The sequence below is a fragment of the Ornithorhynchus anatinus genome, chromosome 5 (genome assembly GCF_004115215.2).
Source record: "Ornithorhynchus anatinus isolate Pmale09 chromosome 5, mOrnAna1.pri.v4, whole genome shotgun sequence".
Lineage (NCBI taxonomy): Eukaryota > Metazoa > Chordata > Mammalia > Monotremata > Ornithorhynchidae > Ornithorhynchus > Ornithorhynchus anatinus.
The window spans coordinates 102,304,788-102,415,518 of record NC_041732.1 but is presented as its reverse complement, the minus strand read 5'-3'; the positions used below and the strand labels follow the sequence as shown (position 1 = coordinate 102,415,518).

General features: G+C 48.6%; 2 protein-coding genes across 2 annotated transcripts; both read right to left on the bottom strand.

Moving 5' to 3' along the window:
• Nucleotides 1-8,140: 8,140 nt before the first annotated feature.
• DUSP11 (dual specificity phosphatase 11) lies at nucleotides 8,141-28,434 on the bottom strand. The gene is made up of 9 exons (XM_029065990.1): nucleotides 28,244-28,434; nucleotides 18,435-18,510; nucleotides 17,616-17,747; nucleotides 15,556-15,679; nucleotides 13,182-13,242; nucleotides 12,748-12,794; nucleotides 11,513-11,588; nucleotides 10,736-10,975; nucleotides 8,141-8,471 (listed from the first exon to the last, which is right to left on the bottom strand). Exons 1-9 carry the CDS (start codon nucleotides 28,432-28,434, stop codon nucleotides 8,159-8,161), a joined length of 1,260 nt encoding a protein of 419 aa, XP_028921823.1. The 3' UTR covers nucleotides 8,141-8,158.
• A 4,352-nt stretch (nucleotides 28,435-32,786) lies between these two features.
• C5H18orf63 (chromosome 5 C18orf63 homolog) lies at nucleotides 32,787-73,909 on the bottom strand. Its single transcript, XM_029066180.2, has 13 exons — nucleotides 73,732-73,909; nucleotides 70,696-70,774; nucleotides 66,494-66,550; nucleotides 59,729-59,840; nucleotides 58,103-58,144; nucleotides 52,053-52,129; nucleotides 49,601-49,710; nucleotides 47,934-48,030; nucleotides 47,731-47,816; nucleotides 42,847-43,030; nucleotides 37,806-38,717; nucleotides 36,047-36,124; nucleotides 32,787-33,605 (listed from the first exon to the last, which is right to left on the bottom strand). Exons 1-12 carry the CDS (start codon nucleotides 73,863-73,865, stop codon nucleotides 36,083-36,085), a joined length of 1,932 nt encoding a protein of 643 aa, XP_028922013.1. The 5' UTR covers nucleotides 73,866-73,909; the 3' UTR covers nucleotides 32,787-33,605; nucleotides 36,047-36,082.
• Between the last annotated feature and the right edge of the window lie 36,822 nt (nucleotides 73,910-110,731).

Here is a 110,731-nt window from a genome sequence, read left to right as displayed (position 1 = left end):
CGAGTCGGGATTAGAATAATAATAATGTTGGTATTTGTTAAGCGCTTACTATGTGCTCAAGCACTGTTCTAAGCACTGGGGGAGATACATGTTAATCAGGTTGTCCCATGTGGGGCTCCCAGTCTTCATCCCCATTTGACAGATGAGGGAACTGAGGCACGGAGAAGTGAAGTGACTTGTCCAAAGTCACACAGCTGACAGGTGGCGGAGCCGGGATTAGAACCCAGGGCCTCTGACTCCCAGGCCCATGCTCCTTCCACTAAACCACACGCTTCTTACCCTTTCAATGTAATGAAGCTTTGGACATCACCGGGATTCTGCAGGAAGCTCGGATCAAACTATCCCAAGGCAATGAAGCTCACTTCTTCTAGACTGTGAACCTATTGTGGGCAGAGATTATTATTATTATGGTATTTAATAATAATATTCATTCATTCATTCATTCAATAGCATTTATTGAACGCTTACTATGTGCAGAGCACTGTACTGAGCGCTTGGAATGAACAAGTCGGCAACAGATACAGTCCCTGCCCTTTGACGGGCTTACGGTCTAATTGGGGGAGACGGACAATAACAATAATGGTATTTGTTAAAAGCTATGTGCCAAGCACTGTTCTAATCCCGGCTCCGCCGCTCGTCCGCCGTGTGACCTTGGGCCAGTCACTTCACTGGGCCTTAGTTCCCTCATTCATTCAATCATATGTATTGAGCGTATTGGGAGGGTAGACCAAGGTAATAAGGTTGTGGGCCAAAGTCTTCATCCCCATTTTACAGACAAGGTAAATGAGGCCCTGGAAAGTTAAGTGGCTTGCCCAAGGTCACACAGCAGACAAGTGGCGGAGCCGGGATTAGAACCCAGTTCCTCTGACTCCCAAGCCCATGCTCTTTCCACTTGGCTATGCGGATTGTCACTCTTTACTGCTGTCTTGTACTTTCCCATTTCTTAAGTGCTTACTATGGGCCCAGGCACTGTACCAAGCACAGGGGTGGATACAAGCAAATCGGGTTGGACACAGTCCCTGCCCAACGTGGGGTTCACAGTTTCCAACCCTATTTTACAGGGTGAGGCAACTGAGACGCAGAGAGGTAAAGTGACTGGCCCGAGGTCACACAGCAGACAGGTGGCGGATCCGGGATTAGAACCCAGGTCCTCTGACTCCAAAACCTGGGCTCTTCCCATTAGGCCACGTGGACTGTCAATCTTTATTGCCATATTGCAGTTTCCCAAGCTTCAGTATAGTGCTCTGCACACAGTAAGCGCTTAATAAATATAGTTGAATTCCTCTCGACCCCTCAATTCCCACAGCGAGCGGACACATCCTCTCCTCCCCTTTCCCTACCCGCTGGGCTCTCAGTACAGGTGTGGGGGCCCGGTGACCCGGATTCTAGTCCCACCTCTGCCACTGAATATCTGTGTGAATTAGGGCAAATCCTCTTTTTGCTACTGCTCTCTCAGTGACCTTGGCCAAGTCACTTCACTTCTCTGTGCCTCAGGTCCCTCATCTGTAAAAGGGGGATTGAAACTGTGAACCCCATGTGGGACAGGGACTGTGTCCAACCCGATTTGCTCGTATCCACCCCAGCAGTTAGTACAGCGCCTGGCACATAGTAGGCGCTTAAGAAATGGGAAAGTACAAAACAGTAATAAAGAGTGACAATCTGCATAGCCTAGTGGAAAGAGCACAAATACCATAATGATTATTATCGATCAATCAATGGTATTTATTGAGTGTTTACTCCTTGATGAACGTTGTACTTCAAGTGCTTGGGAGAGAAAATACATCACAGTTGGATAACACAATCCCTGCCCAGAGGGAGCCGACAGTCCAGAATGGCTGGCGTTAAAATAAATCAGAAGATACGGGAAGCAACAGGGTGTAAAGATAAGTGAAGATATTAGAGAAGCAGCGTGGCCCAGTGGAAAGAGCCCGGGCTTGGGAGTCAGAGGTCTTGGGTTCTAATCCCGGCTCTGCCACTCGTCAGCTGTGTGATGTTGGGCAGGTCATTTCAGTTCTCTGTGCCTCAGTTACCTCATCTGTAAAAAGGGAATTAAGATGGTGAGCCCCACCTGGGACAATCTGATTGTCTTGTACCTCCCCCAGAGCTTAAAACAGTGCTTGGCACATAATAAATGCTTAACAAACACCATCATTATTATAATTACTATAAGTGCTGTGGGATTGGGGGTGGGATGAATATCCAACACCTTAGGGATGTAGACCTAAACGCATAGGAGACCGGGATGGATGATGAATGTGGTGAGAAAATGAGGGCTTACTTGGGGGAGGCCTCTTGGATGAGCTTTGATTTTTAATAATGACGTTTTGAAGATGGGGATCTGTAGGATATGAAGGGGGAGGGAGTTCCCGGCCAGAGGGAGGCCGTGGGCTACTGTTGGGGGAAGAGAAAGATGTGATCAAGGTACGGGGAGTGGGTTGGAGGTAGAAGGGTCAGTTGGAGTTTGAAGCAACGTGACCTAGCGGGAAGAGCCATGGCCAAGAGGACCCGAGTTCAACCCTGCCACATATCTGCTATGTGACTTCGGGCACGTCACTTCACTGGGCCTCAGTTTCCTCAGCTGTAAAATGGAGGTTTAGACAGTGAGCCCCACGTGGGACACGGACTGCTTCCAATCTGATTAGCTTGTACCCCAGCTGACCCGGCGCTTAGTACAATGTCTGGCACACAATAACGAGTACCATTAAACCAAAAAAAAGGAGCAAAGCGTGCGGGCTGAGTTGAAATAGAAAGTCAGAGAGGTAAATTAGGAGGGGCCGAGCCCATCAGTACATTAAAGCCGAAGGGGAGGAGTTTCTGTTTGACGTGGAGTCGGATGGGCGAGCACCGGAGGGTTTTGAGGAATGGGGAGACGTGGCCTGAACAGTGTTTTAGAAAAATGATCCAGGCAACGGAGTGAAGTGTGGATTGGAGAGGTGTGATACCGATGAGGAATAATCCCTCTTTCACAGGGATATTGCTAAATAGCCTTAAGTAACATGAGAGTGCATAGGAAATATCAAGTGTCCAATCCACATTCAAGGCATTATCTATATAATAATAATAATGGCATTTCTTAAGCGCTTACTATATGCAAAGCACTGTTCTAAGCACTCTTCTCTATTAGTTTTCCCCAGCTTGTTAAGGAGCTAATTTTGGGGGGGATTTTTTTCAAGGGCACCAATAGGTAGAGGAGGACTCTACTTAGATGCTTGGATACATACAGTAAGAGAAAGCATAATCTAGGCCCTCAAGGAGTTTACAATCTAATGATTTCCATAGTGAATCCATTGGATTGGATGTATTGCATATGCCCTCCACTCGGGTGGAATCCGTACAAACGTTTCCCGGCTACGTCTAGATCGTGCCACGGAAGCCACATTTTGGAGAAATGGTTTATTTCATCCATCGGTCCTATTTATTGAGCACTTACTGTGTGCAGAGCACTGTCCGAAGCTCTTGGGAGAGGACGTCAGAGAATTGGTCGATACGTTCTCTGCCCTCAATGACTTCGTCGATGTTTATCATGTACTTTGAGGGAGTTACCTGCTTCTCCAACCAATTCTTACTCCTACGTGGTCCAATAAAACTACTAGAGGTCTTAGAAACAGCAATCATCGTCAAGGGTATTCATTGAGTGCTTACTGTGTGCAAAGCACTGTACTCGATAAGCTCTTGGGAGAGTCTTACATAAACAGCCGCATCAAATGAAAACTCCTCACCCGTGGCTTTAAAGCCCTCAATCCCCTTGCCCGCTCCTACCTCACTTGGCTAGTCTCCTCCTCCAGCCCATCACATTTCAGTCCTCTCATTCATTCAATTGTATTTATTGAGCGCTTACTGTGTGCGGAACACTGTACTAAGCCCTTGGAAAGTACAATTCGGCCACAGATTCGACCCCTACCCAACAACGGGCTCATAGTCTAGCAGGGGGGAGACAATGAAACAAAACAAGTAGACAGGCATCAATGCCATCCAAATAGATAAATAGAATTATAGATATATACACATCATTAATAAAATAGAATATGTACAAATATACACGTGTTGTGGGCAGGGGAAGGGGGAAGAGCAGAGGGAGGGAGTCGGGGCGATGGGGAGGGAAGGAGGAGCAGAGGGAAAGGGAGGGCTCAGTCTGGGAAGGCCTCCGGGAGGAGGTGAGCCCTCGGGAGGGCTTTGAAGAGGGGAAGAGAGCTAGTTTGGCGGATGTGAGGAGGGAGGGCATTCCGGGCCAGAGGCAGGAAGTGGGCCGGGGGTTGACGGCTGGACAGGCGAGAAGGAGGCCCAGGGAGAAGGTTAAAGGCAGCAGAGGAGCCGAGTGCGTGGGCTGGGCTGGAGAAGGAGAGAAGGGAAGTGGGGTGGGAGAGGGCGAGGGAATGGAAGCCAAGAGTGAGGAGTTTTTGCTTGATGCACAGATTAGTCCAACCTTCTCCATATAGTTCACTTACCTCATCTGTAAAGTGAGGATTAAATCCTCCTCCCAATGTTGACTGTGAGCCCCATGTGGACAGGGCCTCTGTTCAAGTCGATAAACTTGTCTCCACCTCTGCGCTCAGAACCATGTTTGACACAGTGTAAGCGCCCTAAAGACAATGAAAAAAAGCCCTTACCGGTCCCCATTGCCATCTGATTTATTGGAGCCCACACTCTGACGTTGTCTTGGGTTGCTGCGTCCCTCCTGAGTAGCTTATGCACCCAAGAACGTCCAGAGGTTGTCCATCCACCTCCAGTTCAAACAGAAACTCCTCACTATCGGCTTTAAAGCAGTCCCTCCCCTCGCCCCCTCCTACCTCACCTCGCCGCTCTCCTACTCTAACCCGGCCTGCAACTTTGCCCCTCTAATGCCAACCTATTCACTCAACCTCCAGCTCGTCCATCTCGACCGCCGGCCTCTTGCCCACATCCTGCCTCTGGCCTGGAATGTCCTCCCTCTTCGCAGCTATGACTCTCCCCACCTTCCAGACTCTATCGAAGGCCCATCTCCTCCAAGAAGCCTTCCCTAAGCCCTCATTTCCTTTTCTCCCACTTCCTTCTGCACTGCTCTGAATTGCCTTCTTTATTCACCACGCTCCACCAGCCCACAGCGCTTACGTCCACATCAGTCATTTATGTTTCCCCTTCTAGAATGTAAGCTCGTGGTGGGCAGGAAATGTGTCTATCAACTCTGTAACAATATACTCTCCCAACAGTTTAGTACAGTGCTCTGCACACGAGAAGGACGTTGTGGGCAGGGAATGTGTTGTTATATGGTGGGCAGGGAATGTGCCTGTTTATTGTTGTATTGTACTCTCCCAAGTGCTCAGGGCCGTGCTCCACACACAGTAAACACTCAATAAAAACAGCTGAATGAAACAGTAAACACTCGGTAAATACGATTGATCTTGGCCTTTTAAGCACTTGATATTCATCCTACAGTACTTATGAACATACCCGTAATTTATTTCTTCAATCAATGCTTGTTTCCCTCTCTAGACTGTCAGCTCCTTTTGGGCAGAGACCACACCTATCAGCAGCAAGGGCTAATGCCAACACAGGTCTGCAAGTCAGAGGACTTGAGTTCTAATCCCACCTCCACTTCTCTGCTGAGACCTCGGGCAAGTCACTTCACTTCCTCTGCCCCTAAGTTTCCTCATCTGCAAAATGGGGGATTCAATACCTGCTCTCCCTCCTACTTAAACTGAGCCCCGGGTGGGACTTCCACTGTATCTCAGCAGTGAGCACAGTAGTGCTATCTTAAGAAATACCACAATTAATCATCTGGACCAAGCCTGGTATTTAATAATACAGTCCTCTAGACTGGAAGCTTGTTGTGGGCAGGGAATGTCTTATTGTTGCACTTTACCAAGAGCTTAATACAGTGCTCTGCACTGTGAGCACTCGATAAATATGACTGAATAATATCGTGGTATTCCCTCCCCTTCCTCTGAAAGCTTTTGAAATCTCCTTATTGGCCTCCGAGTCGCCACACTGAGGTGTTCAGAAGGACAAGCGCGGGGCACACGCCTCCTCCAGGAGGGCTTTTGGCAGACGGGCGCGGGGACCCCGTTTCTGGCGGTTTGAAGGGAAGCAGGAACGATCCCGCCGGGGACGTTTCGAGGAAAGTCGGAGCGGGAGGTCGTGGTGTGGAGCAGAAGGCGGAGCTGGGCAGGAGTGGGAATGTGAGGCAGGAGGCGGTGTGAGAGAAGGAAAGCAGTGTGGGGCAGGAGGTGGTGTGAGGCGAGAGGTAATAATGATTGTGGTATCTATTAAGCGCTTAATATGTGCCCGGCCCTATTCTGAGCACTGGGGTAGAGATGAGATAATAGGGTTCGCCACAGTCTTCGTCCCACGTGGGGCTCACAGTCTCACTCCCCATTTTTCAGATGAGGGAACTGAAGCCCAGAGAAGTGAAATGACTACCCCTACGTCACCCAGAAGGCAAGCGGCGGAGCCGGGATTAGAAGCCATGAGCTTCGGATTCCCAGGCCCGGGGGCCATCCATTAGGCCACAGTGCATTCCAGGTGAAGCGAAAGCAGGAGAAGCCGTGAGACGGGAGGCAGTGCGGGGCAGAAAGGGGTCAATCCCGACCTCGGTTCCCTGAGACGAACAGCAGAGTGAGCCCGCCTTTCCCATCCCTGAGGACTCCCCCCGACACCCCGGGCCGCTCCCGGAGACCACCGGGGCCCACTGAGGTCCCCGTGCTCGGGGAGGCCCAAGAGTGGAAAGGACAGGGCGAGAAGCCGGTCTGGGTCTCTCCCTGCCCATCGGAGCTGCGGTTCGCAGTCCAAGCAGGCCACGGGGCGGGTATCGAATCCCCGTTCGGCAAATGAGGGAACCGAAGCCCAGAGAAGTGACTTGACCAACGTGGAACAGGGACTGTGTCCGACCTGATGATCTTGGACCTACCCCGGTGCTTAAAGTGCTGACACACGGTGACCCCTTAACTAATATCATAATAATCATTATTCAGCCAGACTGTGAATATACCCCAGTTCTCAGTACCTAGTAAGTGCTTAAAAAAACGCCATTTACGTAAAAAATCCCGGCCGGTGGGGGGGCGGTGAATCTCTTGGGAGCTCCCTGGTCACACTCCAGGGTGTTTCATTTTATTTACTTTATGGTATTTGTTAAGCACTTACCACTTCCCAGGCACTGTACTAAGCATTGGGGTAGATATAAGCTAATCGGGTTGGGCGCACTTAGAGCTCACCGTCTTCGCCCCCATTTTACAGATGAGGTCGCCTGAGGCCAAGAGAAGTGAACGGGGCTCTGTGGGAAGCGGGGAGGGCTGCCGCTCCCCCTCTCCGTAAAGGTGTGAGCGTTCCTCCATCCCAGTGTCTGTCTCTCCTGCCCATCCCCATTCCTCCCTCCCTCCGTCACCCAGTAGCAGCAGACTGCTCAGCTGGTCCGCAGACCCTGAGATGTGTGGACTAATCAAAATCACAATAACTACGGTACTGTTAAGCGCTTACTACGTGCCAAGTTAGCCAGGTTGGACACAGGCGCTGTTCCACGTGGGGCTCACACTCTCACCCCCATTTTAAGGGAGAGGGAACAGAGGCCCAGAGAGGATAAGTGACTTGCAAAAGGTCACAGAGCAGACACGGGGTGGAGCCGGGATCGGAACCCAGGTCCTTCCGACTGCCAGGCCCGTACTCTATCCACCGAGCCACCCTGTCTCTCTGTAAGTGGGCACAGCCCTGGCTTGGGAATCGGGGGACCTGCGTTCTAATCCCGCCTCCGCCACGTGCCTGCTGTGTTCTCTTGGGCGAGTCACTCGGCTGCCCTGTGCCTCAGTTCCCTCGCCCGCCCAATGGAGACTCAACCCCTGTTCTCCTTCTTCCTTAGACTGCGAGCCCCGGGCGGGACCTGACGTATCTTCCCTAGCGCTCAGTACAGTGCTTGGCAGAGAGCGAGCCGAACAAGTACCACAGTGATTACGATTAGACTGTCGGACGCTGGCCCTTTGGCGTGAGCGGAGCAGGTTCCCCCGGGGGGTGGTGGGGGGCAGGTAGGCCCTAGGAGGCGGCGGCATCGGGTGAGGAGAGCCCGGCCCCCCGACGGATTTCCGCAAGAGCGAGGTAGACTCCCCCAGGGAACCGGGCCGCCCCGAGCCGGGTGGCCGAGGCGATCCAGACAAACGGCTGCCTTTCGTCGCCCCACTTGAATTAAAAGCGAGATTTAATCGGTCGTTCCGGCACCGCGCCGTCCGGCGGCGGAGGTCCTCGTGGGCTCGGCCGGGCCAGCCCCCGCAGACCCCCGGCCCGGCTGGCCCCCGCTACGTGTCCCACTGGCCGTGGTCCCCCGCCGGCCTCTTACGGGGTCTCTGGCCGTCGAGCGGCCCGTCTGCCTCCCGGGGGTCCGAGCGGCCCGGCCTTCGAGTCCAAATGTATCCGGCCTGGCCACGGTTGTCCCCGGGCGGGCCCGGGGGAGGGGACGGATGGTGGCTCCCCGTGGTGTCGGCCCCAAGGACTTCAGGTGTCGCTGGCCGGTCCTAGAACGAGAGGAGAGACAAAGATGGAAGCATTCATTCAATCAACCGGATTTACTGAGCGCTCCCTGTGTGCAGAGCACTGGACTAAGTGCTTGGAATGTACGATTCGGCAATGAAGAGAGACACTCCCTGCCCACACCGGGTTTACAGTCTAGAGAGGGGGAGACAGACATCAAAACAAGTAAACAGGCACCAATATGAATAAATGGGATTATAGATCTATACACGTCCAGATAAAGAGGGATCAAAATAAATAAATCGAATTATAGATATATACACATATACATAAGTACTGTGGGACGGATCGGGGGGAAGGGTTGAGCGAGTCGAGGTGACGCGGAAGGGAGGGGGATCTGAGGAAAAGGGGGCTTAGTCTGGGAAGGCCTCTTGGAGGAGGTAAGCCTTCAGTAGCTGGTGATTGGCGCAGGGAGCCAGAAACTCATTACTCATTCAATAGTATTTAATAATAATAGTATTTAATAAGAATTCTGGTATTTATTAAGCACTTACTATGTGCCTGCCACTGTAATAAGCATTTGGGTGGGTACAAGGAAGTCAGGTTGGACAGAGTCCCTGTCCCGCATAGGGCTCACAAACCCCCATTTTACAGGCGAGGTAACTGAGGCACAGAAGTGAAGTGACTGGCCCAAGGCCACACGGCAGATAAGGGGCCGGGCCGGGATTAGAACCAGGTCCTTCTGGCTCCCTAGGCTCACGGTGTATCCACTACACCGCGTGCAAAGCGCTCGGGAGAGTACAACATAACAGACACATTCCCTGCCCACAACGATCTCACAGTCATCACCGACTAAGAGGAGTTCACGCTTTTAGGGAAGAAGGCATTTTTTCCCACAAGGCCGAAAACTTTCTTTCCTCAATGGTACTTGTTAATCGATCATTCAGTGGTATTTATTGAACGCTTACTATGAGGCCAGAAACTCATTACCAACTAAGAGGAGCGTGCGCTTATAGGGAAGGCATTTTTTCCCCACAAGCCTGTCAACTCTCACCTTATCAAAACTCTGGCCCCTCCCATCTTCCCTCCTTAACAACCATCTTGGACTGTTCGCTCTCCATTGCCTTCGTCCCCACTGGTTTCAATTCATGCCCACGTCTCCCCGATCCTAAAAGATATCCTTCCTTTGATCCCACGGTCCCCTCCGGTTATCGTCCAGCTCTCTCTCCTACCGTTCCCCTCCAAACCCCTTGAGCGAGTCGTCTACACCCGCCGTCTCAAGTTCCTCTCCTTCCATTCTTCCCTTGTGCCGCTCCAGTCTGGTTCCCGTCCCCTTCGCTCCCCAGAAGCCTTCCTCTCGGGTCCCCGATGACCTCTTTCTCGCCGAATCCGGCGGCTTCTACTCCATCCTAATCCTCCTCCACCTCTCAGCTGCCTCTGACGCTGCGGACCACCCCCTTCTTCCGGAAACGTCATCCAACCACAGCTTGGCTGACAACGTCCTCTCCTGGTTCATCTTCTTATCTCTCTGGCCGTTCATTCCCCGTCTCTTTCTCTTCCTCCCACCCAACTGTGGGGGTCCCTCAAGGTTCAGTTCCGGATGCCCTTCTCTTCTCCATCTCCACCCACTCCCTCGGAGAACTCATTCGCTCCCGGGGCTTCAACTCCCACCTCTGTGGAATGATTCCCAAATCTCCAACTCCAGCTCTGATCTCCCTCCGCAGACTCGCGTTTCCTCCTGCCTTCAAGACATCTCCCTCATTGGATGTCCCGCCTTCACCTCTAACTTGACATATCCAAAACAGAGAGCTCCTCATCTTTCCACTCAATCGCTACCTTCCTCTTGACTTTCCTTCACTGTAGGCAGCACCACCAACCTCCCTGACTCACAAGCCTGGAACCATGACACTGTTCTACACTCACCTCTCTCATTCAATCCACACATTCAGTCACCCCCATCTGTCTATCGAGATAGATCGTCATCTATCTTGCCCCCGACCCCTCACCTTTGTCCTCCCTCTGGCCTGGAACTCCTTCCCCCTTCATATTTTCTGCGCCTCAGTTACCTCATCTGTAAAATGGGGCTCAAGACTGTGAGCCCTATGTGGGACAGGCACTGTACCCAACATAATTATGACGTATCTACCCCAGTACTTAGAATACTGCTGGGCGGATAGTAAGCGCTTAACAAATATCATGATTACTAAGAAACAGAACTGACCGATCGCTTAGGCAGCAGAGAATAAACCAATCGGAGCACGTCGGTTCTATTTTTTGTCCAATTCTGAGGGCGTGAAAAACGATCTACCTGGTTGTTGGGTGAAAACCCGGAGGCTGACAGTTCAAATTCCACGGGCGCGAGTACAGGTCCCACGACTGGTGATACAAGTCCCGGGGCGGGGCGGGAAAATCTCGCGGTTCGGCCGGGAAGCCCCTCGGCCCCGGTGAATTATGGTGAGGTCCTTGGTGGTTAGAGTTCCAGACCGGTCTGTTCGGCCACTGGGACTGTCCGAAGTGACCCGGCCTGGAGTCCTCTGGGCCGTCATTGCTGAAAGATAGATTTGACACTGAGTTAGCGGCTTCTGCGCTGACGGGAGAAGTCGCCGCTCGGATGTTTTCAGGGTGCCGGATGCCGTTTCTCTGTGTGGTGGCCAGCTCCCGGGCTGTGGGTTTTAACAGAAAAAGGCCTCACTACTTCCCCGGAAACCAGAAAGGAGAGCCTCTGAGGTCTTTTGTCTGTGGAAACAGAGCCGGCCCCTTTCCCGGGCTAAGGCAGTGGCGGGCCCGTCTTCTAGACTGTCAGCCCGCTGTGGGCAGCGACTGTCTCTGTTTGTAGCTGAATTGTACTTCCCAAGTGCTTAGGACAGTGCTCTGCGCACAGTAAGCACTCAATAAATACAACTGAATGAATGAATGTTGGGCAAAAGAAAAAGAACTAACCTGGGGCGGGGGGGGGGGGCTTATTCCACTAGCCGAGGGCCCCCCTGCACCTCCCCTTAAGTCTAACACTAGGTTGCGGGGGGGAGGTCGGTGTCCCAGTTACAAGGAGAACCCCACCCGGTGCCATACGAACCCCAGGACTTACTTCCGGATGGGTCCGTCCTGGAGGTCTCTGATGTAGTTTTTCCTTTCTATGGAATGTCCTCGGCAGCTGTTGAACACTGCAGGGGTGGGGAGAGGAGATGGAAAGGGAGGGGAGGGGATGAGAGGAGAGGGGAGGAGAGGGAACGGGATGGGAGAGGACGGGAAGAGAAGGGTGGGGATGGGAGGAGAGGGAGGGGGACAGGAGTGTAGGAGAGGGGATGGGGTCAGGAATTAGACACTGAGCTGAAACCCATCGACTGGGCTGGAATTTAGACCACTCTTACGATCCATCGGTCGTATTTATGGAGTGCTGAATGTGGGCAGGACACTCTGTTTGGGTGCTTCTTCTAGAATGTGAGCCCGTTGTTGGGGAGGGATCGTCTCTGGTGCTAAATTGTACTTTCCAGGTACTCAGTACAGTACTCTGCACGCAGTAAGTGCTCAATAAATGCGACTGAATGAATGCTTGAGAGAGTAAAATATAACAACATGACCGACACATCCCCTGCCCACCGTGAGCCGACAGTCTAGAAGGGCAGACGGACATTAATATATATAAATGACATGGACCTGAGTGCAGTGGGGCTTGGGGAGGGGGTGAATAAAGGGAGCAAATCAGGGCGACGCGGAAGGAAGTGGGAGAAGACCTCAGTTCGTCCCCCTCTTATAGTCATCCCTATTATCTCTGACACTTCCCTTCTCCTGAAGAAGAGGAATCTTTTCTGAACACATCAAAACAGAAATCCATCTCCAATACATCGGGCGGCGATACATGCAGCAGCGTGGCCTACTGGAAAGATCACAGGCCTGGGAGTCGCAGGCCCCCGGTTCTAATCTCGGCTCTGTCGCTTGCCTGCTGTGTGACCTTGGGCAAATCTCTTAACTTCTCTGTGCCTCGGTTTCCTCACCTGCAACATGGGGATTCAATGCCTGTCCTCCCTTCTCCTTAAATTGTGAGCCCCTCTAGACTGCAGATTCGCCGTGGGCAGGGAAGGTGTCTGTTTATTGTTATATTCTACTCCCCCAAGCGCTTAGTACAGTGCTCTGCACACAGTAAGTGCTCAATAAATGCGAATGAATGAATAAATGAGTGGGACCTGTTTATCATGTGTCTACCCTAGCGCTTACTATAGTGTTTGCAAGGTAATAAGCGCTTAACAAGTACTAGAAATAGTATTATCATCATCATCATCAGGTGGGAGAGGCCAGGGAAGGTGGTTTAACCTTTAAACCTACGTTCTATTGCAGCGTTTGGTTCCATGCCTTCAACATCAATGAGGTACCTGGAACAGAACGACAAAATTCAAGTTAGAAATGCAAAGAAAAAAACCAAAAAAAGTTGGACTTCGGATGCTTTACGCTGTTTTGAGGAAAAAATTCAGCTACGACGGGCCTCTAGACTGTGAGTTTATTGTCTGCAGGAACGTATCTACCAACTCTGTCGTACTGTACTTTCCCAAACGCTGCGTGCAACGCTCGGCGCAGAGTACGCCCTTAATATGCATCTGCTCACTTTTGGACTGTACTCTCCCCTGCGCTTAATACAGTGCCCTGCACACAGTAAGCGCTCAATAAGCACAACTGATTGATTAAATAAATACCACTGATGGAGTAATAAAATACACACCACAACCGGTCTCTCTCCAGGGTAATTTTTAAAAGTAGCTCACCTGCAAACAAGATACCCGGTTCTGTTTAGACCATGTGTACAGTGGACGCCAATAAGTTTGTCTACAAAACAAATGAGATTTACAATTCAGCGAAGAAAACTTCGGCGGTGAATCTGTACGCTTCCGAAAAGTAACGTTCACTATTTAATGTCACCACCAACAAGTTCATACTGGGGGTGGGAGGGTGGTCAGAGCTGAAGAGAAATATAAAAAGAGAGAGAACTTTATTTATAGAAGCAAACCGAGTGAAAGCGTGAAGACGGGTTTAAAACTTGTGGGTGGTGAGCAAGCACCCAGAATTTGGAATCTGCTTGCAAACCTCTTTCCACGCCTGGAAGGAAAGCAATTCTGGTGACTAATTGCCCAGAAGGTCAAGGAAAAAAAAACCCACTCAGTCCTGGGGAAGTCGATGGCTTGCGGTCCCGGCCTGGGCTGTGAGAAAGGGAACATAGCTTGTTAAGGGCAAGGGAATGTGCCTGCTAATCCTGTTGGATCGTACTCTCGCAAACGCTCAGCACAGTACTCTGTGCACAGTAAACCCTCAATAGATACCACAGATTGATCGCTAACCCTCACGCGGGGAATGACCTGCAGCTCCGGCCCCTGAGAAACGCACGGCAATCGCTGGCAGGCTCCTCCTCCTCTGCCTCTCCACCCGCTAACTGTGGGGGTCCCTCAAGGCTCAGTTCTGGGTCCCCTCCTCTTCTCCATCTGCACCCACTCTCTTGGAGAACTCCTTCGCTTCCATGGCTTCAAATGCCACCTCTATGCGGATGATTCCCAAATCTCCATCTCCGGCCCCGATCTCTCCCCCTCTCTGCAGTCTCGTATTTCTTCCTGCCAAGACACCTCTCCTCCGATACCCTCCTGTCACCTCCAACTTGAACAGAGCCCCTCATCTTCCCACCCAAACCCTGTCCTCCCTCTGATTTTCCCGTCACCGTAGACGGCATCGCCCTCCTTTCCGTCTCTCAAGCCCGTAACCTTGGCGTTATCCTCGACTCACCTCTCTCATTCGACCCGTACATTCGATCCGTCACTAAATCCTGCCGGTTCCCCCTTCGCAGCTTTACCTAAATCCGCCCTTTCCTCTCTACCCAAACTGCTTCCACGTTAATCCAAGCATTTAGCCAGTCCCACCTTGATGATCGCACAGCCTCCTCGCTGACCTCCCAGCCTCCTGCCTCTTCCGACTCCAGTCCATATTTCACTCCGCTGCCCGGGTCGTTTTTCTACCGAAACGTTCAGGCCACGTCTCCTCGCTCCTCAAGAAGCTTCAGGGGTTGCCCGGCCACCTCCGCATCCAACAGAAACTCCTCCTCGTTGGTTTTAAAGCCCTCCATCCCCTCGCTCCCTCCTACCTCACCTCGCTACTCTCCTACTCCAACCCAGCCCGCACACTCCGCTCCCCTAATGTAATTATCCAACGGCACTTCCCGCCGGCACAGTGACCTGCGGGGAGGGGAGATCCGCCTCAGGGACTGTGCAGTTTATTACTCTGTCGTCCTCTCCCAAGTGCTTGGTACAGTGCTCTGCACACAGTAAGCGCTCAATCGATACGAATAACTGCCTGCCTCAGTCTGCCGTGTACTTGGTGACTGTCATCTCGTCGTGGCCACGGAATCGTCCTCTCCCGATTGTTTCATACAGTGCTCTGTGCATCTCCTCCAAGAGGCCTTCCCCGACCAATCCCCCTTTCCTCTTCTCCCACTCCCTTCTGCATCTTCCTGACTCGCTCCTTTCATTCATCTCCCCTCCCAGCCCCACACCACTTACGCACGCAGCTGTAATTTTTATTAATTTATGCTAATGCCTGCCTCCCCTTCTAGACTTTAAGCTCCTCGTGGGCAGGGGATGTGTCTATTATGGTGTTTTAAGCGCTTAGTACAGAGCTCCGCAGCAAGGCCTAGTGGATAGAGCATGGGTCTGGGAGTCAGAGGGACCTGGGTTTTAATCCCAGTCCCTCCGCTCGTCTGCTGTGTGACCTTGGGCAAGTCATTTCATTTCCCTGGGCCTCAGTTCCCTCATCTGCAAAATGGGGATTAAGACTGTGAGCGCCACGTGGGACAGGGACTTAAAGACTGTGAACCCCAGGAGGGGCAGGGACCGTGTCCAACCCGATTTGCTTGTATCCACCCCAGTACTTAGCACAGTGCCTGGCTCATAGTAAGCGCTTAAACACCATAATCATCACCGCATAGTAAGCGCTTAATACCACGGTTATTATTATTATTACAGTACGCGTTCAATAAACACGATTGATTGTCGGACTGTACTCTCCCAAGCGCTTCGCCCAGTGCCCTGCACATAGTAGGCATCCCATAAATAACACGGACTGATTCCTCGGGCGGCGCCAGCTGGGCCCCAAACCCACCATTGTCCTTGTTTTCTTCCAGGAATTGGTTCACCGCACATTTGAATTTAAATATGGTGTTGTTGTCGGGCACGTGATGTCCAACCGTAAAAATCTTCATGTAAAGAAGGGTGTCCGGTAGGTCCTTCCAAGAACAGACAAGAAAAAATGCATACTGGTTAGCGGTGAGCGCTCTCCAAATCTGGCAGTGCCGGGCCACAGCCCCTGAAGTCGTTACGCAGAGTTCACCCGAGCGGGTTGGAAAAATAGCATTTCAACCGCAGTCCTCTAACCAAAAGTCCCAGATACCGAAAGCGGGAATAGGCGAGAAGCGGTGTGGCTTAGTGGACAGAGCCCAGGCCTGGGAGTCAGGATGACCTGGGTTCTAATCCCCACTCTGCCTGTCTGCTGTGGGACCTCGGCTAAGTCACTTCACTTCTCTGGGCATCAGTTCCCTCCTCTGTGAAATGGGGATTAAGACTGTGGGCCTCACGTGGGACGGGGTCAGTGTCCAACCTTATTCGATTGCATCTACCCCGGGGTTTAGAACAGTGCTCAGCACATAGTAAGCGCTTAACAAGTGCCCTGATTGTTATTATTACTTCAAGCTCCAATGCCTGGGATCAAAACCACATAGGAGGACATCATTTCCCGGGAGAAGCAGCGTGGCCTAACAGGAGGAGCTCGGACCTGGGAGACAGAAAGGCCTGCCTTCTGATCCCGGCTCTGCCGCTTGTCCGCCGGGTGGCCTTTTCATTCAATCTATCGCGCTTATTGAGCGCTTACTGTGTGCAGACCCTATACTAAGCGCTTGGGACAGACCGCAGAGCCCTGCTGGCGGAAATCTAGCTATCAGGCCGACTTTGTCCGCTTCGAGTATGAGAAGCAGCGTGGCCTAGTGGAAAGAGCCCGGGCTTGGGAGTCGGGTCGTGGGTTCGAATCCCGGCTCCGCCACTTGTAAGTTGCATGACTCTGGGCAAGTCACTTCACTTCTCGGTGCCTCGGTTCCCTCACCTGGAAAATGGGGATGAAGACTGTGAGCCCCATGTGGGACAACCTAATCACCTTGTAACTACCCCAGTGCTTAAAACAGAGCTTGGCACATAGTAAGCGCTTAACAAACACCACCATCATCTTTGCTATTATCCTCCACCTGCTTTAACTCTGACTGGCAAAATTATTTCTCCATCCTTACTGACTCCCACGCCCATCGCCCACGCCAGCTGTTCTAGACATTTAACTCCTTCCTCAACCCCCCTGGCCTCCTGCCTCCCCCATCCCTGGTCCCTAATAACCTGGACACCTACTTTCACACTATCAGTCAGGTTGTGAGTTCCCTAAAATCTCCCCTGCCCCTTCTTCGACTCTCCCATCTGTCCTAGCAGATCTCTAGAAGAGATCTCCTGCCTTCTCTCAAAATCCACCCCCCTCCGCCTGCGCATCCCACCCCATTCCTTCACATCTTATCAAAAACCCCCTTCCCCTCCGCACTGTGCCCATTGCTATATATTATTACCCTATTTATTTTGTTAATGAGATGTTCATTCATTCAATAGTATTTATTGAGCGCTTACTATGTGCAGAGCACTGTACTAAGCGCTTGGGTATATCTCCTTGATTCTATTTATCTTGATGATGTGGTCTTGTTTTGTTTTGCTCTGCTGTCTCCCCCGTTTAGACCGTGAGCCCGTCGTTGGGCAGGGATGGTCTCTTATCTGCTGCCCGGTTGTCCTTCAGGCGCTTAGTACAGCGCTCTGCACAGTTAGCGCTCAATAAATACTACTGAATGAAAAACACTTGCCCCCTCCCTTCTTCCCTCCCTAACTGCCATCTCCAACTGTTTAAACGGTGTGAAGACCGTGAGCCCCATGAGGGACAAGGGACTGCGTCCAACCCGATCACCCTGCATCTGCCCCAGCGCTTAGAACAGCACTTCACAAATACCGCAGTGATTTACCATTATTATAGTACCATCATCATCATCATCATCCTAGTTTTGCCACCTTGTAGGTGGGACCGTAACGGCGGTAGCTCTGCCAAGACCCGAGCGAGAGAAGCCGGGCGCCCCGTTTTTGGCTCACCTTGGGTTTATAGTAGCGCTGGGTGTACGTTAAATCGATGATCAGCCCCAGCTCTTCCTTCTGGGCCCTGATTTGGCTGACGAGATCCGACAGAGAAAAACGTTCCGCCGGGGCGAGCTTCTTATCAAAATTCTTTCAGAGAGAAATGAGAAAAGGAAGGGGGAATGATCGCCATACCTTTGGAGTACAGGACTGCCGCCTGCTAAATCGACCGGTGGTATTTACTGAGTGTTTACCGTGCGTAGAGCGCATGGGAGAGCACGACCCAACAGAATGAGCTGACGTCATCCCTGCCTATAATAAGTTTTCGGTCTAGAGGGGAAGACAGACCTTCGTACGAATAAGTGCTTCAGGGCTGTCGGTGAGCAGTCACTCAGTCGGTCAATCGCATTTATTGAGCGCTTACTGGGTGCAGAGCACTGTACGAAGCGGTTGGGAGGGTGCAGTGCTCCGCACCCAGTAAGCGCTCAATAAATACGATTGGTCGATTAATACCGGTCTCCCCCGCTAGACCGCAAGCTGGGTGAGGGCAGGGAACGTCTCCACCAACTCTGTCCTCTCCCAAGAGTGTAGAACAGTGCCCTGCACACGGCAAGCATGCAATAAATGCGACACACCCACTGAAATTTAGCCCGCGAGTTCCTGAAGGATTGCGCGGCACCCTGGAATCCATTTAGTCTTGGAAGACTTGGCCCATGTACAACAAAAACACCATTTTCCAGTGCCGGACCCATCCGGTCCTGCCACTGGGGCTCCGCCGACCAGACGGCCCTTTCCCCTCCGACCCCGTGTTTCCGGGTAGCTTTCGCTTCCACCTGCCTTTTCCAGGGGGACTTTGAAGGCGATGAATCGCGTCCCGGGCATCCGGCGGCCGAGAGGGAGGTAGTCTTTCCACCTGCAGTAACAATAATTGTGGTACTTGTTAGGTGCTTATTGCGTACCAGGCTCTGTACTAAGCGCTGGGGAGGATATAAGGAAACCGGGTTGGACACAGTCCCTGACCCGCATGGGACTCCTGATCTTAATCCCCAGTTTCCAGAGCCCAGAGAAGTGAAGTGACTTGCCCCAGGCCACACAGCGGACAGGTGGCAGAGCCGGGATTAGAAGCCATGACCTTCTGACTCCCAGGCCCGGGCTCTAATAATAATAATGTTGGTATTTGTTAAGCGCTTACTATGTGCCGAGCACCGTTCTAAGCGCTGGGATAGATACAGGGTAATCAGGTTGTCCCACGTGAGGCTCACAGTTAACCCCCATTTTACAGATGAGGGAACTGAGGCACAGAGAAGTGATTTGCCCACAGTCACACAGCTGACAAGTGGCAGATCCGGGATTCGAACTCATGTCCTCTGACTCCCAAGTCCATGCTCTTTCCACTGACCCACACTGCTTCTCTAGCCACTAGGCCATCCTGCTTCCCCAGACCCCCCAACAGTGACTCTCCGGGCCATCGGGGGGTCGGGTTCGCCGAGCGTGCGGAGCACAGCGCTTATATCCACAGCTGTCATTTCTTTCTATTAATGTCGGCCTCCCCACCGGACCGTAAGCTCATTGTGGGCAGGGATTGTGTCCGTTTATTGTTCTCAAGCGCTCAGTAGAGTGCTCTGCGCACAGTAAGCCCTCAATAAATACGACTGAAAGGGTAATACAGCAGAACTGTGGATGTGTTCCTTGCCGACGAGGAGTTTACGGTCTAGAGGGAGGGAGGCTGGCACGAAAATCAGTTACGGATGTGGGCAGAAGGTCCGTGGAGCTGATGGTAAGGATTTTCCCGCCAATCCTTTCCCCATCCTTTCACTTTTGCACAACCGCCCTAATTCCATTAGTCTTCCCTAATTCATGTTGCTGCTCTGGTTCCATCAGACTTACCTAATCCAACCGCAGAAGCAGCGTGGTCTAGTGGCCAGAGCCCGGGCCTGGGAGTCAGAAGGACCTGGGTTCCAATCCCGGCTTCTTCACCTGTCTGCTGGGTGACCTTGGGCAAGCCACTTCACTGGGCCTCAGTTCCCTCATCCGGAAAGTGGGGATTAAAGCTGTGGGACTGGGACTCTGCCCAACCTGATTAGCTTTGGATCTACTCCAGCGCTTAGAAGAGTGCTTCACACAGGGTAAGCGCTTAACGAGTACCACCACCATCATCGTGCTTATTATTGGCTCTAGTTCGATTAGTCTTCCCTAATTCAACCAGTGCATGTTGCTCTTACGCGGTAGTGCGGCCTGGTGGCAAGAGCCCGGGCTTGGGAGTCAGAGGCCGTGGGTTCTAATCCTGACTCCGCCACTTATCAGCTGTGGGACTTCGGGCAAATCACGTCACTCCTCCGTGCCTCAGTTACCTCGCCCGTAAAATGGGGATTAAGACTGTGAGCCTCATGTGGGACAAGCTGATTACCTTGTATTTACCCCAGCGCTTAGAACAGTGGCTGGCACATATTAAGCGCTTAACAAATACCATCATCATCATCATCATCATTATTCACTGATGGGGTAATAAAACGCTACTTTTTTTAAAAGTGGAATTTGTTAAGTGCTTACTGTGTCTCAGACACTGTACTAAGCGCTGTGGTAGAAACACGCCAATCAGTCCTGTTCCACATGGGGCTCCCAGTGTTAACCCCCATTTTACAGATGAGGTTAACTGAAACTCAGAGAAGTGAACTGACTTGCCCAAGGTCACCCAGCAGAGAAAGAGTGGAGGTGGGAATAGATCCCAGGTCCTGTGAGTCCCAGGCCCGGGCTCTTCCCACTGGGCTCCGGATATTCCTCTTGGCGAGGCTGAGAGAAGTGGACAGGACTGACCACCCGACTCAAACTCGCCAACAGAATAATAATAATAATGTTGGTATTTGTTATGCACTTACTACAGGCCGAACACTGTTCTAAGCGCTGGGGTAGATACCAGGTCATCAGGTTGTCCACGTGGGGCTCACAGTCTTAACCCGCATTTTACAGATGAGGTAACTGAGGCACAAAGAAGTGACGTGATTTGCCCCAAAGTCACACAGCTGACAAGTGATGGAGCGGGGATTAGAACCCACGACCTCTGACTCCCAAGCCCGGGCTCTTTCCGCCGAGCCAGGCTACTTCCCATAATTAACCTAAAAATAAAAGTTCCATTTCCTGCTTGCCCAGTCATCCCCGGAAGCTGTGAAGAGTGACGGGTTCTCTTGCACGTTGGGCAGTGCCTTCAGATCTGGATGTTCACACTCCCCCAAACGCTTAGTACGGAGCTCTGCTCACAATAAGTGCTCAGTAAATACCACTGGTTGAATAATGGAAGCCCAGGGCCACTGCAGGCTCCTCAGATTCGATCGGTCCATCAATGACTGATATTTACTGAGTGCTTACTGTGTGTGCTGGGAGCCCGGGAGCGTGGCCCAATGCAAGGAGCCCAGCCCCGGGAGTCGGAGACCCTGGATTCTAATCCCGCCTCCGCCACGCTCCCGCTGTACGTCCTTGGGCAAGTCACTTCACGTCTCCGTACCTCAGTACCCTCATCTGCAGAATGGGGATTCAATCCCTGTTCTCCCTCCTGCTCAGATCGTTAGCCCCACGGGGGGCAGGGCCTGTGTCCGACCCGATCAACCTGTATAACTTGAATTTCCCCCAGTGCTTTGAACAGGGTCTCGATATAGAGTAAAACCTTAACAGGTACCACAAGTATCATTATTATTGGTATCGTTACGGACTTTATGGTCTCGAAGGGACGAGGGACATGAAGTTAGACTGTGAGCCCATCACTGGACAGGGATTGACCATCCGTTGCCGAATCGTACATTCCAAGCGTTTAGTACAGTGCTCTGCACATAGTAAGCGCTCAGTAAATACTACCGAATGAATGAATAAGTTCCGGGAAGTCCCGTGCTTTCACTAGGCCACGACCGCTCCTCCTGAAACGGTTCCTGAGCACCCCCTTTCTGGAAGCTGGAAGCGCCCCCTCTGGTCATTCACTCAGTCGTATTAATCGAGCACCGTGCGCTGAACACTGTACTAAGCGCTTGGGAGAATACCATATAACAGTAAACAGACACATTCCCTCGGACGTCCCGCTTTGTTCCTCAACCACCAGCCTACGTACTGCGCCTCCATCTTGTCTCTTCTGAGAGGCAGTGTGGCCTGATGGATAGACCCCGGCCCTGCTGGGTGACCTCGGGCAGGTCACTTGGCTGCTCTGGGCCTCATTTCCCTCCTGTAAAATGGGGAGTAAGACTGGGGACAGGGACTGTGCATCCGACCTGATTACCTTGTACCTACCCCAGTGCTTAGAACAGTGCCTGACACGTAGTAAGCGCTTAACGAGTATACCATTATAATGACAGCCTACGCTGCCAGCTCGCTGTGGGCAGAAAATGTGTCTGTTTTATGGCTATAGTGTACTCTCCCACTGCTTAATACAGTAGGGCTCTGCACACAATAAGTGCTGAAGCAGCGTGGCTCAGTGGAAAGAGCACGGGCTTTGGAGCCAGGGCTCATGAGTTCGAATCCCAGCTCTGCCACTTGTCGGCTGTGTGACCGTGGGCAAGTCACTTCACTTCTCTGGGCCTCAGTTCCCTCATCTGTAAAATGGGGATTAAGACTGTGAGCCCCACGTGGGACAACCTGACTCCCCTGTGTCCACCCCAGCGCTTAGAACAGCGCTCTGCACATAGTGAGCGCTTAACAAATACAAATACCAACATTATTATTATGATTGAATTATTATTTTTACCTCTTGCTCACCGCCCTTCTGCCAGGAATGTCCACCCCCATCACATTCAACTGACCGTCACGCTCCCCATCTTCAAAGCCCTACTACAATCACATCTCCTCCGGGAAGCCTTCCCCGACTGACCTCTTATTCCCACACCCAATTCTTCCTTCTGCTTCACCTAGGAGTCATCTCATCTCCCCTCCCTGCTCCATTCTCTCTCTCTTCCTGCTCGGTCGCCTGAGCACCGACCTTCCCGTCCCCCGAGCACCACGATACTCTTCCCATCCCCACCCCGATAACATGTACGTACACGTATCCTTATACGCCACTGCTTCCCTTACAAGGTTGTACACTCCCTAAGGGCAGGGATGATTCTACCTACTATAGCGTATTACAACACTATTACAAACAACCGTGGTATTTCTTAGCTGCTTACCATGCCAAAAGCACTGTGCTGAGCGCTGGGGAAGACTCACTATCATCTGATCCCGCACGGGACTCACGGTCTTAAGTAGGAGGGAGAACAAGACATTGAAGCCTCATTTTGCGGATGAGGGGACCGGTGCACAGGGAAGTGACTCGCCCAAGGTCACACCTTAGGTACCCGGGGGAGCCGGGAATAGACTCAGGTCCGGGCTCTTTCCAATAGGCCACTGGCCCAGGTTTTGGGGTGAGGATCGTGCCTATTATTATTAAGTGCGGTCGAGTCGTTTCCGATTCCTAGCGACTCTATGGATAGACTTTCTCCAGAACGTCCTGTCCTCTGCCATCATCCAGCATGGCTCGGTGGAACGAGCACGGGCTTGGGAGTCAGAGGTCACGGGTTCGAATCCCCGCTCTGCCACTTGTCAGCTGGGTGACTGTGGGCAAGTCACAACTTCTCTGGGCCTCAGTTCCCTCATCTGTAAAATGGGGATTAAGACTGGGAGCCTCACGTGGGACAACCTGAATACCCTGTAGCTACCCCGGCGCTTAGAACAGTGCTCTGCACACAGTAAGCACTTAACAAATACCAACATTATTATTTTTAATAGTTCTCCCGGAATCCTTGTTCTGGTCTCTCTCCGTCTAGCTGCCGGTCTGCCTCTTCCATCTTTTCCCTGGACTTTTCCTAGCATCAGCGTCTTCTCCAGAGAATCCGTCCTCCTGATGACGTGTCCAAAACACGTTAAACTAAGTCCAGTCATTTGGCCTTCCAAAGACCACTTTGGTTTCATTTGCTCTAAAATCCATTTGTCTGTCTTTCGGACAGTCCGCGATGGTTACAAAAGTCTTCTCCAACAACGCATTTCAAAAGAATCGATGTTCTTTCTATCCTATTTTTTTCACCGTCCAGCTTTTGGATCCATACATTATCGCTGGAAACACCATAGAGTTGAGAATTTGTGTTTTGTGGCAATAGTTACATCAGCACTTTTCATGACTTTTTCCAGGCTCTTCATAGCAAGTCTTCCTAACATTCATCTTCGATGTATTTCTTGGCTACTATTTCCTTTATTATCGATTATCGATCCCAGGAGAGAAAAATCGTCAACTATTTCCATCTGCTCTCCGTCCACTACAGATGTGTTAAAACTTCCCGTTGTCACGGTCTTCGTTTCCTCAACATTCAAATATAGGCCCATATTTTTGCTTTGTTCCTTAACTTTTAATAACTCCTGCAAATCTTCTTCACTTTCTGCTAGTAGGGTTGTATCAGCATAACGAAGGTTGTTTATATTCCGTCCTCCAATCTTTACTCCCCGTTTGTCTTCATCCAATCCGGCTTCTCTCTCTAGGCATTCGGTGAAAAGGATGAACAGATAAGGCCGTAAGGTACATCCTTGTCTTACCCCCTTACTGATGGGAAACCAATCTGTTTCTCCATATTCTGTTCTTTTTGCAGCCTCCTGTCACACAGGTTCCGTAATAATGGAATGAAATGGTCCGGCAGGCCCATTTTCCTTAATGTGCTCCAGAGTTTCTCATGATCCACGCACAGGCCTTACTGTAATCAATAAAGCACATGCTGACTTCCTTTTGATATTCTCTTGGCCTTTCAATTATCCAACCGACATCGGCAATAATATCTCCCGTCCCTCGTCCTTTCCGGAATCCTGCTTGAACGTCAGGCGACGGGCGTTCCATGTAAATCTCCATTTGACACTGTACAACCTTTAGCGGGGCCTTGCCGGCGTGCGAGATCTAGGAAACTGTACGATAATTGTCGCATTTAGTTGTATCTCCTTTCAATATTGGAACATTGAATCAGATGGCCACTGAATGGTTAGCCAGACCTGCTGGCAAATTTGTTAAGGACTTTAACCGATTCCTCTCCAGCTGTCTGAAACAAATGTGTTCCCCAATCAGCTCCAGGCCGCGTTTTCGCTGCCAAAACAGAAAGTCTCCATCTCTTTTTGCAAATAATTTAGTCTATCTGTTGTCTGTTCGGTCCATCTGGTGAAGTCCGTGCGTACAGTCGTCGATTAGGTTGGATAAAGAAGGTGTTGGCAATAAAAAAGTCGGTCCCCGCCTTGATTCCGACTTCCAAGAACATATTTTCCGACAATCTTCATTTCCATCCCATTACCGACTTTTGTATTCCGATCCCCAGTGACGATCAACACATCTTGCTTGCGGCTTCTACCGATGTCTCTCTGCACTTCATCGTAAAACCTATTTCTTCTTGCTCTGCATCTGTCGTTGGGGCATACACCTGAAGTACTGTCATACTGAATGGCTTTCCTCTGAATCTAACAGATATCAATCAGCCATTGACAGCATTTTATCCGAGAACCGTCTTAACATTCCACGTTGCAATACTAAGGGTACCTTCACAGCTTCGGATACTCATTTCTCGTACGGCGACGTCAGCGACCGGAGGTCCCGAAGGCTTTATTCCGGCCGCGTCCATACCCTGAGACGTCGTCCGCTCTTCCGTAGTAGCTGGTTGATTTCAGCTCTGAGGGGCTCGTCTTCCAACACTAGATCTGCAGTCGTTCGGGTCTGCGTCTCCACAGAGTTTTCTTGGGAAAAATACGGAAGAGCGGTTTTCCGTCGCCTCCTTCCACATAGTGAAAACCTGAGCCTCTGCTGTTGGCTTTGATCGACATTTTGATCACTTGATCGCCCGCCCTTGACTCCCATGTCGGGGAATCGCCTTTGATACTTCCGCTTAGACCTTTCCAATCTGGGTAACCCTAGCGAGAGGATCTCTCTATGGCATGAAGCTCTAAGCTTCATTGGGGTACCCAAAATCTCCAGCTGCGGTAAGGCGTTGATTCATAGGAGAGGGGATGGTGTCTACCAGCTCTCTTAAATTGTCCTCTCCCAAGTACTTATTCCAGTGCTCTGCAAACAGTAAGTGCTCAAAACGTGCCACTGATATTGACCGACAGCACTGGGAATCAGGAGATTTTGGCCCGAATCCCAGCCTCGCCTCTCGCCTGTTGTGACTGAGTCACTTAACGTCTCTGTGCCTCGGTTTCCTCGGCTGTAAAACGGGGATTTGGTATCTGTTCTCCCTCTCCTTTAATCTGCGGGTCCCATGTGTGTGGGGGGGACTTGTCAGGGGTGAGTGTGGTGGTGGTGGGGGTAACAGATATCACATTCACCCCCTCTAGACTGTAAACTCACTGTGGGCAGGGAAAGCGTCTGCCAACTCTGTTGCACCGTACTCTCCCAAGCGCTCAGTACACTGCTTGGCACATAGTTAGCGATCAATAAACCATCACTGATGACGAAACTAGAAGTTTGTGGGTAGGGAAGGTACCTACCAACTCTGTTGTACTCGAAACACAACTCCTTAATCTCCCAGCCGAACCCTGTCCTCGCCCCGATTTTCCCATCACTGGAGTCGGCACCACCCTTCTTCCTGTCTCACAAGCCCGGAATCCTGGCATCATCCTCGACTCCTCTCTTTCATTCAACCCGCATATTCATTCTACCACTAAATCCTGTCTGATCAACCTCCATAACTGCTAACATCCGCCCTTTCCTCTCCATCCAAACTACCGCCATGTTAATCCAAGCACTTAGCCTATTCCGCCTTGATTACTCTATCAGCCTCCTTGCCTCCTATTCGTTCATTCAGTTGTATTTATTGAGCACTTACTGTTTGCAGAGCACCGTACTAAACGTTTGGGAGAGTACCACATAACAATAAGCATATTCCCTGCCCACAACGAATTTCTTGTCTAGAGGCAGTCTACAGTCTCTCGCTTCCCACTCCAGTCCATACTAGACTTTGCTGCCGGATCATTTTTCTACAAAAACGTTCAGGTCATGTTTCCCCGCTCCTCAAAAACCTCCAGTGGTTGCCCTTCAACCTTCCCATGAAACACAAACTCCTCACTCTAGGCTTCAAAGCTGTCCATCTCCTTGCCCCCTCCTACCTCGCCTCCCTTTCCTCCATCGCAGCTCACACGCACCGCTCCTCTGCCGCTCACCTCCTCACGGTCCCTCGTTCCCGCCTGTCCCGCCGTCAACCCCTGGCCCACGTCCTACCGCCGTCCTGGAATGCCCGCCCTCCCTCCTCAGATTCATTCAATAGTATTTATTGAGCGCTTACTATGTGCAGACCACTGGACCAGGTGTTTGGAATGGACAATTCGGCAACAGATAGACCATCCCTGCCCGATGACGGGCTCACAGATGGTGACCCTCCACCACTTCAAAGCCTTATTGAAGGCTCATCTCATGCAAGAGCTCTTAAGCCCTCATTTTCTCTTCTCCCACTCCCTTCTGTTCTCTTTATTCACCCCCACCCTCTGCTCCAAAGCATTTATCCGTAATTTATTGATTTCTATTGACATCTATTTACCCCTCTAGACTAAAAGCTCGCTGTGGGCAGGGAAAGTGCCCAGCACCTGCTGTACCGTTCTTTCCCAAGCACTCAGAACAGTTCTCTCCACACAGTAAGCGCTCGGTAAATACCGCCGCCGCCGCCGCCGCTGACCATCACCGACCGGCAAACGCAGCCAGGCCGAGCCCACGGTCGGCGGGGGGAGGCGGTGGAGAGCTGCTGCTCTTGCTGCTTGGTCTACTGGAAACGGCCCAGGCCCGGGAGTCGAGAGGACCCGAGTTCTAACCCCGCCTCTGCCACCTGTCTGCTGTTTGACCTTGGGCAAGTCACTTCACTTCTCTGGACCTCACTTCATCTGTCAAATGGGGATGAAAACTGTGCGCCCCACGGGGGACAACCTCGTTACTTCGTATCCCCCCAGTGCTCAGAACGGTTCTTGGACATAGTAAGTCCTTAACAAGTACCATCATCATTAGTATTAATCCCCGCTCCGCCGCTTGTCAGCTGGGTGACTTTGGGCAGGTCACTTCTCGGGGCCTCAGTGACCTCATCTGGAAGATGGGGATGAAGTCTGGGAGCCCCACGGGGGACCACCTCGTTACTCTGTATCCCCACCCCAGAGCTTGGAAGAGTGCTTGGCACCTAGTAAGCCCTTGAGAGATGCCATCATTATCATTATTATTATTAGATGGCAGGCAGGCCGTTCTGGCTCCCGCCCGGAGGCTTCTGGGAGAGGCAGGGCGGCCCAGCCTCGGGGGCCAGAGGTCAGGGGTCAGGGGTGGGCCTCCTCTCCAGGCGCACGCCATTATACATTCATTCATTCCGTCCTATTTCCTGCGCGCTTACTACGTGCGGAGCACTGGACTAAGCGCTTGGAAAGTCCAGTTCGGCAACCGACCCGGCCCCACCACGTGCTCACCGCCCCGCTCTTCATCTGCAAAATGGGGATGAAGACTGGGAGCCCCACGTGGGACCACCTGATGACCCCTTCTCCCCCCCCCCCCCCAGCGCTTAGAACAGCGCTCTGCACCGAGTAAGCGCTTAACAGATACCAACATTATTACTAGAAGCGGTGGGGGGGGGGGGGAACAAAAGAAGCAGGCAGGCCCTCCGGGCCGGCGCTGGGCGGAGCGCTTGGCACAGCGTGTTTGGGCTGACCTGTCGGGAAGGCTGTTGCCGCCCTTGCGGCGCCTTCTTCTCCCGCCGGGTCTCGCCCTGCCGTCTCCCTCCTCCTCCTCCTGTTGCTCCGGGGGCGGCGGCGGGTTGGTGCAGACGCTCATGAGGTCGGTGGGTCTGGTCCCGGCCGCTGCCCGCGGCCCGCGCAGCCCCGCCAGCAGCCCCCGCATCATTGCGCGCACGCGCGCGCACGCACCCCCCACGTCATCACGTCACCCCGCGCCCCGGCCCACCCACAGCGGCAGCGCCCTCAGCGGGCGGCCTCCGGCATTACAAGACGAAGCCCACAGCGCCCTCCGCGGGCGGCCTCCGGCATTACAAGACGAAGCCCACAGCGCCCTCCGCGGGCGGCCTCCGGCATCACAGGACGAAGGCCCCCCCCCCCCCGCCCCCCCCCGGCGCTCTCAGCGGGCGTCTTTCGGCATCCCATGATGAAGGCCAACAGCGCCCTCAGGTGGCAGTATCAGGTATTACAGGACGAAGCCCACAGCGCCCTCAGCGGGCGGTCTCCGGCATCGCAGGACGAAGGCCCCCGGCGCCTCAGCGGGCGGCTTTCGGCATCACATGATGGAAGGCCAACAGCGCCCTCAGGTGGCGTCATCGGGTATTACAAGGTGAAAGCAAGAGCGCCCTCAGCGGGCCGCTTCCGGCATTAATAATAATAATATTAATAATAATAATAGTCTTTCTTAAGCGCTTACTATGAGTAGGCACATAGTACTAAGTACTAAGCGCTGGGGTTGGATACAGGCAAATCGGGATGGACACAGTCCCAGTCCCACAGTCAATAGTATATATTGAGCCCTTACTATGTGCAGAGCACTGGACTAAGCGCTTGGAATGGACAATTCGGCCACAGATCGAGACCGTCCCTGCCCAATGACGGGCTCACAGTCTAAATGGGGGAGACAGCAAAGCAAAACAGAGCCAAACAAAAACAAGACAGCCTCGAAGCCTAGAGTGAGAAGTTTTTGTTTCGTGCGGAGGTCGATAGGCAACCAATGGAAGGTTTTAAGAAGGGGATTGACCTGCCCAGAGCGTTTCTGCAGGAAGATTCTATTTATTGCTATTGTTCTTGTCTGTCCGTCTCCCCCGATTAGACCGTGAGCCCGTCAAAGGGCAGGGACTGTCTCTATCTGTTACCGATCTGTACATTCCAAGCGCTTAATACAGTGCTCTGCACATAGTAAACGCTCAATAAATACTATTGAATGAATGAATGAAGATGAGCCGGGCAGCTGATTGAAGAATAGATTGGAGCGGGGAGAGACAGGAGGAGGGGAGATCAGAGAGCGGGCTGACACAATAATCCAGCCGGGATATTATGAGAGCCCGTACCAGTAAGATAGCCGTTTGGGTGGAGAGGAAAGGGTGGATCTTGGCGACACTGTAAAGGTGAGACCGGCAGGCCTCGGTGACGGATCGGATGTGTGGGGTGAAGGAGAGAGCCGAGTCAAGGATGGACACCCAGGTTGCGGGCTTGTGAGATGGGAAGGACGGTCGTACCGTCCACGGTGATAGGGAAGTCAGGGAGAGGACCGGGCTTGGGAGGGAAGATGAGGAGCTTGGTTTTAGACATGTTGAGTTTTAGGTGGAGGGCAGACATCCAGGTAGAGACGTCTTGGAGTCAGAAGGAGATGCGAGCCTGAAGGGAGTGGGAGAGGACAGGGGCGGAGATGTAGATCTGCGTGTCCTCTGCGTAGAGATGGTAGTCGAAGCCGTGAGAGCGGATGAGTACACCGAGGGAGTGAGTGTAGATGGAGAACAGAAGAGGGCCGAGAACCGACCCTTGAGGAACCCCAACGGTTAGAGGATGGGAGGGGGAGGAGGAGCCCGCGAAGGAGACCGAGAATGAACGGCCAGAGGGATAAGAGGAGAACCGGGGGAGGACGGAGTCCCTGAAGCCAAGGTGAGATAAATGTGGAGGAGAAGGGGATGGTTGACAGTGTCAAAGGCAGCTGAGAGGTGGAGGAGGATTAGGATAGAGTAGGAGCCATTGGGTTTGGCAAGAAGGAGGTCACGGGTGACCTTAGAGAGGGCAGTTTCAGTGGAGTGGAGGGGACAGAAGCCAGATTGGAGGGAGCCCGGGAGAGAATTGGAGTGGAGGAATTCTAGGCGGCGAGTGTAGACGACTCGTTCTAGGAGTTTGGAAAGGAAGGGTAGTAGGGAGATAGGACGAAAACTGGAAGGGGAAGAGGGGTCGAGAGAGGGTTTTATTAGGATGTGGGAGACGTGGGCGTGTTTGAAGGCAGAGGGGAAGAAGTCATTGGAGAGTGAGTGGTTAAAGATGGGAGTTAAGGAGGGGAGGAGGGCAGGGGCGACGGTTTTTATAAGTGAGTGGGAATGGGATCCGAGGCACAGGTGGGGGGGGTGGCATTTGCGAGGAGGGAGGAGATCTCCTCTGAGGATACTGCAGGGAAGGATGGGAAAGTAGGGGAGAGGGTTGGGAGCCGGGGGGATGGAGAAGGGGGAGGGTTGACCTTGGGGAGCTCAGACCTGATTGTGTTAATCATAGAATCATAGAATGGGTCTGGGCCTAGTGGAAAGAGCACGGGCCTGGGCGTCAGAGGACCTGGGTTCTCAGCCCGGCTCTGCCGATTTGTTTTCTGTGTGACCTTGAGCAAGTCACTTCACATCTCTGTGCCTCAGTTCTCCTGTGCTCCCTTCTACTTAGACCGTGAGCCCCATGCAGGACAGGGGCTGTGTCCTCCAGGGGCTTCTTCCCTACTGCCTTCAAACATGCCCACGTCTCCCCCATCCTAAAAAAACCCTCCCTTGACGCCACAGCCCCCTCCAGTAATTGCCCCATCTCCCTCCCACCCTTCCTCTCCAAACTCCTGGAGCGAGTCGTCTACACTTGCTGCCTCGAATTCCTCTCCTCCAACTCTCTCCTGGACCCCCTGAAATCTGGCTTCTGCCCCCACCAATCCACTGAAACCGCCCCCTCAAAGGTCACAGATGACCTCCTTCTTGCCAAATCCAAAGGCTCTTACTTCATCCTGATCCTCCTTGACCACTCAGCTGCCTTGACACTGTGGACCGTCCCCTTCTCCTCGGTATGTTATCCCACCTTGGCTTCACTGACTCCGTCCTCTCCCGGTCCTCTTCCTCATCTCTCTGGCCGTTCGTTCTCGATCTCCTTTGCGGGCTCCTCCTCCCCCTCCCATCCCCTGACTGTGGGGGTCCCTCAGGGTCAATTCTTGGTCCCCTTCTGTTCTCCATCTACACTCACTCCCTCGGAGAACTCATTCGCTCCCAAGATGAAGCCTTGAAGTTGCAGTTGAAGCAGATGACACCCAAATCTCTACCTCCTCCCCTGTTCTCTCCCCCTCCCTCCAGGCTCGCATCTCCTCCTGCCTTCGGGACGTCTCCACCTGGAGGTCCGCCCGCCACTTAAAACTCAACCTGTCCAAGACTGAGCTGCTTATCTTCCCTCCCAAACCCTGTCCTCTCCCTGACTTTCCCATCACTGTGATTGGCACGACCATCTTGCCCATCTCACAGGCCTTGAAGTAAGTGGGGAAGAAGCCCCTGCAACTCAGCTGTTTCATTCACCCCACACGTCCAATCCGTCACCAAAATCTGCCGGTCTCACCTTCACATCATCAAGATCCGCCCTTTCCTTTCCATCCAAACGGCTATCACATTAGTAAAATCACTCACAGTATCCTCACTGGATCACTGCATCAGCCTCTTCTCTGATCTCCCTTCCTCCCGTCTCTCCCCGCTCCAGTCCATTCTTCATTCCGCTGCCTGGATCATCTTCCTACAGAAACGCCGTGGGCCTGTCACTCCCCTCTTCAAAAACCTCCAGTGGTTGCCCGTCCACCTCCGCATGAAACAAAAACTCCTCACTCTTGGCTTCAAAGCCGTCCATCCCCTGGTCCCCTCCTACCTCACCTCCCTTCTCTCCTCCTCCATCCCAGCCCGCACACTCCGCTCCTCTGCCGCTGCTCACCTCCTCAAGGTCCCCCGTTCTGGCCTGTCCCACCACTGACCCTCGGCCCAAGTCCTGTCTCTGTCCCGGAATGCCCTCCCTCCTCACATCTGCTTCACATCTCACATCCCCCCTTCAAAGCGCTACTGAAGGCTCACCTCCTTCAAGAGGCCTTCCCAGATTAGGCCCCCCTTTTCCTCAGCTCCCCCTCCTTTCCATGTCACCTCAACTCCCTCCCTCTGCTCTTCTCCGCGTTCTCCCGGCCCCACAGTACTTAGGTATATATGTATATATCTGTAATTCTATTTATATTGATGCCTGTCTACTTGTTTTGATGTCTGTCTCTCCCCTTCTAGACATACGCCTGGTGTGGGCAGAGATTGTCTCTCTTTATTGCTGAATTGTACTTCCCAAGCGCTTAGTACAGTGCTCTGCACACTGTAAGCACTCAATAAATACGATTGAATGAATGAATGAATGAGTGAATGGGCTCTTTCTGCTAGGCCACGTGGCCTTTCTACAGGCACATGATATTGAAGAGATTTTTTCCAGACATACTTACATACACTAATAATAAAGCCAGACAGCTGTGCTTTAAACCCCTTTATTGTGCAGTAATTCAAACCAGGTAGGGAGAAGTACAGCTCGTACGAGATGCCTTTATTTTCAATTTAACATTTGAATTAACTCACGCTAAGAAGACTTGGATGATCATCTAACTCTATATTAAACTGGCAATCACGTTCGGACAACAGAATCTGAGGCAAGTCTGGCCAGGTGAACGATAAGTAATATGGTATTAAGAAAACAAGTTTAATTCTGATTTATTGTCTCTAACAGATATCACCGATGTATAAATACTTAATATAAACTACTAAAGAACAGCCAGCAATGGACACACTGGCCCTTCCAGCACCTATGGATCAAAGTTCACCCTTCAGGGTTATCTTTTAACATTAAGGACAAATATAACAATCAATGGCATTTATTGAGCACTTACTGTGTGCCTCAGAACACTGTACTAAGTGCTTGGGAGAGTACAATGCCTGGCACATAGTAAGCGCTTAAGAAATACCCTTATTATTATTAGACATGTTCTCTGCTCAGGATGAGCTTACAGTCTAGAGGAGCTTATATCTGCAGCTGAACTCTTCATTCCTTTGATCGTATTCGGAGTTGACTTAGTAGAGTTGCCATGAGTTTAAAAAGCAATGGTGGTAATACTTTTGAAGCACTTCTCCGCACACCGGGACAATGAAAACAATTTGCACCTGACTATATTTTCAGGTTGTCGCTGCCAGTTTTCAGAAATAAACAAGACAACTTAGAGTTCCTGGAAAAGACTGTAGGTTACATAGAAACACATGCACAGAATACCGCCTTCGTTATATACTGCATGCAGACCGCCTGGAAAGCAGGAGAAGAAAGGGATTTGTAATTATTCTTTGCTTTAAAGATCACTGTCACAAAATCTCATTGCATTTTCTCCCTCTAGAAATTTCTTAATGTAACAGTGTAATAAATCAGAATTATGTAGGTTATTCCACTGATGCTTTTTCTGTTTTAATTTCCCTACAGATGGCACACACACTCACCCTCTGTTCTCTCATGACGCAGTGGTTATAATCTTGACAAATCTCAAGTTTTGGAAGACATGTATTCTAGTACTCTTGTGTTCTTGTATTCTAGTCTGGACACAAGTGCACATGTGTGCAACTGTTTCTTTAATTAGGCTACTTGTTAAGCGCTTACTATGTGCCAAGTACTGGCCTAGAAACAAGTTAATCAGGTTGGACACAATCCCTGTCCCACACGGGGCTCACACTCTTAATCCCCAGTTTACAGAGGAGGGAACTGAGGCCTAGAGAAATGAAGTGGCTTGCCCAATGATCCAGCAGACAAGTGGCATATCCGGGATTAGAACCCAGGTCCTTCTGACTCCCAGGCCTGGGCTCTATCTACTAGCAGCCTGGGAGTCAGAAAGGACCTGGGTTCTAATCCTGGTTCCACCACATGGCTGCTGTGTGACCTTGGGCAAGTTACTTCGCTTCTCTGGGCCTCAATTCCCTCACCTGCAATGGGGGTTCAATCCTCCTCCTTCCTCCTCCTTAGAGTGTGAATAATAATAATAGTAAGTATGGTATTTCCTAAGTGCTTCCTATGTGCCAGACACTGTACTGAGCACTGGGGTGGATACTCGCAAATCGAGTCGGAAGTCCCCATCCCACATGGGGCTCACGGTCTTAATCCCCATTTTACAGATGAGGGAACTGAAGCCCAGAGAAGTGACTTGCCCAAGGTCACACAGCGGACAAGTGGTGGAGCCGGGATTAGACCCCATGACCTTCTGACTCCCAGGCCCGGGATCTCTCCACTACACCCTGCTGCTTCTCACGGGAGACTTGATGACCTCGTATCTCCCCCAGCACTCAGTACAGTGCCCGGCACATAGTGAGCGCTTAAACACCGCACTTATTATCGTTTCCAGTGGGAACACGCGAGAAGAGAGCGAGAGTGAGGCACGCCAACCCGCGGGGACCGATGTCTGGTCCTCCTACCAAGGACCAGCCGGGGAAGCGGCCCCTCGGCTCAGGGAGCGGGGCCGGGTCACAGGAGACTGGCCCCGGGGGATCGTGGAAATGGACACACGGATTCAAAGTCCGGGGAACGTGGGTGCCGTGGGGTGGACCCGTGCTGAGCCCGCACACCCCACCCAACGTCCTGCCTTTGGCCTCCTCATTTAATCATTCAATTATATTTATTGAGCACTTACTGTCTATACAGCACTGTACTAAGCACTTGGAATGTACAGTTCACTATTTCTGACAGACCATTACTCTCCCTCCTCATATCTAAAAAACAATGACTCTCCCCTGCCTCTTCAAAGCCTTACTGAAGGCCCATCTCCTCCCAGAGGCCTTCCCTGACTAAGCCCTCCTTTCCTCTTCTCCCGCTCCCTTCTGCGTTTCCTTATTCATCCCCCTTCCCTGCCCCACACCACTTATTCGTTCATTCAATCGCATTTATTGAGCGCTTACTGGGTGCAAAGCACTGTACTAAGCGCTTGGGAGGGTACGGTAGAACAACAAGCAGACACGTTCCTGCTCACAATGAGCTCGCAGTCTAGAGGGGGAGACAGAGGTGAATATAAATACATAAATAGATGAATGAATAGATAAATAATTACAGATATACACATAAGTGCTGTGGGGCTGGGAGGGAGAATGAATGAAGGAGCAAGTAAGAGCGGCACTGAAGGGAGTGGGAGAAGAGGAGAGGAGGGCTTGGTCGGGCCTTATGTCCATATCTGTAATTTATTCATTTTTATTAATGTCTGCCTCCTCCTCTAGACTGTGGGCAGGAAATGTGTCTGTTATACTGTTGTGTTGTTCTCTCCCAAGCGCTTAGTACAGTGTTCTGTACGCAGTAAACGCTCAGTAAATTGGACTGCCTGACACAGTTGGAGTGGGAATGAAGGCACCTGCTCAGGAGTGAGCTTTTCTCTGGGAGTTAACAATAATAATAATAATAATTATTATTATTATGGTATTTGTTAAGCACTTACTATGTGCCAAGCACTGTTCTAAGCACTGGGGTAGATACAAGGTAATCAGGTTGCCCCATGTAGGGCTCACCCATTTTAAAGATGAGGTAACTGAAGGCACAGAGAAGCCAAGTGACCTGCCAGGGTTACATAGCACAAGTGGCGGAACCGAGATTAGAACCCATGTCTTCCGACTCCCAAGCCCGGGATCTTTCCACTAAGCCACGCTGGAGTTGGAGCAGTCACCTTGCTTCTTCCGACCTGGAAAATGTAAAGATTATGATATGGAATTTTCACAAGTTACCTGATTTTTCTTTCCGTGTTGGTCTGAATACCCATCCTAGATGAAAATGGTTCTGGATTTCAAATCCACTACTCCTTCCTGTAAAGGAGAATCAGTCAATCAATCAATCAATCGTATTTATAATAATAATAATAATGGCATATGTTAAGTGCTTACTATGTGGCAAGCACTATTCTAAGCAATGGGGTAGATACAAGGCAATGAAGTTGTCCCACGTGGGGCTCACAGTCTTCATCCCCATTTTACAGATGAGGGAACTGAGGCACAGAGAAGGTAAGTGACTTGCCCAAGGTCACACAGCAGACAAGTGGAGGAGGCAGGATTAGAACCCACGCCCTCTGACTCCCAAACCCGTGCTCTTTCCATTAAGCCACACTGCTTCTCACGGAGTGCCTAGTTTGTGCACAGCACTGGATTAAGCGCTTGGGAGAGTACAATACACCAGAATTAGCAGACATGGTCATTCATTCATTCATTCATTCGGTCAGTCAGTCAGCTGTATTTATTGAGTGCTGACTGTGTGCAGAGCACTGTACTAAGCGCTTGGGAAAGTACAATATAGCAATAAAAAGAGACTAATCCCTGCCCGCCATGCGCTCACAGTCGAGAGGGACACGTTTCCTGCCCATTACCAAGCTTATAGTTTAGAGGGGGAGAAGAATCCTGGCTCCGCCGCTTTTCTGCGGTGTGACCTCGGGCGAGTGAGCCCGTTGTTGGGCAGGGATTGTCTCTCTTACCCAAATTGTCCATTCCAAGCGCTTAGTCCAGTGCTCTGCACACAGTAAGCGCTCAATAAATACGACTGAATGAATGAGTGAAAGTCACTTAACTTCTCTGGGCCTCAGCTCCCTCATCTGCAAAACGGGGATTAGACCAGGAGCCCCAAGCGGGGCAGGGACCGTGTCCTACCTGACTACCTTGTATCTATCCCAGTGCTTAGTACGGTGTCTGGCACATTGTAAGCGCTTAACGAATACCATAAAAAAACCCCCTGTATCTTTGTTACCCACAGAAGCAGCACAGAATCAAATTGAGGAAATGAAGAGCTCCTCCAGACTGGAAGAGCACCGTGGGCAGGGAACGTGTCTACCAACTCCGTTGTGCTGTACTCTCCCAAGAACCGAGTCTGGGGCTCTGCACAGAGTTGAGCACTCAATAATCAATCAATTAATCATATTTGCTTGGTATTTGAATGAATACCACTGACTGACTGACTAAGCTTACTGTGGGCAAGGAACATGTCCTCTCCCAAGCGCTTAGTACAGTGCTCTGCACAGTAAGCACTCAATAATAATGATAATGTTGGTATTTGTGAAGCGCTTACTATGTGCAGAGCGCTGTTCTAAGCGCTGGGGGAGATACAGGGTCATTGGGTTGTCCCACGTGAGGCTCACAGTTAATCCCCATTTTACAGATGAGGTAACTGAGGCACAGTGAAGTGAAGTGACTTGCCCACAGTCACACAGCTGACAATAAATACCACGGACTGATCAGGCTCATGGTGGGCAGAGAATGCATCTCCCAAATCTGTTATACTGTCCTCTCCCAAGTGCTTAGTACAGTGCTCTGCACACAGGAAGCGATCAATAAATACCATTGCCCGATTGATCTACGTGGTCTTCAGCACACAGTAAATGCTTTACAAATGCCATTCTTATTGTCTAATATGAATTCCACTGACTACTCTCCCAAGCGCTTACCACAGGGCTCTGCATATAGTAGGTGCTCAATAAATACCATCGATTGATGGATCGCTTACCTGATGAGCTGAAGAACTAGCCAACTTATGATGACTCTGCTTGTGAGAGGAATTCTCGGAGCGTTCATCTGTAGACTTTCTTTTAGACTTGTTTGCCCGACGGCTTTGACAGGGAGCAGCACTGGCTGCTTCCTTTTGGTTCTCCGCTGGTGGCTGTGATGGCTGCGAAGGCCCTGGAGATTCCGCGTCCGACTCGAAGACGTTACATTGTACCTTTCTCTTTTTGGACTTCTGGTTTTTCTCTAAAGCCTGCGGAGGGAGTCTGCTTAATACATTCTCTTTCCTTTTCGACTGGACCTCTTTGGCAACGCTTCGGCCCAAACCCGGCCTGCTCGGTGCGCGAACGACAGAGTTGTCGGAGGGTTGGGAGCGGCTTTTACTTGCATCCGTTTGGGATGAGAGACGGCTAGACTTTGTTTTCGTCTTCCACAGATCCGCGAGCCCTTTCGGATTGGTATTTCCAGAAGGCACCTGAAGGAGACTGCCGCTATCGCCTCTTCCGACCGGCGGGCCAAAATCGGGTTTAAGAGCTTGAGCTGCGATTGACTTGGATTCTCGGGTCGGATGCTGATTCTTCTTTAAGTTGACCTTTTTGGGGCTCTTTGCGTTCGTCAGCAGCAGTTTTTTAAAAATCGGTACGATCCTGGGGGCGTCTTTCTTTTGGGAAGCCCCTAAATCCTGATGATTTTGTCCTGATGTTTCTCTGGGCGGGGCATTTCTCTCCCTCAAGTTGGCAAGTTGTGGCTGTAAGGTCAGGCTGGAGAAGATGTTGGATTTGTTCACGCAAAGCTCCCTCTTGGGGTCCTGGACTACGGGTCCTTTGGTGGAAGCAGATTTCATCGCTGGGGTTTGAGTCAGAGGAGCCCCGAATATTTTTTTAGCAGTCAAGTTAGGAGTCTCGGCTTTCTTTTCCTACAAATCGATTAGAAAAAAATAATTCACAGCTGTTTTCTTCATCATCATCATCATCATCATCATCAGTGGTATTTATGGAGTGCTGACTTTGTGCAGGGCACTCTGCTAAGCGCTTGGGAGAGGACAATACAGCGGAGTCGGCCGAAACGTTCCCCACCCATAATGAACTTACAGTTTAGAGGAGGAGGCTATGAATAATTTAGAGTACATAATTTATACATCTGTACCTAAGTACCACAGGGTTGAGAGTGGGGTGGAATATCAAATGCCCAAAGGACACAGGTTCATTCATTCATTCAGACGGTCGTATTTATTGAGCGCTTACTGTGTGCACAGCACTGTCCTAAGCGCTTGGAAAGTTCAATTCGGCAAGAGATAGAGACAATCCGATGACACAGAAGGGAGAGGGAGCCAGGGGAAAGAGGGCTTGGTCGGGGAAGGCCTCCTGGAGGAGGTGTGAGGCTTTGAAGGTGGGGAGAGTGGGGGTTTGGCATACGTGGAGGGGGAGGGCGTTCCAGGCTAGGGAGAGGATGTAGGAAAGGGGTCAGCGGGGAGATTGATGAGATCGGGGCACAGGGAGTAGGCTGGCGCTAGAGGAGCGGAGTGTGCGGGCTGGACTCGAGCAGGAGATTTAGTGAGGTGAGATAGGAGGGGATAAGGGAATTGACTGCTTTAAAGCCAAAGATGAGGAGTTTCTGTTTGATGCGGAGGTAAGAATAATGACAATAATAAGAATTATGTCATTTATTAAGCGCTTACTCTGTTCCAAGCACCGTTCTAAGTGCTGGGGGTAGATACAAGGTCAGCAGGTTGTCCCACATGGGGCTCCCAGTCTTAATCCCCCTTTTACAGATGAGATAACTGAGGCCCAGAGAAGCTAAGTGACTTGCCCCAAATCACCCAGCTGACAAGTGGTGGAGCCGGGATTAGAACCCACGACCTCTGACTTCCAAGCCAGGGCTCCTTCCACTGAGCCACGCTGGAAGTGGATGGGCAACCCCTGGAGGTTCTGGAGGAGTGGGGAGACGTAGACCGAACATTTTTTTAGAAAAATGATCTGGGCAGCAGAGTGAAGTACGGACTGGAGTGGGGAAAGGCAGGAGGCTGGGAGGTCAGCGAGGAGTCGAGGCAGGATAAGCGCCCCGTTAAACATGGTAGCTGTTTGGATGGAGAGGAAAGGGTGGATTTTAGTGATGTTGTGAAGGTAGAACTGACAGGTTTTGGTGACAGATCGAATATGTGGGTCGAATGGGAGAGACGAGTCGAGGACGATGCCAAGGTTACGTGTGTCGGTATTGTCTACAGTGATGGGAAAGTCAGAGGGAGGCCAGGATTTGGGCGGGAAGATAAGGAGTTCTGTTTTGGACATGTTAAGATTGAGGTGTCGGAGGGCTACTCAGGTAGAGATGTCCTGACGGCAGGAGGAAATGCGATACCGCAGAAGTTGAAGCCATAATAATAATGTTGGTATTTGTTAAGCTCTTACTATGTGCAGAACACTGTTCTAAGCGCTGGGGGAGATACAGGGTCATCAGGTTGTCCCACGTGAGGCTCACGGTCTTCATCCCCATTTTACAGATGAGGTCACTGAGGCACAGAGAAGTTGAGTGACTTGCCCACAGTCACACAGCTGACAAGTGGCAGAGCCAGGATTCGACCCCCTTGACCTCTAACTCCCAAGCCCGGGCTCTTTCCACTAAGCCACGCTGCTTCCCATGGGAGCGGATGAGTTCTCCAAGGGAGTGGGGGTGGATGGAGAAGAGAAGGGGATTTGGAACTGAGCCCTGAGAGACCCCAACAGTCAGGGGGTGGGAGGCAGAGGAGGCGCCCTCAGAAAAGACTGAGAATGAGCGGCCAGAGACAGAGGAGGAGAACCGGGAGACGACCGAGTCAGTGAAGTCCCCCGATTAGACCGGAAGCCCGTCAAAGGGCAGGGACTGTCTCTATCTGTTACCGATTTGTACATCCCAAGCGCTTAGTACAGTGCTCTGCACATAGTAAGCGCTCAATAAATACTGTTGAATGAATGAATGAAGTCAGGGGTAGATAAAGTTTCCAGGAGAAGGGGGTGGTCTGCAGTGTCAAAGGATGTTGAGAGGTCGAGGAGGATTAGGATGGGGTAGCGGCCGACAGATGTGGTGAGAAGAAGGTCAACCGTTGTCTTAGAGAGGATTGTTTCCGTTAAGGAGTCAAGGGTGTAGAAACCAGATCGGAGGGGATCAAGGAGAAAATTGAAGAAGTGGACACAGCGGGTGTAAACAACTCTCTCAAGAAGTTCGGAAAGGAATGGTACGTTGGTCCCATCTGCTGGAAAGAGCCCGGGCCTGGGAGTCCGAAGGAACTGGGTTAACTAATTATTTAATTAATGATGATATTTATTAAGCGTTTACTATATGCTAAGCACTGTTGTAAGCGCTGGGGAGGATACAAGGTGATCAGCTTGTCCCACATGGGGCTCACAGTCTTAATCCCCATTTTACAGATGAGGCAATGGAGGCACAGAGAAGTGAAGTGACTTGCCCAAAGTCACCCAGCTGACAAGTGGCAGAGCCGGGATTTGAACCCAAGACCTCTGACTCCCCAGACCGGGCTCTCTCCACTGAGCCACGCTGGGTTCTAATAATAATCGTGATGGTACTTGATAAGCGTTTGCTATGTTTCAAGCACTGGGGTAGAGGCAAGGTAATCAGGTTGTCTCACGTGGGGCTCACGGTCTTAATCCCCATTTCACAGATGAGGTAACTGAGGCACAGAGAAGTGAAGTGACTTGTCCAAGGTGACACAGCCGACACGTGGCGGAGCCGGGATGAGAACCCACGTCCTCTGACTCCCAAGCCCGGGCTCTTACCCCTGGGCCATGCTGCTTCTAATCCCGGCTCCGCCACTTGTCTGTGTGACCTTGGGCGAGTCGCTTCACTTCTCTGTGCCTCAGAAACCTCATCTGTAAAACGGGGATTAAAGACTGTGAGCCCCACGTGGGACAGGGACTATATCCAACCTGATGATCTTGTATCTATCCCAGTGCTAAGTGCAGTGCCTGGCATTAAAACTTCCAGTTAAAAAACATTTGGACACTTATCGTGAGCATGGCAGTTACAAAGTGCCGGAGATAAAATAATAGGACGTTCCCTCAGGTACTGCCCTAAAGTGCTGCGGAAAAAAAATTCCCCAGAGTTAGGAAAATAAACTAGTTCTCGACACTGTAAACTCCTCGTGGGCAGGGAATGTGTCTATCGACTGAGAGGCAGTGTGGCCTAGTGGGCAGAACCCGGGCCTGGGAGTCAGAAGGACTTGGGTTCTAATCCCGGCTCCACCCCGTGTCGTCTGGGTGACCTCGGGCAAGCCGCTTCACTTCTCTGGGCCTCAGTTACCTCATCTGTAGAAACGGGATTAAGACTGAGAGCCCCACATGGGACAACCTGCTTACCTTGTTCATTCATTCATTAGTATTTATTGAGCGCTTACTATAATAATGTTGGTATTTGTTAAGCGCTTACTATGTGCCGAGCACCGTTCTAAGCGCTGGGGTAGATACAGGGTCATCAGGTCGTCCCACGTGAGGCTCACAGTTAATCCCCATTTTCCAGATGAGGTCACTGAGGCACAGAGAAGTGAAGTGCCTTGCCCACAGTCCCACAGCTGACAAGTGGCAGAGCCGGGAGTCGAACCCATGACCTCTGACTCCGAAGCCCAGGCTCTTTCCACTGAGTCACGCAGCTTACTATGTGCAGAGCACTGTACTAAGCGCTTGGAATGTACGATTCGGCAACAGAAAGAGAGAATCCCTGCCCATTGACGGGTTTACAGTCTAATCCGGGGAGACGGACAGACAAAAACAATAGCCATAAATAGAATCAAGGGGACGTACATCTCATTAACAAAATAAATACGGTAATAAAAATATATACAAATGAGCACAGTGCTGAGGGGAGGGGAAGGGAGAGGGGGAGGAGCAGAGGGAAACGGGGGGAAAGGGGGCTTAGTTGAGGGGAGGTGAAGGGGGCTTAGCTGAATACCTTGTATTAACCCCAGCCCTTAGTACAGTGCCTGGCACATGGTAAGCGCTTAACAAATACTATTATTATTAGGATTAATTATTAGTAAAAAGAGAAATTTATCCTGTTACCTGCAGGGACGGTCTGATGAGGTCTTGAGTGTGGAAACACGGTTCGCTTGTCATCTTGATTGGAAAGCCACACAGGCGAGGAAGACTGGACTTTAGATCACAAAGAAAAGACTTTGATACGTTTTCCAGATCCACTCTTGGATAGAACTGTACTGGTTGGCTTCTGATGCAACTGAGGGGATACTTGAACAGCATTAAAGAAAATCACCATTTTATACTCTGTTCCTATCACTATATAGAGAGGCAGCATGGCATAGTCGATAGGGCCGAGGCCTGGGAGTCAGGTCGTGGATTCTTATCCCGCCTTCGCTGCCGTGCGACCTTGGGCACGTCACTTTACTTCTCTGGGCCTCAGTTACTTCATCTGTAAAATGGGGACCGAGAGTGCGAGCCTCCGGTGGGACAGGGACTGTGTCCAACCTGATTAGCTTGTATCTATCCCAGCGCTTAAGACAGTGCTTGACACACAGTAAGCGCTGAACAAATACCACTATTATTATTATTATTATTTTGATGGTATTTGTTACGTGCTTATTACGCGCCAGGGCCTGGGCTGAGCACTGGGGTGGATTCAAACTCATCAGGTTGGACGCACATGAGATTCACAGTATTAATCCCCATTTTACAGATGAGGACACTGAGGCACAGAGAGGCTAAGTGACTCGCCCAAGGTCACGCAGCGGGCAAACGGCAGAGGCGGGATTGGGTGTACAACTCTAGACCGTAAGCTCACTGTGGGCAGGAAACGTGTCTACCGACTCCTTTGTACCGTAGTACGGTGCTCTGCACCGAGAAAATGCTCAATAAATATGATTCATTCATTAATTTATTCAATCATATTTATTAAATGCTTATTGGGTATGGAGCACTGTACTGAGCACTTGGGACAGAACAAAACAACAAGAAACAGTGACAATCCCAATCCACGTAGAGCTCCCAGTCTTGGGGGTGGAGGTGATGATAGTACCTCCTGACCCTTTTCCCTCTAATCAATCAATAAATCATATTTATTAAGCTCCTACTATGTTCATTCATTCATTCATCCATTAAATCGTATTCATTCATTCAATCGTATTTATTGAGCGCTTACTGTGTGCGGAGCACTGTACTAAGCGCTTGGAAAGTACAACCTGGCAACAGATAGAGATAATCCCTGCCCAATAACGGGCTCACAGTCTAGAAGGGGGAGAGAGACGACGAAACAAAACAAGTAGACGGGCAGCAATAGCTTCAAAATAGATAAATAGAATTATAGATCCATACACAGCATTAATAAAATAAATAGAATAATATGTACAAATATGCACCAGTGGTGTGGGGCAGGGAAGGGGGTAGAGCAGAGGCAGGGAGTCGGGGCGATGGGGAGGGGAGGAGGAGCAGAGGGAAAGGGGGGCTCAGTGTGGGAAGGCCTCCTGGAGGAGGTGAGCTCTCAGTAGGGCTTTGAAGGGGGGAAGAGAGTGAAAGGCACTGTACTAAGCGCTTGGGGGAGTACGATATAAGAGAAGCTGGTGGACGGGTTCCCTGCCCACAGCTTTAAGGGCTGACTCCAGTCCTCTCTAGACCGTCGGCTTGCCGTGGGCAGGGAACGTGTCCTCCGGCTCCGTTGTGCTGAACTCTCCCAACTGCTTCGTCCGCTGCCCCGCTCCCGGGAAGCGCTCCATCAATACCGGTGACCAGTCAACTGATCGATGAGGACCGTCACTCTGGAGTCGGAGCTAGTTTTGCCCCTCCGGGAGGATCCTGGGTGGGCAGCGACAGAGAGCCGACTCGTCGGAGGAGGAACGGGGATGTCGACCTGACTCCCCGCTCCCTCCCAGCAGGCCTCAGAAGGGCCTGCCGGGCCTCCTTTCAGTCAGTCGATCCTATTTCTTGAGCGCTTACTATGTGCGGAGCACTGGATTAAGCTCTTAGAAAGTACAATACAGCAATAAAGAGAGACAATTCCCACCCTTGGCAGGCTCGCGAGTACTTAGAACAGTGCTTGGCACATAGTAAGAACTTAACAGGTAGCATAATTACTATTGTCATTATTACCCACTCCCCCTCCCATCCCCACAGCCCTTATGGAGAAGCAGCGTGGCTCAGTGGAAAGAGCCCGGGCTTGGGAGTCAGAGGTCAGGGGTTCGAATCCAGGGTCTGCCACTTGTCAGCTGTGTGACTGTGGGCAAGTCACTTCACTTCTCTGTGCCTCAGGTACCTCATCTGTTAAATGGGGATTAACTGTGAGCCTCACGTGGGACAACCTTTCATTCAATAGTATTTATTGAGCGCTTACTATGTGCAGAGCACTGTACTAAGCGCTTGGAATGAACAAGTCGGCAACAGATAGAGACAGTGTATCTACCCCAGCGCTTAGACCAGTGCTCTGCACATAGTCAGCGCTTAACAAATACCAACATTATTATAGCTTAATTTTATTTCTTCATATTGGTGTCTGTCTCCCACTCTAGACTGCCAGCTCACTGTGGGCAGGGAATGTGTCTGTTAAAGCAGCGTGGTTCAGTGGAAAGAGCACGGGCCTTGGAGTCAGGGGTCATGAGTTTGAATCCCAGCTCTGCCACTTGTCAGCTGTGTGACTGTGGACAAGTCACTTAACTTCTCTGTGCCTCAGTGACCTCATCTGTAAAATGGGGATTAAAGACTGTGAGCCCCACGTGGGACGACCTGATTCCCCTGTGTCTACCCCAGCGCTTAGAACGGTGCTCTGCACATAGTAAGCGCTTAACAAATACCAACATTATTATTATTATTATATTGTTCAGTCATTCATTCAATAGTATTTATTGAGCGCTTACTATGTGCAGAGCACTTGGAATGTACAATTCGGCAACAGATAGAGACCATCCCTGCCCAACGACGGGGTCACAGTCTAATCGGGGGAGACAGACGGCAGAGCCAAACGGAACGAAACAAAACCAAGACAACATTATCACGATAAATAGAATCAAGGGGATTGTTCTATTGGACTCTCCCAAGCGCTTAGTATAGTGCTCTGCACAAAGTGAGCACTTAATAAATACCACTGATAGGGAGTCAGAGAGCCTGGATTCTAATCCTGGTTCTGCCATGTGACCGCTGTGGGACCTTGGGATGAGTCACGTCACTTCTCTGGGCCACAGTTTCCTCAACTGTAAAATGGGGATTCAAAATCTGTTCTCCCTCCTACTTAGACTGTGAGCCCCAAGTGGGAAAATAATAATAATAATAATGTTGGTATTTGTTAAGTGCTTACTATGCGTGCTGGGGTAGGTACAGGGTAATCAGGTTGTCCCACGTGAGGCTCCCAGTTAATCCCCATTTTACAGATGAGGTACCTGAGGCGCAGAGAAATGAAGTGACTTGCCCACAGTCACACAGCTGACAGGTGGCAGAGCCGGGATTCGAACCCATGACCTCTGACTCCCAAGCCCGGGCTTCTCTATAGGATAGAGACTGTGTCCGACCCGATTAACTTAGATCTACCCCAGCGCTTAGTACACTGCTTGACACACAGTAAGTGCTTAACCAGTACCGTAGCTATTATCAGCAGTGTGATCGTTTACTATGAATGGCAGTCACAAATAGGATTATAGTGTCCTAGAAAGGATAGAGAGTCTCTCTAGTGGGGAACTCGCTAAATAAATTTACTAGAACTCCTCTGGTTGGCAAAAAGAGGAAAGAGAGAAACAGCAAATATAGGAGAAAAATATAAAAATGAATCAAAACTACTAATGTACCAATAACTCCTTTGTATTTCTTACAAACAAAATCGTAACTAGGGGTGAGTCGGGGCAGGAAGACGGTACGGAAGACATCGAAAAGGTTTTATCCTTACTAGAAATTTGGTTTGAATGATCTAGATATTTCTCATAGGTGGACTATGTGGCCTGAAATGTGTGAAATACGTGGCCCTTCACCTCCCCTCAGCTAAGCCCCCATTCCCTCTGCTCCTCCCCCTCCCCCTTCCCCTCAGCACTGTGCTCATTTGTGTATATTTTTTATTACCCTATTTATTTTGTTAAGGAGGACTACAACCCCTTGATTCTATTTATCGTGATGATGTTGTCTCGTTTTTGTCCGTCTGTCTCCCCCGATTAGACTGTGAGCCCGTCATCGGGCAGGGATGGTCTCTCTCTGTTGCCGAATTGTATATTCCAAGCGCTTAGTACGGCGCAGTGCATATAGTAAGCACTCAATAAATACTCCTGAATGAATGGATGAATGAAATATAACAGAAACTCTTTACCATCAGCTTTAAAACCCTCCATCCCCCCTCTCACGTCGCTCCTCTCTACTCCACCCCAGCCCGCACGCTCCCTCCTCTAATGCCAACCTTCTCACTGCACCTCCATCTCGTCTATCGCGCTGCCGACCTCTCACCCATGTCCCGCCTCTGACCCGGAATGCCCTCTTTCTTCATATCTGACAGACGATGAGTCTCCCCACTTCGAAGCCCTATCGAAGGCCCGTCTCCTCCAAGAGGCCTTCCCAGACTAAGTCCTCACTTCCCCTTCTCCCGCTCCCTTCTGCATCACCCCGATTTGCTCCCTTTACTCACCCCCCCTCGGAGCCCCACAGAACTTATGTACGTAGCTGTAATTTTATTTATTTATATTAACGTCTGTCGTCCCCCTCTGGCTGTAAACTTGTCGTGGGCAGGGAATGAGTCTGTTAGACTGTTCTATTTTACTCTCCCCAGCGCTCCGGACGGTGTTCTGCGTACAGTAAGCGCTCAGTAAATACGATCAACTGAAGAACCGACTCGACGATTCAGCTCTCATTTCTAGACGTAATTCGTGTGAAATGACTAAAAATTAGACGACGCAGAAATATCGACGAGGGGAGCGGGAAAGGAGGAGGATCTATTCTTGCATTTTAAGTGGCTTTTTTCTTTAAAAAGGATATGTAAAAAGTCTTTCTCCAATTAATTTGAAGTAGATGCTGCAATATACTTTAGTGGCTCCACCATCCTCTGGAAGCTTATAGCCATACTAAAAATGAAGCACAATGTTTCACCGTCAAGTTTGTCGGATGATAACACAGATGCACAGCAACGTGAGTTTAAGACCAAATAAGTAACTCAAATGAAGGAAGCATTCACGTCTTACCAGATTATCCCAGTGCGCCTGAAGGTCCCCGTATGATTTGAAAGGACAATCAGTAGGAATGGTGTGAAGAATATTTATGATTTGTCCCATCTTCATGCTATTCAAAAATAAGAGTTGCTACAATAGAGTATTTCCATAACTGCCTACCCGTGTACATGTTGGTATCTAAGGTCACCATCTCTGAATTCATTTGATCATATATATCGAGTGCTTACTGTGTGCAAAGCACTGTACTAAGCGCTCGGAAGAATGCAGTAGAACAATAAACAGACACATTCCCTGCCCACAACGAGCGGACAGTCTATGCTCTGACTGGGAATTCTCCTTGTGGGCAGGAAATGTGTCTACCAACTCTGCTTTATTGGACTCTCCCAAGCGCTTAGTACATTCATTCAATCCTATTTATTGAGCGCTTATTGTGTTTGTGCAGTACAGTGCTCTGCACACAGTAAGCGTTCAATAAATACCACTGATTGATTGATTGACTGATTGACTGGAGCCAAGTAGCGATTAGTTAGGGAGGGTGTGGTCCTGAGGGTTTACACAGAGAGAGGCAGAGGGAGAGAGAAGCAGAGGATAGCCTGGGAGTCAGAAGGACCTGGGTTCTAATCCCGGCTCTGCCACTTGTCTGCTGTGAGACCTTGGGCAAATAATAATAATGCTGGTATTTGTTAAGCGCTTACTACCTGCAAAGGACTGTTCTAAGCGCTGGGGGGATACAAGGTGATCACGTTGTCCCTCATGGGGCTCACAGTCGTCATCCCCATTTCCCAGATGAGGTAACTGAGGCCCAGAGAAGTGAAGTGACTTGCCCAAAGACACACAGCTGACAAGTTGCGGAGCCGGGATTAGAACCCATGACCTCTGACGCCCAAGCCCGGGCTCTTTCCACTGAGCCACGCTGCTTCTAAATCACGTCACCTCTCTGGGCCTCAGTTACCTCATCTGGAAAATGGCGATCAAGACTGGGAATTCCATGTGGGACCGGGACTCTGTCCAAGCTGATTAGCTTGTATCTACCCCAGCATTGGGTACAGTGCCCGGCTCATAGTAAGCGCTTATCAAATGCCATCGAAAAGAAAAAAAGAAGAAGGAGATGGGGGAAATAGGGAAAAGAGAGAGGGAAGAAAGAAGGTGGGGCTCACAAGAGAGTTCTATGCATCACCACAGAAACATTTTGTCTTAACCAGATACTTTTTTCATTGAAACCTCATTATATACGTTTAGCTTCAAAGAGTCAGTCAGTCAATCATATTTCCTGAGTGCTCACTGTGTGCCGAGCACTGTAATAAGCGCTTGGGAGAGTATAATAGAACACTATAACGGACACATTCGCTGCTCCCAGTAAGCTTACAGTCTAGAAGCGGAGCCAGATATTAACGTAAATAAATAAATGACAGATAGGTACATGAGTGCTGTGGGGTTGGGAGGGAGGATGAATGAAGGGAACAAGGCGGGGCGACGCGGAAGGGAGTGGGAGAAGAGGAAAGGAGGGCGCGGTCAGGGAAGGCCTCTGGGAGGAGATGGGCCTTCGATAGGGCTCTGGAGCGGGGGAGGGTCGTCGTCTGTCCTTCCGATAGCACTTCCGTCCACCTGATCTTAGATCCCCAGCAGGTTTAATGAAGGTAAACCAAGGCAAGCTGACTCTTGCACCCAAATGATCTCACCTTGGTAAGATATAACACCAGTTATTTAAAATGGAACGCTGCTGAATGACTGCCTCCTCGTGAGCCTCAAAACCCTTTAAGATGTTTTCGGATATTTCAAAGTCTTCCAGCTGTGAACAGAAACGAAGATTTAAATTTAGTCTCGCGGGCAACAGGGTTTCTCAACAGAAATTCCCCTCAGCTTTCATTCACTGGTTCCGAGGTCACACAGTCACCAATTAATGGTATTTACCGAGAGCTCCCTGGGTGCAGAACACAGGAGTAAACACTTGGGAGAGGACAGTGAAACAGAGTGGGTAGACGCGGTCCCTGCCCCCATAAGTTTACAGACTAGAGGGGGAGATAGACATCAATCGATGGTATTTATTGAGCGCTTAATGTGTGCAGATCACTGTACCAAGCACTCGGGAGAGGACAGTTAACAACGAACGGACACATTCCCTGCCCACGGTGAGCTGACAGTCTAGAGGGGGAGATAGACAGTAACAGAAATAAATAAATGACAGATCTGGACATAAGTGGTGTGGGGCTGGGAGGGGGGGATGAATAAAGAGCAAGTCAGGGTGGCGCAGAAGGGAGTGGGAGAAGAGGAAAGGAGGGCTTAGTCGGGGAAGATGAGGTAACCAAAGCAGAGAAGTGTAGTGACTTGCTCAAGGTCACACAGCAGAAAAGTGGCAGACTCGGGATTAGAATCCAGGTCCTTCTGGCTCCCAGGCCCATGCTCTGTCCGCCGCGCCGTGCTGCTACTCTCCCAAGCACACAGTACAGTGCTCTGCACACAGTGAGTGCTCGATAAATGCGACTGATTGATCGAGAGTGCCTAGCCTTGGACAGTTTGGAGACAGAAGTGACCGATAGACCAGTTTGGCTGTACAGCAATTCAAAACGGGGTGACTCTTTCAGAATAGAGATTTGGGTAATTATGCTATCCAGGGGGAAGAATAAAAATGGCAGAAGGGACTGTGGGTGGCACTGAAACCATGCCACCAGGGGTCAAGGGGTTGCCAACATGGCCTACTGGCCAGGGCCCGGGCCTGGGAGTCAGAAGATCGTGGGTTCTCATCCCGGCTCTGCCCCTTGTCAGCTGTGTGACTGTGGGCAAGTCACTTCACTTCTCTGTGCCTCAGTTCCCTCATCTGTAAAATGGGGATAAAGACTACGAGCCTCACAAGGGACAACCTGATGACCCTGTATCTACCCCAGCGCTTAGAACAGTGCCCTGCACATAGTAAGCGTTTAACAAATACCAATACTTAATGGGCCTCAGTGACCTCATCTGGAAAATGGGGTTGGAGATGGTGAGCTCCACGTGGGACAGGGATCGGGTCCAACCCGATGATCTTGTGTCTATCGCAGTGCTTAATACGGTACCTGGCACATAATAAGCGCTTAACAAATACCATAATGCTAATTATTATTAAATGAAGAAGGGCCTGTTGGTCACGCACTGCTCCCAAACAACGATACAGATTTCACTCTCAAGAGCGTCACTGGACCCCGACGCCCAGCTACCTCTACATTCAGATGGACTCTTTCATTCATTCAGTCATATTTATTGAGCGCTTACTGTTGTGCAGAGCACCGGACTAAGCGCTTGGGGGACTTCATTACTACAGAAACAGGACCCATTCCCTGCCCACAACTAGCTTAGAGTCCAGAGGGAGCTCCTTAGGTGGAGCGGCTCTCTCGTCCTACTCTGAAACCTAGAACTCAGTAGAAATCAGAAAAATCATAATAACAATTGCGGTATTTGTTAGAGAAGCGGATGGTTCAATGGGTAGAGCACAGGTCTGGGAGTCAGAAGGACCTGGGTTCTAATCCCGGCTCTGCCACTTGTCTGCTGTGTGATCTCGCAGCATGGCTTAGTGGAAAGAGCCGGGCTTTGGAGTCGGAGGTCATGGGTTCGAATCCCGGCTCTGCCACTTGTCAGCTGTGTGACTGTGGGCGAGTCACTTCACTTCTCGGTGCCTCAGTTACCTCATCTGTAAAATGGGGATTAACTGTGAGCCTCATGTAGGACGACCTGATGACCCTGTATCTACCCCAGCGCTTAGAACAGTGCTCTGCACACAGTAAGCGCTTAACAAATACCAACGTTATTATTATTATTATTATCTTGGGCGAGTCGCCTCACTTTTCTGGTCCTTAGTTACCTCACCTGGAAAATGGGGATGAAGACCGTGAGCCTTACGCGGGACAGGGACTGTGTCCAACCCTTGTATCTCCCCCAGTGTTTAGTGCAGTGGCAGGCACGTAGTAAGTGCTTAACCAATACCACAATTATTATTATTATAATTATTATAATAGAAATCAGAGAAGCCATGAGGCTTCTTGGCCTCTCTAATTCTTCTTCTCCTCCCCCATACACAAACAAACCATTCTAGTTCAAGTGTCAAATTATGGTTAGAGGCAGAATATCCGGTAAAGCCGGAGAAATCAGAAATTCCGTTACCTCAGGTGGCGGAAGTCTAATCGTGCAAGCCTCTACACTTATGCAAAGTTGGGTTTCGGATACATTGTATTCCAATGCTGAAAATGAAAACGGATGATCACAGGCTTGGAATCACGGTACTTGTTAAGCGCTTACTACGTGCCAAACACTGTTCTAAGCACTGGGGTTGATGCAAGTTTATCAGGTTGGACACAGTCCCTCTCCCACATGGGGCTCACAGTCCAAGGAAGTGGGAAAATAGGACTGAATCCCCGTTTTAAAGATAGGTAACTGGGGCTCAGCTTCCCCTTTTCCCTCTGCTCCCTCTGCTCCCCCTCTACCCCCTCCTTCACCTCCCCTCAGCTAAGCCCTCTCTTCCCCCCCGCCCCCCGTTTCCCTCTGCTCCTCCCCCTCTCCCTTCCCCTCCCCTCAGCACCGTGCTCGTTCACTCAACTGTATATATTTTCATTGCCCTATTTATTTTGTTAATGAGATGCACATCAGCTTGATTCTATTTACTGCTATTGTTCTAATGAGATGTTCATCCCCTCGATTCTAATTATTGCTATTGTTTTTGGTCTGCCCGTCTCCCCCGATTAGACTGTGAGCCCGTCAGTGGGCAGGGACTGTCTCTGTTGCCGATTTGTCCATTCCAAGCGCTTAGTCCAGGGCTCTGCACATAGTAAGCGCTCAGTAAATACTATTGAATGAATGAAGTGACTCACCCGAGGTAACACAGCAGATACACGGCAGAGCCGGGAGTACGATCCCGGTCCTCTGACTCCCAGGCCTCCTGTTCTTTCCGGGAGTCCCACTGATTCTCACAACTCTTAAAACTTATAGTCTTATAACTTTTCCCCTGCCCTGTGGTGAGCCCACAGAAAGCCATTTTCAGAGAGACTTTTTTTGACCCCCTGAACAACGATGTCGAAGAAGGGTTTCGAGGAGGACCTAGGCAACCACCTTGAACATCGCTGAAGGCTGGATCTGCCCCTGAGTCGAGGTCGCTTGAGAAGCAGCGGGGCGCAGTGGATAGAGAAGCAGCGTGGCTCAGTGGAAAGAGCCCGGGCTTGGGAGTCAGAGGTCATGGGTTCGAATTCCGGCTCTGCCACTTGTCAGCTGTGTGACCTTGGGCAAGTCGCTTCACTTCTCCGTGCCTCAGTTACCTCATCTGTAAAATGGGGTGAGCCTCACGTGGGACAACCTGATGACCCCGTATCTCCCCCAGCGTTTAGAACAGTGCTCTGCACATAGTAAGCGCTTAACAAATACCGACATTATTATTATAGAGCACGGGCCTGGGGGGCAGAGGGTCATGGGTTCTAATCCCGGCTCCGCCGCTTGTCTGTTGTGTGACCTTGGGCAAGTCGCTTCACTTCTCTGGGCCTTGTGACCTCATCTGTAAAATGGGGATTGAGACTGTGAGCCCACGTGGGACGGGGACTGTGTTCAACCTGATATGCTTGTATCCACTGCAGCGCTCAATACAGTGACTGGCATATAGTAAACGCTTAACAGATACCACAGTTATTATTACCGGGCATGTGCGCTGCTTTGCCGGAGGGCAGAAGGAACGCGCAAGGGCAGAAGGAACGTGCACGCCGGATAAGCTCCAAACCAGTCGGCGGGGTGGGCGTGGAGGGAGACGTAGCCTTCCCTCCCCGCTAATGATAATAATGATAATGATGGTGTTTGTTAAGCGCTTACTACATGCCAAGCACCGTTCTAAGCGTTGGGATAGATCCAAGGTAATCAGCTTGTCCCACGCGGGGCTCACGCTCTTCATCCCCATTTTCCAGATGAGGGAACTGAGGCCCAGAGAAGTCAAGCGGCTTGCCCAAGGTCACAGAGCAGGTAAGTGGCGGAGGCGAGATGAGAACCCAGGGTCCTCTGACTCCCCAGCCCGGGGTCCTGCCACTAAACCACGCTGCTTCTCCAGGCCGCTCTTCCCAGTCTTGGGCCCGGAGCGGCAAACAATCGACGAAGCCCGAAGCAGCCGATCAGGAACGGCCGCGACGCCCCAGGCAGCTGATAAGGAAGGGCTTTTTTGCCCTAATAAGGGAGGACAAAAGAGGGAAGACCCGGACCACCTCCATCACGAACCCGGTCGGTCCCCGTGAGCTCAGAACCGGACCCCGGCTGGGCAGTGTCACCTAATAATAATGTCGGCATTTGTTAAGCGCTTACTATGTGCACAGCACGGTTCTAAGCGCTGGGGGAGATACAGGGGAATCAGGTTGTCCCACGTGAGGCTCACAGTCTTCATCCCCATTTTACAGATCAGGTCACTGAGGCACAGAGAAGTCAAGTGACCTGCCCACAGTCACACAGCTGCCGAGTGGCAGAGCCGGGATTCGAACCCGTGACCTCGGACTCCCAAGCCCGGGCTCTTTCCACTGAGCCACGCTGCTTCTCTAAGACCTGAGGCCGAGCCGCTCGCCGTTGCCGCCATCCGGCACGGCCGCCACGAGCCAGCCGGACTCCTCCCACTCCTCCGACGTGCACCGTCTTGGGGTGAAAGGTTGGAAGGGTAATAATAACAATAATGTCGGTATTTGTTAAGCGCTTACTATGTGCAGAGCACTGTTCCAAGCGCTGGGGTGGATACGGGGTAATCAGGTTGTCCCACGTGAGGCTCACAGTCTTCATTCCCATTTTACAGATGAGGTGACGGAGGCACAGAGAAGTGAAGTGACTCGCCCACGGTCACACAGCTGACAAGCGGTGGAGCCGGGATTCGAACCCATGACCTCTGACTTCCAAACCCGTGCTCTTTCCACTGAGCCACTCTGCTTCTCTAAGTGTGAGTAATCCTACTAATTAGGATATTCGTCGAGGATAATTGTGGTATTTGGTAAGCGCCTATAATGTGCCAGGCACCGTACTGAGCGCTGGGGCGGATACCGGCATATCGGGTTGGAGATAATCCCTTGTCCCACGGGGGGGCTCCCAGTCTCAATCCCCATTTTCCAGATGTGGTCACTGAGGCCCCGAGAAGGGAAGTGACCTGAGCGAGGGCACGCAGCAGAGAAGTGGCGGAGCCGGGATTAGAACCCATGACCCTCTGCCTCCCGGGCCCGGGCTCTAGCCACTAGGCCATGCTGTGTGCGTGTGTATACGTCTATTTGTGTTCCCCCCTTTAGTTAGATTCTGTTATTTGGGTGTCTGTGTGCACGTGCATGGCTGTACAGGTGCAGAGTAACCAGATTCAGAGCGGAATAAAGATTTAGGGTGTATACCTTGGTGCGTTGGTTGCCCTTCGGACTTATCGCCGAAAGCCTGACTAAAGTCTAGGCCCGACTTCGAGGCGGAGGCCGGTTAGGGTCTCGGGCCCCAACGTGGAGGGGGTTTCTCATTGCTGTTGTTCTTGTCCGTCCGTCTCCCCCGATCAGACAGGCAGGGACTGTCTCTGTTACCGATCTGTCCGTTCCAAGCGCTTAGTCCAGTGCTCTGCACATAGTAAGCGCTCAATAAATACGATTGGATGAATGAATGAATGAAAATGGGGTTAGGCGGGCTAGAGCGTGTGGGTCTTCTTCAGCCGGACCCCTCCGTCAAGTTACGGAGATGGGCTCGTAACTTGAGCGCCCGACGACACGGGGAGGTGAATCCCCAGAGGCGGGCTCATAAGTAGGAGTAGCAAAGCGTGGCTTAGTGGTTAGAGCATCGGCCTGGGAGTCGGAAGGACCTGGGTTCTAATCCTAGCTCTGCCACCGGTCTGCTGGGTGACCTCGGGCAGGTCGCAGCGCTTCCCCGGACCTCAGTTATCTCATCTGTAAAATGAGGATTAAGAATATGAGCCCCATGTGGGAAACGGGCTGTGTCCAAACTTGTGTCTACCCCAGCGCTTAGTACAGTGCCGGGCGCATAGTAAGTGCTTGACGAAAACCCCGATTATTAATATTACTATTGAATGCCAGACAACAGGGGGAGGTGAATCCCCAGAGGCGGGCTCATACCCAGGAGTAGCAGCGTGGCTCAGTGGTTAGAGCATCGGCCTGGGAGTCGGAAGGACCTGGGTTCTAGTCTTAGCTCTGCCACCTGTTTGCTGGGTGACCTTGGGCAGGTCGCAGCGCTTCCCCGGGCCTCCGTTATCTCGTCTGTAAAATGGGGATTCGGCATATGAGCCCCATGCGGGAAAGGGACTGTGTCCAAACTTCCGTCGACCCCAGTGCGTAGTACGGTGCCTGACGCATAGTAAGTGCTTAGCGAATACTTATCGAATGCCAGACAACAGGGGGAGATGAATCCCCAGAGAGGGGTTGGTAACTTGAAAATAGGGGGAGGTGAACGTTAGGGAGGGGCCGATGACAGGCCCCAACAAGTCAAATGAATTTCCAGTCTAGGAGCCGAGGGGTTCACGTGACGACAGAGAGACTTGGCGGTCGTCTCTGGCAACGCTGCAGGGAAGAGGGTTTGGGACAGAATCACTTTTACTGCTTGACTCTCCCTCCCGGAGCCGACACTGGTAGAGAGGACGGGAAACCCTCCAGGCATCATCCTGAGAGGGGATGACCGTTCCCATCTCCCGTCTTTTCAGAGGAACGGGGACCTCGTGGGTACCCACCAAACTGGTCCCGCACCCGGTGGGGGCAGCGGCTGAGCTTTGGAAAGCACTCCCGTGATCAGTTAATTGTATTTATTAATAACGTTGGCATCTGTTAAGCACTTACTATGTGCAAAGCACTGTTCTAAGCACTGAGGAGGATGCAAGGTGATCAGGTTGTCCCCCGTGGGGCTCACAGTCTTCATCCCCATTTTCTAGATGAGGCTGCTGAGGCCCAGAGAATTAAAATGACTTGCCCAAAGTCACACAGCTGACACGTGAGGGAGCCGGGATTTCAACCCATGATCTCTGACTCCCCAGCCCGTGCTCTTTCCACTGAGCCACAATGCTTCTTCTTCTTTATTGAGCGCTTAGTGTTTGCAGGGCACTGTACTAAGCGTTTGGGAGAGTACAATGTGACAAACACTTTCCCCGCCCACAAGGAGCTTACAGTCTAGAGGGGGAGACGACGTTAATATACTTGTTTCGACGTCCGTCTCCTCCCCCTGCTAAACTGAAAGCCCGATGTGGGCAGGGATTGTCTATCGCTGAACTGTGCTTTCCAAACGCTTAGTACAGTGCTCAATAAATACGGCTGAATGAATGAATGAATAAAAACATTACCCATATGGACATAAATGCCATAGGGTTGGGAGGGGGGATGATACTGTCTAATCGCCTCCCTCAATAATAATAACAATGTTGGTATTCGTTAAGCGCTTACTCTGTGCCAAGCACTGTTCTAAGCACCGGGGTAGACACAGGGTGATCAGGTTGTCCCACGTGAGGCTCACGGTCAATCCCCATTTTACAGATGAGGTAACTAAGGCACGGACAAGTGAAGTGACTTGCCCACGGTCACACAGCTGACGAGTGGCAGAGCCGGAATTCGAACCATTCACCTCTGGCTCCCAAGCCCGGGCTCTTGCCACTGAGCCACGCTGTTTCTCAAGGCACCGTGGTCTCTCCAGGTCTGTGTGGGTTCACGGTATTCCCAATCTTTGGCAGGGAATTTGCCTTTTTAGTGTTCTGTTGGACTCTCCCAGGTGTTTAGTACGGCTCCCGCACTCGGTAAGCGCTCAATAAATACGCCTGAATGAGTGAATGAATGAATGGTCTAAAACGTTGGAGTGCATTTCTCTTTTCAGAGAGATTGCAACTCTTTCAACAGGCGCTTAAAGACGATCTGAACTACAACGATTACAAAATAGCAACCGTTTGTGACCAAAGGGAGCCTGAGGGAGCAGTAGATTAGTAGTATTTATTAAGTGCCTAAACTGTGTGCAAAGCACCATGCTGAGCGCTGGGGAAAATATCCAGAGGAGAATTAGACAGAAAGTCTTTGAAAACCAGCGGAAGAACAGAGCGTTTGCTCAGTCAGATATGGAGAGTCTGGGGAGTTCTTAGTGAAGGCCCCCGACAGCGCTGTCTCTAAAATATCTACCCACATAACGGTAACCCAGAATCTTTAACACAGTTTTAAACAACTGTAACGCTTCATTTTCCGATCCTCATTAATACTTACCAACAGCACTTTGCTTTCCCATTTTGCACAGAAAATCTCTCCCTGAAAAATGGTCACAAAATATCTTGTTACATCTAATTCAAGGATGGAATTCTCAGGCCTAAAGATCTCTTTTTAAACTTCAAATCTAACGAAGGTGCACCATTTTTACCACGTCACATTTTTGAGGGTATTTGTTAAGTGCTTACTATGTTCCAGGTACTGTACTAAGCACTGGTGCGGATACAGGTTAATCAGGTTGGATACAGTCCCTGTCCCCATGGGGCTTAAAGCACGGCTAAGTGGAAAGAGCCGGGCTTGAGAGTCAGAGGTCATGGGTTCCAATCCCGGCTCCACCACGTGCCATCTGTGTGACTTTGGGCAAGTCACTTCACTTCTCGGTGCCTCAGTGACCTCATCTGTAAAATGGGGATGAAGACTGTGAGCCCCAAGTGGGACAACTTGATCACCTTGTATCCTCCCAGCGCTTAGAACAGTGCTTTGCCCCTAATAAGCACTTAACAAATGCCATTATTTTTTTTTAACAAATACCAGTGTTATTATTATTATCATTAATCCCCATTTTATTAATGCCAAGTCTGCCGCTTGTCTGCTGTGTGACCTTGGGCAAGTCACTGAACTTTTCTGTGTCTCAGTTACCTCAATTACCTCAGTTACCTCTCTAGACTGTAAGCTCATTGTGCACAGGGAAGGTGTCTGTTCTATTATATTGTACTCTCCCAAGTGCTTAGTGCAGTGGTCTGCACACAGTAAACACTCAGTAAACACGACGGACTGATTGACTCAACCGTAAAATGTGGATTAAGACTGTGAGCCCAATGTGGCACATGGGCTGTATCCAACCTTATTATCTAGATTATAAATCCTTTTTCCCGGTTCGCTCTCCCTTCTATGTCATCCACGCATCAAACTGTGACCATTGGCTATTTCATAATAATAATAATAATAATGATAATAATAATGTTGGTATTTGTTAAGCACTTACTATGTGCAAAGCACCGTTCTAAGCACTGAGGGAGATACAGGGTGATCCCATGTGGGGCTCACAGTTTTAATCCCCATTTTACAGATGAGGTACCTGAGGCCCAGAGAAGTTAAGTGGCTTGCCCACAGCCACACAGCTGACAAGTGGCGGAGCTGGGATTCGAACCCATGACCTCTGACTCCCAAGCCCGGGCTCTTTCCACTGAGCCACGCTGCCCCCAACCCAGCCCCACAGCACTTATGTACATATCTTTAAATTTCAGATTATAAATTCCTTATTCATTCATATTAATGTCTGTCTCCCCCTCTAGACCGAGAGGCAGAGTGGGGAGTGACCGGAGGCATTTTACAGATGAGGAAACTGAGGCACAGAGACGTGCCTAAGATCACCCAGCCATCAAGCGGCAGAGCTGGGATTAGAACCCAGATCTTTTGGACTCCCAGGCCCGGGCTTTACCCACCAGACCTCACTGCTTCTCTTAAACCCTCCTCCCTCGACCCTCCTCCCTCCACCTTAGACTGCGAACCTCAGGTGGAACAGGGACTGTGTCTAACCTCATACGCTTGCATCTACCCCGGCATTTAGAATGGTTTTTGACACGCAGTAAGAGCTAAACAGATACCAATAAAAAAATGAATTACCTTGCACCAGCAGTTGACCCACTTTATTCCAGGAAGGGGCAAGTCGGGCTGAGAGAGAATAAGAGAGGCAGGTCTGAAGGATGTCTGGGACCACCCGTTGGGGAGCTTCCATCTGAAGACAAAGGAGAGAAATCTTCATTTTCCAAAATGACCTCCAGGCAGCCAGAGATACGCCACTCAACTATGTCCTAACAACTGATTCCTGAGAAGAAATGGCTTCCAAAAAGCAAGTTAGCTACTCGGGGTCAAGGAATATGTCAAATGCTTGTTTTGTACTTCCCGAGAGTTTAGTGCAATGCTTAGCACCCATGCTATAATGCTTTTACTATATGTAATACAGTTCAGGTAAACTCTAGATTGTGAGCTAGTAGTAGGCAGGGAATGCGTTTCTTTATTGCTGTACTGTATTCTCCCAAGTGCTTAGTACAGTACTTTATACACAGTAAGTGCTCAATAAATACCATTGAATGAGTGAATTAATTCATTCAATGGTATTTATTGAGCACTTACTGTGTGCAGAGCACTGTACTAAGGTGATGGTCGGCTTTAAAGCCGTTGGTGAGTTTTGGGACGGAGGTGGATAGGCAACCACTGGAGAATTTTGAGGAGCGGGGGTGACAAGGCCTCAACGTTTTTATGGAAAGATGATCCGGGTAGTGGAGTGAGGAATGGACTGGAGTGAGGAGAGACGGGAGGCTGGGAGGTCAGCGAGGAGGCCGACGGGGTAATCCAGGAGGGATAGGATGAGTGATTTTATTAACGTGGTAGCACTTTGGATGGAGAGGAAAGGGCGGATTTTAGCAATGTTGTGAAGGTGGGACTGACAGGATTTATATTAGATATACACACTTTATGTGTGTAAATTATATATATAATATGTATAATACACTCAGTGTATACAGCCAACTCAAAGTTGGGTTCCATTTTTTTTGTATTTGTTAAGCGCTTACTCTAGGCACTGTACTAAGCACTGGAGTAGTTAAAAGGTTCATTCGTTCATTCATTCAACTGTATTTCTTAAGCGCTTACTGGGTGCAAAGCGCTGACCTAAGTGCTTGGGAAAGCACAACACAACAACAAACAGATACATTCCCTGCCCACAATGAGCTCACAGTCTAGAGGGTGAGACGGATATTAATGTACACAAATAAATAATTAAATAAATAGGTTGGACATAGTCCACGTCCTACACGGGGTCCACAGTCTTAATCCCCATTTGATAATGAGGCAATGAAGGCCCAGAAAAATGAAGTTCATTCATTCCTTCATTTAATCGTATTGACTGAGCGCTTACCGTGTACAGAGCACTGTACTGAGCTCCTGGAAAGTACAGTTCGGCAACAAACAGAGACCATCCCTACCCAACAACGGGCTGGCCCAAGGCCCCACAGCAGACAGATGGCTGAGCTGGGAGTAGAACCTAGATTTTTCTGACTCCATAGCCTGGGCTCTACCCACTAGACCACGTTGTTTCTCAAGCACTACTGAATTCCATGGGCTAGTCACTTTCCGACTGACTTTCTGAGGGGCGAAACAGTTACCCACGTAGGTTCTGTCCTTGAGGAGTTTACAGTTGAATGTGTCCCATTCCTCCCTCTCTCACTTCGTGCCCAAAGGGCAATACTTTTTTTTTTTATGGTATTCGTTAAGAGCTTACTATGTGTCAGGCACTGTTCTAAGCCCTGGGGTAGATGCAAGGTAATGAGATTGGAGACAGTCCCCGTATAATAATAATAATGATGATGGTATTTGTTAATCACTTACTATCTACCAAGCCTTGTTCTAAGAGCTGGGGGAGACACAACGTAACTTGTACGTGAGCCCACTTAGGGCTCACAATCTTGATTCCCATTTTCCAGATGAGGTCACTGAGGCCCAGAGAAGTGAAGTGACTTGCCCAGGGTCACAGAGCAGACACGTGGCAGAGCCGGGGTGAGAATCCAGGTCCTTCTGACTCTGGGGAAGGTGACCCAAGTCCAGACAACTCCATTTTAGCTTTTTGGAATCCATTTTGTGTGCTGTAACTTAACCTTAACCTTGCATAGGTCACCTCTCCCTGCCCATCTTTCCCAGCCGTGAAAAACGAGATAAATAGGGAAAGAAATAGAGAATCCAGCACTATCACCTAGATAAGCCGAAAACCAACGTGGAGAATCCTCCGTTGGTCCTTGTCAGAAGCGGGGAAGCGGAAGTGTTAGAATGATGTCGGAGAGGAGGATTCGCGGCGAAAAGTTACCTTCTCTTTAACCCCGGACTCTTAATAGACTGCACTTTCTACTTTTATGCCAGTGAGGATGGAACCCGCTTTTAGAGAAGCAGGCTATCCGTACTCACCCAATCCGTATCACTATTGCAATAATAAACCCCTTGGGTTATGTTGCCGTGACATTTATTTTACAGAAGCCGACAACTCCCAGGCCCGGGCTCTATCCCCTAGGTCACACTGCTCCTCCGCTGGATCCAACTGGCCTCTTTGGTCAGAGAGGTGACACCTTTTTTTTTTTGTTAAGCACTCATTACAGGCCAGACATTGAACTAAGCCCTGGGGTAGTTATACTAATAATGATGATGGTATTTGTTAAGCGCTTACTATGTGCCAAGCACTGTTCTAGGTGCTGGGGGAGAAACAAGGTAATCAGGTTGTCCCACGGGGGGGGACTCTCAGTCTTCATCCCCATTTTCCAGATGAGGTCACTGAGGCCCAGAGAAGTGAAGTGACTTGCCCAAGGTCACCTAGCTGACAAGTGGGAGAGTCAGAATTAGAACCCATGACCTCTGACTCCCAAGCCCGGGCTCTTTCCACTGAGCTACACTGCTACTTTACACTCCTCTGAGGCACAGAGACTTGTTAACACTTCCCTGAGGCTCACAGAAGTTAAGTAACTTGCCCAAGGTCAACTTCTGTTCCCCTCTTCCCCCGTTCCTCCTCCCCTAGGTCCTAAGTGACATGTCCAGGGTCACAGAGCAGACAAGTGGTGATGCCAGGATAAGAACCCACACTGCTTAGAACAGTGCTTGGCACATAGTAAGTGCTTAACAATAATAATAATAATAATAATAATAATGTTGGTATTTGTTAAATGCTTACTATGTGCAGAACACTGTTCTAAGCACTGGGGGAGATACAGGGTGACCAGGTTGTCCCACCTGAGGCTCACAGTCTTTATCCCCATTTTACAGATCAGGTAACTGAGGCACAGAGAAATGAAGTGACTTGCCCACAGTCACCCAGCTGACAAGTGGCAGAGCTGGAATTTGAACCCACGACCTCTGACTCCCAAGCCCAGGCTCTTTCCACTGAGCCACGCTGCTTAAGAGATACCATTCTAAATATTAATATTAAATAGATTGTGAGCCCCATGAGAGGCAGGGATCGTGTCTAATTGCCACCTGGGTATTCCCTCCCAATGCTTAGTCTTGATGATGTTTTGTTTTGTTCTGTTTTGCTTTGCTGTCGGTCTCCCCCTTTAGACCGTGAGCCTGTCATTGGGCAGGGATGGTCTCTATCTGTTGCCCAATTGTACATTCCAAGCGCTTAGTACAGTGCTCTGCACATAGTAAGAGCTCAATAAATACTATTGAGTGAGAGTGAGTGAGAGAACCCAGGTCCTTTGGACTCGCAGGCCCCGGCTCTGTCAGCTAGACCACATTGCTTCAACTTGTTCCTTTGGGGACAGAGTGTCCAGCAGCTGGAAGATGGTCAGTCTCGGACGACTGCCGTCCATAAAGTCGGCCTGGCACCGTGCTCGGCACACAATAAGCGCTCAATAAATACCACTGATTGACTGACGCTCCACACTTCATTACCCTATTTATTTTGTTAATGAAATGTACATCGCCTTGATTCTATTTATTTGCTATTGTTTTAATGAGACGTTCATCCCCTCGATTCTATTTATTGCTATTGTTCTTGTCTGCCCGTCTCCCCCGATTAGACCGTAAGCCCGTCAAAGGGCAGGGACTGTCTCTATCTGTTACCGATTTGTACATTCCAAGCGCTTAGTACAGTGCTCTGCACATAGGAAGCGCTCAATAAATACTACTGAATGAACTTCTCTAATGGCAAAGTGCTACCCCTTTCCTCCATTATGCTTCTTCCTTCCTCCTTCCTCCTTTCCATCCCCTCTTTTATTCATCCGATCCTATTTATTGAGCGCTTACCATGTGCTAAGCACTGTACTAAGTGCTTGGGAGAGTTCAACAATAAACAGACACATTCGCTGCCCACAAAGAGCTAAGAGTCCAGAAGGGGAGACAGGCATTAATAGAAAGAAATAAAAGATCGATACGGACGTGAGTGCTGTGGGACTGGGACAAGGGTGTCAAAGAAGGGAGTGGGAGAAGATTCTGGTTCTTTCCCCTGTGTTCTTCCTCTCAGCGTTTAGAACAGTGCTTGGTCCATAGTAATCACTTAACAAGTACCATAATAATAATTATTATTCCTCTCCCCAACTCCTCTCAAAGCTCAGGGAGCCACAGCGTCGAATAAAGAGAGAGAGGAAAACCAGGTTCCCGAGAAAAAAGAGCCGCCAGAAGAAACCGGCAGCTCAAAGATGGGGAACAACCAGGACAAGGAAGTTGACGGCACTTATGTCCACATCCGTAATTTATTTCTATTAATGTCTGCCTCCTCCGCTCTAAACTGCAAGCTCGTTGTGGGGAGGGAATGTGTCCATTTATTGCTGTATTGTACCCTTTCAAGCACCTAGTACAGAGCTCTGCACACAGTAAATGCTCAATAAATACGATTGAATGAATAAATGAAAGCTGGAGCTCATCTTTTTTAGCTATCTTCCTCTCCAGGTCCAAAGGGTTTCCCCAAGGATTTCTGAATGGGCACAGAATTGGGGTTCATGTCACGTGACTCCCAGAATAACAATTCACTTCGGGCAAGAACGTTCCAAAGGCAAGAAGATTGTTACATCTCAGATCAAAAATAGACGTTTCTACGGGAAAACCCTCCTTAGCTTTGCAATCAATCAATCCGTGGTATTTGTTGAGCGCTTACTCTGTGCAGAGCACTGGCCTAAGTGGTTTGGAGCGGACAATATAACTGAGTTGGAAGATACGTTCCCTGCCCACAGCGAGCAGAAATAATATCTAAAGAAAAGTCTTCAATAATGCATAACTGGCTAACAGAGCCGATTATTTATCAATCCATCGGTACTATTTATTGAGCCGGACACAGTGGCTGCCTGGAGCTTTGGTAGGAGTTGGGGAGAGGAATAATAATTATTATTATGGTCTTGATAAGCGATTTCTATGTGCCAAGCACTGTTCTAAACGCTGAAAGGAAGAACACAGGGAAAAGAACCGGAATCTTCTCCCACTCCCTTCTATGTCACCCTGACTTGCTCCTCTTGTTCATCCCCTGTCTCAGCACCACAGCCCTTATGTCCATATGGCTCAATTTACCCATTCTTGGTGGAAAAGGCTAACAGAAATAACATGGAGAAACAGAAATATTAGATGAGAACCATCCACTTTACTCCCCGATGAAGCCCTTTTTCCCCCAGCTCCCTCTCCCTTCTGCTGCGACTAAGCATTTGGATCTGTGACCTTTAGGCATTTGCTTTTCGTATCATCCTCAGCCCCACAGTGCTTATGTTCACAAATATAAATTATAAATTATAATTTATTTTATATTACTGTTTTCCTCCCCCTCTAGACTGAAAGTCCGTTGTGGGCAGGAAGTGTGTCTGCCAACTCTGTTAGATTGTACTCTCCCAAGCCCTTAGGACAGGGCCTGTACACACTAAGCGCTCAATAAATGGCAGGGAATGTGTCTGTTGTTATACTGTACTCTCCCAAGTGCTCTGCACGCAGTAAGCGCTCAATAAATAGATTGAATGAATGAATGAATAAATACCATTAATGATGATGATTTTATTCAACAGTTTGGCTCCTTTCTCACTAACCCTCTAATCAGAATCGCCAATACAAATGAAAATGAACAGATTAGAGTTTATTTCTCTTCTCCGTCCCCATCCAGGCTTCGGTGGGCAGTGAAATGTCCAAAAGCAGCAGGAAGTAGGAGAAAGAGGGGGAAAGGATCAGAGTCAGTTAGTCAGTGGTATTTGTTGAGTGCATAATGTGTGCACAGCACTGTACTAAGCACTTGGGAGAGTAAAATAGAACAATAAACAGACACATTCCCTGCCCGCAATGAGCTTACCATCTAGAGGGGGAGACAGATATTAATAGAAGTAAATATATGATAGATATGGACATAAGTGGTGTGGTGCTGGGGTGAATAAAGGGGGCAAGTCAGGGTGACGCAGAAAGGAGTGGGAGAAGAGGAAAGGAGAGCGCAGTCAGGGAAGGCCTCTGGGAGGAGATGGGCCTTCGATAAGACTTTGAAGGAGGGGAGAGTCATCAGAAGATAATCAGCTTATGGACCGGGGCTCTGACTGCTAATTCTGTCGTATGGTACTCTCCCAAGCGCTGAGAACAGTGCTCTGCACATAGTAAGCACTCAATAAATATGATTGATTGATTGGACTGTGCTTCAGGCAGCTGTTAGGCAAGAGACTTTTTCTTTCTCAATGAATTCCACAAAAATAAACACCGAGAAAGACAAACTCCTGCACTTTGCAAGTCTGTAGGTGAAATGGATCAATCAATGGTATTTACTGGGCGCTTACTGTACTGACTTTTCGGGAAGTACAACACAACTGAGTTGGTAGATGCGATCCCTGGCCTGCGAGGCGCTTACCGTCCACAGGATAAACATATTAGGAATTAACATTCCCTTTTAAAACTTACCGTAGCTCCATGACTCCTAGCGTAATCTTGAAGCTTTCCACTTTTGTAAAATGTAATCTAAAAGAAATTAAAACATGGGCTATTTTAAATAAAATATTTACATAATCCAATATAGAAAGTCCAAGGAAAAAAAAGTTCAGAAAGTACAGAGTTCAATCTGGCAGAACAAGCCTATGAGGAGGATAACTTTCCACTCGATCACGGCTCTCCTAAGCCTTACAAAGCCTCGAAATCGTTATGATGCCCGTTCTTCTAAACCGTAAGCTCGCTGTGGGCAGGGAGACCATGTCTAACTCTGTTGTACTGTACTCTCCCAAGGTCTTAGTGCAGTGCTTTGCACATAGTAAATGTTCAAGGAATACCACTGAATGAAGGATTGACTTCTTGAAGTAAGAATTTCCTGAATTTCCATTTCTTGAGGCTGAGCAGATGCCACGGGTAACACAGGGAAGGAGGGACCAGAAATAGTAGTCACCTGGGGATTTCTTCTTGCTATGTTAAATAGAAAACTACTTAATTTTCTGATTAGACTGTAAGCCCGTCAAAGGGCAGGGACCGTATCTGTTACCGATTTGTACATTCCAAGCGCTTAGTACAGTGCTCTGCACATAGTAAGCGCTCAATAAATACAATTGAATGAAAACGGATCTAATTATTTCGAGGCCTGGAAAAGAATTCCAGACTTGAAGACACTCACTTCTCCTTGAAGTGGCATTTCAGTCATTCATTTACCTATTGAGCCCTTTCTGCATGCAGAGCACTGTACTAAGCGCTTGGGACAGTACATTCCCTGCCCACAGCGAGTTTACAGTCTAGAGGGGGAGACAGACATCAATAGAAATAAATAAATGACAGATATGGACATAAGTGGTGTGGGGCTGGGAGGGAGGGATGAATGAAGGGAGCGAGTCAGTGTGAAGCGGACGGGAGAGGGAGAAGAGAAAGAGAGCATTATCCTTGACTTCCCTCTCTTTAACTTTCCATGTGACTTATTTATTCATATTAATGTCTGTCTTTCCCTCTAGACTGTAAGTTCATTACGGGCAGGGAACGTGACTGCTAATTCTCTTCTTTTATATTCTCCCAAGTGCTTAGAACAGTGCTCTGCACATAGTAAGTGCTCAATAAATACCACCGATTGGTTGGTTTTCAGTCTACTGCTAAAGTATCAGCTCTGCTCCTTCCTTCTCGCCCTCCCACCCAGCCACCACCAGACACTTGCCACAGTGTTCTGCACACAGGAAGTGCTCAATAAATACGATCAAATGAATGAATGAATCTAGGCTTGACTACTATATCAGCCTTCTCGCTCTTCAGTCCCTCCTTCACTCTGCTGCCCTTATCATTCTTCTAAAATACCTCCCGACACCTCAAAAACCTTCATTCAATCGTATTCATTGAGCGCTTACTGGGTACAAAGCACTGTACTAGGCGCTTGGAAGGGTCCAATACAACAACAAACAGACACATTCCTGCCCATAAGGAGCTCACGGTCTAGAGAAGCAGCGTGGCACAGTGGAAAGAGCCTGGGCTTGGGATTCAGAGTTCATGGGTTCGAATCCCGGCTCTGCCGCTTGCCAGCTGTGTGACTTGGGGCAAGTCACTTAACTTCTCTGTGCCTCAGTTACCTCATCTGTCAAATGGGGATTAAAACTGTGAGCCCCACGTGGGACAACCTGATCACCTTGTATCCCCCAGCGCTTAGAACAGTGCTTTGCACATAGTAAGCCCTTAACAAATACCACCATTTTTTTTTAAAGGGGGAGACAGACATTAATACAAATAAATAAATAGGTAAATAAATAAATAAATTACAGACGTAGAGATACATGAATAGGTGCTGATACGGGAGGGAGGACGAATGAAGGAGTAAGTCAGAGCGGTGCAGAAGGGAGCGGGAGAAGAGGAGAGGAGGGTGCAGCCAGGGAAGGCTTCTTGGAGGAGATGGGCCTAGGTGCCTATCCTATCACTGGTCACCTAGACTGTAAGCTCTTTGTGGGCAGGGAATATGTCGGTTTATGGTTATATTGTATTGTCCCAAGCCCCTCCTATGAACAATAATAATAGTAATGTTGGTATTCGTTAAGCACTTACTATGTGCAGAGCACTGTTCTAAGTGCTGGGGGAGATATGGGGTAATCAGGTTGTCCCACATGAGGCTCCCAGTCTTAATCCCCATTTTACAGATGAGGTAACTGAGGCACAGAGAAGTGAAGTGACTTGTCCACAGTCACACAGCTGACAAGTGGCAGAGCCGGGATTCAAACCCATGACCTCTGGCTCCCAAGTCTGGGGTCTTTCCACTAAGCCACGCTGCTTCTCTAATGGGGAATGTCTCTATCTGTTGCTGAATTGTCCAAGTGCTTAGTACAGTGCTCCGCACATAGTAAGCACTCAATAAATACTATTGAATGAATAATAGTAATAATGTTGGCATTTGCTAAGCTCTTACTATGTGCCGAGCACTGTTCTAAGTGCTGGGGGAGATACAGGGTAATCAGCTTGTCCCACATGAGGCTCACAGTCTTAATCCCCATTTTACAGATGAGGTGACTGAGGTCCAGAGAAGTGAAGTGACTTTCCCCCAGTCACACAGTTGACAAGTGGCAGAGCCGGGATTCAAACCCACCACCTTCTGACTTCCAAGCCCGGGCTCTTTCCACAGAGCCACGCTGCTTCTCACTGTTGGTATTTGTTAAGCGCTTACTATGTGCAGGGCACTGTTCTAAGCGCTGGGGTAGATACAGGGAAATCAGGTTGTCCCACGTAGGGCTCACAGTCTTCATCCCCATTTTACAGATGAGGGAACTGAGGCACAGAGAAGTTAAGTGACTTGCCCAAGGTCACCCAGCCGACAAGCGGCGGAGCGGGATTAGAACCCACGTCCTCTGACTCCCAAGCCCGGGCTCTTTCCACTAAGCCACATTGCTTCTCGAATGATTCCACGGCATCTAATAAGAGAATCTCCCAAGCGCTTAATACAGTGCTTTGCACAGAGTAAGCGCTCAATAAATATGGTTGAATGAAGGAATACATCTCTCTCCATCGAGCAGAAACTCCTGATCACTGGCTTAAAGACACTCCACCAGTGCGCGCCCTCCTACCTCTCCACTCCCTTCTCCCAGCACACCCCAGCTCACACTCTTCACTCCCCTCAGGCGAACCTGTTTAACTGCACCATATTCTCGTCTCTCCTGCTTCTGACCCCATGAGCAAGCCATTCCTTCAATCAGTAAATGGTAGAGAAGCAGTGTGGCTCCATGGAAAGACCCGGGGCTTGGGAGTCCGAGGTTACGGGTTCTAATCCCGCCTCCGCCCCTTGTCAGCTGTGTGACCTTGGGCAAGTCACTTAACGTCTCTGTGCCTCAGTCACCTCGTCTGCAAAATGGGGATGAAGATCGTGAGCCCCACATGGGACAACCTAATTCCCTTGTATCTACCCCAGCGCTTAGAACAGTGCTTGGCACATAGTAAGCGCTTAACGAATCCCAGCGTTATTATTATTATGATGATTATTTATTGAGGGCTTACCGTGTGAAGAGTCCTGGACTAATCGCTTAGGAGAGTACAACACAACAGAGTTGGCAGACACATTCCCTGCCCACAAGGAACTTCCAGTCTAGACAAGAAGCTTTCCGTCTCTCTTCTGCCTGGAACTCTAGACCGTAAGCTTGCTGTGGGCCGGGAAAGTGTCTGTTTATTGTCATATCGTACTTGTGCTTTGCACAGAGTAAGCGCTCGATAAATAGGAACGAAGAATGGATGGATGAACTCGCCCTTCGGTTCTGCCGGACCTCAACCCTCCTCTTCCTCAAGGTCCTTCTTCAATCTCATCTCCTCCATTTTGTCTTCCCTAATTATGCCTTCTCCCCAGGGGACAGCGTTCATTCATTCATTCCATCGTATTTATTGAGCGCTTACTGTGTGCAGAGCACTGCACTAAGCGCTTGGAAACTACAATTCAGCAACAAATAGAGAGAATTCCTGCCCAACGACAGGCTCACAATCCAGAAGTGGGGGAGACAGACTTCAACACAAGTAAACAGGCACTTTTCAACTGTATTTCTTTCAATCATTCAATCATATTTATTGAGCGCTTACTGTGGGCAGAGCATCGTAGTAAGCGCGTGATGATTTCTTTAACGATACAATTTCTCCCATTAAGGTGGAAGAATTCAGAAGATATTAGAGATATTACTAACCGCCATTACTACCAAAATTTTGTCGAGCCTTCCGGGATCAGGTGAAGCCAGAACATCAGGCTGTGAAAACAGCAATTGCCTGGGGAGATGAAAAAATATCAATAATTTAACTATTAATTTGATATTTTAATTTACTATATCACTATTATTAATTTAATAATGAATTTACAGCTAGGTATATTCTCTTTGCTTTCACTTTATACCATTTCTCTAAGTATATATCAATTAGCATTGAATTAGGACAGCAGCGAGGCGCTTCTGAAGACATTCTCTTCCGGACTGGCTTTTTGAGATCTTTTATCTGAGCCTTTCGTTGGGTAGGGATTGTCTCCATCTGTTGCCGAAGTGAACTTTCCAAGCACTTAGCGCACAGTATTCATTCAATAGTACTTATTGAGCGCTTACTACGTGCAGAGCACTGTACTAAGTGCTTGGAATGTACAAATGGGTAACAGATAGAGACAGTCCCTGTCCTTTGACGGGCTTACGGTCTAATCCGGGGAGACGGACAGACAAGAACAAAAGCAATAAATAGAGTCGAGGGGATGAACATCTCATTAAAACAATGGAATCAAGGCGATGTACATTTCATTAACAAAATAAATAGGGTAATGAAAATATATTCAGTAATCACTCAATTAATACGACTGGATGAATGAATGAGTGCAGGCCAGTGCTAATCGCGGCCTCTTTCATCCAATTGCGGTTTGTGGGCCAGTGGATTTGTGTCTGCGCCCATTTCTGGCCCTGACTTTGGACCTGTGGTTCCACCCCAAGTTGTGTCATGGAATACGACTTGCCTGGCTCATCCATCACTTGCCCGAGGGTCCTGGCTTTGAACTACTACTACTACTAATAACGATGGTATTTGTTAAGCGCTTACTAGGTGTCCAAGCACTGTTCTAAGCCCTGGGGTGGGGGGGGATACAAGGTGATCAGGTTGTCCCCCGTGGGGCTCACAGTTTTTATCCCCATTTTACAGATGAGGCAACTGTTAATGTTAATGTTGGTATTTGTTAAGCACTTACTATGTGCCGAGCACTGTTCTAAGCGTTGGGGTAGACACAGGGGAATCAGGTTGTCCCACGTGGGGCTCACAGTCTTAATCCCCATTTTACAGATGAGGTAACTGAGGCACCGAGAAGTTAAGTGACTTGCCCAAAGTCACACAGCTGACAAGTGGTAGAGCTGGGGTTCGAACCCATGACCTCTGACTCCAAAGCCCGTGCTCTTTCCAGTGAGCCACGCTGCTTCTCAGTGTGGCTGAGCACAGAGAAGTGAAGTGACTTGCCCAAAGTCACACAGCTGACAACTACACTAATCCTGGCAACCTTCTGTGCCAATGTAGTTCAGAGAAAGCTCTCACTTAGCCCATTGGCTACTCTGCCACTTGTCAGCTGTGTGACTGTGGGCAAGTCACTTAACTTCTCGGTGCCTCAGTTACCTCATCTGTAAAATGGGGATGATGACTTTGAGCCTCACGTGGGACAATCTGATTACCCCGTGTCTACCCCAGTGCTTAGAAAAGTGCTCTGCTCATAGTAAGCGCTTAACAAATACCAACATTATTATTATTATTATTACTTGTAGACTTGAAAATACTTATTCACTTTAATAGTTTACTTGTAGATTTTAATGCTTTCGGGCTGTAAATACTTGGTGAATAATTTAGTTGTCTATTACACTGTGCAGTCCCAAACCCTAGTTCGAATGTACATCGATCATCATTCATTCATTCATTCATTCATTCATTCATTCATTCATTCATTCATTCAATCATATTTATTGAGCGCTTACTATGTGCAGAGCACTGTACTAAGCGGTTGGAATGTACAATTCGGCAACAGGTAGAGACAATCCCTGCCCAGAAATGGGCTCGCTGTTTAAACGGGCTCACAGTCTAAACTATTAGTTCCCCACTAATAATGATGGCATTTGTTTGTTAAGCGCTTATTATGTGCAAAGCACTGTTCTAAGTGCTGCAGTAATAATAATAATAATGTTTGTTCATTCATTCAATCGTATTTAGTGAGTGCTTACTTTGTGCAGAGCACTATACTAAGCACATGGGAAGCACGATTCAGCCACAAATAGAGACAATCCCTCCTTACAACGGGCTCACAGTCTGCAAGGGGGGAGACAGACATCAAAACAAGTAAACAGGCATCAGTATCGTCATTACAAATAAATAGAATTATAAATATATGCACATCATTAATAAAAATAAATAGAATTTTAATTATAAATATGTACATATATACACAAGTGCTGTGGGGCGGGGGGGGGGGGGCTAGAGCAAAGGGAGCGAGTTGGGGTGATGTGGGGGGAGGAGGAGCAGAGGAAGAGAGGGGCACAGTCTGGGAAGGCCTCCTGGAGGAGGTGAGCTTTCAGTAGGGCTTTAAATAATAATGTTGGTATTTGTTAAGTGCTTACTACGTGCCAAGCACTGTTCTAAACACTGGGGTAGATACAAGGTAATCAGGTTGCCCCACGTGGGGCTCACAGACTATCTTGAACGGGGGAAGTGTGCTGGTTTGGCAGATTTGAGGAAGCACTTACTATGTGCCAGTCACAATGCTAAGCACTGGGGTAGGTACAATAAATAATAATAATTATTATGGTATTTGTTATGCGCTTACTATGTGCTAGGCACTATATTAAGCACCGGGGTAGCTACAATGTAATAATAATAATAATAGTTGTGGTACTTGTTAAAGTTATGGTACTTGTAAAGTTGTAGTATTTGTTAAGCGCTTACTACATGCCAAGCACTGTTCTGAGCGCGGGGGTAGATAAAAGTAAATCAGGTTGGACATAGTCCCTGTCCCACAAAGGACTCACAGTCTTAATCCCTATTTTACAGATGAGATAACTGAAGCACAGAGAAGTTAAGCGACTTGCCCAAGGTCACACTGCAGATAAGGGGCAGAGTCAGGATTGGAACCCAGGTCCTCCTGGCTCCTAGGCCTGTGCTCTATCCACTAGGCCAGGCTGCTTCTCTAGGCCCCACACACGCCCTCACATGTACACGCCTACCTGCACATTTTCATCTGTGCACTCCTGATCTCCGTGTCCGGTACCGCATGATTTAGCGTCACGCGGACAGCGCAGAGTTTTTGAAAATCTGGCAGACTGGTGAAGAACAGCGACTCTATCTTGGAATCACTCATGTTATTCTGTCGTCAATCACAGCTTCTTACGAGACAAATGGTACGACACCTGTCCAGAAAGCAAGTGCAAACCAAAATATTAATTTAGGCACAAAAGGGCAGGCGCGTTCATTTGGGATAGTGCGGAATAAGACAACCCCAAAATAAATACACGGAACACGGTACTTAATATTGGGGGACTGTTTTTCCCCAAGTTTCTCCCGTGAGTTGTAAATAGGTTAAAATGATAGAGAAATTTCAATCTACTTTACAGGATTAGGTAAGGGATTTTTCTCTTAAATCGTACAATTGATATTGACACCCACGTATATCGGAGTTAATAATGGCAGCATTTGTTAAGCACTTACTCTGTGCCAGGCCCTGTACTAAGCGTTGGGGTAGATTCGCGATCATCACGTCTGACACAGTCTCTATCTCACGTGGTATTCAGCGTGGCTCAGGGGCAAGAGCCTGGGCTTGGGAGTCGGAGGTCATGGGTTCGAATCCCGGATCTGCCACTTGGCAGCTGTGTGACTGTGGGCAAGTCATTTCACTTCTCTGGGCCTCACTTACCTCATCTGTAAAATGGGGGTGAAGACTTTGAGCCTCACGTGGGACAACCTGATGACCCTGTATGTACCCCAGTGCTTAGAACGGTGTTCGGCACATAGTAAGCGCTTAACAAATACCAACATTATTAATTATTCCACGTGGCCTAGTGGAAAAAAATACAGGCCTGGGAGCCAGAGGACCTGGGTTCTAATTCCCGTTCCACCTCTTGCTTGCTGTGTGACCTTGGGCAAGACACTGACTTCTCGAGGCTGCGAGCTCGTTGTGGGCAGGGAGTGTGTCTTTCTACTTGGGAAAGCGCTTAGCACAGTGCTCTGCACATAGTAAATGCTCAAGAAATATGACTGATTGATTCTCTGTGTCTCAGCTACCTCATCTGTAAAACAGGGATTAAATCCTACTCCCTTCAATCAATCCTACTCTCTCCTACTTGGACTGTGAGGCCCGTATGGGAAAGGGACTGTGTCCAATCTGACTGTCTTGTATCTACCCCAGTCTTAGTGCTTAGTGTAGTGCTTTAGCACAAAGCAGGTGCATACGTTCATATCTAGCACAACTAAAACAAGAACCAAACAGGGACTGGACTGTCCTTTTTGCTGAGATGTCCTTGTATTTCACTAAAACGCCGCTGAAAGTCAAGTTTTCCTATTGGTGCAAGTGTGACTGAAAAGGTCACTTGAGCAGACATACGCTGTTAAATTGAATATAAATAAATTTATATATAAATTAATATAAATTTAGAATATATAGACTATAGAATACAAATCTTCTCATTTGCCTTTTAGGCTCTCCCTTCGATATTTTCTGATTTCTCCCTTTCGGGCTGTCCCTTTCGCAATGTCTTGAAATGCTCTCGGACGATCCTAAAATTACAGAAAAAACAATCGCAGAAAAAAAATCTGTATATGGCGCTCATTCCTTGATTTTTAAATATCCCTATCCATGCTGGAACGAACATGGGCCTGGGAGTCAGAAGGACGTGGGTTCTAATTTTGCCACTTGTCTGCTGCGTGACCTCGGTCAAGTCACTTCACTTCTCGGTGCCTCACTTGCCTCATCTGTAAAATGGGGATTAAGACTGTGAGCCTGATGTGGGACACGTACTGTGACCTATCTGATTTGCTTGTATTCCTCCCCAGTGCTTAGTACAGTGGTTGGCACATAGTAAGCGCTTAACAAATAGGACAATAATAATTATTATTAGTAATAATAATAATAATAATGGTGGTATTTGTTAAGCACTTACTATGTGCAAAGCACTGTTCTAAGCACTGGGGGGATACTAGGTAATCATATTGTCCCACGTGGGGCTCACAGTTTTAATTCTCATTTTATTACTTTCCCCAGGAGTGACAGATAGAAGATTTCTTGGCTTCCGATTTCTACAACATGGTCAAGTGGACAGATCACAGAGGATGTGGGATCTAACACTGGCTCTGCTACTTGCCTGTTCTGTGACCTTGTCAAGTCAATTAGTTTCTCTGGGCCTCAGTTTCCTTATCTGTGAAATGGAGACAATATCCTTGTTCTCCCTCCTACTTAGACTGTGAACCCCACCTGGGAGGAGGACTGTGTCTGACTTGATTATCTTGTATGTACCCTAGCACATAATGCAGAGTTTGGCACATAGTAAGCCCTTAGCAAATACTGTAATAATTATTACAATCATTCATTCATTCATTCATTCGTATTTATTGAGCGCTTACTATGTGCAGAGCACTGTACAAAGCGCTTGGAATGTACAATTCGGCAACAGATAGAAACAATATCTGTCCAATGATGGGCTCACCATCCATTTGCATAGGCAGCTTCTTAATGTTTTTAGCCCAGAACAGTCACAATTTTCCCCTATTTTAAAGTTATCGTTACATACAGACAAGAGAAATGAGAACCCCAAATTAAGGCCCTTATTTTTGGCCACAAAAATTCTAAAGTAGTGGCTAGGTATACGCACGATTACATTCAGGTCCTAAAGCAATTTAATCTCTCGTACTCTAAATGATTTGCTTTCAGAGTTTACAGCCTATGGGAAAATTGTTAACAGATCTCTGAAGTGCCACTCTGATATGACCGCTGATGAATACATCCATTAATTCAGAATGCAAATTAAATACAACATAGAGGAAAAAGATTCATTCATTCATTCAACAGTATTTATTATGCACTTACTATGTGCAGAGCACTGTACTAAGCGCTTGGAATGGACAATTCGGCAACAGAAAGATGAGGATTCAGTCCAATCTGAAGTCTAAGCCCAGATCCTTTCCCCTCCATTAAATAACAAACTCCTTAAGGGTGGGGACTGTGTGTTATACTTCCACAGTGGCTTTCCAAGCCCGGGCTTGGGAGTCAGAGGTCATGAGTTCTAATCCCAGCTCCGCCGCTTGTCAGCTGTGTGACTTTGGGCAAGTCACTTCTCTTCTCTGGGCCTCAATTCCCTCATCTGGAAAATGGGGATTAAGATTGTGAGCCCTACGTGGGGCAATCTCATCACCTTGTATCCCTCCCAGCACTTAGAACAGCGCTTTGCACATAGTAAGCGCTTAGCAAATACCATCATTATTATTTATTATTATTATTAATAATAATGATGTAGGTGGGCAGAGGAAGGGTGAGAATCAACTGTCGAAGACTGGTTGAGTGTGGCAAGCAGAAAGGGGGCAACTGCTTTGTCTCTGTGGCTCTGGGAAGATGGTGATATTCATTCATTTATTCATTCAGTCATATTTACTGAGCGCTTACTATGTGCAGAGCAACGACTAGGTGCTTGGGAGAGTACAATATAACAATAAACACGGACACATTCCCTGCCAAGGGGAAGAAAAGAAAACGGCACGTGGCACAGTCGATAGCTGCAACAGTTCAGTAAAGGCGGTCCTTACCTATACGCGGAGTGAACGTGGAGTGAAAAGGATTGTCACATTTTGTACACTGGTACGGCACTCCATAAATACATGTATTTATACATACGTTTATGCAGACTAAGTGCTAGATATTTAATATAAATTTAATATATATGGTACTTACTCTGTGCTGCAGAGCCTCACCACCTTTGGATGGTCCAGCCCAGGGCCCTGACTTTATTCCAGTGCTTAATACAGTGTCTTGCACATAGTAAACAGCTAAAAATACCATTAAAAACAACAAAAAATAAAAAACAAACTGAGCGCTTGGGAGATTCCATTATAATTAGTAGACTATATATGTGGGTGTATATATATGTACATATATATATCTTCATATATATTCATTCAATCGTATTTATTGAGCGCTGTGTGCAGAGCACTGTACTAAGCGCTTGGGAGAGGACAATAGAACAATAAACAGATACATTAGCTGTCCACGACGAGCTTATTTACATGTATATAAAGTAAATCAATCAATATGGATGAGGTGATATTAATCCTTCCTTCCACTGCAGAGAAGCAGTGTGGCTCAGTGGAAAGAGCCTGGGCTTGGGAGTCAGAGGTCATGGGTTCTAATCCCGGATCCGGCTCTTGCCAGCTGTGTGACTTTGAGCATATCACTTCACTGTGCCTCAGTTACCTCATCTGTGAAATGGGAATTAAAACTGTGAGCCCCACATGGGACAACCTGATCACCTTGTATACCCCAGCGTTTAGAACAGTGCTTTGCATATAGTAAGCGCTTAACACATACCACCATTATTATTATTATTGACTGGCTTTGGGTAGTTACTTTGTTTTCCTGGTCCTGAGCCTTTCTGCCCACGTCTATTTCTCATAGAAACGATGGGTGGCTGCTGAAAATGTTTGTAAAGTTCTTTCAGCTCTTCAGGAAAACCAAAGAGGGGATGGGATCCAAACTTGCCCAAGATTATAATTCTACTGCCATGGGCCAACTTTAGCCACGAAGCCTTGGTAAGATTTTTATGGAGAAATCTGTCGAGGAGGGGAAACTGAGCGCTGAGGGGTCCAGATGTCCCACCAAGTAGGCCTCAAGTAAAGGGCTGACGTTAGGTGGAAATTCAAATTGGCTTCAAAGCTGTCCATCCCCTTGCCCTCTCCTACCTCTCCTCCCTTCTCTCCTCCTCCATCCCAGCCTGCACACTCCGCTCCTCTGCCGCCGCTCACCTCCTCCCTGGGCCTCCTTCTCGCCTGTCCCCCCGTCGACCCCCGGCCCACGTCCTACCTCTGTGCTGGAACACCCTCCCTCCTCAAATCCGCCAAACAATCCCCCCTTCAAAGCCCCACTGAATGCTCACCTCCTCCAGGAGGCCTTCCCAGACTGATCCCCCTTTTCCTCTGCTCCCCCTCCCCATCGCCCCCACTTGCTCCCTTTGCTCCACCCCCTCCCCGCCTCACAGCACTTGTGTACGCCTATAATTCTATGGATTTAAATTAATGATGTGTATCTATAGTTCTATTTATTTATAATGATGCTATTGATGCCCGTTTACTTGTTTTGTTGTCTGTCTCCGCCCCTTCTAGACCGTGAGCCCGTGGTGGGCGGGGATTGTCTCTATTTGTTGCTGAATTGTAGTTCCCAAGCACTTAGTACAGTGCTCTGCACACAATAAGCGCTCAATAAATACGATTGAATGAATGAATATTGCCTAGCATGTGTGTGTGTGGCTGTCCAATTGTACGCATTGTGTCTCTAAGTGTGTACATGTGCAGGACTCCAAATGTAATAATAATAATAATGTTGGTATTTGTTTAGCGCTTACTATGTGCAGAGCACTGTTCTAAGCACTGGGCTAGATACAGGGTAATCAGGTTGTCCCACAGGAAGCTTACAGTCTTAGTCCCCATTTTACAGATGAGGTAACTGGGGCTCAGAGAAGTGAAGTGACTTGCCCACAGTCACACAGCTGACAAGCGGTGGAGCTGGGATTCGAACCCATGTCCTCTGACTCCCCAGCCCAGGCTGTTTCCACAGAGCCACGCTGCTTTTCCGAACCTCTAGAGTGATCTGACTGATAGACTGTAAGAGAAGTGATAATAATAATTGTGGTATTTGTTAAGCACTTACTACGTGCAAGGAATTATACTAAGCGCTGGGGTCTCTTGACTCTAAGCTCATTGTCGGCTGGGATCACGGTTACCAGCTCTGTGGTACCGTATTCTCTCTAGCGCTCAGTACAGCGCTCTACACGCAATAGGCACTCAATAAGCAGCGTGGGCAGCAGAGTGGCTTAGTGGAAACACCATGGGCCTGGTTGTCGGGAGACTTGAATTCTAACCCCAGCTCGGCCACTTGCCTGCTGTGACTTGGGCCTCCTCAGGGCCTCGGTTTCCCCACCTGAAAAATGGAGACTCATTTGTCTTTTTATTATTTTGTACTCTGCACACGGTCAGTGCCCAGTCAATACGACTGACTGAATGGATACCTGTTCTCCCTCCTGCTCAGACTGTGAGCCCCTCAGGGGACCTGATTAGCCCGTATCTAGCCCAGCGCTTAGAACAGTGCTTGACACACAGGAAGCACCTAACAAATATCCTTAAAAGCTACCATTGATTGACGAATCCAAGAGTGTTTGGATATTTGCGTTTTAGTGGCAGGACCGTGTGTCCAAGGGTAGACAGCTTCGGGCTCAAAGCCTGTCTCCAGGCCTCTGGCGGCCTGCTCCTGCCTACGGGGTTGAGGAAATCGGGTGAGGCTGGAAATGGCGGGCGAAGAAGAAGGGGGATGGAAGAGGGGGCACTGAAGAGGGGGGACTGGAGGGGAAGATTGAAGAGGGAGGGTTGAGGAGGGAGGATTGAAGAGGGAGGATTGAAGAGGGAGGATTGAAGAGGAGGGATTGAAAAGGGAGGATCGAAGAGGGAGGACTGAAGAGAATGAAGTGGGAGGATTGAAAAGGGAGGATTGAAGAGGAGGGACTGAAGAGCGAGGGATTAAAGGGAATGAAGAGGGAGGATTGAAGAAGAGGGATTGAAGAGGGAGGACTGGAGAGGGAGGACTGAAGAAGAGGGACTGAAGAGGGAGGACAGAAGAGAATGAAGAGGGAGGACTGAAGAAGAGGGACTGAAGAGAATGAAGAGGGAGGACTGAAGAGGAAGGATTGAAGAGGAGGGATTGAAGAGGAGGGATTGAAGAGGAGGGATTGAAGAGGAGGGATTAAAGAGGGAGGATTAAAGAGGAGGGATTAAAGAGGGAGGATTGAAGAGGAGGGACTGACGAGGGAGGGATTAAAGAGGGAGGATTGAAGAGGGAGGATGACTGAAGAAGAGGGAGGATTGAAGAGGGAGGATTGAAGAAGAGGGACTGAAAAGGGAGGACTGAAGAGAATGAAGGGGAGATTGAAAAAGGGGGATTGAAGAGGAGGGATTGAAGATGAGGAACTGAAGAGGGAGGACCGAAGAGAATGAAGAGGAAGGATTCAAGAGGAAGGACTGAAGAGGGAGGATTGAAGAGGAGGGACTGAAGAGAATGAAGAGGGAGGATTGAAGGGGGATTGAAGAGGAGGGACTGAAAAGGGAGGACTGAAGAGAATGAAGAGGGAGGATTGAAGAGGGGGGATTGAAAAAGGAGGATTGAAGAGGAGGGATTGAAGAGGGAGGACTGAAGAGAATGAGGAGGGAGGATTGAAGAGGAAGAACTGAAGAGGCAGGATTGAAGACGAGGGACTGAAGACGAGGGATTGAAGAGAATGACGAGGGAGGATTGAAGGGGGATTGAAGAGGAGGGATTAAAGAGGGAGGATTGAAGACGAGGAACTGAAGAGGGAGGACTGAAGAGAATGAAGACGGAGGCTGGGAGAGGGGGGATTGAAGAGAACGAGGATTAAGGAGGGGATTGAACGGGGAGGACTGAAGAGAAGGGATGGAGGAGGAAGGGACTGCGGTGGGAGAGGGAGGCGGAGGAAGAGGAGAAGGCCTCCACACCTTTGTGGTGCGGCGCCCGCTCCCGCGCTTTCCCTCAGAGCCGGCCCCGCCCACCGGCCGCGCGGCGCGCTGCTGCGCCGGAGCCAACCTCGCCGCCGATTGGCCGGAGAACTGCAGCTCCAGCCAATCAGAGGCCGGCGCCACGGCGCGAGGTGCGGCGGCCCCGATGAGGCGGTGAGTGGCATCCGGCGCAACCAATAGAAAGGCTCCATTCTCCTGGGGGGGCCGCCTTTCCCCTTCTCCTGCTGGGCGTGGGCGCCGCCTAGGGGTGGGCGGGTCCCCTTGCACCATGGCCCTGCTGCTAATAATAATAATGATGATGATGATAATAATAATACCAATAATAATAACTGTGGTACTTATTAAGCACAATGTGTGCCAGGCACTGTACTGAGCACTGAAGCAGCGTGGCTCAGTGGAAAGAGCCTGGGATTCGGAGTCAGAGGTCATGGGTTCGAATCCCGGCTCTGCCACTCGTCAGCTGTGTGACGGTGGGCAAGTCACTTCACTTCTCTGTGCCTCAGTTATCTCATCTGTAAAATGGGGATTAACTGTGAGCCTCACGTGGGACAACCTGATGACCCTGTATCCCCACCCCAGCGCTTAGAACAGTGCTCTGTACATAGTAAGCGCTTAACAAATACCAACATTATTATTATTATTACCAGCAAACCCTGACCTGCCTGGGCCTCACAGCCCTTAATCCCCATTTTCCAGATGAGGGAACTGAGGCCCAGAGAAATGAAGTGACTTGCCCAAGGTCACACAGCAGAGTGGCAGAGGCAAGATTAGAACCCATGGCCTGATGGTGATGTCCATGACCATGATGATTGTGCACCGGCCATGGAGTGAAACCCCAGGCCAAGTTCTTGTTGGAGCAAACGTGTCTCCTAACTCTGTTCGCTTGTGTTCTCCCAAAGGCTTAGTACGGTGTTCAGCCAGTCAATGGTATTTATTGAGTGCTTATTCGTCCAGTCGCATTGATTAAGTGCATACTACATGCAGAACACTGTACTAAGGGAGGGTACAATAGAACAATAAACAAACAACCATCATCATCATTCCCTATCCACAACGAATTTGCAGACTAGATGACTGCTCTAGGTGCAGAGCACTGCACTAAGCACTTGGGAGAGTACAATACAAGGGAATTGGCACACATTCCCTGTCCATAAAGAGCTTACAGTCTAGAGGGGGAAACAGCCATTAATATCAATAAATAATTTATAAAGTATAAGCTAAAGATATGTACATAAGTGCTGTGAGATGGGGAAAAATAACATGTTCAAAGGTCACAGATCCAAGTGCTCACAGTCAGTGCTCAATAAAAATTCATTCAATCGTATTTATTGAGCACTTTTTGTGTGTGGAACACGGTATTGAGCGCTTGGGAGAGCACAATACAATGATAAACACAATCCCTGCCACAACGAGCTTACAGACTAGAGAGGGAGAGACAGATATTAATATAAACAAATAAGTGACAGATATAGACACAAGAGGTGTGGGGCTGGGAAGGGGAGGAGAACAGAGGGAGCGAGTTAGCGGGGGACACAGAAGGGAGTGGGAGAAGAAGAAAGGGGGGGTTAAATCAGGGAAGTCCTCCTGGAGGAGATGGGCCTTCAATAAGGCTTTGAAGGTGGGGAGAGTCATTGTCTGTGGGATTTGAGGAGGAAAGGGGTTCCAGGACAGAGGCAGAATGGGGGTCGGAGGTTGGTGGAGAAATAAATGAAAATGAAATGAAATGAAGCAGCGTGGCTCAGTGGAAAAGAGCCCGGGCTTGGGAGACAGAGGTCGAGGGTTCTCATCCCACCTCTGTCGCTTGTCAGCTGTGTGACTCTGGGCAAGTCACTTCACTTCTCTGGGCCTCAGTTACCCCATCTGGAAAAGGGGGATGAAGACTGGGAGCCCCACGTGGTACAGCCTGATCACCTTGTATCCCCCCAGCGCTTAGAACTGTGCTTTGCACATAGTAAGCGCTTAACAAATACCATCATCATTATTAAATAAGCGATTGATTGATCTCAGAGGATCTTTTGGCCAGTTCCTGAGAGATGGTTCTGTGAAGCAAAAGGCTGCAAAAGTTCTGTTTGTTTTCTAATTGAAAGGTGAGGGACTAAAATCATGTCTACCATCCTATTGTATGAACTCTCTTACACTTAGTACAGTGCTCGGCACATAATAAACGCACAATAAATACCACTGAGTGATTGAGATGAGCGGTGTGGTGGGAGGCCTGGGAGTCAGAAGTCCTGGGCTCTAATCCCAGCTCCTCCACATGTCTGCTGTGTGACCTTGGGCTAGTCACCTAACTTCTCGGGATCTCAGTTTCGCCTGTAAATTGGGGATTAAGACTCCGAGCCCATGATTAGTATCCAATCTGATTAGCTTTTATCTACCCCAGTGCTTAATACAGTGCTTGACACAGTACACACTTAACAAATACTTTCAAAAAAAAAGACAGGGTCCTTCCCCACTGGAATTTAGTATGGAAAGGGACATTGAAGCGTGGCCTACTGGCTAGAGCCTGGGCTTGGGAGTCAGAGGTTGTGGGTTCTAATTCCAGCTCCGCCACTTGTTTGCTGTGTGACTTTGGGCAAGTCACTTAACTTCCCTGTGCCTCAGTGCCCTCATCTGTAAAATGGGGATTAAGACTGTGAGCTCAAAGTGGGACAACCTGATTGCCTTGTATCTTTCCCAGCGCTTAGAACAGTGCTTGGCACACAGTAAGCGCTTAACAAAAACCATAATTATTATTTTTATCTGAGAATCAAGAGACCTGAGTTCTAGTCAGAGTTCGGCTCCTGACCTGTTGGGTGACTTTGGGCAAATCACCTACCTCTTCGAGTCTTCGTTAGTCACCTCATTTGTAAATGGGGATAAAATGCCTACTCTCTTAGATTATCAGATTAGAATGATGTTATTGATGCCTGTCTACTTGTTTTGTTTTGTTGTCTGTCTCCCCCTTCTAGACTGCGAGCCCGTCGTCGGGCAGGGACTGTCTCTACCTGATACCGAACTGTACTTTCCAAGCACTTAGTCCAGTGCTCTGCACACAGTAAGCGCTCAATAAATAGATTGGATGAATGAATGAATGAATGAAAGAGCCCTGTGTAATGATAATAATGGTGGTATTGAAACAAGTCAATTAACTTCTCGGTGCCTCAGTTCCCTCATCTGTAAAATGGGGATTAAGACTGTGAGCCTCACGAGGGACAACTTGATTACCCTGTATCTCCCCCAGCGCTTAGAACAGTGCTCTGCACATAGTAAGTACATAACAAATACCAACATTATTATTATTATTATTAGTAGTAAGTGCTTAACAAATATTATTATCATTATTATCATTATTAAGCATTTATCTTGTGTCGGGCACTGAACTAAGTGGGGGAGTCAACACAAGATAATCAAGTCAGATACAATCTCCGTTTAAGTAGTGGCAGAAACATTGCCTGATCTGATTATTTTGTATCTACTCCAGTGCTTAGCATAGTAAGATTGGTATATTTTAATAATAATAGTAATAATAGTATTTGTTAAGCACTTACTGTGTGTCAAGCACTATTCCAAACGCCAGAGGAGAAACAAGTTAGGTTGGACACAGTCCCGGTCCCACATAGGGCTCACACTCTTAATACCCTATAGACAAGGTAACTGAGGACCAGAGATGTGAAATGACTTGCCCAAGGTCACACAGCAGACAAGGGGCGGAGCCGGGATTAGAACCCATGACCTTCTGATTCCCAGGCCCGGGCTCTATCTGCTAAGTCACGCTCTACCAAGCTCTTAAAACAGTGTTCTTCCCCCTCCTAACTCCACAGCACTTATGTACATTTCTGTAATTTATTAATTTGCATTAATGCCTGTCTCCCCCACTCTAGACTGTCAGCTCGTTGTGGGTGGGGAATGCATCTCTTTATTCTTGTATTGTACTCTCCCAAGCACCAAGTAGACTACTCTGCACACAGTAAGCACTCAATAAATACGACTGAATGAATGCTCTGCAGAGAGTAAGCGCTCAATAAATACACTCGACTGACTAATAAGTACCATTTTTATTTTCAGCGAGTCAGAGAGCTACGGGGAGCCAGGGTTGCCCTGAGCAGAATTATTTTTATTTCTTTTAATGGAATTTGTTAAGAACTTACTATGTACCAGACACCATAAAGAGCACCAGGGTAGATAGAAGCTAATCAGGTTGGACACGATCTGTGTCCCACATGGGGCTCCTAGTCTTATTCCCTATTTTACAAATGAAGGAACTGAGGCCACGAGAAGCTTAGTGACTTGCCCGAGGTCACACAGCAGACAAGTGGCAGAGCCGGGATGAGAACCCACGTCCTCTGTCTCCCAAGCCCGTGCTCTTTCCACTAAGCCACACTTATTATGTGCAGAGTGCTGTAATAATAATCATCATCATCATAATTATGGTATTTGTTAAGCGCTTACCATGTGCCAAGCACTGTTTTAAACGCTGGGGTAGAAACATGGTAATCAGGTTGTCCCACGTGGGGCTCACAATTTTAATCCCCATTTTCTGGATGAGGTCACTGAGTGGCGAAGCCGGATTGGAACCCAGGTCCTTCTGATAATTTATTTATTTATATTAATGTCTATCTCCCTCTCTGGACTGCAAGCTCACTGCGGTCAGGGAACGTGCCTGTTGTTATATTGTACTCTCCCAAGTGTTCTGTCCAGTGCTTTGCACACAGTAAGTGCTCAATAAATATGATTGAGTGAATGAATGAATCCCAGGCTTGCGTTCTATTCTTTAGGCCACACTGCTTCTCACTGAGCAAAAGTCTCCCACACCCTTGTCTTCAGTCCCCAGGTATTCTAGGTAAACGCAGGTTTTATCCTTGGGCTCTGGCCAACCCCAGCTGCCCGGGTTGGCTCTGGGGAAGTCGGGGACAATCAGAGAGGTTTTGGGGGTGACTGGAAATTTATTAATAACGGGTATATATCTATGATTCGCTTTATCTTGATGGTACTGATGCCTGACCACTTGTTTTGTTTTGTTGTCTGTCTCCCCCTTTTAGACTGTGAGCCCGTTGTTGGGCAGGGATTGTCTCTATCTGTTGGCGAATTCTGGATTTCAAGCGCTTAGAACAGCGCTCTGCACCCAGTAAGTGCTCAATAAATACGATTGCATGAATGAATGAATAATGGCTGGAGCCCCCGGGTCTCTACAGCCTTGGCTGTTGGAGAGAGGAAAGAGAAGATTTGAAGGGGCTATGAGAGGAGAGTGGGGTGGGGAGAGTCCTCTGTATACAGGTAGAGCTCAATAAATTCCACTGATTGATTCATTCATTCATTCAATCATATTTATTGAGTGCTGACTGTGTGCAGAGGACTGTACTGAGCGCTTGGGAAAGTACAATCCAACAATAAATGGAGACATTTTAGAGGTTGAGAGGATTGATTGATTGATTGACTGATTTGGCTTGCTGTGTCCTCTCAGCCGGGGTCAGAACTACAATCCCCCTGGTTCTCTAATAATAATAATGTTGGTATTTGTTAAGCGCTTACTATGTGCAGAACACTGTTCTAAGCGCTGGGGGAGATACAGGGTAATCAGGACGTCCCACGTGAGGCTCACAGTTAATCCCCATTTTACAGATGAGGTAACTGAGGCACCGAGAAGTTACGTGACTTGCCCACAGTCACACAGCTGACAAGTGGCAGGGCCGGAATTCAAACCCATGACCTCTGACTCCCAAGCCCGGGATCTTTTCCACTGAGCCACGCTTGCTCTAGACCTGCAAAGGAACCGGCAACTGAAAAAATGAATTCTCTTTCTCCTTTTCTCCTCTCTTTTGCTCCAATTTTACCTTGGGTGTGTTCAGCTGCAGTGAAATATCGGCCCATGAACAGAACTTGGCTTCCGTAGTCGGCACAATAAAATTCAGGAGAGAATATGAATGAGTGTAAATTCTACCAACTGGTTCTAAATGCTAGTTGGGTATTCACACAATAAAGAATTTAACAACCTTTTCTTTCCCTCAACAGTGTCTGCGCTGATCTAGAAAGGCTCTATGGAATGTTCAGCAGCTGCAGAAGAAAAAAGGCTGAAAGGAAATCAAACAGCTGTTATGATTGCAGAAAACCAAACAATTAACTAAAATGAAACTATTTTGGGTCCCAGTTCTTTACCGTCCCTTTTCAAGAGCTTGTTTCAACTTTCAGGCTGAGCTTTGGGAAGAGAAAATGAAATCACTCCCTCAGGTCTTTAGGTTCCAGGCTGTTGGAAGGAGAAAGAGAATATTTGAAGAGGAAGGGAGGATTCTGCTTGTTTCAAACTCTTTTTTAATCCTCTTCAGTCTCCCAGGAAGACTTGTAACAATAATTATGGTACTTGTTAAGCGCTTACTATGTACCAAGCATTGATCTAAGCGCTGAGCTGGATACAAGTTAATTAGTTTGGACACTGTTTCTTTCCCACATGAAGCTCACACTCTTAATCCCCATTTTACAGATAATAATACTGATAATAATAATAATTATAGTGCTTGTTAAGCTCTTACTATGTGTCAAGCGCTGTTCTAAGCACTGGGTAGGTATAAGTTAATTAGGTTTGACTCAGCCCCTGTTTTACATGGAGCTCACACTCTTAATCCCCATTTTTCAGATGAGGGAACTGAAGCCCAGAGAAGTTAAATGCCTTGTCCAAGATCACAGGGCAGACGTGTGGAGGAGGTGGGATTAGAACCCAGGTCCTTCTGATTCCCAGACCCATGCTCTATCCATTAAGCCACACTACAACTGCAGGAAGAAAGTAGAAAGTAGATATGCCAAATATCCTGTTCAGACAATTCCCCTGTTGGTTGGATGGTTTGGAGAGAGAGGAAAAAAATAATTTGCAGAGCTCGGGGCAGGGCTGGTTTCAGACGGTAAGCTGATGCCTCAGGGTGACATGTAACGGGGACACCAGCGTGTCATATAACACATCCAAGATGGTCACTCTTTGGGTCACTCAAAAATGGCACGGTCACCGGAGCCTTCTCATCTACGGTGGCCATCTTCATTTCATTTTTTCAGTGAGCCTCTCTCTCCACTTGTCATTCATTCATTCATTCAATCGTATTTACTGAGCTCTTACTATGTCCAGAGCACCGTACTAAACACTTGGGAAAGTTCAATACAGCAATAAACAGTGACATTCCTTGCCCACAATGAGCTCACAATCTTGAGGGGGAGACAGACATCAATACGAATAAATAAAATAATAGATATGTACCTAAGTGCTCTGGGGCTAGGAGTGGGGAAGAGCAAAGGGGTAAATAAAATTACAGATAGGGAAATAAGTGCTTTGGGGCTGGCGGGGGTGGGGGAGCAAAGGGAGCGAGTCAGAAGGGAGTGGGAGGGGAGGAAAAGTGGGACTTAGTCTGGGAAGGCTTCTTGGAGGAGATGGGCCTTCAATAAGGCATTGAAAGGGGGGACAGTCATTGTCTGTAGGATTAGAGGAGGGAGGGCGTTCCGGGCCAGAGGCAGGTTGTGGGCCAGGGGTCAACGGTGGAACAGGCGAGAACGAGGCCCAGTGAGAAGGTAGCGGCGGCAGAAGAGCGGAGCGTGCCGGTTGGGTTGGAGAAGGAGAGAAGCCAGGTGAGGTAGGAGGGGGCAAAGTGATGGAGAGCTTTAAAGTCAGTGGAGAGGATTTCTCCTGAAATAAAAGTATAAAAGCACCGTACTAAGCGCTTGGAAACTACAATTCAGCAACAGAGACAATCCCTGCCCCACAACGGGCTCACAGTCTAGGAGGGGGGAGACAGACATCAAAACAAGTAAACAGGCATCAATAGCATCAATACAAATAAAGAGAATTATAGATATATACACATTATTAATAAAACAATAATAATAATAATAATGATGGTATTTGTTAAGCTCTTACTATGTGCAAAGCACTGTTCTAAGCACTGGGGGCGGATACAAAGTGATCAGGTTGCCCCAGTGGGGCTCACAGTCTTAGTCCCCATTTTCCAGATGAGGTAACTGAGGCCCAGAGAAGTGAAGTGACTTACCCACAGTCACCCAGCTGACAAGTGGCAGAGCTGGGATTAGAACCCATGACCTCTGACTCCCAAGCCCGAGCTCTTTCCACTGTGCCACGCTGTTTCTCTAGAATAAATATGTACATATATATACAAGTGCTGTGGGGCGGGGAGGGAGGTAGAGCAGAGGGAGAGAGTCAGGGTGATAATAATAATAATAATGATGGTATTTAAGTGCTTACTATGTGCAGCACTGTTCTAAGCACTAGGGTAGATACAAGGTAAACAGGTTGTCCCAGGTGGGGCTCACAGTCTTAATCCCCATTTTACAGATGAGGTCATCGAGGCACAGAGAAGTGAAGTGACTTGCTCAAAGTCACACAGCTGATAAGTGGCAGAGGCAGGATTAGAACCCACGACCTCTGACTCCCAAGCTCGGGCTCTTACCACTAACCTGATGGGGAGGGGAGGAAAAGAGAGGCTTAGTCTGGTCCCATGAGTACTGGACGGGGAAGGTGAAATGGCATGGGGCTGGGGAGGTGGGTGGGTAGTGGTGGGGCCTTGTCCGTTTCATCCCGATTCCCCTCTTGCTGCCCACAAAGGAAAAAGGGTCTCTGAAGATGTTGTCCCCGACTGGTGGCCCCAGCCGGTTTTTTTTAAAGTGACATTTGTTAAGCCCTTAGTATGTGCCAGCCACCGCATTAAGCCCTGGGGTAGGTACAGGACAATCAGTTTGGACACAATCTATATCCCATGGGGCTCACAGTCTTAATCCCCATTTGACAGATGAGGGAACTGAGGCACAGAGAAGGCAAGAGACAGTCAGGGGAGGGCCCGGGCCAGGCCAGAGCTCTTAATAATGCTGTCTAAACCACACCCTCTGTCTGGACGTCTGTCCCCATTTCCTCTGACCTCTTAAAAACCTTTTCTCTCACTTTGCCCCCCTTAGAGGTCATGAGTTCGAATCCCAGCTCTGCCACTTGTCAGCTGTGTGACTGTGGGCAAGTCACTTCACTTCTCTGGGCCTCAGTTACCTCGTCTGTAAAATGGGGATTAAGACTGTGAGCCCCATGTGGGACAACCTGATTCCCCTGTGTCTACCCCAGTGCTTAGAACAGTGCTCTGCACATAGTAAGCGCTTAACAAATACCAACATTATTATTATTATTATTCCCAAACAGCTGCCTTTAACTTTTTTTTTATGGCATTTGTTAAGCGCTTACTATGTACCCTTCAGTGCTTACTATGTACCCTTCATTCATTCAATCGTATTTATCGAGCGCTTACCATATGCAAAGCACTGTACTAAACGCTTGGGATTAGACTGTAAACCCTTCAGTGGGCAGGAATTGTCTCTATCTGTTGCCGAATCGTACATTCCAAGCGCTTAGTACAGTGGTCTGCACAGAGTAAGTGCTCAAGAAATACTATTGAATGAATGAATACAGTATAACAACCAACAGACACATTCCTACCCACATCGAGCTCACGAGCAAATCGGGATGGACACAATCCCACATGGGGTTCACAGTCTTAATCCCCATTTTACAGAGGAGGTAACTGAGGTGAAGTGAGTTCCAAGTGACAGACAAAGGGGCTGGGATTAGAACCGATCAGACAGTCCGTCGACACTATTTATTGAGTGCTTACTGTGTTCAGAGCACTGTACTAAACGCTTGGGTGAGTCCCATATAACAATAGACACATTCCCCTACAGTCTAGCCAGGGAGACAGACACTAATTTGAGAAGCAGCATGGCTCAGTGGAAAGAGCCCGGGCTTGAGAGTCGGAGGTCATGGGTTCGAAACCCGGCTCTGCCACTTGTCAGCTGTGTGACCTTGGGCAAGTCACTTCACTTCTCTGGGCCTCAGTTCCTTCATCTGTAAAATGGGATGAAGACTGTGAGCCCCACGAGGGACAACCTGATCATCTTGTATCTACCCCAGGGCTTTAGAACAGTGCTTTGCACATAGTAAGCGCTTAACAAATACCACCATTATTAATATAAATGAAAAATGCCAGATACGTACATAAGTGCTATGGGACTGGAAGGTGGGACGAATAACAAGTTAGGCTGACACAGAAGGGAGCGGGAAAAGAGGAAAGGAGGGATTAGTCAGGGAAGGCCTCTTGGACGAGACGGGCCTTCAATCAGGCTTTGAAAAAGGGGAAGAGTCATCGTCTGTTGGATTTGAGAGTAGGGAGGGCCTTCCGGGCCAGAGGCAGGATGTGGACCGGGGGGGTGGAAGCAGAAGCACCGTGGCTCAGTGGAATGAACCCGGGCTTGGGAGTCAGAGGTCACAGGTTCGAATCCCGACTCTGCCACTTGGCAGCTATGTGACTGTGTGCAGGTCACTTCACTTCTCTGTGCCTCAGATCCCTCATCTGTAAAATGGGGATGAAGACTGTGAGCCTCACGTGGGACAACCTGATTACCCTGTATCTCCCCCAGCGCTTATGACAGTGCTCTGCACATAGTAAGCGCTTAACAAATACCATCGTTATTAAGGTCATGGGTTCTAATCCCAATTCCTCCACTTGTCAGCTGTGTGATTTTGGGCAAGTCACTTGAATTCTCTGTGCTTCGCTTCCCTCATCTGTAAAATGGGGATGAAGACTGTGAACCCCACGGGGGACAATCTGATCACCTTGTATCCTCCCCAGCGCTTAGAGCAGTGCTTCGCCCATAGTAAGCGCTTAACAAATACCATCATTATTATTATTATTAAGTACGGATGCTTCCCTTCCCACCGAAGCCGCAACAGAAGCAGAAAGGAAAGGGGTGAGAAGTTGTGTCCCACAGTCTTGTGTGCCGGGATAGTTGACGTACATAAAGGAGCCACTAGATGTCAGGTAGACACCATATCTTCTACTAGTTTCTCTTTTCCTGCTACCCTTCCTAGTAAAAATAATAATTGTGGTTTTTTGGTTAAGCCCTTACTATCTACCAGACACCGTACTAAGCGCTGGGGTGGACACGAGGAAAGCAGGATGGCCACAGTCCCTGTCCCTCATGGGATTCACAGTCTCAATCCCCATTTTACAGAAGAGGGAACTGAGGCCCAGAGAAGTGACTGGACGGTTCAGTGGAAAGAGCCCGGGCTGGGGAGTCAGAGAACGTGGGTTCTAATCCTGGCTCCGCCACTTGCCTGCTGTGTGACCTTGGGCAAGCCATTTAACTCCTCTGGGCCTCAGTTCCCTCTTCTGTAAAATGGGGGTGAAGGCCATGAGCCCCACGTGAGACAACCTGATTACCTCACTATCTATCCCAGAGCTTAGAACAGTGCTTGGCACATAGTAAGCACTTAAAACATACCATAATGATAAGTGAACTGACTTGCCCAAGGCCACATAGCGGACAAGTGGTGGAGTTGGGATCGGAACTCACGACTTTCTGACTCCCGGGCCTAGGCTCCTATGCTGCTTCGTACACTTGGGCGAGCGAGCCCAATAGAAAAGCATTCATTCATTCGTATCTACTGAGCGCTTCCTTGGTGCAGAGCACTGTACTAAGAGCTTGGGAGAGTACAATATAACAATAAACACATTCCCAGCCTACAGCGACCTGGTAGTCTAGAAGGGAGACAGACATTAAGAAAAAGAAATAAATAAATTACAGATATGGACAGAAGTACATAAGTTATCCATTCATTTAATAGTATTTATTGAGCGCTTACTATGTGCAGAGCGCTGTACTAAGCTCTTGGAACGTACAGTTCGGCAACAGATAGAAACAATCCCTGCCCAGTGACGGGCTCACAGTCTAAACGGAGAAGACAGACAGCAAAGCGAAACAGAACAAAACTAAAACAAGACAACTTCATCAACATAAATAGAAGCAAGGAGATATACACCTTATTAACAAAATAAATAGGGTAATAAATAATATATACAAATGAGTTATGTACATAAGCACAATGGCTCAGTCAAGGAGGTGGAAAAGTGTTCATGTTTGCACTAAGGAAAGGATTGTGGGAGGGAGGGAGGAGCAGGAAAGTGTATTTGATTTTGATTTTTTAATGAAATTCGTTAAGCGCTTATTATGTGCCAGGCATTGTTCTAGGTGCTGGGGTAGCTACAAGCTAATCAGGTTGGACACAGTCCCTGTCCCACGTGGGGCTCACAGTCTCAATCCCCATTTTACAGATGAGGGAACTGAGGCACGGAGATATGTGACTTGCCCCAGTTAGAGCAGACAGGCAGCGGAGCCGAGATTATTATTATTACTACTACTAATAATAGTAGAAGTAGTTATTAAGCACTTACAATGTACTAAGCACTGGGGTAGATATAAGTTAATCAGGTTGGACGCAGTCCTTGTCCCACGAGGGGCCTACAGTCTTAATCCCCATTTTATAGATGAGATAACTGAGGCCCAGAGAAGTGAAGTGACTTGCCCAAGGTGACACTGCCGACACGTGTCAGGGGTGGGGTTCCTTCTGACTGCCAGGCCCGTGCTCTATCCACTAGGCTACGCCGCTTCTCCTTACCCCCTACTTGCCCCTATTACTAATGTTTGTTGGGTCTACAGGTTCCCACACACGGACACACACACTCTGCAGGATTGGTCAAATTCCAGAAGAAATTCGCACTTGTTTAGCTTTTGTTTGAATCGAGACTAAGTCCCAGCGGGCTCCAACCAAACATATTTTTAGCTCACGTATATTTAGCTTGAGAGCCACTCTCCCTAGTGAGATGATTTCTAGAGGCCCGGAATGGAAAACCCACATTTTTGTTCAAAGTGATCTTTGGGGGCGGGGATCTAGTTTAATAGCATATTAATACTCCATCTCTGAGAAAAGGGTGCATGCTGGGGAATAGTGGAGAAGAGAGCTGATGTGAAATATGAAGAATATGAAATATAAGAATATGAAAGATGAAAGTGCTTCTGCTTGGTGACCAATCATTCAGGCGATCAATGGTATTTATTGAGCGCTTTCTAGGTGCAGAGAGTTGTACTAAGTGGTTGGGCGAGTACAACATGAATAGAACTCCCCTCTGATCTGTTGCCGACTTGTACATTCCAAGCGCTCAGTACAGCGCTCTGCACCTAGTAAGCGCTCAATAAATGCGATTGAATTAGCATGGCGTAACGGATAGAATCCGGGCCTGGGTGTCAGAAGGTCGTGGGTTCTAATCCAGGCTCTGCTATTTTTCTGCTTTGTGGCCTTGGGCAAGTCATTTAACTTCTCTGTGCCTCAATTACCTCACTTGTAAAATGGGGATTGAGACCGTGAGTCCCATGAGGAACAGGGACTGTGTCCAACCCTGTTCGCTTATATCCATCCCATGCCTTAGTACAGTGCCTGGCACATAGTAAGTGCTTAATAAATACCATCATCATTATTATTATTATGCATTTGGATCTGTGACCTTTGGGCATTTAATAGTCACCCACCCCATCTTCAACCCCACAACAATTATGAACATATCTGTCGATTATATATACTATAAATTATTGATTTCTATTAACGTACATCTCCCCTTCTAGATTGTAAGCTTGTCGGAGAGGTTACGTGCCTACCAACTGCTGTACTGTACTCTCCAAAGTGCTTAGTACAGTGCTCTGCACACAGTAAGCTCTCAGATACTACTGAGGATGCTTTCAATTCATTCATTCAATCATATTTACTGAGCGCTTACTGTGTGCAGAATACCATACTAAGTACTTGTGAGAGGACGACCTAACAATAAGCGGACACATTCCCTGCCTACAACGAGTTTAGAGTCTAGAGGAGGAGACAGATATTAATACGAATAAATAAATCAGAAACCGATAGGGACATAAGTGGTGTAGGGCTGGGAGGGGATGATGAATAAAGGGAGCAAATCGGGGTGATGCAGAAGGGAGTGGGAGATGAGGAAAAGTGGGGCTTAGTCAGGGAAGCCTTCTTAGAGGAGATGGGCCTTCGATAAAGTTTTAAAAGAGGGAGAGAGTCATTGTCGGATTTGAGGAGGGAGGCCAGAGGTAGGATGTGGGCGAGAGGTCGCGGCGAGACAGACGAGATGGAGGCCCAGTGAGAAGGTTGGCACTAGAAGAGCGAAGTGTGCGGGCTGGGTTGGAGTAGGAGAGTAGCCAGGTGATCCAACAAGGAGCTCTGTAGTTCCCTCTCTCCTGGGACACAGTCCAAACCCAGGGCATCATGGAAAATAATAATAATAATTAAGAATAATTATGGTATTTGTTAAGCGCTTAACTATGTGCCAGGCACTGTACTAAGCACTGGGGTGGATACAAGTAGATCGGGTTGGACACAGTCCCTGTCCCACGTGGGGCTCACAGATTCAATCCCCATTTTACAGATGAGGTAACGGAGGCCCAGAAGAGTGAAGTGACTTGCCCAAAATCACACAGCTCAGAAGTGGTGGAGTAGGGATTAATAATGTTGGTATTTGTTAAGCGCTTACTATGTGCAGAGCACTGTTCTAAGCGCTGGGGTAGACACAGGGGAATGAGGTTGTCCCACGTGGGGCTCACAGTCTTAATCCCCATTTTACAGATGAGGTAACTGAAGCTCAGAGAAGTTAAGTGACTTGCCCACAGTCACACAGCTGTCAAGTGGCAGAGCCAGGATTCGAACCCATGACCTCTGACTCCAAAGCCCGTGCTCTTTCCACTGAGCCACGCTGCTTCTCTATAATCTAGGCTGCTGAGGGAGAAGCCACTCTGCCTGACCAAAGACACAGGAGTGTCTCCTCTTGCCTCCAGCACTTTATACTCAGCTTTATTAATATTATTATTATTATTATATTTGTTTAGTGCCTACTACGTGTCAAGCACAATCGAGAAGCAGCATGGTCAAGTGGCTAGGGCCCGGGCCTGGGAGTCAGAAGATCATAGGTTCTAATCCTAGCTCCACTACTTGCCTGTTGTGTGATCCTGGGCAAGTCACTTCACTTCTCCGGGCCTCATTTCCCTCATCTATAAAATGGGGATTAAGACTGTGAGCCCCATGTGGGACAGGGACTATGTCCAACCGCCGGTCTCACCTTTACGATATCGCCAAGATCCGCCCTTTCCTCTCCACCCAAACGGCCACCTTACCGCTACGGGCTCTCGTTATATCCCGGCTAGACTACCGGGTCGGCCTTCTCTCCGATCTCCCTTCCTCCTCTCTCGCCCCGTTCCGGTCTATTCTTCATTCCGCTGCCCGGCTCATCTTCCCGCAGAAACGATCTGGGCCTGTCACTCCCCTTCTTAAAAACCTCTAATGGTTGCCCATCGACCTCCGCACAAAACAAAAACTTCTCACTCTAGGCTTCGAGGCTGTCCATCACCTCGCCCATTCCTACCTCTCCTCCCTTCTCTCTTTCTACCGCCCAACCCGCACGCTCCGCTCCTCCGCCGCCCACCTCCTCGCCATCCCCCGTTCTCGCCCATCCCGCCGTCGACTCCGGGGCCCGCGTCCTCCCGCGGTCCCGGAACGTCCTCCCTCCTCACCTCCGCCAAACTGATTCTCTTCCCCTCTTCAAATCCCTACTTAAAGCTCACCTCCTCCGAGAGGCCTTCCCACACTGAGCTCCCCCCTTTTTCCCTCTGCTCCCTCTACTCCCACCTTCACCTCTCCGCAGCTAAACCCTCTTCTCCCCCCTTTCCCTCTCCTCCTCCCCCTCTCCTGTCCCACCCCCTCGGCACTGTACTCGTCCGCTCGACTGTCTATGTCTTCATCACCCTATTTATTTTGTTTAATGAGATGTACATCACCTTGATTCTATTTGTTTGCCATTGTTTTTATGAGATGTTCTTCCCCTCGACTCTATTGCCATTGTTCTCGTCTGCCCGTCTCCCCTGATTAGACTGTAAGCCCGTCAAAGGGCAGGGACAGTCTCTATCTGTTGCCCATTTGTCCATTCCAAGCGCTTAGTACAGTGATCTGCACATAGTAAGCGCTCAATAAATACTATTGAATGAATGATTGAATGAATTATCTTGCAACTCCCCCAGTGCTTAGAACAGTGCCTGGTACATAGAAAGTGCTAAACAAATACTATTTTTATCAATAAACTCTATTCTAAGCTCTGGGGTAGATACAGGCTAATCGAATTGAAACAGTCCCGGTCCCTCAGGGGGCTCACAGTCTAAGTAAAAGTGGAGAAGTATTTAATCATCATTTGACAGAGGAACAAGAGAAGGAAAGTGACTTGCCCAAAGTTACACAGCAAGCAGTTGGCAGAGTCAGGATTAGAACCAAGGTCCTCTGACTTCCAGGCCTCTACACTTTCCACCAGGTTATGCTGCCCGGCAGCTTAATGAATACCACAGTTATTGTCATTATAACTGTTATCATTTATTATTAATCAATAAATGGTAGTCACTGAACACTCTGTGCAGACGACTATACTAAGCACTTGGGAGAGGACAACAGAATTAGCAGACACTTTCACTGCCTGTATTGAGCTTACAATTATTATTATTAGGGAGAGAAAGACGGGGCTCTTTAATTGGCTTTTCTCAGCACTAAGAGTTCTCTTGGTGGAGATTTTTGGGAAGAAGACTGTCTTTTTCAGGTCATGAGGAGGTGGTTTAGCACATCACACCCCTCTTGGTGCTTAGGTGGCCACAGTGCAAAGAAGACGGATTCTGTGAAATGTTTTTTCAATCTCCCAGAACGGAATGGAAATGTCTGTTCACTGAAAGGAGAGAAACTTGGAGGCACATATTCCTGAGACCAGAAATTTCAATTTTTTATACTATTATTATTATTATCATTCAGAAAAGTAAGTCCGGGAAGGACACCAGTTGAATGATAACTTACCACTCGAATAGGTCGACGAACTAGCTACTCTTCATTGTTATAGTGCAGAGGGAGAAATAGAAGTTTATACTGAAGGACGTTTTTTGCGTCTTTCAGAAATGTGGCTTTCGTTTAGTTCTATTTTCTCCTGGTGAGTAATGTTATTATAACATTTTTCTTTAGTTCAAGGTGATTAGTGTTCAGAATGTGAAAAGAGAAAAAACCCTATAGCTGCCTAAAGTGTTATACTGTTCTTACGATTGCGGACTTTATTGCTTTCACAAATGATGATGATGATGTTGATGGTATTTGTTAAGCCCTGACTATGTGCCAAGCACTGTTCTAAGCGCTGGAGTAGATACAAGGTCATCAGGTTGGCCCATGTGGGGCTCACGGTCTTCGTCCCCATTTTACAGATGAGGAGGAACTGAGGCCCAGAGAAATGAAGTGACTTGCCCAAAGTCACACAGCTGACGAGTGGCGGAGCCGGGATTAGAACCACGACCTCCGACTCCCAAGCCCGGGCTCCCTCCACTGAGCCAAGCTGCTTCTCCAAATCCGTTTGTTGCTCTGAGGACCACAGACGGTTCCAGAAACCAGTGAGCGGGTCTCTTCCGGTGATGGTAATTTTACGTTTTTCTATCAATCAGTGGTATTTATTGAGCGTTACTCTGTGCAGAGTGCTGGGCTAAGTGCTTGGGAGAGTCCAATACAATAGAATTAGTGGACACGTTCCATGCCCATAATCCTGGTGAATGGCATGAGCCTCCTTGTCCTCTGAATTCCTTACAAGGAGCCTGTTCCTCTTGAGGACCCGTCTCCTTCAGGAGGCCTTCCCTGACTGAGCCATGCTTACCTCTTCTCCAGCTCCCTTCTGCGTCACCCTGACTTTCTTCATCTCCCCCTCCCAGCCCCACACCACTATGTCCATATCTCTCATTTATTCATTTAAATGAATATCTGCCTCCCCCTCCGCACTGTAAACTTGTTGCCGGCGGGGAATGTGTCCGTTTTATTGCGTACTCAACCAAGCGCTTAGTACAGTGCTCTGCACACAGTAAGCGCTCATTCAATTTGACTGACTGACTGACTCCCGGGCCTGTGCTCTAATCCTCTAGGCCACTTGACTTTCCCTGGAAACACTATTTAATTGTCGCTTCGCCAACACAGCTTGCTCCTGGTTTTCCTCTAAAGTTATTGCTAGTATTATTATGCTTATGATATCTGTTAAACCCTTACTATGTGTTAAGCGCTGCTCTAAGCGCTGGGGTAGATACGTGTTTATTTTGTTAATGAGGTGTCCATCCCCTTGATTCTATTTATCCTGATTAAGTTGTCTTGTTTTTGTCCGTCTGTCTCCCCCGATTAGACTGTGAGCCCGTCAATGGGCCGCGACTGTCTCTATCTGCTGCCGAATTGTACATTCCAAGCCCTTAGTACAGTGCTCTGCACATAGTAAGCGCTCAATAAACACTATTGAATAAACATGTTAATCAGGTGGACACAGTCCTTATCCATCAACATATTTATTGAATGGACACAGTCCTTATCCATCAACATATTTATTGAATGCCTACTGTCCACAGAGCACTGTAAATAATAATAATGTTGGTATTTGTTAAGCGCTTACTATGTGCCGAGCACTGTTCTAAGCGCTGGGGTAGTTACAGGGTAATCAGGTCCCACGCGGGGCTCACGGTCTTAATCCATTTTCCAGATGAGGTAACTGAGGCACAGAGAAGTTAAGTGACTTGCCCAAAGTCACACAGCTGACAAGCGGCGGAGCGGGATTAGAACCAATGACCTCTGATTCCTAAGCCCGTGCTCTTTCCACTGAGCCAAGGTGCTAAGACCTTGGATGTGTACAATATATCAGAGTTGGTAGACATATTTCCTGCCTAGATGGGGCTCACAGGCTAAGTAGGTAGGAGTAGGATTTAATCCTTTTTTAAATAATAATAATAATAGTGATAATAATAGTGGTATTTGTTAAGCACTTACTACGTGTCAACCGCTGTTCAAAGAGCTGGGGTTATGCTATTGATGCCTGTCTACTTGTTTTGTTGTCTATCTCCCCCTTCTAGACTGTGAGCCCGTTGTTGAGTAGGGATTGTCTCTATCTGTTGCTGAAATGTACTTTCCAAGCAGTTAGTACAGTGCTCTGCACACAGTAAGCGCTCAGTAAATGCGACTGAATGATTGAATAGAATGAATGGGGTTGATATAAGTTAATCAGTTGGACACAGTTCCTGTCCCGCATTGGGCTCACACTCTTAATCCCTATTTTTTACAGATGAGGTAACAGGCCCAGAGAAACGAAGTGACTTGCTCAAGGTCACACAGCGGACAAGTTTTGCGGGGGGAGGGGTGGGCGGGAGGGATTAAGACCCAGGTCCTGTGACTCCCAGGCTCTCACTCTACCCACTACACTCTGCTGCCTCTCTCCGGCTGCTCTTTCTCCGATTCTTTTATTGACTTCTCTCTGCCTCTTACCATGTAATTGTGGATTTCCCTTAATAATAGTGATAATGATGGCATTTGTTAAGCGCTTTCTATGTGCAAAGCACTGTTCTAAGCGCTGAAGGCTCCACATGGGCTCCCTTACTTTTCTTAACATTATATTCACTCTCTCAGAGAGCTCATTCGCTCCCAGCTACCATCTTTATATAGATGGCTCCCAAATAATAATAATAATAATAGTGGTACCTGTTAAGTGCTTACTATCTGCTAAGCATTTTTCTAAGCACTGGAGTAGATAGAAGTTCATGACGTTGGACACATCCCCTGTCTGAAGGGTGCAGTATGCATCTTGCGTAAACAACTTGTTAAGTTTAAACTTCCTCGGTCCCTTGTCAGCTGTGTGACTGTGGGCATGTCACTTGACTTCTCTGTGCCTCAGTTACCTCATCTGTAAAATGGGGATGAAGACTGTGCGCCTCACAAGGGACAACCTGATTACCCTGTATCTACCCCAGTGCTCGGAACAGTGCTCTGCACGTAGTAAGTGCTTAACAAATACCAACATTATTATTATTATTATCTATCGCTTCTTGGGATGGCAACCAGCCACACAGATAGTCTCTAAGCCAAGACCAATCGTCGATGTGTCCAAAAGGGGTTCCAGGTGAGATTCCTTTTAAGAACAGAAGACAAAGCAGCTGGAATTGATAGATTAGGATAATTAGGTGGAAGAAGCTGGATGTAAGGGTCAACAAGCACAGTATAAAGCCTGGGGAAAAGGCATGTTACTGGTCTTCCCAAGGGAAGGCAGAGACAGCCCAGGCCTGAGGAAACCCTTAGGTTGTGGGTGTCTATCTAGGTCTGGCTTGTTAAGGATCTGAACACCAAATGGGACTGATCATCTTGGAGTAGGAAAGCATGGTGTAGTAGATAGAGGCCGGGCCTGAGAGTCAGAAAGTCATGGGGTCTAATCCCGGCTCTGCCACTTGCCTGCTGTGTGACCTTGGGGAAGTCCCTTCCCTTCTCTGGGACTCAGTTACCTCAGCTGGAAAAGGGGGATTAAGACTGTGACCCTCAAGAGAAGCAGCATAGCATAGTGGATAGACTGTAAGCCCGTTAATGGGCAGGGATTGTCTCTATCTGTTGCTGAATTGTCCGTTCCAAGCACTTAGTGCAGTGCTCTGCACATAGTAAGTGCTCAATAAATACTATTGAATGAATGAATGAATAGAGCCTGGGCCTGGGAGTCAAAAGGTCATGGTTTCTAATCCTGCTTCTGCTATTTGTCAGCTGTGTGACTTTGGGCACGTCACTTCACTTTTCTGGGCCTCAGTTCCCTCATCCGTAAAATGGGAATTGAGGCTGTGAGCCCCACGTGGGGCAGGGACTGAGTCCATTCTAATTTGCTTGTATCCACCCCAGTGCTTAGTACAGTACCTGGCACATAATAAACACTTAACAAATACCATTATTATTATTATTATTATTATTATTATGTGGGACAGGGATTGGGTCCAGCCTGATTTGCTTATATCCTCCCCAGCGCTTAGTACAGGGCCTGGCACATAGGAAGCTCATCATTATTATCATTATGCCTGGGTTTGGTGGGGTACAGTTGTGTTCTCTACTTTACTCTCTACTCTACTCTACTATATACTCTCTACTGTATATATATACTATATATCGTTCTCTACTATATATATATACTATTGAGAAGCAGCGTGGCTCGGTGGAAAAGAGCCTGGGCTTCGGAGTCAGAGGTCATGAGTTTGACTCCCGGCTCTGCCACTTGTCAGTTGTGTGACTGTGGGCAAGTCACTTCACTTCTCCATGCCTCAGTTCCCTCATCTGTAAAATGGGGATTAACTGTGAGCCTCACGTGGGACAACCTGATTACCCTGTATCTACCCCAGCGCTTAGAACAGTGCTCTGCACATAGTGAGCGCTTAACAAATACCAACATTATTATTATTATTATTATAGCTGAATCTTTGACTTTAGATTGCTTACTGCAAATTAAAATATCTAGTTTCTGCCTAAAATGTGGTGGTCATTCCCTCGGTGGTCCCAAGACACAAGCTCTCTAATATAATCTCGGGTAATGAGTTGGCCCGCCTCTCAAGGTCACACCTGGAGAGTTTCCAGTACTCTACCAGTCGTGACTACAGGAGGGAGAGTCAAGAAGAGACCTGCCCATTCCATTCCTAAGTTGATCAGTGCCTAGAGAGCGGAAGACAATCGGCCACAAGCCAAAACTCACCTGTGCTGGGCAGCAGCGGCACGGGAGAGATTCGAGGGCGGAGACTCAAGTTGACTGCGTGGAAGGAGGCGATGGTCAACCACTTCTGGATTTTTCCCAAGAAAACTCTGTGGATCCACCACCGGAACGATGGCAGATGGAGGTGGGGTGTCTGGGAGAGATGTGTCCACGGCATCGCTATGGGTCGGACACGACTCGTTGGCATAAGACGACAGTAGCGATGAATTGGCCATTTGGGACTCAATAGATTCACACTCTTAATCCCCATTTTTTTTAAAATTATTTATTGAGCGCTTACTATGTGCAGAGCACTGTACTAAAGCGCTTGGAATGTACAATTCGGCAACAGATAGAGACAATCCCTGCCCAGTGACGGGCTCACAGTCTAAATGAGGTAACGGAGGCTCAGAGAAGTGAAATGACTTGCCCAAGGTCATACAACAGAAAAATGGCAGAGCCGGTATTAGAACCCACGTCCTTTTGACTCCCAGGTCTGTGCTCTCTCCACTAAGCCGTGCTGCCTCTCGTAATCAATCTTGTCATCCTCGACCTCTCTCCCTATTTGCAATCTCACATTTCCTCTTGCTTGCGAAACATCTCATCAATCATCATCATCATCACTAATAATTTTTGAGCGCTTCCTCTGTGCAGAGCACTGTATTAAGTGATTGGGAGAGTATGATTCTACAGTGTTGGTCTAGAAGGGGAGACAGACATTAGTATAAATAAATGACATCTAAGTAAATAAATAACTAACATATAAGTAACAGTGATGTCTGATATTCATTCATTCATTCATTCATTCAATAGTATTTATTGAGTGCTTACTATGTGCAGAGCACTGTACTAGCAGTCTAATCGGGGGAGACAGACAGACAAAAACAATAGCAATAAATAGAATCAAGGAGATGAACATCTCATTAAAACAATAGCAAATAAATAGAATCAAGGTGATGTAAATCTCATTAACAAAATAAATAAAATAAAATTAAAATAAATAAATAAATAAATAAAAAAGATATTCCCTTTGGCAGCTCAAGTATATAGGCCTAAAATTGAACTCTTCATCTTCCCTCCCAAATAACTGTGGTTTTTGTTAAGCACTTACTATGTGCCAGGCACTGTAGTGAGTGCTGAGGTGGATACAAAAAAAATTGGGTGGGACACTGTCTCTGTCCCCCAAAGGGCTCACGGTCTAAATTTCCATTTTACAGATGATTGTGGTATTTGTTAAATACTTACTATGTGTCAGGCACCATGTTAAATGTTGGGATAGATATAAGATAATTGGGTTGTATACAGCCCCAGTCCCACATGGGGCTCACAGTCTCGATCTCCATTTTGCAGATGAGGTAATGGAGGCACAGAGAAGTGAAGTGACTTCCTCAAGGTCACACAGCAGACAAGTGGTGGAGCTGAGATTAGAACCCAGGTCCTCTGGCTCCCAGGCCCAGGCTCTATCCACTTAGTCAGGCTACCCATTCCTTTCTCTCCAAATAGCCACCACCCTTGCTCATCCAGCCTGATCTGGTCAAAATGATAATGATGATAATAATAACAATTCTGACATTTGTTAAGGGTTCACTCAGTGCTAAGCACTGTTCGAAAGCACTGGAGTAAAAGGTAATCAGGATGGACACAGTCCCTCTCCTACACGGGGCTCACTGTCTCAATAACCATTTGACAGATGAGGTAACTGAGGCAAAGAGAAGTGAAATAACTCGCCCAAGGTCACACAGCAGATAAGTGGAGGAGGTGGGATTAGAAATCTTAGCTCGACTGCTCTGTCAGCCCGCTCGACCATCTCTCCACCTCCGGCCCCTCCCTTCTCCAGTCAGTACCTCACTCTGGTAATCGGTTCACACTTTCCCCATGTCACTCTGTACATGGTGTTTGTTAAAGCGCTTACTATGTTTCAGGCACTGTACTAAGCACTGGGATGGATACCAGCAAATCGGGTTGACACAGTCCCCGTCCCACATGGGCTCACAGTCTCAATCCCCATTTTACAGTCGAGGGAACGGAGGCACAGAGAAGTGAAGTGATTTGCCCAAGGTCACATAGCAGACAAGTGGTGGAGCCGGGATTAGAACCCGTGATCTTCTGACTCCCAGGGCTGGGCTCTGTCTACTTCACCACGCTCATCACTCCTCAAAAATCTCCGAAGGTTTCTCGTGGTCTCTGTTTTTGGTATATATGGTATTTGTAGACTGCTTACTAGGTGATAAGAACTGTGCTAAACTCTGAGGTAGATACAAACTAATCTAGCCATAAGCAGTTCTTGTTCCACTTGGGGCTCCCAGGCTAATCGAGTCCACATTTTACAGATGACGAAACCGAGGCCGGGAGAAGGGAAGTGCCTTGCCCAGGTCACCCTGAAGACAAGTGGCAGAGCCGGGATTAGAACCCAGGTCCTCTGACTCCGAGGCCCGGGGTCATATCCACTAGGCCGCCCTGCCTTAAGGCTCTTGATCTTCTCTCCCTCCTATTTCTCCACTCTCCGTTTCTTCCAAGCTCATTCCTCGGTGCCTCGTTCCTGATTCTCTCACGACCGGCCTCTTCCTTGCACCTGAACCTCCTTCGCCCTGCAAATAATAATAATAATAATGGTATTTGTTAAGCTTTTACCATGTGCAAAGCACTGTTCTAAGCACTGGGGGGACACAAGGTCATCAGGTTATCCCACGTGGGGCTCACATTCTTAATCCCCCTTTTACAGTTGAGGTCACTGAGGCTCAGAGAAGTGAAGTGACTTGCCCAAAGTCACACAGCTGGCAAGTGGCGGAGCCAGGATTAGAACCCGTGACCTCTGACTTCCAAGCTCGGGCTCTTGCCACTGAGCCACGCTTTGCTCTCTCCATTTCTGAAGCTCTTTTGAAACTCCCCCTCCCTTCCCGGGAAGCTCTCCCTGATGGATTTTTCTTCTCCTCGACGTCACCTCCTCGCTCCCATCATCTCAGTACTTATAGATCGATTGATTCCTTTAATTATATTCTTTGATTTATTCATTCTCTGTCTAGTCTTGTTGTTTCCAGTCATCTCTGTGGCGTTCCCTTTTCCCTCCCTTCCTACTGTAAGCGTTCCTGGGTCTGCCTTAGAATTGTAATACGATGTCGTTTTCTTGTCTGTTGTATGGAACTTAATAGCAGTTATAGTATCTGTTAAGTGCTTACTATGTGCTAAGCACTGTTCTAAGTGCTGGGGTAGATACAGGGTAAGCAGGTTGTCTCACGTGGGACTCACACTTTTAACCCCTATTTTACAGATGAGGTAACTGAGGCACAGAGAAGTGAAGTGATTTGCCCAGGGTCACACAGCAGACAAGTGGCAGAGCCGGGATTTAATCATTATTAAATAATGATAATGTTGGCATTTGTTAAGCGCTTACTTAACTTCTCTGTGCCTCAGTTCCCTCATCTGTAAAATGGGGGTGAAGACTGTGAGCCCCACGTGGGACAACCTGATCACCTTGTATACCCCCCACCGCTTAAAACAGTGCTCTGCACATAGTAAGCGCTTAGCAAAATACTATGTGCAGAGCACTGTTTTAAGCGCTGGGGTAGGTACAGGGTGATCAGATTGTCCCACGTGGGGCTCACAGTTTTCATCCCCATTTTACAGATGAGGTAACTGAGGCACAGAGATGTGAAGTGACTTGCCCACAGTCACACAGCTGACAAGTGGCCGAGCTGCAATTTGAACCCATGACCTCTGACTCCCAAGCCTGGGCTCTTTCCACTGAACCACGCTGCAGTCACACAGCTGACAAGTGGCTGAGTCGGGATTAGAACCCACGACCTCCTGACTCCCAGGCCTATCCACTCTGCCGTACTGCTCCGCAGGCCAGGGCTATGACATTACCTCTCCCCGACTTAGAATCCTTTAGGGCTGCCCTTCAAACAGTTGCAAATCAAAACTGTGCTTGAGGGGAAAGAGAAGGGCCAGCAACGAGTTGGATCAGGAGGAGTGTTTTAATATGCTAATTATTATTAATAATTAATAATAATAAACAAATAATTACAAGCAGTTATAATTGTTATAATAAACAACTGGGCAACATGGCCCAATAGAAAGAGCACCAGGACTCAGAGGAGCTGGGTTCTCATCCTGGCTCTGTCTCGCGCTTGCTGAGTGACCTTGGGCAAGTCACTTTGCTTCTCCGTGCCTCGGTTTCCTCAACAGTAAAGTTGGAATTAAATGCCTGTTCCCTCTGTCCTCTAGAATGGGAGCCCATGTGGGGTTAGGGACCACATCCAACTTGATGAACTTACATCTCCCCCAGATCTTGCAGCGTGGCTCAGTGGAAAGAGCCCGGGCTTTGGAGTCAGAGGTCATGAGTTTGAATCCCGGCTCTGCCACTTGACAGCTGGGTGACCGTGGGCGAGTCACTTCACTTCCCTGTGCCTCAGTGACCTCATCTGTAAAATGAGGATTAAGACTGTGAGCCCCACGTGGGACAACCTGATTCCCCTGTGTGTACCCCAGCGCTTAGAACAGTGCTCTGCACATAGTAAGCGCTTAACAAATACCAACATTATTATTATCTTCACTCAGCACTTAACAAACACCACAGTCATGACCACCAAGAACACTGAAGGTGAGAAGAAGGAGCAGAAATGCAAGATGAGCGCGGCCTAGTTCAAATCTAAATCCGAAGACATGCTAGGCTCCGTTTCAGTTTCCAGGAATCCCCGCCGTTGACCCCTTTCTCCGCCGTATCGATTTTTGCCTTTTCTCACTCGGGAAGCCCCTTGAGAATTTGGTTTTCTCGGCGACTAAATCGGGCAACTTTCTTCCCAGTTGTTTATCACTCCCCCGCCCCTGGCCCAAACCGTCTGGTCTCCTCAGTGTCCTTTCTCCTGTTTGGTGCCTTAATGGAGAGACTTTGGGCCTGGAAGTCAGAAAGACCTGGGTTCTAATCCCGGCGCCACCACGTGTCTGCCGTGTGACCTCGGGTGAGTCGCTTCACTTCTCTGGGCCTCGGTTCCCTCATCTGGAAAAGGGGGATTAAGATCGTGAACCCCACGTAGGACTGTGTTTGACCTGATTATCTTGTATCTACCCAGAGCTTAGTCCAGTGCTTGGCACATAGTAAGTGCTTAACAAGTAGCATCGTGGCATAGTGGCTAAAGCACAGGCAGGACTGGAGTCGGAAGGTCATGGGTTCTAATTCCGGCCCCGCCGCTTCACTTATTATTATTATGGTATTTGTTAAGCGCTTATTATGTGCGGAGCCCTGTTTTAAGCGCTGGGGTAGATACAGGGTAATCAGATTGTCCCACGTGGGGCTCACATTTTTTTTTTAATCCCCATTTTTACAGATGAGGTAACTGAGGCACAGAGAAGTTAAGTGACTTGCCCAAGGTCACACAGCAGACAAGTTGGCAGAGCCGGGATTAGAACCCACGACCTCTGACTCCCGAGCCCGGGGTTTTTCCACTAAGCCACACCGCTTCTAGGCCTCATCTGTTAAATGGGAATGGAGACCTTGAGTCCCCTGTGGGACGGGGACTGTGTCCAACCCGATTGGCTTGTATCCACCCCAGCGCTGAGTACACTGCCTGGCACACAGTCAGCGCTTAACAAATACCGTAATAATAATAATTCCTATTATCAGTCTGCCCAGAGTAAGAGCTCAATAAATGCGACGGAATGAATTGAGCCGATTGCCGTCCAGCTTTCTTGGCCTGAGCGGATTCCTGGAAGATTAGTGATGGCCCTCTCCCCTCCCCGAGACGGCGTCTCCTGAGAATTCCCCTCTCCTTAACCGGAACTCATTATTGGAACTCCTTTACTGGAAATCCTTCGGCCGCCCCGCTCCCATCCCGGGAAATTGGCCACTTTATGCCCATTTAACAGATGGAGACCGGAAGAGTATGGGCAAGCCGTTTTTGCATTAGCCATTAGGTGCTCACGGTGCCCGCGTCTTCTCCCTCTCTGTGGGCGAGAGGAAGGTGACATACCAGCTAGGATCCCAGGACGGGGGCCGTGCCTGGCTTACGGTGAGGGACAGCAATCGATCAATCGATCCATCAATCAGTTGTATTTATCCCGGCGCTTATTCCTTCATTCGTTCATTCGGTCGTACTTATTGAGCACTTACTAAGCCCTTGGGAGAGTCCAATATAGCATTCAGAGCATTGTCCTGAGCGCCCGGGAGAGGACCGTAAGGCCGTCCCTAGTGTGGCCACTTGTAGAATAATAATAATAATGTTGGTATTTGTTAAGCGCTTACTATGTGCGGAGCACTGTTCTAAGCGCTGGGGTAGATACAGGGTAATCAGGTTGTCCCACGTGAGGCTCACAGTTAATCGCCATTTTACAGATGAGGTTACTGAGGCACAGAGAAGTGAAGTGACTTACCCAGAGTCACACAGCTGAGGTGGCGAGCCGGGATCAGAACCCATGACCACTGACTCCCGAGCCCGGGCTCTTTCCACCAAGCCACGCTGCTTTTGGTGTAGTGGATAAAGCATGGGCCTGAGAGACCGAAGGGCATGGGTTCTAATCCCCGCTCTGCCCCTCCTCTGTTGGATGACCTTGGACAAGTCATTTAGCTTCTCTGAGCCCTCAGTTCCAGGGAGTGGGGGCTGAACAAATACCAACATTATTATTATTTCCTGCTTTGAAAGCTGGGCAACGAGATGCAACATGGCCTAGTGGAAAAATCATGGATCTGGGAGTCAGAAGACCTGAGTTCTGATTCCGGCTCCACCACTTCTCTGCCGTGGGACCTTGATCAAGTCACTTTGCATCTCTGTGCATCGGTTCTCTCATCTGCAAAATGGGGATGCAATCCCTGTTCTCCTTCCTACTCAGACTGCGAGGCCCTTGTGGGATGTGAGGATTTTGTATCTATCCCAGCACTTAGTACAGCGCTTGGTACATAGTGAGCACTTAAAAAATACCACAATTTTTATTATTATTGTTGTCATTGCTAATATTAAGCTGTAAAACGCATAGATGAAAATTATCCCGAGTCCCTGGCCCTTAAGGGGCACGCCATCTAAGAAGGAAATTGAGGTCTAGGGAAATGAAGTGACTTTCCTGAAGAAATTCAACAGAGAAGTGACAGAGCTGGGAATAGAATTTAAGCCTTTCATTCATTCATGCATTCGTATTTATTGAGCGCTTACTGTGCGCAGAGTGCGGTACTAAGTAGTGGGAAAGTACAATGCAGCAATAAAGAGAGACAATCCCTGCCCCACAATGGGCTCACAGTCTAGAGGCCACTAGGACATTTAGCTGGATTCATTCATTCAACTGTACTGAGCGCTTACTGGGTGCAGAGCACTGTACTAAGCATTTGGGAGAGCACAACACAGACAGATCCCTGCCCACAACATGCTCACAGTCTAGGCCCAGTGGCTAGAGCGCAGGGCCTGGGAGTCAGAAGGATCTTGTTTCTAATTCCATTCTGCCACTTGTCTGTGGTGAGACCTTGGGTAAGTCACTTTGCTTCTCTGTGCCTCAGTTTCCTCATCTGTAAAATGAGGATTGAAACTGTGAGCCTCATGTGGGGTAAATAAGAGCATGGGCTTTGGAGTCAGGGCTCATGAGTTCGAATCCCAGCTCTGCCACTTGTTGGCTGTGTGACTGTGGGCAAGTCACTTAACTTCTCTGTGCCTCAGTTCCCTCATCTGTAAAATGGGGATTAAGACTGTGAGCCCCACGTGGGACAACCTAATTCCCCTGTGTCTACCCCAGCGCTTAGAACAGTGCTCGGCACATAGTAAGCGCTTAACAAATACCAACATTATTATTAAATACCGTGTCCAACCTATCTTGTATCTACCCCCGTGTGTAGTACAATGCCTGCACATAGTAAGAGCTTAAGAAGTATTGTTATTATTTGATTCTTCTAATCCATACCCTAGGAGCTTCAGGTAGGCCTTTATCTGTTGGCTTTGGAAACCCAGTTAAATGTCCATCATCATCAAATCCACTTGGTATTTTTCTCCATTTCCACCATTTTACTATGGTATTTGTTAAGTGCCTAGTTTCCTCAAACACTGTTCAA

Bases quoted from the DNA above. Each gene is read 5' to 3' on its own strand.
- DUSP11 (XM_029065990.1), bottom strand. From the start codon at position 28,434: ATGATGCGGGGGCTGCTGGCGGGGCTGCGCGGGCCGCGGGCAGCGGCC. The intron at 17,748-18,434 runs GCAGGTGGAAGC...TCTCTCTGAAAG, and splicing joins TCAAAGTCCCCCTGGAAAAG to AATTTTGATAAGAAGCTCGC. The intron at 15,680-17,615 runs GTGAGCCAAAAA...TGTTCTTGGAAG, and splicing joins AGCGCTACTATAAACCCAAG to GACCTACCGGACACCCTTCT.
- C5H18orf63 (XM_029066180.2), bottom strand. From the start codon at position 73,865: ATGAGTGATTCCAAGATAGAGTCGCTGTTCTTCACCAGTCTGCCAGAT. The intron at 66,551-70,695 runs GTTAGTAATATC...AATTTCTTTTAG, and splicing joins AAATTTTGGTAGTAATGGCG to ATTACATTTTACAAAAGTGG. The intron at 49,711-52,052 runs GTAACGGAATTT...TTCTGTTCACAG, and splicing joins TTAGACTTCCGCCACCTGAG to CTGGAAGACTTTGAAATATC.